The following is a 144,179-nucleotide window of genomic DNA, read 5'->3' on the forward strand; positions in this document are numbered from 1 at the left end:
TGGTCTGCTGGGTTAAAGTGAAGGACACCCTGTTCCAGGAGGGACAGGAACAGAGCCTGGGCTGTTCTGGACAATTCCTTATTAGGATGTTGTATTCCTGGCACATTTTTACAAGAACTACAAGTGAGAAAGTGGAGAACAGCTGGGTCACCAAAGCCATCCAGGGACTTGTCCTGTACTAGCTGAGGTTCCTTTGTGACTTTTGTTTTGGCTGCTTTTACAAGTTATTGGCATTCTGCTGCTTCAGTATGGTATGTCTAAGAATGAGGATTTTATATCTATCCTGCTTAGGATAAATACATAGACTAATGTGTTTCATTGATTTGAAAAAGTCTCAGGAATTATAGCTTCAAATATTGGTTCTGCCTCAGTATCTATCTGAAACTGTTAGATATACATTAGACTCTGGTGTTTTAACCACCTCTCATATTCTCAAGTTTGCTTTTCATGTGGAATTCTGGATAATTTCTTTTGGTTCTATATTGCAGTCACTAATTCTCATCATTTCAAGTCCATCTAGTCTTTTAAACTTGTCCATTAGGGTTTTTTAATTTTAGTTATTCTGTTTTCTACTTCTATAACTTCTATTTGGTTCTTTTTCAAATATGCCAGGTTACTTTTTATAATGCCTTGTTTCTTGCAGATATTTCCAAATAACTTTTAAGTTTAAACCTGTGAACACGTTTTATATTATACATATTATATTATGTTAATTCCAATATGAGTTTTCTGGTGGTCTGTCTCTGCTGCCTCTTAGTCATGGTGTTAGCTTTCCATGTGGAGTCTGCTTGTTTACTGAAACTTGAGGATTCACTTTCCTTGAAATTATCTGTGACCCGAGTATCCTCAAAAACTTGTTTACATTTGTCAGGTACTCATTTTGGGACCATATATTAAATTTATAGCTTAAGTTTTATTTTAGCACACAGATGACTTGAATCCAGGATAGCCTGCAATTCTGCACAAGTACTGGAGCAAGTTTTCTTCTGGCTCGCTCTAACCCTGAGGGTATAGTCTTTAGGGTCCTGTCTTTCTGGAAAAACCGTTTCTTATGACTCTCCAACTTACGTGGGTTCTGTGCTTTGTCTTCTGCCCACTGTGTCCCAAAGGACCATCAAAACCAAAGTAGAAATTCATCTTAGGGTAAAAGAGGCTTTACCAGTTTCACTTAGCAATATTGGCCTTAAGTAATCTCTTAGGATATTGCCAGCTCCTAGAAGCTTCTAAAAAATACTTTTTCTACTCTACCTAAAAGTTTTCATTTTCAGCAGAACTACTCAAATTAGCATTGTTTGCCACATTACTAAAAGAAAATCTAACATTTTATTTAAAATCCCATATATTTCATAGCATCATTTTCTCACTTATCAATGTCAGGAAATGTTCCATGTCGTTAAAAATTCTTCATAAACCTACATTTAAACTACTTCATTATATATGTCATCACAACTCACTTAACCTTTTAAGTATTTGGGGGAGTTCTGCTGTTCCAAATTCACTCAAATATCATTTTTAATAACATGATTATATGAAAAATTTTGTGCACATTCCTGAATATCTTTTCTTTAGGATAGAATCTTAGAAATAAAATTTATGGGTTCAAAAAGTACCATTGTTCTTAAAGTTCTTAATACATATTTCCAATTTATTTTCAATAAGCTGTATCAGATTCCTCTCAACCACCAAGTACAATAGTAAGAAGCCAATTGTGCCATGTATCACTACCATTAAGTACAATCCAGACACCCTCCTCCACTCCAAATGTTAAGCAGGGAAATATGATAGGATCTGCATATCACTAAGGTGACTGGCTGCAAATAACATACTAAAAAACAGGCTGGAGACAAGAAAGCCACATATAGATTGCTACAGAAAGAAATTCTAAGTCCAAAGTGTCTTCAGACTAATACTCGGAAAAGGGGGAATGAGTGATTTTGAGACAGTAAAGCAGTACAGTGTATCAGCCCTAACTATATAATAAGCCGCCCCAGAATATACTGATTTAAAAGAACTGCCATTAATTTAGCTTGTAATTGGCAATTTGGACTGGGATTAGCTGTCATGGCTGAACTCACTCATATAAACGTGGCTGGCTGAGAGCTGGCTGGTCTAGGATGATGACTCATCTTTGCTCCACATGATCTGATCCTCTGGTAGGCCAGCCCTAGTTTGCTCACATGGCAGTTGGACAGATGTCCAATAGTGCCGGCAGAAGTATGCAAGGCTCTGAGGGCCTAGAACCTAAGTTTGCATAATATTGCTCTCTCATTCTTTTGAGCAAATCAAGTCACAAGGCCTGCAGATTTGAATAACTGAAAAACAGATGAATAGGAGGCACTGCAAAGTTACCTTGCAAAGGGCATGAGTACAAGGAGTGGTAGAGAACTATGAGCATTTTGTGATCCACCATATAGCGTTGTCAGAATTGCTGAATAGTGAGGGAGAGGCCTCTAGGGAAATGGTGAAATTGAAGCAAAATTACAAAAATCTAAACTGGTAAAGTGCGTATATGTTACTTATTTTATTTTTTTATTATACTTTAAGTTCTAGGGTACATGTGCACTACATGCAGGTTTGTTACATATGTACACGTGCCATGTTGGTGTGCTGCACCCATTAACTCATCATTGTGCATATGTTCACTGAAAAGGGAAGAGAAGTGTATTTGATTTTAAACATGAGTTGGAAATGTCAATTTCAAACAGATCTGAAGTTCAGAAATGAGATTAAGAGGCTCCATCAAAAACTACAAGAACTGATAAAATCAGTAAAACTGCAAGATACAAAATCAACATATAAAAATTAGTAACATCTCTATATGCCAAAAGTGAACAATCTGAAAAACTTTTTTAATCCCATTTACGATAGTTACAAATAAAATTAAATACCTAGGAATTAACCCTTTAACCAAGAAGTAAATGATCTCTACGATGAAAACTATAAAACAATGAAAAAAATTGAAGAGGAAACAAACTATGGAAAGATATTCCATGTTCATGGATCGGAAGACTCAGTATCGTTAAAATGTCCATATTAACAGATTCAATGCAATCCCTATCAATGCCATTCTTCACAGAAATAGGAAAAATTCTAAAATTTATGTGGAACCACAAAAGACCCAGAATAGCCAAAGTTATCATGAGCATAAAGAAGAAAACTGGAGAAATCACATTACCTGACTTCACATTCTACTACAGAACTATAGTAACCAAACAGCATGGTACTGGAATAAAAACAGACACATAGAACAACGCAAAGAAATAGAGAATCCAGTAATAAATCCACACATCTACTGGCCAGGCGAAATGGCTCATGCCTATAATCCCAGCATTTTGGGAGGCCGAGGTGGGTGGATCACTCGAGGCCAGGAGTTAGGGACCAGCCTGATCAACATGGTAGAACCCCATCTCTACCAAAAATGTAAAAACTATCCAGGCATGGTGGCACATGCCTGTAGTCCCAGCTACTCAGGAGGCTGAAGCACAAGAATCACTTGAACCTGGGAGGTGGAGGTTGCAGTGGGCCAAGATCATGCCACTGCATTCCAGCCTGGGTGACAGCGACATTCTGTTCAAAAAAAAAGAAATGAAAAAAAAAAAAAAAAAAAAAACCACACATCTATAGTGAACTTATTGTTGACAAAGGTGCCAGGGACATATATTGGAGAAAAGACAGTCTTTTCAATAAATGGTAGTGGGGAAAACTGGATATCCATATGCAGAAGAATGAAATTTGACCCCTATTTCTCACCATATACAAAAATCAAAATGGACTAAAGACTTAAATCTAACACCTCAAATTATGGAACTACTATAAGAAAACACTGAAGAAAATATCCAGGGCATTGGTCTGGACAGAAACATGAGTAATACCCCACAAGCACAGGCAACCAAAGCAAAAATGGACAAATGGGATTATAGTACATTTAAAAAGCTTCTACACAGCAAAGGAAATAATCAACAAAGTGAAGAGACAATCCAGAGAATGGGAGAAAATATTTGCAAACTACCCATCTGACAAGGGAGTGATAACCAGAATATATAAGGAGTTCAAACAACTCTATATGAAAAAATCTAATAACCAGATTTAAAAATGGGCAAAAGATCTGGTAGACATTTCTCAAAAGACATTTAAATGGCAAACAGCCATATAAAAAGGTGCTCAAAATCACTGATCATCAGTGAACTGCAAATCAAAACTACAATGAGATATCACGTCACCCCAGTTAAAATGGCTTTTGTCCAAAAGACAGACAATAACAAATGCTGATGAGAATGTGGAGAAAATGGAACCTGTGCAGTTTGGGTGGGAATGTAAATTAGTATGACCACTATGGAGAACAGTTTGGAGGTTCTTTAAAAAACTAAAAATAGAGCTAGCATATGACCCAGCAATCCCACTGATGGATACAGATGACAAATAAGAAAAGTCAGTATACTAAAGAGATATCTGCACTCTCAAACTGCAGCATTCTTCACAATAGCCAAGTTATGGAATCAGCCTAAGTGTCCATCAACAGATGAATGGATAAAGAAAATGTGGTATATAATAGAGTACTATTCAGTTATAAAAAAGAATGAGATCCTGTCATTTGCGACAACATGGATGGAACTGGAGGTCAGTATGTTAAGTGAAATAAGGAATGAATAATACCTAGTATTTCACAGCACAAGGTGACTATAGTCAATACTGTACATTTAAAAATAACTAAGTATAACTGGCTTATAACACAAAAGATAAATGTTTGAGGGGATGGCTAGCCCATGTTCCATGATGTATTATACATTGCATGCCTGTATTAAAATTATCTCATGTACCCCATAAATACATATATCTATGTACCCACAAAAATTAAAAATTTTAAAAACGAGATTTAGGTTGGTGTTAGTGATTTAAGAGTAGAGCTAATATTTGAAGCAACAGATGTGTAACGTGAGAGTCCTGAGGATGAAATCCCAGAGAACATCATATTTTTAAAAGTGGGGGTGGGGAGGAGAAAATTTATAATCTAAAGGAGAATTAGGCAGTATAAAAAGCAGAAGTGGTTTAAAAGCAGAAGAGAGTAATACTATCAAATCTCCAACATATCAACCTTACAGTGATTAATATCCCATTGATTTTGGCAAGTGAGTAGTTACCCTGGCTAGAGCAGCAGATGAAGTAAAGAAAAAGGAGACATGGAAGGTACTGCTCAGTGGCTGGTTGAAGTGAAGGATCACAGAAACTAGGCAGTCTGTGATGGAAATAAAAGCACTAGTGGAATGACACTGAAGACACCAAGTAGTCAAAGGACTGATAAGTTTATGTATCAGTTTACTGTTAAAGACCACTCCCTATTTCCCAAATTTTTAGTTTACGAACTTTGTGTCCCAGTATTTGCACAGTGCATCTAGGCAAAACAGCAAACGAAACTTAGTTTTATTAAGTAGTCCAAACAACTTATTTATGCCAAAACAATTTAGCACCTGTTGTACACTATGCAACTTACACTGTAATCATATTGACCAACACTACCTACATTTTCTGTTACTCACTCATCTTCTGTGGTATTTGCATTTTTATCACAGCAACCACTAAAAGCCCAGCTTCAGAAAGATCTGTCATTAAAAAGAATGTGGCAATATAACTGTAAAACTGAAAATCCTTGCACTAGTAATGTGTGTGGTGTCCAGCAAACACAAACGTGACTGTGATTTCCTCAAAGTTAAAATATCCTGCAGCACCCGAGTTCTCTGAGGTGCCCAGGGAATCTCAGTTTATAATTTTGGAACCATAGCCCTATTCCCTATCCTTGCTTTTATTTTTCTCAATAGTACTTATCACCCTACATATTTTATTTCACTCCTTTAGAATGTGAGTTCCATGGGGGTAGTAGACTTTTTGTCTTTGATAAGTGCTATATTGCTAGTACCTAGAATGACATCTGGCAAATGCAGGTTTTTAATAAGTAGCTGTTGAATGAATTGTGCAGTGGAAGTAAGAAACTGATTATATTGTTAAGAGATTGTGGCAAAAGCACAGGATATTGAAATTCATAATTTCAGATGCAAAAGTTCTGAACAGAGTGAAGGTTTAAGTGTAGCCATGGCATGAGTGAGTGGTTGAATGAGTGAAAGTGAATAATGCCAGATAACTCTCAGTCTGCTGGATAAGTAAACGACATAAATACTAAGTCACCAAAATAATGGCAAGATTTGAGGTTAAGTCAAGTGCCAACAAACAGAAGGGAAGTACACCCTAAAAGAAAAAAAGCCACAAAGGAACGAGTTCTTAAGTGAGGGTGGCATAGTGATGGGTTGGAAGGGACAATCAGATGGGTCTCTTGTAAAGTGGGGGTTGTGGCCCACTTTACAAGACTACGGCAAAGCAGTGTCTTCAGAAGTATTAGGTTTCTATTAGGCATGATGAAAAGGATAATGCTGTAAAGAAGAGTTTGCAGATGTATTTGTTCATGATGAAAGAGGGCTCCTGAATGCACAACTAGATTTTAAACTTCTTGAGGGCAGGAGCTTTGTCTTATCCATTGTTGTATCCCTGAAGCCTGTTATAACATAGACAGAATAATTATTATCTTTCTCAATGAGAAAGACCAACAGATCAGACTGACTCAAAAAAAAAAAAAAAAAAAGGGATGGAAGAATGGACTAAGGTGGCCCTAGCAGGTGTATACAAAGAGAGAACACATGAGACACCAACCCAGAGAAAACATGTATCAGTTTCTAAAGAGATGACATAAATTCCAAGTACATCTAAAAAAATGATCATTTCAGAATCTTGGAGTAAGCCTCCCTAACTGTCTTAGTCTCTTTGGGCTGCTATAACAAATTACCATAAACTGGGTAGCTTATAAAGAGAAATCTGTTTCTCATGTTTTGGAGACTGCAAAGTACAAGATCAGGGCACCAGCAGATTCAGTGTCTCATGAGGGGCCACTTTCTGCTTTAACATCTTCTCACTGTATCCTCATATGGTAGAAGGGGCAAGAGATCTCCTTGGGGCTTTTTTTTTTTTTTTTTTTTAATAAGAAGGGCACTAATCCCATTCATGAGGGCTCTACCACCTAATTGTATCACACTGGGAATCAGGTTTCAATAACTAAAGATACAAGTCATTTAGCATAATATTTTTTAAAATCCACATTTTATGTTGTAAATGGGGTTACCGTTTTTAAAATTTGAGATCTTACGAAAGTTTCTTATACTTAAGTTGATTTGTAATGTCCTCAACTATTAGTTGATAAATGAGAGTCTCAAGGTAGCTGCACATTATTTCAGGGGTTGTTATTAACAAACAAACACTGGAGGAAACGTATTATATTTTGTATAGTTTATTATACAAATGATAGTAAAACAGTGAATTTTAAAGCGTCTCCCTAATCTTTCATTGTGAATGAACAGTGATGCAGGGAGAAGAGACATTCAGAAGAAAAATCATGTATGTATTATTAAAGTAGAAGGGATAAAATGTTCAGAATGACAATGTATTTAAAAAATAACCTTGTTGGAATTGTACATCTATCATTATCACAACATACTTATTTGATGAAGCTAAAGAAAAGCCAGAAGGCTAATATGGCTGGATGAGAATAGCATTTTAAAACGTTTTCAGCAACATTCTAGAAATTCGTCCATTTTAGATCCATTATTTCCTGTTTAGTTCCAAAATTGAATTTCATACAAGTGCTATTATCCCAATAGTTTTTTCAATTGTCACTAGTGATCTTGATCCATATATTGCATTCATAATATCCAAAATAAAAGAATATTTCATTAATAACAGGTGTTTTCAAAGCTTAAATATATTTCAAAAACCAATGACAGTTAAAGTAGGGGTTCTAAATTTTTGCATGTCTTATTAATAAGCTTTGTTGTATAGACTAAAATTTTGGTTTCGTAGACTCAGAAATACTAAATTGCCTATTGGGTTTTGTGGCTTCTTGCATCAGCTCCTGCAACTGTCCAATTTGTTCATCACGAAAGTCATTAAGTTTTTCTTCTGGGAGGAAGGTGCCAAAACATGCTTTTCCAGTTGAATTTTGTCTGTTTTCATTAGCTTGTTGCGATAACACTGTTGCATACACCTAAAAAGATAAAGAATGAAGGTTATAGATGTAAAGTTTAAATAATATTTAACATTAGAGGACTTGAATTCTGAGTCACCTATTTTTCCTCATCACTAAATGCAGAAGCATTTGGTTAAGGAGATATATAGTTGTGAAGATACAATTCATTGATAATTTCATGTATATCTATTTTTAGCACTTTAAGAGTTTTAATCAACTTTTAGCAAAATTTTTAACCTGGATATAAGTAAAGAGTGGTGAGTCCACGGATGAGCTTCAGAAGCATGCATAAACCACATCAAACCATATGCAAAATTGTATTTACACAAGTACAGACATCATTTCTGGGGCCATAGCTTTCAACAGATTCTCAAACAGGAACCATGGGTCTTTTTTCCCCCAATTCTTATTTTAAACCTGCACATGTACCCCCTAGATACAAGGGGTACATGTGCAGGTTTGTTAGATGGGAATAACTGCATGATGCTCAAGTTTGGAGGGAGTAAGCACAGTACCCAACAGGTAGTTTTTCAACCCATACCTCACCCTTCAGTAGTCCATGCTGTCAGCTGTTCCCAGTTTGCATCTATGTGTGCTCAATGTTTAGCTCCCACTTAAAATTTTATTTTTCTGTTCCTGTGTTAATTTGCCTAGGATCATAGCATCTATGTTGCTGCAAAGGACATGCTTTCATCCTACTTATGGCAGCACAGTATTCCACGGTGACATGTAATACATCTTCAAGTGAGTCTAAGTTCATTCCTATGTCTTCAATTACAATTTTAATTTAAAACATACTAGAGAGAAACTTCTTAAACCTTTAAGCCTTCAATATTTAACAACTATCTGTGTCAAGAAAAACTTTTTCATGTTCTAATTTTGCTTATTCATTAAGTACATTCAGCCTAATATTCCAACTATCCCCATCTGCACAAGTGCCACTGTTTTGAAACAGACTCACTCTAAAATTAATCTTTTAAGCAGACAAAGTACCAAAGTATTTTAGTTCATGAAGTTAAAGTGAATGAACTGGCTAACTCTGGATAATGCTGCTACCTAATCTGGCTTGAGATACATAAATTGCTTGTAATTGCTGGAATGGCGGCATTGCCAGAGCAACTTTAATTCCAAACATTCCAAACCTATGGAGAAAATATTTTTCCATGATTTACAGAAATCCACTTATTAAGATGAAAACACTTCAAGTTTTATCAATTCCACTTCTATACGCTTCAGGGCAGGCAGGGTTTTTCAACCTCGGCACTATTTTGTGTGTGTAGTGGGGGTAGGGGTGGGGAGGGGTTGGTGAGAGTCTGCACTGTAGGATGTTTAGCAGCATCTCTTGTCTCTGACCACCAGATGGCAGTAACACCCCTCTCCCAGTCTTGATAATCTAAAATGTCTCCAAACGCTGCCAAAGGTTTCCTGGCAAGGCAAAATCACCCTACCATCCTGAAGAAACTTTCAAACATGTGAACAAGTACCATGCACAAGAATGTTGATTGTTAGAATGTTGATTGTTAAAGCAAAAAAAAAAAAAAAATTGGAAATAATTGTACTTCAACAGGAGAAAAGTCAAATAAATACACTGAAATTTACTCAGATGATTATAAAGAAGTCATAACAAATAAGCTACAAGTCTATGTATCAACATGGATGAAACTCCAAAAAATAAAATCTAGAAAGCAGGCTTTAAGAAATTATTCATTTGCAAAAATGGACAACTAAGGAGCTCTAAATAGCAAAAACAGAGGACTCACAACTCCCAATTTCAAAACTTAACTAGAAAGCTACATTGAACAAAACAGTGTGGTACTGGCATTAGAATAGATGTATAACACCAATAGAATGCGGAGTCCAGAAGTAAATCCTTACATATATAGCCAATTGATTTTTGATAAAGATGTCAAATCCATTCAGTGGTGGAAAGAATAATCTAGTCAACAACTGGTGCTGGGAAAACTGAATTTCCACATGCAAAAGAGTGAAGTTAGATACCCCATCTTCTACCATATACAAAAATTAACTCAAAGTAAATCAAAGACCTAAATATAAGAGCTAAAATCATGAGAATCCTAGAAGAAAATATATAGGTAAATCTTTATGACCTTTGATTTGGCAATAGGTTCTTAGATATGACACCAAAAGCGCAAGCAACAACAAAAATAGATAAACTGGACAGTATCAAAATTAAATACTTCTGTGCATCAAAGGACCCTTAATAGTAAAAAGACAAACTACAGAATGAGAAAAAATTTGCAAATCATATCTGAAAAGGGTTTATTATCCAGAATATATAAAGAACCACAACTAAAGCACATGAATAGACATTTCTCCAAAGATATACAGATGGCCAAGTACATGAAAAGATGCTCAAAATCATTCGCCATTAGAAAAATGTAAATCAATGCCTGACTTCACCCTAAGATGTCTACTATAATAAATTTTTTAAACCCCAGAAAAATAACAGTTGTTGGCAAGGCTATGAATAAACTAGAATCCTCATACATTGATAATAAGAACACAAAATGGTATAGCCACTGCAGAAAAGACTGGCAGTTCCTCAGAAAGTTAAACACAGAATTACCATATGATCCAACAAATGCACTCATAGGTATATATCAAAATAACTGAGAACAGGAACTCAAACACATACCTGTATACACAATAGACGACATTTGGAAAATAACCTAGATGTCCACCAGCAAGCAGATAAAATGTGGTATACACATACAATGGAATATTTATCACCCTTAAAAGGGAATGAAGTTCTGATCCATACTACAACATGGATAAACCTTGAAAACATTACGCTAAGAAGCCAAACAAAAAGACATATTGTATGATTCCACTTACATGAAATATGTAGAATAGGCAAATTCATAGAAAGAATAGAGAATACTAATGGCTGGGAGGAGGTAGGAGAGGGTGTTATTGTTTAATGGCCACCGAGTTTCCGTTTGGGTGAGGAAAAATCTAGAATAATGTCGTTACAATGTATCATTTACAGTGTCCAGGAAAAAAATAATTAAAAATTATTACAAACACAGTTAAGAGGCAATCAATGGAGACCAGTGCCTGAGATTATTCAGACATTAGAATAAGCAGAAATAGATTTTAAAGCAGGTACTATAAATGATAAGTATGTAAAAGAAAATACAGTCATCATAAATGGGGCAGATAAATCTCAGCAGAGAATGAGGAATTATAAGAACCAAATAAATTCTAGAACTCAAAAATGCACAATCTGGAATTTTTTAAATGTCACTTAATAGTAGACTGGAGATGAAGGGAAGATTCATGAACTTGAAAATACAGCAATAGATTATCCAGTTTTAAATAGAACAAAACTCTTAAAAAAAAGAATCTGTGAAACAATGCCAAAAGAGTTACCATAAGTTTAAGTGGAATCCAAGAAAAGAGGTAACTGCCTTAGCAGAAAAATAAATTTTAATGGGTATCTTATTTTTTTTTTTGAGACGGAGTCTCGCTCTGTCGCCCAGGCTGGAGTGCAGTGGCGTGATCTCGGCTCACTGCAAGCTCTGCCTTCCGGGTTCACACAATTCTCCTGCCTCAGCTTCCCCAGCAGCTGGGACTACAGGCGCCCGCCATCACACCCAGGTAAATTTTTTGTATTTTTAGTAGAGATGGGGTTTCACTGTGTTAGCCAGGATGGTCTCAATCTCCTGACCTCATGATCCACCCGCCTCGGCCTCCCAAAGTGCTAGGATTACAGGCCTGAGCTAAAGTGCCTGGCCGGGTATCTTATTTTTATAAACTTTTATGAATTTTAATGAATATTTTAAGGAAAAATAAATTCAAGAAGCTTAGCAAGTTCCAAGCAGAATACAAAATACTATACCTAAGCATATGATAGTTAAATTGTTGAAAAATAAAGCAAAAATCTTTTTTAAAAGTTTAAAAATATCTATGTATCATTTACAAATATATGCAAATGTACAAAACATAAAAACAAGCATGGAAACAACCAACATCAGGATCCTGATTACCTCTGAGGAGTAAGAAGGGGGAATGAATTTTAGCTGTACCTTTTAATATTTATTTTCAAAAAGTGAACTAAATATTTCAAAATATTAATATTTGTTAAATCTGAGTGGTGAATACATAACTTTCCCATTTTTGAAAGTTTTCATAACTTTGTGTATAATTTCAGAGAACATTTCACTTAGGGTATAATTTGTAATAATTATGGGAATAATGTTTCTTATGGAAAGTAGAAATACATTTCATGTGTGAGAAATGATCAACGAATGAACATCTTGGGGAGAAAGACTCACGAAAAGGAAACAAAAAAAAACCCAACCTTTCCCCTGTACAACATCCATTACTGACTAGTCTTTGACTCCATGTACTTGCAACAGCATTCCTTTCCTGGCAAGAGAGAAAAATGGCCAAAATAAAAATAACTTCAGGACCACAATTTGGAGGTTTCCAGATACAGGAAGAAGCAGCAGTAAAATATGAATTTACGACTAAGTCACCCTGCCAAGCATATCTACCTGGAGGGAAGAGACTCAGAACAGAAAAATACTACACTACACATTAACTAACAGCATCCTTTGGTTTCAAACTGTTATTCTGGCTTCTAAGAATAAAGCTATCCCGAAAGTTAGAAGATTCCTATGATTGCTCTCTTGAACCAAAGAGAATGTGCAGTGCTTCCTCAGGGTAAGTTAAGCAGCTGCTTCAAGTAGCAGAAAGCTGTCGAAGAGAGATACTTTTGAGTATGGTGAGAGCAGGTGCAGTGGGCTGAATGGTGTCCCCAAAAGATGTCAAGTCCTAATCTCTGAAACTGTGTTACCTTATATGTATATTAAGGTTTTGCAAGTGTGATTAAGGATTCTGAGACGAGATTATCCTGATGGTCCTGAAAATGTGGTCACAAGTATTCTTAGAGTGGATGAGTATTCTTAGAGGGGATGAGAGAAATTAGGCATACAGAGGAGAATGTGATATGAAGAAAAAATTAGTTTGGAGTGATATGGCCATAATTCAAGGGAATCCTGGATCCATCAGAAGCTGAAAGATGTGGATTTCTTCCCTAGAGCCTCTCACTCTTTAAATTAGGCCTCTCCAGAATACACTACCATTGTTTTAAGTCAGGCTGTGGTAATTTATTACAGCAGACACAGGAAATTAATACAGCAGTGAACTACAGGAACAGTCTTAAAGTCTCCTAGTAGAAAAAAACTAACCTTCATGCTATCCTGTTTCCCATTAGAGTTTTTGAAAAGGCAGAGAAGCTGTAGTACCAGTTTGTCAGTGATAGAACAATTAAATATTATGAGGCCAGCTGTGACTTCACTGTACTCTCTAATTCTCTACCTGTATATTAAACTTGCTTATAGTCTGAATCAAATTGATACTATTAAATTACTGGTATGGTCGAGCACACTGGCTCACACCTGTAATCCTAGAGCTTTGGGAGGCCAAGGCAAGAGGACTGCTTAGTTTTTAGTAAACCAAACATCACACATTCTCACTTGTAAGTGGGAGCTAAATGATGAGAACTCATGAACACAAAGAGGGGAACAACAGACACCTATATAAGGTGGAAGAAGGAACAGAAAAGATAACTATTGGATACTGGGCTTAATGACTAGGTGATGAACTAATCTGTACAACAAACCCCTGTGACACAAGTTTACCTACACAACAAACCTTCACATGTACCCCCAAACCTAAAATTAAAATCTAAAAAATGTGTCAGTTTAACAACATTAAGAAAACAATCAAATTATAAATTAACTTAAATTACTTAAATTTTAGAACTCATTTATCTATTATACAGATGTTTTTAAAGAATAGAAATGAACTATATTAGATTTCTTCTTACCAGCATTTAGAATCAAACTAAATAAACCATTTCAAGGAATAACATAAAAAGAGAAACAACCAGATATTACGTGCCTTCTGATATTAGTACATATTACCAAAACAACAACAACAAAACCAAAAACAAAAAAAATACACCTAATAAGCCTCTACATCTAATTATCAATTTACAGGAAACACAAGAGACCTAAGTGTTAAACGTCACCATGGGAATGCAATCAGCATGATTCAGACTATGAAAAACTACATAACAACGCCAGTCTCAGAAGTAATAAAGGAAAAATGGCAACTTTACAGTGAAGAAAGCAGAAAGATACCACCTCAATGAAATGATCAAGGTAAACATCACCAGTAATAAGTCACACTGCCCTCATGTACCTCCCAATAATTAGGCACTGAGAGGATGTATCACCTCGGTGGTATTCTTGCCAATAATGCACAACCTCAATCTAACCATAAGAAAACATCAGATAAAGTTCAATTAAGGGACACTCTATAATATACCTGATCAGTACCCTTCAAAAGTTTTAAGGCCATCAATGACAAGGAAAAAGGAAGGAAGGAACTATTACAGATTAGAGTAAACTAAGGAGCTCTGATTAGGACTAAATGTGATGCAGGATCTTGCATCAGGCCCTGGAACAGAAAGAAAAAATTCCTATAAAAGCTGGTGAAACTGAATATACTCTGTAGTTTAATTAATAATATAATATTGCATTAATGTTAGCTTCTTAGTTTTTATAATAGTACTATAGTTATGTAGGCTATTAACAGGGGAAGTAGCTGCAGAAAGGTATAGGGAACCTGTACTATCTTTGCAACTCTCTTCTGTAACTCTAAAATTAACTCAAAGAGCTAAACAAAAGAATTTTAGATTTAACAGGTGTATCAACTAATTATAATACATTTATTTATTTCTTATTTGAACAAAAATGCTCACAGTGGCTCATGCCTGTAATCCCAGCATTTTGGCAGGCTGAGCTGAGTGGATCACTTGAGGTCAGGAGTTTGAGACCAGCCTGGCCAATATGGTGAAACCCTGTCTCTAATAAAAATACAAAACTTAGCCAGTGTGGTGGCATATGCCTGTAATCCCAGCTACTCAGAAGGCTGAGGCAGGAGAATTGCTTAAAACCAGGAGTTGGAGGTTGCAGTGAGCCGAGATTGTGCCACTGCACTCCAGCCTGGTGACATAGCAAGACTCTGTCTTAAAAAAAAAAAAAAAAAAAATGCTGCTAACAAGAAGAATCAGGAAACTTTAAAAACTGACTGGATGTTTGGTATTAAGAATTATTTCGGCCAGGTGCAGTGGCTCACGCCTGTAATCCCAGCACTTTGGGAGGCAGAGGTGGGCAGATCACGAGGTCAGGAGATTGAGATCATCCTGGCTAACATGGTGAAACCCTGTCTCTATTAAAAATACAAAAAATTAGCCAGGCGTGGTGGCGGGTGCCTGTAGTCCCAGCTACTAGGGAGGCGGAGCTTGCAGTAAGCCGAGATAGTGCCACTGCACTCTAGCCTGGGTGAGAGAGTGAGACTCCATCTCAAAAAAAAAAAAATCTAATTTTGGAGGTGACAGGTGACATAATAGTACGGTCATGACTTTAAAGAGTCTACATTAAAATATCTAAGAAAAATTTTATGTTTGTGATTTAAAAATCTGGGAGAAAGAGAAATAAGTAGGGGTACAGATGAAACCTGATTGGCCATGAGTTGACAACTGTTGAAGTCAAGTGATAGGTACACAGTGGTTCATTATATTTCCTCTACATTTTATATGGTTGAGATTTCTCTAAATTAAAAAAATGAATATATACACATGCATACACACATTCATATATAACTTAAAATTAGAAACATTCAACTAAAACTATTTCAATAACTTCTCACTTTCAACTATGGGTTTGAAATTTCTTCTCAAAAAAGCTTCCCAGGTACTGGTGCAGTCCACAGCCTGTTAGGAAGCAGGCAAGCATTACCACCTGAGCTCTAACCTCCTGTCAGGTCAGCAGTGGCATTAGATTCTTACAGGAGCATGAACCCTATTGTGAAGTGCCTATGCAAAGGATCTAGGTTATGTGCACCTCATGAGAATATAATGCTTGATGATCTGAGGTGGAGCCATTTCATCCCAAAACCATCCCCTCCAACCTGTAGAAAAATTGTCTTCCACGAAACCAATCCCCAAAAGGGGACCGACCGCTTACAGTTCTTTGATAAAGCCTTGATTTACCAGTAGTTTTTCTTCTGTTTCTAGAAATATTTCTTAAACATCTTATCATAATAATTTCTTACAATATACATTTTTAAAATCCAAGTAAGACATACCAAAATCATTTTTAAATAGGTTTCACAGTAATTTCCTCACCAAAACAGTAGGATTTCAGTACTGTCACTTTAGCACATAGCTGGTGAACCTTTCTTTAATAATTTACTTTGTGTACCATTAATATTTTTATTTATAATGTAAATCATTGAAATTCCCCACAGGCTAGAAACAAAGTGGCATAAAATTCCTTATATAACTGACATACAAAAATTGAGACTGAGACTGACCGGTTCAATAAACAAATCTGGGCCACAATTTAAGATTCCAATAATGAACAATGTTGGAAGAAGAGAATTGGATTTGAATATGGAAAGGTGGTAAGAGTCACAGAAGGACAAGACCAAGAAAACAATGGATTTCGGAGAGTTCAGGACTCTGAGTAACAGGACTATGAAGGCAGAAAAGCTACTAGACCCATTCATCCCTTAAAAAATACATGCATATAGAAAAAGGTATAAGGATTGGTCACATTAACTATAGTTCATCTAGACTACAAAAGAGCATGCAATAGTTAAAAAGAACAAGGTCAAACATGTACTGACATGAAAAGCTTCCCAAGTAAAATAATCAACTTGCAAAATAACATGGATATATGCCATTTGAATATGCTTCAAAACATGTACAAATTTAAACAGAGGCTGAAAGGATGGCCAGAAACTTTTAAAGAATAGTTTTTCATATTTTGTTCTGAACACCTCAACTCTGTACTGTTTTGATATTTTATAATAAATATTATTTAAGTAACTAAATGAAAGGGAAAGAAAGGAAGGAATAGCTATAGGAAAAACTTGGGGATAAGGAAATTACAGCTCCAGTATTTCATTTGTCCTTAACAGCAGAGATCAAAGCAATTTTGCAGATTGTAATTAATGTAATTTGAACACAAGCTTTAAAAAAGAAAATCTAAGTTCTCATTATTTTGTGTAATCACGTATCTAGTATTTGCTCATCTGTGTTTTCTAAAACAAAATTTCAACTAAATGGCCCCAAAGTAATAATGATATATGAAAATCCAAACTGTCAAGCTCTGTAAATAAAGATAATTAGTTGCCTCACAAAAGGCTATTCTTATTTAGAAAAGCATGTAGCATAGGCCTCCTTTAATACTAAAACCAAATGGTGTAAAACATTTTATGAAAATAGCATTATTAAGGTACTCATCAACTGTATAGAGTTCAAGAAAATACCAAACTATATGACATCTATCCCATTAAAAACTTGACTTTTTAAATATTTTATATACAAAGAATTTCCTCAATAGCATAAAAAAAGATTTTAGGTTAAATCATAAAAATGCTGTCACAATCAATTAGTCTGATGCCTTTCTTTTGAATTATAAAAATTATAAATTCCCTTTAAAATGGGCATAAACCGTGCTACTATTCTCACAACTTCCTGGACAGCTAAAATGACAGTAATTTTTTATAGTTTTGAAAAATTATTTGTATTCTTCAATGTAAACAACCAAAGGAAAGCCAACTATTATTTAGGAAAGAAAAAGGTAACTTTCCCCCAAAATTTATTCAATTATTGTAAGATTCTCTTTAGCAACACTGAACCAACAAACCTAAGTTGGGAGCATTTGGTCAAGCTTTCCCTAGAGAACTTATTAAAAATACCATGACTCCTAGAGGAGCAAAAACAAAAAACACCCCTCTCCACAAGAAACCTGAAAGTTACCTGAATTACAATAACTAAATTCAAAGACACTTTGGGGATTTGAAGCACATCTGCCCAAGTCATTAATACAGAATATATTATAGAAAAAAAAAAAGAACCTACGTTGGCAATGATAATAAATTTGGTTTCTTGGGCTCATTCTGATGAGGTTTTATGATTTTCAAGTCAAAGATGATAGATTATACATGCTATTTCTTAGCCCACAAACATTTGTAATATATAACACTTTGATATACAGAGTGCAAAGAATAGAAAGTAACACTAGTGTCACTAACAAGTGAATTTCTCAGGTGGCCATGAAGCTTAGCCTCTGTGAAGTCAAATTCCCCAGGTTCCTCTGTAAGCCAAACTCAAGATTCACCTGTGACTCCCAGAGATGAGCAAAAAAAGGTGTTAGTTGTGACACAGCACAGCAAAGATAAAAAGAAAAAAAAGCAAGAACATAGAAAGTTCTTGGCTAAGGAAGCAGTAAGGAAATGTTATAGAAAACCTAGTTCACAAATATTCTTTACATTTGTCTACTATAAACTCTATGTTCATGATATTTGACACTTACAAATCAAATGTCATAATGTCAGAAATGAGAAGTCAGCACAGAAAATAAGCACATTCTTGTTTATGAAATTCATCCAAAAGTTCCCAGAAACAATAGCATTGAACTTAAGGTAATATTACATAATTTACTTCATCTAAAAATGTATTCATAAAACTAATTTTAAAAATACATTTTCCTGATCATTTAGGTGAATGGACTATTTGTACATTTTATGTTTTATATATAACCTTTAATTTATTCTTTAGTAATATTAGAATTCAGTGAGGCACAAGGAAACTTTCTGGAGTAACAGATTTTTGTTACCCTGAATGTGGCGACAGTTTCATGAATGTATACATATTTCAAAACTCACCCAAGTATACACATTAATATGTGTGGTTCACTGTGCATCAATGACACCACAGTAAAGCTGTTACGTTAAAAAAAAAAAAAAAAAAGGAACTAGCCAACTCCTTACCTTACTCACTTATACCTCAATGGAGGTGAGGATGGGTTCTAGCAAAGTAGCAAGAAAATAAGTTTAACTGTAATACCTAAGGATGACAATGATCCAGTTAGATAAGAATGTATATACACTACTGATTTAAAAATTGATGGGGAACAAAAAACAGCTTATAAAGCTAATACACAAAACTCAAAAAAAGCTTTTGAAAAAATTCTTCTAAATATTTTACTACATCATCAACAACTAAATTGTAATAGCTAATAGAACAAAAAAGTCCACTCCTAGACATTAAAAGCATGAAGAGTTCAAAACTATAATTTTATTTTTCTTTTTTTACGTTTTTTATAATCAGGCTTTTTCTTTTCACTCTACAGAAAAACTGCATTTAGCAATAGATTTTTAACTACCTGCTCATCTGTAATGCAGGTTAATTCTGTATTTTAAAAAATTATATAAATTAAAGGACATGATGCATTCAAATTCTATTTTGATGTAATCGGTTTAGAAAATCCCCAATTTATTGAGAAAATAAAATTAGTACGTTTTATAACAAATTATTTACATTATAGCTGTCACCAAAAATATGTATAGCAATCTGCATAATTCTTACTCTCCAAAGGAATCTATCAAGTGAGTTACATCAAATCAAATATTTTAAAAATTATATTTGATATATACAGAAATTGATAGTACTTTCACAGTTCAATTTGGGGTAATACTGATCCAAAGCAGAGGATCATGATATTAATACTCTTTTTTTTTTTTTTTTTTTGAGACAGTTTCGCTCTTGTTGCCCAGGCTGGAGTGCAGCGCCACGATCTTAGCTCACTAGGTTCAAGTGATCCTTCTGCCTCAGCCTCCCAAGTACCTGTGATTACAGGCGCCCGCCACCATACCCAGCTAACTTTCCTATTTTTAGTAGAAGCAGGGTTTCAACATGTTGGCCAGGCTGGTCTTGAACTCCTGACCTCAAGTGATCTGTCTGCCTCCCAAAGTGCTGGGATTACAGGCGTGAGCCACCGCACCCAGCCCTGAAAGGCACATTTTAACACAAAATTTAAATATATTCTAATATCTTACAAGTTATCTTCTGTATTTGTTATTCTAATTAACCAAATGAAAGAGTGTATCACAATCACATTTCACATTACCCAGAGTCTACACATCTGTAATCAAACTAAAATATCAAATAAGATAGCTCACTCACTAAAGGAGAATATAAGAACTCATTAAAGGAGAATATAAGAATAAGTATATAAGAAATGAACAGGATATTTATTTGTAGGCTAAAAGAAGAGGGGATAAAAATTAGTTTACAAAGTAACATAATAAAAAATGTAAAAGGCATGAAGAAAACACAAAAGCCAAGCGTATGAAACCTCTCACCTTGGAGTCAACACCTATCCCAATTACACCCCCGGTTAGCAGGAAGAAGTTAGAGCAGTTGTCACACTTTTTCCATCTTCACTAGCCCACATCTTAAGATTAAGGTGTTATAAAACCCAAAGGAAGGGATTGAAACCATCATTGCAAAATTATAACTGAGACAGTGAAAGAGTTCTGACCTAACCAACTCCATATTGCTTCTCACGTCCAAGCTGTCCTTATTTAATCCTGGGCACAGGTTGAATTAACTTTGGGAGAATTTAGTTTACAGTTTGAAACAAAGATAACACATCTTTCCCAAAACAAACCCCCTTCTTGCCTGGGAACTAGACTGCTGTTGTAGGACTAACAAATTAGCCAAAAGATTATGATTTCAGACTCATGCAGCTGGAGGCTACAAGATTCTGACCCTCCCCCAAATTACTCCTGGGGATAATATCACTATTGTGAAACTTAAGATTGATGCAGGATTTTTTGCTCTAAGCTTAGTTCAGCTAAATCCAGGTTCTTGTCTCATGACCAGGAAAAATTAGGCATGTGAACACGTTGAAGGGTGATGAGGGCAGAATTCATTAGGCAAAAAGAGGGGGTCCGGCCAGCAAGCTTCCACCTCACAGAGTGAATACCAGGGCTCCCACACATGAGCTGGAGACCAGGCTCCTCCCATGCATAAAGCACAAATTCCTGGTGGCTCCACCCCATTCCCCCCAGTGCATGTGGGCCTCTAGTTCACTGTGGGCATGCCCAGGCAAGACCCTGTGCAGGTATTCCCTTATCTGCACAAAAACATCCAGTGTACACACTTGTGGGTGGATTAGAGATTCTCCAGGGACCCTTCCTTATCTACCTAGGCATTTGTCTGCCTCCTGCCTCTATCAAGATCAGTGCTTGTTTTGCAGCCCCTGCACTTGGATCAGCTGGCACCACCCAGATCGATAAACTGGCTTCATCTGATCTGTGGGCCCCCACCCAGTGCAAGAGGATAGCTTCAACTCTGTATGATTTTATCTCTGACCCCACCAATCGGTACTCCTGACCCACCGTCCCCCACCCACCAAATTTTCCTTAAAAACCCTGATCCCAAATGCTTGGAGAGATTGATTTGAATAATAATAAACTCATCTCCTGTACAGCCGACTATGTGTGAATTACTCTTTCTCTATGGCAATTCCCCTGTCTTGATAAATTGGCTCTGTCTAGGCAGAAGGCCTGGTAAACACATTGGGTAGTGTTATTAGTCTGTTCTCACACTTCTCTATTAAGAAACCTACCTGAGACTGGGTAATTTTTGAAGAAAAGAGGTTTAATTGACTCACAGTTTGGTAGCCTTAACAGGAAACATGACTGGGAGGCCTCAGGAAATGTACAATCATAGCAGAAGATGAACAAAAAGCGAGCACCTTTTCCACATAGCAGCAGGAGAGAGAGAGCCAAGGGAGAAAGTGCTACACACCTCCCACCAAGCCCCTCCTCCAATTCGACATGAGATTTGGGTGGGGACACACATCCAAACCATATCAGGTGGTTACATGTAAATCCATCCTAACACACTCCTCTTTAACTGCCTTGGCATGAAAAGAAAAAAACTCACTGAAAGTTGTAAAATTTTATCAAGCATTGTCAAGAAAGAAAGTGCCTAGATCAGTCAAATTAGTATTTTGATGCCCTGAGCGAGACACTTCAGTGGAAAAAGTACATAAAATCTATTTTAAGTTTAGTCATAAGATCCATTATGCATTGTTCTATGCTGAATGAATAACTTTTAAACGGCAATTATTATTTCTACTATTCTATAAGGTCCTTCATCTGGCTCCTTATTTCACCAGCATCATTACAAACTACCTATAATTCCTGTAAACCTAAAATAAAATTCTAAGCCCCCCACCAACTAACTGGCCCCTTCTCTTGGCCAAGGGCATTCTAAAGTAAACCTGAAATATTAGTTCAGGCCATAATGGGAAAGGGTGGTCAGACATGCCTGATCATACCTTCTTCCCTTTGGAATTCAGGCACAGCTGACCAGCATTAACATTAAAACAGAAACCTTAAAACTAACAGAACAGACTCTGTAAGTCTTACAATCTGTTCTCTCCAAAAGCTGCTATCAGGAGACTTCATCTGCATAACAAGAACCTTCCTCTCCACAACCCCTTATCTTAACCCAGACACTCCCTTTTATTGATTTCAGGTCTTCAAACTCTTTCAACCAATTGCCCATCAGGAAATCTTTGAATCCCCCTATGACCTGGAACTCCCACCCTCCCCAATTTGAGTTCTCCCCACTTTCCAGACTGAACCAATGTACATCTTACATGTATTTACTGATGTCTTATGTCCCCTAAAATGTATAAAGCCAAGCTGTTGCACAACCACCTAGGGCATATGATGTCAGGACCTCCTGAGGCTGTGTCACAAGCGTGTCCTTAACTTTGACAAAAAACTGTTAAATTAATTGGTTGAGAGTTGTCTCAGATAGTTTCTGGTTTACATTCCCAAATATTCTACACCCATCCATGCATCAGCAGCCATATATTCCCTCTATTTGGAATGTCCTTATTTACTTCATGGAATAAGATGTCAAGACTCAGTTCAAATGTCATACTGTTGAGGACACCTGTACCCCTGCCCCAGGTTTGCCTCTATGCTCCCTTGGCACTTTGTACACAGTTTTTTATAGCAGACTTCTTACTGTTGATGTTGACAGCAAAGTCCTCAAGACACAGGATCATGCCAAGACACCCACATCCCTTCACTGTCTAGCAATACCAGGCATTGATATACATTTATTAAAGAAAAAAGGAAGAGAATAAAACGTGTAAACTGTGCTGACCAGCTAAAACATGTATTCACAATTCACCTGACAAATTTTGTTTTACAAGGCAAATTGCCAATTTAGCCTTGCAATCAGCATATCAACCTCTTCAATTTCACAAAAACACATAGAACGTGGACAAATTTGAATGGATGAGCTTGCAAATCTAAATATCAGAATTCAGACCCAGGTTTATTCCAAGAAAATGAGGAGACTCAGTGAGGATTAGTATAAACATGATTATTTGGAGGTGTTTATTTCTCCTTTACACCATTTTACAAAATCTCACCTAGTCATTTAAATTCTTCGATCACAAAAAAAAGTATTATTAAAAAGGCAGCAAAGTCCCTTTAATCCCACATTTGAAAGTCAAATGTTGATTTTCAAATAAATACCCGTAAAAAACATGCTAATGGAATGCTAACTGGTAACCAAAATAAAAACAAGCAAAAAAAAAAAAAAAAAAAAGTAGGAAAATCCTTTGAGATACCCTAATTGATCTGAAGTCAAGAAATTTATTTATTTTTATTTATTTATTTTTTGAGACAGAGTCTCGCTCTGTTGCCCAGACTGGAGTGCAGTGGCACGATCTCGGCTCACTGCAAGCTCCGCCTCCTGGGTTCACGCCATTCTCCTGCCTCAGCCTCCCAAGTAGCTGGGACTACAGGTGCCCGCCACCACACTCGGCTAATTTTTTTATATTTTTTTAGAAGAGTTGGGGTTCCACCATGTTAGCCAGGATGGTCTCGATCTCCTGACCTTGTGATCCTCCCGCCTCAGCCTCCCAAAGTGCTGGGGGTTTAATCTTTTAAAGAGTGAGTTGTATTCAAAGAACTCCAACTTATTATTTTCCATTACAGTTTTGTCACAGCCATGACACATCATTTCAAACTATGTTCCCTAATAGGTTTATCTTGTCATCTTCCCTATAGTTTCAGTTCACTATGTAATTTTGTTTATATACTAATATATTGCTTCAGTATGATGCAAATTATGAGAAATCATGTTAGTCTATCATCCCTCCATCCCCACACTGGTAGATGAGTTTCACTTCAAATCTCCACCACTAGTTATTTATTCACTGTGTGTGTGATGAATTCACGCAACTCAAGATGACTTGGGGCATAAATGTCATAGCTATATAAAAGAACTATGAACTGGCCAGGCGCGGTGGCTCATGCCTGTAATCCCAGCACTTTGGGAGGCCGAGAGGGGTGGATCACCTAGAGTCAGGAGTTTAAGACCAGCCTGATCAACATGGAGAAACTCCTGTCTCTACTAAAAATACAAAATTAGCCGGGTGTGGTGGCACACACCTATAATCTCAGCTACTCAGGAGGTAGAGGCAGGAGAATTGCTTTAATCCGGGAGGCGGAGGTTGTGGTGAGCCAAGATTGTGCCATTGCACTCCAGCCTGGGCAACAAGAGGGAAACTCTGTCTTAAAAAAAAAAAAAAAAAAACAAAACTATGAACCAATAGACCTTTAGTTTAGAGATAATAATTACCTTGCCACCATACAATCTGTTAAATAAGCAGGAGGCCATTAGCCCGAGGCTGTCCTAAGTAACAAACTGCAAGCTAATTTTGTAACGAATAGCCAGTTTCAACCAATCACAAACAGTCAAGCTTTAACCAGTCACAAGCAACTAACATGCCACCATGCCCAAATACTTCCTGTGTCTGCGTATCCATCTGAATATCTGAACATGAGACTTAAGACTTAGTTTTATAAAATGACTGCCTCTGGGAAGCAAACACACAAAAATGGGAAGGGATGAGACACGGCAATGATGCTTTTAATGCTTTGATACTACCTGATTTTTGAGACTATGTAAACATAAAACTTAAAAAAAATTAAAAAGAATGCTTGATGATTATGTTTTTTGGGAGGCAGGATAGGAGTTCCTGAACTAGGCCCAATTTTGCCAGGGTCTTATTCCCTGCTTCATACATTTCTAACCTGCCTTCCCCTCCTGAAGTGAAGTCTTTCTTCTGGTTTTCTTGGTTCATCCTTATCTCTGCTGTTTAAATTTCTGAGAGTGAAATAAGTCAGTATCAGCATTATCTGGATTTTGTTAGAAATGCACATTCTCAGGTTTTGTCTGAGATCTACTGAATGAGAGAACAGGATTGGGGGGCCAGGAATCTGTGTTATAAGAAGCCCTCCAGATTCTTCTGGTGTAACTTAAAATTTGAGAACTACTCCTATAATGATTTAACATTCTTCTTTTCCTGATTTCTTCCACAAAGGCTACCTCCTCTCAATTTCCACACAAACACCTACAGAAGTGCACAACCCATACAGAAGATACAGTCTGTGTAAAATAAATACCATAAATGCCTGGGGAAAGGGGGCAATTATCATAAACACTACTCTTTATTCTGCTCTCAAATGCCATGAATTTCTAGATGTTTAATAATAAATCTGAAATGTTTTAAGTGGTTAATGAAAAGAAATAGTATGGAAGGGATGTCCCTGAGTCCTTTTCAACAAATAAGAATCACTCACTTTCTTACCTGCAAGTTAAAGACATCTATCTCAACACTAAAAAGATGGGTGTAATTACAATACCACTCACTTTTGACCGCTTTGATTCATGCTGTCTTAATTCTTAAAATCAAATAAAACCACAGAAGGCTTTCTGTGGCATACATCCATAAATACTAATAGATCAAAACAAAGCTTCTAAGGATTATTTTTAAATCATTTTTTAAATCAAATAATTTTAAATAAAAACTTTTAAAATCAGATTTACAATAGCCCAGGAAGATGGGGAGAAACCAGCAGAAAAAGGCTGAAAATTTCAAAAACCAGAAAGCCTCTTCTCCTCCAAAGGATCACAACTCCTCACCAGCAAGGGAACAAAACTGGATGGAGAATGAGTTTCAAGAATCAGAAATAGGCTTCAGAATGTAGATAATAACAAACTCTTTTGAGCTAAAGGAGCATGTTCTAACCCAATGCAAGGAAGCTAAGAACCTTGAAAAAAGGTTGGATGAATTGCTAACTAGAATAACCAGTTTAGAGAAGAACATAAATGACCTGATGGAGCTGAAAAACACAGCACGAGAACTTCGTGAAACGTACACAACTGTCAATAGCTGAATCGATCAAGCAGAAGAAGGGATATCAGAAATTGATGAACAATTTAATGAAATACAGTGAGAAGAGAAGATTAGACAAAAAAGAATAAAAAGGAACGAACGAAGCCTCCAAGAAATATGGGACTATGTGAAAATACCAAATCTACGTTTGGTATACCTGAAAGTGATGGGGAGAATAGAACCAACTTGGAAAACACCCTTCAGGATATTATCCAGGAGAAGTTTGCCAACCTAGCAAGACAGGTCAACATTCAAATTCAGGAAATACAGAGAACACCACAAAGATACTCCTCAAGAACAATCCCAAGACACATAATTGTCAGATTCATCAAGGTTGAAATGAAGGAAAAAATGTTCAGGGCGGTCAGAGAGAAAGGTAAGGTTATCTATAAAGGGAAGCCTATGAGAGGAACAGCAGATCTCTCTGCGGAAACCCTACAAGCCAGAAGACAGTAGGGGCCAATATTCAACATTCTTAAAGAAAGGAGGCCAGGCCGGGCACGGTGGCTCACGCCTGTAATCCCAGCACTTTGTGAGGCTGAGGCGATAGGATCACAAGGTCAGGAGATCAAGACCATCCTGGCTAACACAGTGAAACCACGTTTCTACTAAAAATACAAAAAATCAGCTGGGCCTGGTGGTGCTTGCCTGTAGTCTCAGCTAGTCAGGAGGGTGAGGCAGGAGAATCGCTTGAACCCGGGAGGCGGAGGTTGCAGTGAGCTGAGATGGCGCCACTGCACTCCAGCCTGAGTGACAGAGCGAGACTCCGTCTCAAAAAAAAAAGAGGCCAGGCGCAGTGGCTCATGCCTGCGATCCCAGCACTTTCAGAGGCTGAGGCGGGCGAGGAGATCGAGACCGTCTTGGTCAACATGGTGAAACCTCGTCTCTACTAAAATATAAAAAAAACAGCCAGGCATGGTGGTACATGCCTATAATCCCAGCTACTTGGGAGGCTGAGGCAGGAGAATCGCTTGAACCCGGGAGGCGGATGTTGCAGTGACCTGAGATCGCGCCACTGCATTCCAGCCTGGCAACAGAGCAAGACTGTGTCTCAAAAAAAAAAAAAAAAGAATTTTCAACACAGAATTTCATATACAGCCAAACCAAGCTTCGTAAGCGGAGGAGAAATAAAATCCTTACGGACAACCAAAGGCTGAGAGATTTTGTCACCACCAGGCCTGCTTTACAAGAGCTCCCGAAGGAAACACTGAACATGGAAAGGAAAATTGGTACCAGTCACTGCAAAAACATACCAAATTGTAAAGAACATCAACACTATGAAGAAACTGCATCAACTAATGGGCAAAATAACCAGCTAGCATAATAACGACAGGATCAAATTCACACATAAATATATTAACCTCAAATGTTAATGGGCTAAATGACCCAGTTAAAAGACACAGACTGGCAAATTGGATAAAGAGTTAAGACCCATCAGTGTGCTGTATTCACGAAATCCATCTCATGTGCAAAGACACACATAAGCTCAAAATAAAGGGATGGAAGAATATTTACCAAGGAAATGGAAAGCAAAAAAAAAAAGGAGTTGCAATCTTAATCTCTTATAAAACAGACTATAGGCCGGGCGCAGTGGCTCACGCCTGTTATCCTAGCACTTTGGGAGGCCGAGGCAGGCAGATCACAAGGTCAGGAGTTCAAGACCAGCCCGGCCAATAGGGTGAAACCCTGTCTCTACTAAAATCACAAAAATTAGCTGGGCATGATGGCAGGTGCCTGTAATCCTGGCTACTCGGGAGGCTGAGGCAGGAGAATCACTTGAAACCCGAAGGCTGAGGTTGCAGTGAGCCGAGATTTCACTGCATTAAAAACTAAAACAAACAAAAAAGACTTTAAACCAACAAAGGTCAAAAGAGACAAAGAAGTGCATTACATACTGGTAAAGGGATCAATGCAGCAAGAAGAGCTATCTTAAATATATATGCACCCAATACAGGAGCACCCAAATGCATAAAGCAAGTTCTCAAGAGACCTACAAAGAGACTTAGACTCCCACACAATAATAGTGGGAGACTTTAACACCCCACTGTCAATACTAGACAGATAAATGAAACAGAAAATTAACAAGGATATTCAGGAGTTGAACTCAGCTCTGCACCAAGAGGATCTAATAAACATCTACAGAACTCTCCACCCCAAATCAACAGAATATACATTCTTCACAGCACCTCATCGCAATTATTCTAAAATTGACCACATAATTGGAAGTAAAACACTCCTCAGTAAATGCAAAAGAGTGGAAATCATAACAAACAGTCTCTCAGACCACAGTGCAATCAAATTAGAACTCAGGATTAAGAAACTCACTCAAAATCGCACAACTACATGGAAATTGAACAACTTGCTCCTGAATGACTACTGGGTAAATAACAAAATGAAGGTAGAAATAAATACGTTCTTCGAAACCAATGAGAACGAAGACACAATGTACCAGAATCTCTGGGACACATTTAAAGCAGTGAGTAGAGGGAAATTTATGGCACTAAATGCCCACAAGAGAAAGCAGGAAAGATCTAAAATTGACACCCTATTATCAAAATTAAAAGAACTAGAGAAGCAAGAGCAAACAAATTCAAAAGCTAGCAGAAGACAAGAAATAACTAAGATCAGAGCAGAACTGAAGGAGATAGAGACACAAAAATCCTTCAAAAAAAAGCAATGAAGCCAGGAGCTGGTTTTTTGAAAAGATCAACAAAACAGATCGCTAGACAGACTACTAAAGAAGAAAAGATAAAAGAATCAAATAGGTGCAATAAAAAATGATAAAAGGGATATCACCACTGATCCCACAGAAATACAAACTACCATCAGCGAATACTATAAACACCTCAACACAAACTAGAAAATCTAGAAGAAATGGATACATTCCTGGACACATCCACCCTCCCAAGTTTAAACCAGGAAGAAGTCAAATCTCTGAATAGACCAATAACAACTTCTGAAATTGAGGCAGTTATCAATAGCCTACCAACGAAAAAAACTCCAGGACCAAACAGATTCACAGCTGAATTCTACCAGAGGTACAAAGAGGAGCTGGTACCAATGCTTCTGAAACTATTCCAAACAACAGAAGAAGGGGGAATCCTCCCTACTCATTTTATGAGGCCAGCATCATCCTGATATCAAAACCTGGCAGAGACACAACAAATAAAGAAAATTTCAGGCCAATATCCCTGATGAACATCGATGTTAAAATCCTCAATAAACTACTGGCAAACCGAATCCAGCAGCACATCAAAAAGCTTATCCACCAAGATCAAGTCGGCTTTATACCTGGAATGCAATGCTAGTTCAATATATGCAAATCAATAAACTTAATCCATCACATAAACAGAACCAATGATAAAAACCATATGATTATCTCAATAGATGCAAAGAAAGGCCTTTGACAAAATTCAACACCCCTTCATGCTAAAAACTCTCAATAAACTAGGTATCGATGGAATGTATCTCAAAATAATAAGAGCTATTTAAGACAAACCCACGGCCAATATCATAATGAATGGGCAAAAGCTGGAAGCATTCCCTTTCAAAACCAGCACAAGACAAGGATGCCCTCTCTCACCACTCCCATTCAACACTGTATTGGAAGTTCTGGCCAGAGCAATCAGGCAAGAGAAAGAAATAAAGAGTATTCAAATAGGAAGAGGGGAAGTCAAATTGTCTTTATTTGCAGATGACATGATTGTATATTGAGAAAACCCCATTGTCTCAGCCCAAAATCTCCTTAAGCTGATAAGCAACTTCAGCAAAGTCTCATGATACAGAATCAATGTGCAAAAATCATAAGCATTCCTATACACCAATAACACACAAACAGAGAGCCAAATCATGAATGAACTCCCATTCACAACTGCTACAAAGAGAATAAAATACCTCGGAATCCAACTTACAAACCACCGCGCAAGGAAATAAAAGAGGACACAAACAAATAGAAAAACATTCCAAGCTCGTGGAAAGGAAAAATCAGTATCATGAAAATGGCCATACTGCCCAAAGTAATTTATAGATTCACTGCTATCCCCATCAAGCTACCACTGACTTTTTTCACAGAATTGGAAAAAACTACTTTAAGCTTCATATGGAACCAAACAAGAGCCCTCATAGCCAAGACCATCCTAAGCAAAAAGAACAAAGCTGGAGACATCAAACTACCTCACTTCAAACTATACTACAAGGACAGAAACCAAAACAGCATGGTACTGGTACCAAAACAGATATATAGACGAATGGAACAGAACAGAGGCATCAGAAATAACACCACACATCTACAACTATCTGATCACGCATCTACAACTATCCGATCTTTGACAAACCTGACACAGAAGATGGCCAAATAGGAACAGCTCTGCTCTACAGCTCCCAGCATGAGCGACGCAGAAGACGGGGGATTTCTGCATTTCCATCTGAGGTAACGGGTTTATCTCACTAGGGAGTGCCAGACAGTGGGTGCAGGACAGTGGGTGCAGTGCACTGGCACGAGCCGAAGCAGGGCGAGGCATTGCCTCACTCAGGAAGCGCAAGGGGTCAGGGAGTTCCCTTTCCTAGTCAAAGGGGTGACAGACAGCACTTGGAAAATCAGGTCACTCCCACCCTAATACTGTGCTTTTCCAATGGGCTTAAAAATGGCACACCAGGAGATTATATCCCGCACCTGGCTCGGAGGGTCCTACACCCACGGAGTCTCGCTGATTGCTAGCACAGCAGTCTGAGATCAAACTGCAAGGCAGCAGCAAGGCTGGAGGAGGGGTGCCTGCTATTGCCCAGGCTTCATTAGGTAAACAAAGCAGCCGGGAAGCTCGAACTGGGTGGAGTCCACCACAGCTCAAGGAGGCCTGCCTGCCTCTGTAGGTTCCACCTCTGGGGGCAGGGCACAGACAAACAAAAAGACAACAGTAACCTCTCCAGACTTAAATGTCCCTGTCTGACAGCTTTGAAGAGAGTAGTGGCTCTCCCAGCACGCAGCTGGATATCTGAGAACGGGTAGACTGCCTCCTAAAGTGGGTCCCTGACCGCCGAGCAGCCTAGCTGGGAGGCACCCCCCAGTAGGGGCAGATTGACACCTCACACGGCCGGGTACTCCTCTGAGACAAAACTTCCAGAGGAACGATCAGGCAGCAGCATTTGCGGATCACCAATATCTGCTTTCTACAGCCACCGCTGTTCTGCAGCCACCGCTGCTGATACCCAGGCAAACAGGGTCTGGTGTGGACCTCTAGCAAACCCCAACAGACCTGCAGCTGAGGGTCCTGTCTGTTAGAAGGAAAACTAACAAACAGGACATCCACACTAAAAACCCACCTGTACATCACCATCATGAAAGACCAAAAGTAGATAAAACCACAAAGATGGGGAAAAAACAGAGCAGAAACACTGGAAACTCTAAAAAGCAGAGCGCCTCTCCTCCTCCAAAGGAACGCAGCTCCTCACCAGCAATGGAACAAAGCTGGACGGAGAATAACTTTGACAAGTTGAGAGAAGAAGGCTTCAGATGATCAAACTACTCCAAGTTACAGGAGGAAATTCAAACCAATGGCAAAGAAGTTAAAAACTTTGAAAAAAAATTAGATGAATGGATACCTAGAATAACCAATGCAGAGAAGTCCTTAAAGGAGCTGATGGAGCTGAAAGCCTAGGCTTGAGAACTACGTGAAGAATGCAGAAGGCTCAGGAGCTGACGCGATCAACTGGAAGAAAGGGCATCAGTGATGGAAGACGAAATGAATGAAATGAAGCAAGAAGGGAAGTTTAGCGAAAAAAGAGTAGAAAAAAACGAACAAAGCCTCCAAGAAATATGGGAATATGTGAAAAGACCAAATCTACGTCTGATTGGTGTACCTGAAAGTGATGGGGAGAATGGAACCCAGTTGGAAAACACTCTGCAGGGTATTATCCAGGCAACTTCCCCAATCTAGTAAGGCAGGCCAACATTCAGCTTCAGGAAATACAGAGAATGCCACAAAGATACTCCTCGAGAAGAGCAACTCCAAGACACCTAATTGTTAGATTCACCAAAGTTGAAATGTTAAGGGCAGCCAGAGAGAAAGGTCCGGTTACTCACAAAGGGAAACCCATCAGGCTAACAGCGGATCTCTCGGCAGAAACTCTACAAGCCAGAAGAGACTGGGGGCCAATATTCAACATTTTTAAAGAAAGGAATTTTCAACCCAGAATTTCATATCCAGCCAAACTAAGCTTTGTAAGTGAAGGAGAAATAAAATCCTTTACAGACAAGCAAATGCTGAGAGATTTTGTCACCACCAGGCCTGCCCTACAAGAGCTCCTGAAGGAAGCACTAAACATGGAAAGGAAGATTGGTACCAGCCACTGCAAAAACATGCCAAAATGTAAAGATCATCAAGGCTAGGAAGAAACTGAATCAACTAACGAGCAAAATAACCAGCTAACATCATAATGACAGGACCAAATTCACACATAACAATATTAACTTTAAATGTAAATGGGCTAAAAGCTCCAATTAAAAGACACAGACTGGCAAATTGGATCGAGTAAAGACCCATCAGTGTGCTGCATTCAGGAAACCCATCTCACGTGCAGAGACACACATAGGGTCAAAATAAAGGGATGGAGGAAGATCTACCAAGAAAATGGAAAACAAAAAAAGGCAGAGGTTGCAATCCTAGTCTCTGATAAAACAGACTTTAAACCAACAAAGATCAAAGATCAAAGGAGACAAAGAGACATAATGGCAAAGGGATCAATTCAACAAGAAGAGCTAACTATCCTAAATATATATGCACCCAATACAGGAGCACCCAGATTCATAATGCAAGTCCTTAGTGACCTACAAAGAGACTTAGACTCCCACACAATAATGGGAAACTTTAACACCCCACTGTCAACATTAAACAGATCAATGAGACAGAAAGTTAACAAGGATATCCAGGAATTGAACTCAGCTCTGCACCAAGCGGACCTAATAGACATCTACAGAACTCTCCACCCCAAATCAACAGAATATACATTTTTTTCAGCACCACACGACACCTATTCCAAAATTGACCTCATAGTTGGAACTAAAGCACTCCTCAGCAAATGTAAAAGAACAGAAATTATAACAAACTGTCTCTCAGACCACAGTGCAATCAAATTAGAACTCAGGATTAAGAAGCTCACTCAAAACCACTCAACTACATGGAAACTGAACAACCTGCTCCTGAATGACTACTGGGTACATAACGAAATGAAGGCAGAAATAAAGATGTTATTTGAAACCAATGAGAACAAAGACACAACGTATCAGAATCTCTGGGACACATTCAAAGCAGTGTGTAGAGGGAAATTTATAGCACTAAATGCCCACAAGAGAAAGCAGGAAAGATCCAAAATTGACACCCTAACATCACAATTAAAAGAGCTAGAGAAGCAAGAGCAAACACATTCAAAAGCTAGCAGATGGCAAGAAATAACTAAAATCAGAGCAGAACTGAAGGAAACAGAGACACAAAAAGACCTTCAAAAAATTAAAGAATCCAGGAGCCGGTTTTTTGAAAAGATCAACAAAATTGTTAGACCGCTTAGCAAGACTAATAAGAAAAGAGAGAAGAATCAAATAGACATAGTAAAAAATGATAAAGGGGATATCACCACTGATCCCACAGAAATACAAACTACCATCAGAGAATACTATAAACACCTCTACACAAATAAACTAGAAAATCTAGAAGAAATGGATAAATTCTTCCACACATACACCCTCCCAAGACTAAACCAGGAAGAAGTTGAATCTCTGAATAGACCAATAACAGGCTCTGAAATTGTGGCAATAATCAATAGCTTACCAACCAAAAAAAGTCCAGGACCAGATGGATTCACAGCCGAATTCTACCAGAGGTACAAGGAGGAGCTGGTACCATTCCTTCTGAAACTATTCCAATCAATAGAAAAAGACAGAATCCTCCCTAACCCATTTTATGAGGCCAGCATCATCCTGATACCAAAGCCTGGCAGAGACACAACCAAAAAAGAGAATTTTAGACCAATGTCCTTGATGAACACTGATGCAAAAATCCTCAATAAAATACTGGCAAACCGAATCCAGCAGCACATCAAAAAGCTTATCTGCCATGATCAAGTCGGCTTCATCCCTGGGATGCAAGGCTAGTTCAACATTAACTGTAATCCAGCATATAAACAGAACCAAAGACAAAAACCACATGATTATCTCAATAGATGCAGAAAAAGCCTTTGACAAAATTCAACAACCTTTCATGCTAAAAACTCTCAGTAAATTAGGTATTGATGGGACGTATCTCAAAATAATAAGAGCTATCTATGACAAACCCACAGCCAATATCATACTGAATGGGCAAAAACTGGAAGCATTTCCTTTGAAAACTGGCACAAGACAGGGATGCCCTCTCTCACTACTCCTATTCAACATAGTGTTGGAAGTTCTGGCCAGGGCAATCAGGCAGGAGAAGGAAATAAAGGGTATTCAATTAGGAAAAGAGGAAGTCAAATTGTCCCTGTTTGCAGATGACATGATTGTATATCTAGAAAACCCCATTGTCTCAGCCCAAAATCTCCTTAAGCTAATAAGCAACTTCAGCAAAGTCTCAGGATACAAAATCAATGTACAAAAATCACAAGCATTCTTATACACCAATAACAGACAAACAGAGAGCCAAGTCATGATTGAACTCCCATTCACAATTGCTTCAAAGAGAATAAAATACCTAGGAATCCAACTTACAAAGGACGAGAAGGACCTCTTCAAGGAGAACTACAAACCACTGCTCAATGAAATAAAAGAGGATACAAACAAATGGAAGAACATTCCATGCTCATGGGTAGGAAGAATCAATACTGTGAAAATGGCCATACTGTCCAAGGTAATTTATAGATTCAATGCCATCCCCATCAAGCTACCAATGACTTTCTTCACAGAATTGGAAAAAACTACTTTAAAGTTCATATGGAACCAAAAAAGAGCCCGCATCGCCAAGTCAATCCTAAGCCAAAAGAACAAAGCTGGAGGCATCATGCTACCTGACTTCAAACTATACTACAAGGCTACAGTAACCAAAACAGCATGGTACTGGTACCAAAACAGAGATATAGATCAATGGAACAGAACAGATCCCTCAGAAATAATGCCACATATCTACAACCATCTGATCTTTGACAAACCTGACAAAAACAAGAAATGGGGAAAGGATTCCCTATTTAATAAATGGTGCTGGGAAAACTGGCTAGCCATATGTGGAAAGCTGAATCTGAATCCCTTCCTTACACCTTGTACAAAAATTAATTCAAGATGGATTAAAGACTTACATGTTAGACCTAAAACCATAACAACCCTAGAAGAAAACCTAGGCAATACCATTCAGGACATAGGCATGGGCCGACTTCATGTCTAAAACACCAAAAGCAATGGCAACAAAAGCCAAAATTGACAAATGAGATATAACTAAAACTAAAGAGCTTCTGCACAGCAAAAGAAACTACCATCAGAGTGAACAGGCAACCTACAAAATGGGAGAAAATGTTTGCAACCTACTCATCTGACAAAGGGCTAATACCCAGAATCTAAAATGAACTCAAATGTACAAGAAAAAAACAAACAACCCCATCAAAAAGTGGGCGAAGGACATGAACAGACACTTCTCAAAAGAAGACATTTATGCAGCCAAAAAACACATGAAAAAATGCTCATCATCACTGGCCATCAGAGAAATGCAAATCAAAACCACAATGAGATACCATCTCACACCAGTTAGAATGGTGATCACTAAAAAGTCAGGAAACAACAGGTGCTGGAGAGGATGTGGAGAAATAGGAACACTTTTACACTGTTGGTGGGACTGTAAACTAGTTCAACCATCATGGAAGTCAGTGTGGCGATTCCTCAGGGATCTAGAACTAGAAATACCATTTGACCCAGCCATCCCATTACTGGGTATATACCCAAAGGATTATAAATCATGCTGCTATAAAGACACATGCACAAGTATGTTTATTGAGGCACTATTCACAATAGCAAAGACTTGGAACCAACTCAAATGTCCAACAACGATAGACTGGATTAAGAAAATGTGGCACATATACACCATGGAATACTATGCAGCCATAAAAAATGATGAGTTCATGTCCTTTGTAGGGACATGGATGAAACTGGAAATCATCATTCTCAGCAAACTATTGCAAGGACAAAAAAACAAACACTGCATGTTCTCACTCATAGGTGGGAACTGAATAAAGAGAACACATGGACACAGGAAGGGGAACATCACACTCTGGGGACTGTTGTGGGGTGGGGAGAGGGGGGGTAGGGGGAGGGGGAGGGATAGCATTAGGAGATATACCCAATGCTAAATGATGAGTTAATGGGTGCAGCACACCAACATGGCACATGTATACATAGGTAACAAACCTGCACATTGTGCACATGTACCCTGAAACTTAAAGTATAATAATAATAAAATTAAAAAATATATATCACAATGGAAAAGGAAAAAAAAAATCTGACACAAACAAGCAATGAGGAAAAGATTCCCTATTTAATAAATGGTGTTGGGTAAACTGGTTAGCCATATACAGAAAAGTGAAACTGGACCCTTTCCTTACACCTTATACAAAAATCAATTCAAGATGGATTAAAGACTTAAACATAAGACCTAAAACCATAAAGAATCCTAGAAGAAAACCTGGGCAATACCATTCAGGACATAGGCATGGGCAAAGACTTCATGTCTATAACACCAAAAGCAATGGCAACAAAAGCCAAGATTGAAAAATGGGATCTAATTAAACTAAACAGCTTCTTCAAAGCAAAAGAAACTATCATCAGAGTGAACAGGCAACCTACAGAATGGGAGAAAACTTTTGCAATCTATCCATCTGACAAAGAGCTAATATCCAGAATCTACAAAGAACTTAAACACATTTACAAGAAAAAAAAACCCCATCAAAAAGCGGGCAAAGGATATGAACACACACTTCTCAAAAGAAGACATTTATGCAGCCAACAGACGATGAAGAAATGCTCATCATCACTGGTCATTAGAGAAATGCAAATCAAAACCACAATGAGATACCATCTCATGCCAGTTAGAATGGCAATCATTAAAAAGTCAGGAAACAACAGATGCTGGAGAGGATGTGGAGAAACAGGAACACTTCTACACTGTTGGTGGGAGTGTAAACTAGCTAAACCATTGTGGAAGACAGTGTGGCAATTCCTCAAGGATTTAGAACTAGAAATACCATTTGACACAGCAATCCCATTACTGGATATATACCCAAAAGATTATAAATCATTCTACTATAAAGACACATGCACATGTATGTTTACTGCATCACTATTCCCAATAGCAAAGACTTGGAACCAACCCAAATGTCCATCGATGATACCCTGGATAAAGAAAATGTGGCACATACACACCATGGAATACTATGCATCCATAAAAAAGGATGAGTTTATGTCCTTCACAGGGGCATGGATGAAGCTGGAAACTGTCATTCTCAGCAAACTATCACAAGAACAGAAAACCAAACACCGCACGTTCTCACTCATAAGTGGGAGTTGAACAAGAAGAACACATGTACACAGGGAGGGGAACAGCACACACCAGGGCCTGTCAGAGGATAAGGGGGGCTAGGGGAGGGATAGCATTAGGAGAAATACCTAATGTAGGTGACGGGTTGATGGGTGCAGCAAACCACCATGGCACGTGTATACCTATGTAACAAAACTGCACATTCTGCACATGTACCCCAGAACCTAAAGTATAATAAAATGAATAAGTAAATAAGAAACCAGCAGAGAAACTTACTGTTGTAATCATTCTTCGTGTAATCCCAACCAAACAGCAGCTAATTGTGAAGTCGAGTCCCATAGACTATATAGATGCTTGCTGACTTATGATGGGGTAGTGTCCTGACAAACCCACTGTAAGGTAAAAATACCATTAGTGGAAAATAATTTAACACACTTAACCTACCCAAGATCATAGCTTAGCCTATCCTACCTTAAACATGCTCAGAACACTCACATTAGCCTACAGACAGGCAAAATAAACACTGGCAACACAGTATACTGTAGAGTACTGTGACTGAGTGGCTGATTGGGACCCAGCCACTGCCCAGCATCACAACAGGCTATCGCACTGTATATCGCTAGCCTAGGAAAAGACCACAATGCAAAGCACAGTTTCTACTAAATGTGTTTCACTTTTGCATCCCTGTAAAAGTAAAAATATCTTAAGTCCAACCATCGTTAAGTGGGGGACCATCTGTACTTTTTTTTTAAGAGATGACAAAGAAACTGAAACAAGTAGAAATTAATGTTTATACCAAATTCCAAAAATAATTTTCCTACTTAAAAAAGAAAAAGTCTTATGGCGCCTACACTGACTGTTTGCCAAAGCTCAGGCTTCAGCAGCCATTTGTCATTCCTTCCACAAATACACCTCTATGTTCCAGAGCTTCAGCATTGCCAAATTCAAAACCTAATCTCAAGTCTGACCACCTCTGCCTTTCACCACAGTCACATATTTACAACTGCCTACAGCGCATCTCCATTTGGACGCTTTTCATTGGCCTGTTCTTAACAAATCCTTGTCATTATCTTTCCTTTCCTAATGTCATCAGGATAGTACCATCCTCAGAGAAAAATCATAGAATCAGATGGTAGCAAATATGGCGGAGTAGAGAACACCAATGGTCTAACCCTCCAAAAAGCAACAAATAAACTGGCAAATACTGTCAGAACCAACCTTCTCGAAACTCCAGAAACTAATGGAAAGCTTACAGCAACCAGGTAAATGTTTAGTCAAGAAAGAAAGAACTAAATCTCAGTAGGAGAGTTTTGTGGCTTTTTAACTCACTCTTACCTACTTCCATGTTCCCCAGGTGACCAGTAGCCTTGAAGACATCAGCCCACACTCCTGGTAGACATACTCAATACCACAGGGAACTGAATAGGCCTTATTCTTTAATAAAAAGAAAAAAAAACTGGGGTTGTTATGACTTATTTGGTGATTTCCTGGAGGACCAGTTCAAAGGGACTGCCTTTCTCTTGCTTGACTCAGAACTCTCCCTGTGCTGAGGGGGCTTTTGGGAAACTTCAACAAAAATATGTAAAGCAAACGTTAGTCAGTGCTGCCTGGGGCAAGGGATATTGGGGGAAAACAACAGACTAACCAAAAAACTTGGGAGGAAAGGCTGGTGAATGAGATGCTCTAACGAATAAGGGCCTTAAAAAGCACCCACATATTTCTGGAAATCTAAAAGGTCATACACATTGCTACATGTCTAAAATGTTAAAGAAGTTTAGATTCTAGCATCACTGCTTAGAGGAGATTCCCCCCAGGAGAGCTGCCTCAACAGGAACATCTACAAACTATGTTTTAAGAACAAGACATACATTTTTATCATATTAAGCCACTAAGACTTTGGAATTACTTGTTATAGAAGCTGGCACTAATTACATGAATGATACAGACTTGAAGGAATCTAAAAGACATGTATGACATTTTGCTGGAAAATAATAACTTATTTAAATAAAAATGCGTAACTTTACACTATGTTCTGTTCAGTTAGGATCTCAGCAAGTATACTTTCCTTATATCATTGAATTGCTAACAACAGTAAACAGAAAAAAGAAAAAAAAACGGTTGTTTACATATGTGTATATATTTTTCAATAATTTACTTTGAGCCTTACACTGTAACAATTTTAAAGCTGCATGAATCAAATTTTTATAAGTTGAAGTATTTTAAATTAACTACAGAATGAAATAGTTTATTCCTAAAAAGTTAGCTAAAGTTAAAAATCTCCTGTTAGTCCTGTTTTATCACAGTTTAAGGTCATACTCTATACACTGGGTTTCTTATAGTGATCCTGGTCTATATTATTTTTTAATTATTTTTTCCAATGACATTGGTCATGCATCTTTCCATTTCAAAGATTTACTCATAAACATGGGGAAACTCGCTGGGTGCAGTGGCTCACATCTGTAATCCCAGCACTTTGAGAGGCTGAGGCAGGTAGATCACCTGAGGTGAGTTTGAGACCAGCCTGGCCAACATGGTGAAACCCCGTCTCTATTAAAAATACAAAAATTAGCCAGGGTGGTGGCAGGCGCCTGTAATCCTAGCTACTCAAGAGGCTGGGGCATGAGAATCACTTGAACCCGGTAGACAGAGGTTGCAGTCAGCCAAGACTGTGCCACTGCACTCCAGCCTGGGCAACAGAGTGAGACTTTGTCTCAAACACACAAACAAACAAAAACAAGGGGAAACTAAGATGTTTATAGGATCAGAAGAAATGGAAACATTCCAACAACAAAAAAACGTTCATGGGTGAAAGCTTTCATATTCTATATTAGTGGAAATATAACTGTTAGTCGACTAAAAGTGTTCTCTCAATTAACCTAGCCCCCCAATAGGAAATTTTAAGGCAAGTAACCTAGCAATGATTGTATTTTTTTTTAAATTATACTTTAAGTTTTAGGGTACATGTGCACAACGTGCAGGTTAGTTACATATGTATACATGTGCCATGTTGGTGTGTGGCACCCATTAACTCATCATTTAACATTAGGTATATCTCCTAATCCTATCCGTCCCCCCTCCCCCCACCCCAAAACAGGCCCCGATGTGTGTTGTTCCCCTTCCTGTGTCCATGTGTTCTCATTGTTCAATTCCCACCTATGAGTGAGAACATGCGGTGTTTGGTTTTTTGTCCTTGCAATAGTTTGCTGAGAATGATGGTTTCCAGTTTCATCCATGTCCCTACAAAGGACATGAACTCATCATTTTTTATGGCTGCATAGTATTCCATGGTGTATATGTGCCACATTTTCTTAATCTGGTCTATCATTGTTGGACATTTGAGTTGGTTCCAAGTCTTTGCTATTGTGAATAGTGCCGCAATAAACATACCTGTGCATGTGTCTTTATAGCAGCATGATTTATAATCCTTTGGGTATATACCCAGTAATGGGATGGCTGGGTCAAATGGTATTTCTAGTTCTAGATCCCTGAGGAATCGCCACACTGACTTCCACAATGGTTGAACTAGTTTACAGTCCCACTACCAACAGTGTAAAAGTGTTCCTATTTCTCCACATCCTCTCCAGCACCTGTTGTTTCCTGACTTTTGAATGATCGCCATCTCACACTCTGGTGTGAGATGGTATCTCACTGTGGTTTTGATTTGCATTTCTATAAGGATTCCTAAGGTTCTAACTAACTACAAGGTTGGAATTCCAATATACAACCCATCTTGTTTGTCAGGAAATAGAAGGGAACTGTCACAGCAAGGATATCATGTACAGAAGTCTAACTTGAAAAAGTCTAGAGAATGTAAAAAAGAATCAACTTAGGAAGCCAGTAAAATGACGACTTTTGAAATTCTTTTAGTTCTCTACTAGACAATTAGTATCCAGAGTCAAATGTCAGTACCCTAGGGATACAGAGATTATACACAGCAAGGCAATCCACTAGGGTAAGGGGAAAAATAACAGAATTCCTAAAAAATTTCTGGTTAGAAATCCAAACAACACATGTTCTCACTTAAAAGTGTGAGGTGAACAATGAGAATACGTGGACACAGGGAGGGGACTGTTGGGGGCTAGGGGGCTGGGGGGCTGGGGGGCTGGGGGAGGGATAGCATTAAGAGAAATACCTAATGTAAATGACGAGTTGATGGGTGCAGCAAACCAACATGGCACATGTATACCTGTGTAACAAGCCTGCACATTGTACGCATGTACCCCAGAACTTAAAGTATAGTTAAAAAAAAATTCACTCCACAAATATATGTAAAACATTAAAAAAAGAGAATTTTTTTATTAATATTTATAGAATACCCTCATGACTGTGTAACATACAGTCTAGGTCATGTAGAATACAGGCAATAAATAATATGAGGGAAGAACAGAAGTTCTCCTGTTCCCCTGTACTGAAGAAACCTCCACCTATACCCCTGTATTTGCTTTTGATGTATGGTATTTATATGTGCTACAGTTTGATATGTCAGTTAAATGGATTTAAATTTATATTATCTAGTTTAATTAAACTAACCCCTAAAATGGACAGATAACTTCAAAGATGCCCATAAAGAATGTTCTGAAGACATTAATAATGCAAGCAGAAGCAAAAGATAACAGTGGAGAATACTTTTCCAACTATTAGTGCAAGCTCATCAGCCACATTAATGAGGTAAAAACAATGGCAATAATGTACACCTGATATGGAGGGAATGGCACTTTACCTCTATGGTTTTCATCCCAACAACTCATAACCCCAGTTTTTTCATGAGAAAGACATTAGACAAATCCCAATTGGGGAACATTCTACAAAACACTATGTGTACCTTCGAAACTGTCAAGGTCATCAAAAACAGGGAAAGGCTGAGAAACTGTCACAGCCTAGAGGGCTAAGGTGACATGACAACTAAATATAATGTGATCTCCTGGGTGGAATCCTGGAACAGAAAAAGGTCATTAGGCTAATGACCTAAGTTAATGTGAATAAAGACTAGGCTAAATGTGAGTAAGAATGGACTTTAGTTAGCAACACTGTGTCAGTATTAGTTCATTAGTTATGACATATGTACCATACTTGTTTAAAACATGGCAATATAATTAAGTCTAAAAACAAACTAAAACTTTCAAAAATATCAAGAAGACTACTTGGAATGTAAATTGGTATCTACTGTTATTAATGAACACTCCCCACTAGGTAATGTATCATGCTTCAGATATTAGCTAATGGTAAGACAATTCAGAATTCATAATATATATACACATGAATAATATATGCTCCAAAAGTTTAGAGACTACAATTCTAGAAAGTAAGTAGTCACCATATAAATAACTAGATGTGATACTACTGTCCATATATCCCCAGTTACTTATTGTATATACACCAAATATCAAATGCTAAGGATATAAAGATGATCTCACAATTTCTGATTTAAAGCAGCTTATAATTTAGTGGGAAAGCACACAAGTAATAAGGTAGTTAATCACCACACAATATAATGAAGAGCAGCAAGTGCATAATAATTGCCATAAATAGAAATGAACAGAGTTCAATGGGAGCACTTGGGCTGAGAAATGAGGCATGGGGCAGAAAAGGTTTCCATGAAAATGTGCCATCTAAGCTGAGTCTAAAAGGATAAGAAGTAGGCCAAGCTAAATCAAAGGAAGGTGTTCAAGAAACAAGGACTAGTATGCACAGGAGTCCAGAGCTACACTGTCCAATAGAGAAGCCACAAACCAAGATGACTACTGAGCACTTGAAACATGATTACTGAGACTGAATGAGGAACTTAATTCTTGATTTGATTTCATTTTAATTTTAATTTAAATGTTAAAATTGAAGCAATTCAGCACAGAAAAGATATTAATGCTCCCCAAATTGACCTCTAGTTTAATGTAATTCCAATCAAAATCCCAGATATGTTTTTTGTACATAAAGATAAGCTTATTATAAAATGTATAGTGGAAAATAAAGGTTCTATTATAGCCAAAGCAATTTTGAAATAGATGAATTAAGTGAAAGGAGTAACTCTTTCTGATGTTAAGGATTAATGTATTGCCACAGGTAACAAGGCAGTGTGACAGCTAATAGACATGGAATAGAAAGAAAACACTAGACTGACAAATATGCCTAACTGATTTTTTACTAAGGTACCTGAGTAATTAAATGCAGGAGAAATAGTCTTGTAACAAATTATGCTGAAGCAACTGGATATCCCTAAGCAAAAAATAAATAAATAAACCTTGACCTAAAACTTCAAATCATATGGAAAAGTTAATTCAAAATAGATCATGGGCTTAAATGTAAAACATAAAGTTATCAAAAATAAAAACAAAAACAAAAAACAAAACAGGAGCAAATCTTCAGGACCTAGAAATAGGTAAAGAGTTCTTATACTTGACACCAAAAGAATAACCCCAAAAAGGAAAAAATGATAAACTGGGTTTCATCAAAATTTAAAACTTCTGCTCTGAAAAAGACTGTGTTAAAAGGATAAAAAAACAAACTACAGCCTGGGAGAAAATATTTGCAAACTACATAACTGACAAAGGACTAGTATTTAGAATGTATCAAAAACTCTCAAAATCGGAAAAAAAAATCCAATTGGAAAATGGACAAAATAAATGAGCGACATTTCACCAAAGATAATATAAAGGTGAAAAATAAGCACAAGATGTTCATCATCACTAGTCATTAGTGTCAGGCCTCTTAACCCAAGCTAAGCCATCATATCCCGTGACCTGCACATACACATTCCAGATGGCCTGAAGCAACTGAAGATCCACAAAAGAAGTGAAAATAGCCTTAACTGATGACACTCCACCATTGTGATTTGTTTCTGCCCCACCCTAACTGATCAATGTACTTTGTAATCTCCCCCACCCTTAAGAAGGTTCTTTGTAATCTCCCCCATCCTTAAAAAGGTTCTTTGTAATTCTCCCCACCCTTGAGAATGTACTTTGTGAGATCCACCCCCTGCCTGCAAAACATTGCTCCTAACTCCACCGCCTATCCCAAAACCTTTAAGAACTAATGATAATCCCATCAACCTTTGCTGACTCTCTTTAGGGACTCAGCCTGCCTGCACCCAGGTAAAATAAACAGCCTTGTTGCTCACACAAAGCCTGTTTGGTGGTCTCTTCACACGGACGCATGTGACAATTAGGAAAATGTGAATTAAAACACAAGATATCACTATACACCTTAATTAAAACAGCCAATTTTGAGAGGTGACAGCGTGCTGGCAGTCCTCACAGCCCTTGCTCGCTCTCGGCACCTCCTCTGCCTGGGCTCCCACTTTGGCAGGACTTGAGGAGCCCTTCAGCCCACCGCTGCACTGTGGGAGCCCCTTTCTGGGCTGGCCAAGGCGGGAGCCGGCTCCCTCAGCTTGTGGGGAGGTGTGGAGGGAGAGGTGCCAGCGGGAACCGGGTCTGAGCGCGGCACTTGCGGGCCTGCTGGAGTTCCGGGTGGGCATGGGCTTGGCGGGCCCTGCACTCGGAGCAGCCGGCCAGCCCTGCCGGCCCCGGGCAATGAGGGGCTTGGCACCCGGGCCCGCGGCTGCGGAGGGTGTACTGGGTCCCCCAACAGTGCCAGCCCACTGGCGCTGTGCTCGATTTCTCACCGAGCCTTAGCTGCCTTCCCGCGGGGCAGGGCTCGGGACCTGCAGCACGCCATGCCTGAGCCTCCCACCTCCTCCATGGGCTCCTGTGCGGCCCGAGCCTCCCCAACGAGCGCCACCCCCTGCTCCACGGCGCCCAGTCCCATCAACCACCCAAGGGATCCACTGGGTGAAGCCGGCTGGGCTCCTGAGTCTGGTGGAGATGTGGAGAACCTTTATGTCTAGCTCGGGGATTGTAAATACACCAATCGGCACTCTGCATCTAGCTCAAGGTTTGTAAACACACCAATCAGCACCGTGTCTAGCTCGAGGTTTGTGAATGCACCAATCGACACTCTGTGTCTGGCTGATCTGGTGGGGCCTTGGAGAACCTTTGTGTCGATACTCTGTATCTAACTGATCTGATGGGGATGTGGAGAACTTTTATGTCTAGTTCAGGGATAGTAAACGCACCAATCAGCACCCTGTCAGAACAGACCACTCGGCTCTACCAATCAGCAGAACGTGGGTGGGGCCAGATAAGAGAATAAAAACAGGCTGCCGGAGCCAGCAGCGGCAACCCGCTCGGGTCCCCTTCCACACTGTGGAAGCTTTGTTCTTTCGCTCTTTGCAATAAATCTTGCTACTGCTCACTCTTTGGGTCCACACTGCTTTTACGAGTTGTAACACTCACCGCGAAGGTCTGCAGCTTCACTCCTGAAGCCAGCGAGACCACGAGCCCACCGGGAGGAATGAACAACTCCAGACGTGCCGCCTTAAGAGCTGTAACACTCACTGCGAAGGTCTGCAGCTTCACTCCTGAGCCAGCCAGACCACAAACCCACCAGAAGGAAGAAACTCCGAACACATCCGAACATCAGAAGGAACAAACTCCAGACGCGCCACCTTAAGAGCTGTAACACTCACCGTGAGGGTCCACGGCTTCATTCTTGAAGTCAGTGAGACCAAGAACCCACCAATTCCAGACACAATTTCATGCGCGTCCGTGTGAAGAGACCACCAAACAGGCTTTGCGTGAGCAATAAAGCTTTTAATCACCTGGGTGCAGGCGAGCTGAGTCTGAAAAGAGAGTCAGCAAAGGGTGGTGGATTATCATTAGTTCTTACAGGTTTTGGGATAGGCGGTGGAGTTAGGAGCAATGTTTTGGGGGGCGGGGGGTGGATCTCTCAAAGTACATTCTTAAGGCTAAGGAGAATTACAAAGAACCTTCTTAAAGGTGGGGGAGATTACAAAGTACCTTCTTAAGGGTGGGGGAGATTACAAAGTACCTTCTTAAGGGTGGGGGAGATTACAAAGTACATTGATCAGTTAGGGTGGGGCAGGAACAAATCACAATGGTGGAATGTCATCAGTTAAGTCTATTTTTACTTCTTTTGTGGATCTTCAGTTACTTCAGGCCATCTGGAGGTATACGTGCAAGTCACAGGGGATGCGATGGCTTGGCTTGAGCTCAAGGGCCTGACAACCAACATCCAAAACACTGTGACCACCAAAATGCTGGCAAGGATATGCTACAGAAACTCTCATTCACTGCTGGTGGAAATGTAAAATAGTCACCAAAACGTTGGCAAGGATATGCTACAGAAACTCTGATTCACTGCTGGTGGAAATGTAAAATGATCACCAAAACGCTGGCAAGGATATGCTACAGAAACTCTCATTCACCGCTGGTGGAAATGTAAAATAGTACAGCCACTTTGGAAGACACTTTACAATTTCTAACAAAACTAAACATACTCTTACCATATGATCCAGCAATTGCATTCCTTGGTATTTATCCAAAGAAGTTGAAAAATTATGTACACTCAAAAACGTGCAAACAGATGTTTACTGCAGCTTCATTCATAATTAACAAAACTTGGATGCAACCAGGATATCCTTCAGTAGGTAAATGAACAAACTGTAGTACATCCAGACAATGAAATATTCATCAGAGCTAAAAAGAAATGATCAAGCCATGAAAAGACACATAGGAAACTTAAATGCATATTACCAAATAAAAGCAGCCAAGAAGTCAATTTGAAAAGGCTGCATTCTGTATGATTCCAACATGTAACATGCCAGAAAAGGCAAAACTAGGGCGAGAATACACAGATCAGTGGAGAAACCACCTTTGCAAAAATTATAAGTGAGAAAATTATGACAGCGAAAGAGATACGACCTAATTAACTGCATCTTGCCTTTAACCTCCAAACTGCCCTTGTTCATTCCTGGGTGTAGGTCTAGCTAACTTTGTGAGGAATTTACACTTTAATTTTGAAACAAAGTAACAGGCCCTCACTAAAACAAACATCCTCCTTGCTTGGAGACTAGACCACCTTTGTAAAACTAACAAATTTGCCACAAAATAAGAAATAATGGCTCAGGGCCAGATGCGGTGGTTCATGCCTGTAATCCCAGCACTTTGGGAGGCCATGGCAGGCAGATCGCTTGAGGTCAGGAGTTCAAGACTGGCCAAGATGGCAAAACTGTGTCTCTACTAAACCACCACGCCTACAAAAATTTGCTGGGCATGATGGCACACATCTATAGTCCCAGCTACTCAGGAGGTGGAGGCATGAGGATCGCTTAAACCTGGGAGGCAGGGGTTGCAGTGACCTGAGATTGTGCCATTGCAATCCAGCCTGGGCGAAAGAGCGAGACTCCATCTCAAAATAAATAAATAAATAAACAAAATAATGGCTCAGAAGTCACATAGTCAGAGGCCATAAACTTCCTAACCTCCTGAATTGCTCCTATGGATAACATTACTACTGTAAAACCTAAGACTGATGTTTGACATATTTTTCAGACCCTGCATTCTAATGGATCCACTGGTGTTACCCAGACCCATAAACTGAGATATCTGGTCTTGTGACCTCCCACCCAGGAACTGACTCCATGCAAGAGGACAGATTCAACTCCCTCTTACTTCATCCCTAACTTAACCAATCAGCATTTCCCATTCCCTAGTCCATGCCTGCCAAACGATCTTTTAAAAACTCTAGTTTCCAAATTTTCAGGGAGGCTGATTTGAGTAATACCAAAACTCCAGTCTCCCATTTAGTTGGCTCTATGTGTATTAAACAGTTTCTCTATTGCAATTCCCATCTTGATAAATTGGCTTCATCTGGCAGAAGGCAAGTAGAACCCATTGGGGGTTACAGTTGTGGGTTATGAGAGGTTGGTGAGGGGGATGAACCGGCAGGGCAGAGAGAATTTTTAGGGCAGTGAAAATATACCATATACTACTATAAAGATGGATACATGTCGTTATACATTTGTCTAAACTCACAGAAAGTTAAGAAAACAAGAGCAAACCCTACATGTAAATGATGAACTCTGGGTGATCTTAACGTGTCAGTGTAGTATTGGGGCTCAGAAAATGATACCCCAAAGTAAGGCTCTTCGGTATCCTGACTGGGGAACAGCAGGGGACCAGTGGATGCAAGCTGAAGTTTTCTCTGAGGACCCCTAATCCACCTAAAGATGGATCTGGAAAGACCATACCATAGGAAAAAGAGACTAAAGGTTGGCCGAGCGTGGTGGCTCATGCCTGTAATCCCAGCACTTTGGGAGGCCGAGGCAGGCAGATCACGAGGTCAGGAGATCGAGACCATCCTGGCAAACACTGTGAAACCCCGTCTCTACTAAAAATAAAAAAAAATTAGCCAGGCATGGTGGCAGGCGCCTGTAGTCCCAGCTACTCGGGAGGCTGAGGCAGGAGAATGGCATGAACCCGGAGGGCAGAGCTTGCAATGAGCGGAGATTGTGCCACTGCACTCCAGCCTGGGCAACAGAGGGAGACTCCAACTCAAAAAAAAAAAGACTAAAGGTTAACAACCTCACCCAGAGCAGCTTTACCCATTCTTTGAAGGGCTGCTCCCTGAGATATTTTAATCTATGTAACAAGACAACCTTTGTTCACTAGATTTCTTCCCCTCATCCTCCCAAAGCCTGTCTGTCCTTACTTCCACTCCCTAGAAGCCCCAAGCCTCTATTTCTTTCTGCAGCTACAGATACTATAAAAATTCCAATCATCTGGCCTGAGTCTTTTTGTGAGACTCTTGTGTATATGCACATGATAAATCCGTATGCCTTTCTCCTATTAATCTGTCTGCTTTCAGTTTATCACAGATTCAACTACAGAAACTTCGGAGGGTGCAGTAAAAGTTCCCGTCACCCCCAGTTTGTTCATCTATTGTAACAAATGTACTACTCCAGTGGGGGATGCTGACAATGGGAGAGGCTATGCATATGTTGGCGCAGAAGGTATATGGAAAATCTCTGTGCTTTCCTCTTAATTTTCCCATGAACCTAAAACTAATCTTAATATATTAAGTCTTAAAACACACAAACAAACAAACAACTGACAGCCAGGCACAGTGGTGCACGCCTGTAGTCCCAGCTACTGAGTATTTTAACCCCACTATTCAGACTACTGATCAGAAAAAGATTCCTAGGCTGGGCGCGGTGGCTCACACCTATAATCACAGCACCTTGGGAGGCCACGGCAGGCGGATCACAAGGTCAGGAGATCGAGACCAACCTGGCTAACACAGTGACATCCCGTCTCTACTAAAAATACAAAAAATTAGCTAGGTGTGGTGGTGGGTGCCTGTAGTCCCAGCTACTCGGGAGGCTGAGGCAGGAGAATGGCGTGAACCTGGGAGGCAGAGCTTACAGTGAGCCAAGATCGCACTACTGTACTCCAGCCTGGGGGACAGAGCAAGACTCCATCTCAGAAAAAAAAAAAAAAAAAAGATTCCTTCCAAAATATTACTGCTCACTGACAATGCACCTGGTCACCCAAGAGCTCTGATGGAGCTATACAAGGAGATTAATAATGTTTTCATGCCTACTAACACAATATCCATTATGTAGCCCCATGGATCAAGAAGTAATTTTGGCTTTCAAGTCTTATTTCAAAAATACATTTTGAAAGACTATAGCTGCAATAGTGATTCCTCTGATGGATCTGGACAAAGTAAATTGAAAAACTCCTGGAAAGGATTCACCATTCTAGATGCGATTAACAGCATTTGTGATTCATGGGAGCAGGTCAAAATATCAACATTAACAGGAGTTTGGAAGAAGTTGATTCTAACCCTCATGGATGACTTTGAAAAGTTTGAGAATTCAGTGGAGTGAGTAACTGCAGATGTGGTGGAAACAGTAAGACAACTCTACTTCAGAAGTGGAGCCTGAAGATGTAACTGACTTGCTGTAATCTGATTATAAAAGTTGAATGGATGAGTTCCCTCTTACGGATGAGCAAAGAAAGTGATTTCTTGAAATGGAATCTACTCCTGGCAAGGATGCATGAACAGTGTTGAAATGACAACAAAGGATTTAGAATATTACATAAACTTAATTGATAAAGCAGCAATAGGACTTGAGGGAACAGACTTCAACTTTGAAAAAAATGACTACTGTGCATAAAATGCCATCTAACAGCATTGCATGCTACAGATCAATCTTTCCTAAAAGTGTCAATTAATGCACCACAGTTTATTGTGGTCTTATTTTAAGAAATTGCCACAGCTACCCTAAACTTCAGCAACTACCCCCCTCATCATTCAGCAGCCATCAACATTGAGGCAAGATTCTTGATCAGTAAAAATATTATGACTTGCTGACAGACAATCATTAGCATTTTCAGCAATATTTTTAAATTAAGGCCTATATATTGTATTAAGACAATGCTTTGACACACTTAGTAGATAATAGTGTAAACATAACTTTTATATGCACTGGGAAACCAAAAAAACCCACATAGCTCATTTTATTGCAATATTTGCTTTTTCACAATATCTCCAAGGTATACATGTGCAGTTTGCTCCTACCACAGTGGTTTTGCCATTTAGTATACAGTACAAATCTGCAACTATGTATTGTTTGGCAATGCTTTTTATCTTGCAACTAACCTTTCTGGCACCAGTAAGCTTTAAAAAAAAAGAGTATCTTGAGTGAAAAACTGAAATTTTTATTTCTAAAAACCAGTTGATAATAAACATGCAACATGGAGACTACTGCAATCCTGCAATCTCACTGACTAAGTGTAAATCAAAAGACACAAATCAGCCAGGCACGGTGGCTCACACCTGTAATCCCAGCACTTTGGGAAGACAAAGCGGAAGAATCGCTTGAGCCCAGGAGTTCAAGACCAAAGCCTGGGTAACATAGTGAGACCCATGTCTCTACAAAAAAAAAAGAAAAAAAAAATAGCCAGGTGTGATGTCACATGCCTGTAGTCCCAGCTACTCAGGAGGTGCAGGTAGGAGGATCACTTTGGCCTGGGAAGTTGAAGCTGCAGTGAGCCGAAATCATGCCATTGTACTCCAGCCTGTGAGACAGAGTGAGATCCTGTTTCAGAAAAAAAAAAAAAAAAAAAGACGACACAAATCTAATGATTGTGCATCAGAATCTACTTTTTAAATTATTGTACATGGAGACAATAGGTATAATTACAGATAATATATATTTACATATATATTGTAAAAAATTGTGCTGAGAAGCACAATTTTTTCATTTAGATCAAATCACTGATCATTTAAGTTAATTTCACTCATTTTTATTCTAGGTTATCTTATGCACATATAAAAAGTAAAGCAATAGTTGTTAGACTGTTAACAAAAGAACTACTTTGAAAAAAGTTGAATGCTATTAGCTTTATATCAGTGATAGCAGATGCTTCAAATGTAAAAACCAGTTAAATTAAATCTAGGAACAGGCTGAATTGTTTATCAAATTCATGCAGTCAAAGTAAAACTACTGGTGACTATTTATTTTTATTTTTTTTTAAGAGACAGGGTCTTGCTCTTTCGCCCAGGCTGGATTACAGTAGGCAATCATAGCTGGCTTCAGCCTCAAACTTCTGGGCTCAATCAATCCTCCAGCCTCGGCATCCTGGGCAGCTGGGCCTACAGGCATGAGCTGTCATGCCTGGGTAATTTTTAAAACATTGTTGTAGAGACAAGGTCTCACTTTGTTGCCCAGACTGGTCTCCATCTCCTGGCTTCAAGTGGTCCTCCCACTTCAGCCTCCCAAAGTGCTGGGATTATAGTTGCAAGCCACTGTGCCCGGCTGGAAATTCATTCTTAAAGGTGAAACATCTGATGTTATCGTGAGTGTTATTGTAAATTCAGTTTTTAAAAAGTTCAGCAGTGGCTCACATCTGTAATCCTGGCACTTTGGGAGGCTGAGGTGGATCACTTGGGGTCCGGAGTTCGGGACCAGCTTGACAACATGGTGAAACCCTGTCTCTACAAAAATTATCTGGGCATGGTAGCATGTGCCTGTAATCCCAGCTACTTGGGAGGCTGAGGTACGAGAATTACTTGAACCTGGGAGTGAGAGAGGTTGCCGTGAGCCTGCACTCCAGCCTGGGAGACACGGCAAGACTCTGTCTCGAAAAACATAAAAATAAAAATAAATAAATAAATAAAAAGTTCACCACTTAAGATAAAATTATTTTTTACAGTGATAACACATTTTGGTGGTGCAGAGTACCAAAGTAAGAAACAATGTTCTTATTAGAGTCTTTGAGAGGAATGTACATGCAATTAGTGGTGCGTGCACAATTTATAACCATGCTCAAACTGTGACATTCTAATGATCAAAACAGAATCTGCTGTCAAATTGACACTTGGCTAAAAATCTGTATTTATACAGTAAGAGTAATATATAAAATTTTTGTAACAAAACTGCTATTGAGCATAAGCACTTCCCCATGGCAGCATGAGCTTTCCTTTTGGGCTGCGATTTTAGAAATCTTGGAGCCTTTTCAGAACTAATTTGCAAATCAACCCAAGTATCCTACAATGATGCTGAAATTTCTTATAAACTAGTTCCCTAGATTTTGGTTGCATTTCGTTCAAATCAGTAGGTATTATTTAATCAAAGTACTGGACAAATAAAGAAACAAAAAGCTTAAGCTTTTAATAAAGTGTTTTTGAAAACAAAGCTTATAACTAGAAGACAAATTTACTAAAAGAAGAAACAATGAATTATGAGAGCACAAATAATGCACAAGATCTAAGTTTGAAATTCTATAATTGCGTATCTATCTCAACTTCTGAAAACAATCTTTTGAAGAACTCCTAGTTATAACTGCATATACTTATATTCATACCCAAATAGAAGAAAACTGAAAAGGCCTATGATTTTGAAGCATGTGAATTTGGCAAAACATTTAAAATAATCCTAAATACAGATAATTTATCTGCCAAGTTTTATCTTACAGAAATATCTGTCAGAGAAAACTAATCTAAATGGAGACAATATCAGTACCTATTGGCCGGGCACAGTGGCTCACACCTGTAATCCCAGCACTTTGGAAGGCCGAGGCGGGCGGATCACGAGGTCAGGAGATCAAGACCATCCTGGCTAACACAGTGAAACCCCATCTCTACTAAAAATACAAAAAATTAGCCAGGCGTGAGAATGGCATCAACCCGGGAGGCAGAGTTTGCAGTGAGCCCAGATCGCACCACTGCACTCTGGCCTGGGCGACAGAGTGAGACTCCGTCTCAAAAAAAAAAAAAAAAAAAAGGTACCTATTAAAATCTTTGGGCTTAAATATTTATAATTTAAATGCAAAAAAAAAATTGATTTGAGAATATCCTCCATTGGGCAAAATTTGCCCTGAGTTTCTTTGGTATCCCAATATTTATAGCAGAATCGTTTTCTCTATTAATCATAACTAAAACGAAATTGCAAAATCTATATTCTTCAGAGAAAAAAAGTGACACTGTATTACAGACAGGAACAGATAGAAAGTACATAAATATGTCTCAAGAACAATTATCTTATGTTCTTTTTGTAACACTTATACAATCACAATAAAAAGTGTTTTGCCTTCAAGTATACAAATGTTTTATATTTTGGAAAATTTTTGAGAAGTTATAAAGAACTGTTTCACAGTTCTAACAACATAATAAACACAATTTATATGTCAATAAATACACATTTCAAAAATGTGTGTATGATGTGATTTTAGTGCTTCTATTACTCCCAAAAGTGTCCCAGTTTTGACAACAAATTATACAACCTAACTAATAATAGACAGGACAAAACATCAGCACATTTAAAAAGGCCAGAATATTACTGGCCAAAAATAAAAAATGTCATGTTATCTCTTTGCTTTTTAAACTAAATTATCTGGCATCTAGTGTTCAAAAGCAGGGGGGGAAAAGCCTATTTAAGTTTTCACAAAATTCCCAAATCTCTATTTTTATCTTTTCCAGGTCATCACTGATAGCATTCATAATTTCACAATTAATCTGCTAACTATAAAGCTGCATCTTCCTTAAAATTTTTATTATAAATACATTTTATTGTAGTAAGAACCACAAAAATTTACTCAAAAACCATCATGTGTTTGATGGCTGTCTGCCTTCCAAGACTGGGAAATCCTGAAAACGAAGATTCTCTCTCTGTTGGGGTTTTGAACTACTATGAATCATCAGGCTATAGAGCAGGATCTGAAACATAGAAGGCATTTAATGTTTATTGAATGAAATAATTTCTTCAATTAAGACAAAGAAAATTTAAGAGAACACTTCACAGCGACAGGGAAAGGAAGCAAGATTCAAAATGGTAATGAGACCATGAAATGGTCATTCAAAATTCTAGGTAACACAAAAGAATGTATGTTGAACCAATTCCTTAATTTCTAAAATAAAGTCAAATAAAATTTCACATATTGGGTTTCACATATTCATCTAGAACTGGTAAATAAATGCCTTCAATATCCCGTAAACTTACTAAGAAAAATGACTTTTACCAAACCAATTATTTAAACACTATTCAGTGATTACCCATGAAGCCTTCAAAAATGGATTAACATTGTATATAGTAGAAAAAATATTTACTCCCTTTTAAAATTAGTTAAAACATATATATAAAATAGTTAAAGTGGCAACAAATCTGTAACACACATTCAAATATGAAATGTACTAGTTAGAATGTAAAAAGACAAATACCACTTCAGATAAAATTTAAAGTTTTCATTTGGTTACGTCTTCCCAGACATAAGTATCTTCTGCCATCATGTGGAAATTTCTGAAATTACATGTACACACAAAATTAATGTTATCAAGTTCCTAGAACTGATAAAGGAATTCAGCAAAGTTTCCAAAGACTAGATTAATGTACACAAATCAGTAGCTCTTCAATACACCAATAGCGACCAAGCGGAGAATCAAATCAAGAACTCAACTCCTTTTACAATAGCTGCCAAAAAAAAAAACAAAACTTAGGAATATACCTAACCAAGGAGTTGAAAGACCTCTACAAAGAAAACTACAAAACACTGCTGAGAGAAATCACAGATCACACAAAGGGAAACACACCCCATGCACATGGATGGGTAACATCAATATTGTGAAAATGACCATACTGCCAAAAGCAATCTACAAATTCAATGCAATCCCCATCAAAATATCACCATCATTCTTCGCAGAATTACAAAAAAAAATTCTAAAATCCATATGAAACCAAAGAAGAGCCCACATAGCCAAAGTAAACTAAGCAAAAAGAACAAATCTGCAGGCATCACACTACCTGATTTCAAACTGTTAAGACCATAGTCACCAAAACAGCATGATACTGGTATAAAAATAGGCACATAGACCAATGGGACAGAATAGGGAACCCAGAAATAAACCCAAATACTTACAGCCAACTGATCTTCGACAAAGCAAACAAAAAAGTAAAGTAGGGAAAGGACAACTTTTTCAACAAATGGTGCTAGAATAATTGGCTAGCCACATGTAAGAGAATGAAACTGGATCCTCATCTCTTGCCTAATACAAAAATCAACCCGAGATGGATCAAGGACTTAAACCTAAGACCTGAAACTATAAAAATCCTAGAAGATAACACTGGAAAAACCTTTCTAGACATTGGCTTAGGATTTCATGACCAAGAACCCAAAAGCAAATGCAATAAAAACAAAGACAAATAGCTGGGACCTAATTAAACTAAAGAGAAAAGGAGAGTCAGCAAACAGACAACACACAGAGTGGGAGAAAATCTTCACAATCTATACATCTGACAAAGGACTAATAACCAGAATCAACAATGAACTCAAACAAATCAGTAAGAAAAAAACAAACGATCCCATCAAAAAGTGTAAAGAATGTAAGTAGACAATTCTTAAAAGAAGATATACAAAAGGCCAATGACCATATGAAAAAACGCTCAGCATCACTAATGATCAGGGAAACACAAATCAAAACCACAATGTGATACCGTCTTGCTCCTGCAGGAATGGCCATAATAAAAAAAATAAAAAAAAATAGATGTTGGCATGGATGCGGTGATCAGGGGACACTTCTACACTGCTGGTGGGAATGTAAACCAGTACAGCCACTATGGAAAACAGTGTGGAGATTCCTTAAAGAATTAAAAGTAGAACTACCATTTCATCCAGCAATCCCACTACTGGGTATCTACCCAGAGGAAAAGACAATCTTTTTCATTATTTGACAAAGATACTTGCACATGCATGTTTATAGCAGCACAGTTCACAATTGCAAAATCGTGGAACCAACCCAAATGCCCATCAATCAATGAGTGGATAAAGAAACTGGTATACACACATACACACATACACACATACACACACACACACACACACACAGTGGAACACTACTCAGCCCTAAAAAGGAATTAATTAACAGCATTTGCAGTGACCTGGATGAGACTGGAGACTATCATTCCAAGTGACGTAACTCACGAATGGAAAACCAAATATTTTATGTTCTCACTGATATGTGTGAGCTAAGCTGTGAGGATGCAAAGGCTATAAAAATGACACAATGGACTCTGGGGACTTGGGGGAAAGAGTGGGAGGGGGGTGAGGGATAAAAGACTACAAATATGGTGCAGTGTATACTGCTCGGGTGATGGGTGGACCGAAATTTGACAAATCACCGCCAAAGAACTTACTCATGTAACCAAATACCACCAGTACATCAATAAGTTATGGAAAAAGAAAAAAAAATTAATGTATCAGACTAGGATATTAGCTTACCCTAGCAGTCTCTAATATTTGAAAAGATTAATCCAGTTTTTAAACAAAGTAAATATTCTTAGAAGAATTTAAGAAGGGGCCGGGCGTGGTGGCTGACACCTGTAATCCCAGCACTTTGGGAGGTGGAGGTGGGTGGATCACTTGAGGCCAGGAGTTCGAGACCAGTGTGGCCAACATGGTGAAACCCCCTACTAAAAATGCAAAAATTAGCCAGATGTGGTGGCGTCTGCCTGTAATCCCAGCTACTCAGTAGGTTGAGGTGGGAGAATCACTTGAACCCAGGAGGCAGAGGTTGCAGCAGTGAGCCAAAATCGCACCACTGCACTCCAGCCTGGGCAACAGAGTGAGACTCTGTCTAAAAAAAAAAACAAAAACCAACAAACAAAAAAAACAAACAAAAAAAGAATTTAAGAAGAAAATAATCCTGAAAAGCTGCTCCTTTTTCCTGAGAGAAGATAGTGGTGTTCATTTGTACCTTAAGGAAATTGCATGCAGACACTCCGTTTCATTTTCTTTCCAAGACTCAGCAGTTACAGCTCTTCTAGGTCTTTTCCACTTCAAGATCTTAAATTCCTTAAATACTGTCTCCTTTTCTCTCCCTTACTTTAGGCACTTAAAACCCTATATTAAATGGGAAAAGAAACAGGAGTATTAAGCTACTTTAACTTGTTCTGAATAATTAGAAACTAGAGATGCTTGATACTAGTTTTATAAAGACAAAAGCTTATTAATAGCCAAATAGCAAAAAAAAAAACCAAAATTAAAAACTGAACCAGCTATGCATACAATCATCTGCCTAATGGGTTGACAGTATTATCTATATAAAGACATGAATTAAAGTGCTTAGAATAAGCCTAATGCCCTAAGTTCTCATATATTTATAAAATACAATTTCAGAATTTAAGACTTTGTTTACATTATTAATCTTTATAAACACTACAATTCGGGCCAGGCGCGGTGGCTCATGCCTGTAATCCTAGCACTTTGGGAGGCCGAGGGGGGCAGATCACGAGGTCAGGAGTTTGAGACCAGCCTGGCCAATATAGTGAAACACTGTCTCTACTAAAAATACAAAAAATTAGCTAGGCGTGGTGGTATACGCCTGTAATCCCAGCTACTCGGGAGGCTGAGGCAGGAGAATCGCTTGAACTCGGGAGGCGGAGGTTGGAGTGAGCCGAGATCGCATCACTGCACTCCAGCCCAGGCAACAGGGCAAGACTCTGTCTCAAAAAAAAAAAAAAAAAGACTACAATTCACACATTTCATTGCTCAACTTTCTATCCAGCTGTGGTAATTAGCGTATTTGGTCTTTGTCAAAAATAATCACTCATTTTTCTTTTGGGGGGGAAAAAGACTTACTGAACATCTATTATAACATACTACTGTCCCATTAATTTTACAAAGATAAATAGAACATTGTTTGTGTTCTCAATGAACTTACCATCAACTAGTGGCAAAAAGGTGTACATAAGTAACTATAAGACAATGTAGATAACATTAAGCACCAAAAGAGACTGTAATCCCAGCACTTTGGGAGGCCAAGGCAGGGGATCACAAGGTCAGGAGATAGAGACCATCCTGGCTAACACAGCGAAACCCTGTCTCTACTTAAAAATACAAAAAATTGCCGGCCGGGCGCGGTGGCTCACGCTGGTAATCCCAGCACTTTGGGAGGCCGAGGCGGGCGGATCACGAGGTCAGGAGATCGAGACCATGGTGAAACCCCGTCTCTACTAAAAATACAAAAAATTAGCCGGGCGTGGTGGCGGGCGCCTGTAGTCCCAGCTACTCGGAGAGGCTGAGGCAGGAGAATGGCGTGAACCCGGGAGGCGGAGCTTGCAGTGAGCAGAGATCACGCCACCGCACTCCAGCCTGGGTGAAAGAGCGAGACTCCGTCTCAAAAAAAAAAAAAAAAAAAAATTGCCAGGCATGGTGGCAGGCGCTAGTCAGTAGAGCATGAGACTCTTAATCTCAGGGTCGTGGGTTCGAGCCCCACGTTGGGCACCAGATATCGGGGAAATTCACCCCCAATATTTCACGTAGGTTCTTTTCTATTTTCCCTAAGTGTCGGCCAGTCTGAGAAAAAAAGGGAAAGAGTACAAAAGACAGAAATTTTAAAGCTGGGTGTCTGGGGGAGACATCACATGTTGGCAGGTTCCATGATGCCCCGAGCTGTAAAACCAGCAAGTTTTTATTAGTGATTTTCAGAAGGGGAGGGAGTGTACAAATAGGGTGTGGGTCACAGAGATCACGTGCTTCACAAGGTAATAAGATATCACAAGGTAAATGGAGGCAGGGCGAGATCACAGGACCACAGGACCGGGGCGAAAGTAAAATTGCTAACGAAGTTTCAGGCACGCATTGCCATTGATAACATCTTATCAGGAGACAGTGTTTGAGAGCAGACAACCGGTCTGACCAAAATTTATTAGGCGGGAATTTCCTCATCCTAATAAGCCTGGGAGCGCTATGGGAGACTGGGGCTTATTTCATCCCTCAGCTATGACCATAAAAGACAGCCATCCCCAAAGCAGCCATTTCAGAGGCCTCCCCTCAGGGATGCATTCTCTTTCTCAGGGATGTCCCTTGCTGAGAAAAAGAATTCAGCAATATTTCTCCCATTTGCTTTTGAAAGAAGAGAAACATGGCTCTGTTCCGCCCGGCTCACCAGCAGTCAGAGTTTAAGGTTATCTCCCTTGTTCCTTGAACGTTGCTGTTAACCCTGTTCTTTTTTCAAGGTGCCCAGATTTCATACTGTTCAAACACACATGCCCTACAAACAATTTGTGCAGTTAACGCAACCATCACAGGGTCCTGAGGCGACATACATCCTCCTCAGCTTATGAAGATGACGGGATTAAGAAATCAAAGACAGGCATAGGAAATCACAGGGTATTGATTGGGGAAGTGATAAGTGTCCATGAAATCTTCACAATTTATGTTCAGAGATTGCAGTAAAGACAGGCGTAAGAAATTAAAAAGTATTAATTTGGGGAACTAATAAAAGTCCATGAAATCTTCACGATTTATGTTCTTCTGCCATGGCTTCAGCCGGTCCCTCCGTTCGGGGTCCCTGACTTCCTGCAACATGTAGTCCCAGCTACTCAGGAGGCTGAGGCAAGAGAATGGCGTGAACCCAGGAGGCAGAGCTTGCAGTGAGCCAAGATCGCGCCACTGCCCTCTAGGCTGGGCGACAGAGCAAGACTCCATCTCGAAAAAAAAAAAAAAAAAATAGTACCAAAAGAGAAAAATACAACTTGAAGGAAATTTCAGACATAGAGATTTCTTTCCATTTGAAGAATTAATCAATTAAGAATTGATGGCACCATATGAAGGTTGTTTTGAAAGACACTTTAGGGTTTGGCCACACAGACAAAGACAGTAAAACATTTAAGCCAAATGAATAGTCAGAGTCAAAACAACTTGAGGCCACTTTCAGAGAGCAATGCTCAGTTAAATGACTAGAACATAGAATTCATGACAAAGAACATTGAGATAAAGGTAGGAAAAATATATTCGGGCCAGATTTTGCACAGTTTTGAACGTCACGTTAAAGAGAGGTCAATGGGAAAACACTGATGGGTTTTGACAAGGGTAATAAAATGTTCAAAGTTGTATTTTATAAGGTGACCATTAAAAGAGACTAAAGGCAAGATTATTTATGAAATAACTACAAACATCCAGAGGTACTGACAATTGGAACGGAGATAATAGGTCAGAGTTCTGATACCATAAAAGAAAACAGAATCAACAGGATTTGGCAACTAACAGCATACGGAAGATAAGAAAGAAGAAAGACTTAATTAAGAATATCAAAATTACAAAATTTGTTTTCAGAGCAGTCTTACCTGGAATTCTTGTCTCCTTCCTGTCAACCTACTTCCTACCCCACATTGATAGCAGCAGGGGGCAGACAAATGCCTAGGCAAATAGGGGCAGGTCCACAGTGAAACCTCAATTTCAAACCAAAGGCAGTTTAAAGCCTAAAAGTCAAGCTATGAGTCTCAGATACATCTACAGGCCAGACTGAGAACCTCTCTTCCTGTCTGGTGCTTTCCTCTGATTGATCCTCACCCTTCACCAATTTTACATATACCCACCCTTCCCTAATTGGCTTTTTTACACTGTCATGCCTACCTTTGAGAGGTGCCTTTGTTTTAGCCTTTTTTGCATACTAACAAACCAATCAGCATACACTCCCCCATTCTGAGCCCACAAAAACCCCAGACTCAGCCATACTTTGGAACTGCCCGTCTCTGGGTGTGGGGGACTACCCACCTTCAGGTGGGGGACCACTCACTTTGAGTCCCCTCTCCACTGAGAACTGTTGTGTTGTTCAATACAACTCTTCTCTGCCCTTCTCACCCCTCGGTTGTCAGTGTAACCTCATTATTCTTGGACACAGGACAAGAACACTCAGGAACCACCGAACACAGGTAGGAAAAAGGCTGTAACACTGTGGCCTTCTGCCGGGCCGGCACCGGGAAGCCACCCCATGCAGTGGGAAGCAGCAGCAGGGCCAGGCCAGCCCCGGAGGCACTGCTGGGAGCAGGGCAGCGGGACTGAATGAGCTGTAGCACAGGCAGGCTGGGGAACACCTGGCCCAGACACAGGCTGAGTGTGGATCCTGTGACAAGCACAGGATCTGGGCCAGAGTGCAAGCCAGGCGTGGTCCAATGGGCCTAGTGGGTAGGCGCCTCCTGCAGTGAGCCTGGGCACAAGCAGGGATCAGATGGGGGTGTCACTGGCTGCACAGAGGTCTCCAGCTGGCAAAGCAGCACCAAAAAAATACTGTGTCAACATTAAAGCTAAAATATCTAACATTTGTTGAACACTTACTATGTGTAAGGCACTGGACAACTATTGCGCATATACTATCTTATTTAATCCTTAACCTTAGAGGTAAGTACTGTTGCTATGCCCATTTTACTGATGAGGAAACCAAGGCTTAGAATGGTTAATAAAATTACCCAAGGTCACAGAGTAAGTGGCTAGATGTTAATCAACGTCAGATAATCATTAAAAGTGTTAGTCATATTAAATTTAAAATGTAATCTCTCATATGGATATACATGTTTTTAAAATAAACTCAAAGATAAAATGATTTTCAAAAGCCAGTGAGGGCTGGGCAGTGGTGGCTCATGCCCGTAATCCTAGAACTTTGGGAGGCCGAGGCAGCTGGATCACCTGAGGTGAGGAGTTCGAAACCAGCCTGGCCAACATGGTGAAACCCTGTCTCTACTAAAAACGCACAAAAAATTAGCCGGGTGTTGTGGCAGGCACCTGTAATCCCAGCTACTCAGGAGGCTGAGGCAGGAGAATTGCTTATACGTGGGAGGCGGACATTGCAGTGAGCTGAGATTGCACCACTGCACTCCAGCCTGGGAAACCAAGACTGTTAAGAAAAAAAAAAAAAAATGCCAATGGGGCTTGGCACAGTGGCTCACCCCTGTGATCCAGCACTTTGGGAGGCCAAGGCGGGTGGATCACTTGATGTCAGGAGTTCGAGACTAGTCTGGCCAACAAGGTGAAACCTACTAAAAATACAAAATTAGCTGGGTGTGGTGCCACATGCCTGTAATCCCAGCTACTCGGGAGACTGAGGCAGGAGAATTGCTCAGACCCAGGAGATGGAGGTTGTGGTGAGCCAAGATGGCGCCACTGCACTCCAGCCTGGGCAACAAAACGAAACTCCATCTAAAAAAAAAAAAAAAAAAAGTGAATGGAATGAGGGCATATGATGGAATGGCAAGTGACACGGTAGATATATTGGGTAGATAATCATAAATTCAACAGCTAAGAGAGAGAGACGCTTTCCCTCTTGTACTCATACTACTCATACTCCAAATCACTGTCACACTGCCAAACGACCAGCATTCACAACTATTATTCTTTAAGACAAAATGGGTCTCACCCTATCATATATTGATTTGTGGCAGGCTCATAAAGTCCTTAAAGATCCTATGTATTAATATCTGTAACCCCTAAAAAATAGTAGACATTGAATAACTGAGTAAACAACTGAACTCAGTTGGGCTGCTTCTGTCTAGTTCTCTCCAACACAGTGTGAACACCCTCACATAGTTCAAGGCCTACATTTTGAACAATTTCTCCATGTCCTTGACTTGAGCTTGATCCTGAAACCTCTGCTCCTGATCTGTTGTCTCCTTTCTAGTTTTGAACTTAATAATGTCCTGTGCATTAATTATCCTCGACTCTCAACTTGTTAAAGGTCATGGACAAATATAGCTGGCCTGATTTATATTACAAGTGTTTCTCCTAGTTTCTAGGAAATTTCCAAGAGTTCCCTATCCCACAGACTCCCTCCTCAGTTTTCAAGGAAAGGATTTAATTTCCATGGGCTCTAACAGAACATATGTTAGATCATGAAAGGGTTCTCCTTTGACTGACAATCTAAATCTAGTAGGCTATGCAGAGGATGTGAGAGATGTAGACAAGTTCCCAATGTTCTCAGCTTTAGTTTATATATACTTTCCCAAAGAAAGAATGTAATAGTAGTGAGGCTCCCAGACAGCCCTGAAAAACAAACAACCAAAAAAAAAAAAAAAAAAACCTATATCTAAAGAAAATGGTGCAGTTAAATATTACACAATAGGAATCACATTTTATTTTATATTTTCAGTATAAATCTACCATTTATATTATATTAAGGACTAGATAACTGTTTACGGCTATTTCAAGCATTCAAACTAAGAAGATGAATTATCATTACTATCTTCCAAGTATTAAGCAGAGCAATAAATTGCTGGATATTAATCAAACTATAGTAAGTAGTAAGTGAACAAACATTATATTTAAATGCACCATACACATCTACTTCAACTAGAGACTAAGCTAAAGCAAAATAATTTCAGATCCCAGTTATGCTTTTAAAAGAGAAAAAAACCTTCTGAATAACTTTTTAAACTTTACAAAACTGCACACTACCCATTACTATTTAAGAAAATACAGTTTAAAAACGTACTGTAGTTCAATCTTACACAAACTCTTGCCACCCCCTTAATTTAGGCTGTAAAGAATATTTTGATAGCATTTTGTTAAAAAAAAAAGTGGAACTAAAATAATCTGGCAGGTCTTACTTATTGAAAGTAACAAATCTGAATTCTTCACATGAAACAGAAATTTTCTTTTCAGATACATGCATCAAGATTTCTAGACATACCCTATTTAAAACAAATTTGATTTATGCAAATATGGGTCTACACAAAGAAACAAATTACAGGTTGAAAATTCACTTTTCAAAAGGATTCACAAAAGAACTCTTTTAATTAGTAAGTTTGCCAATATACCTAAAAGTTATATTTCAAAAAAAATCAGTTTATAAACAATTCTTCAGAAATACACTCAAGGGTATTAAATTAGTTACAGTTAGTTACAAGAGTATCAAGCTTCAAAAACTCCTATTAGTCTTTGTCCCAACAGCTCGACAAATATTGCAGGTGAAACCAAACACATTAACTGAAAATGGCATAGAAATGCATATTTAAGATAGTCTCTGATAAATACATTTATATCTATCCAAATAATCATGAACCTACCAAATTCTTCTTTAAAAATATATACAGGGACTAGGCCGGGCACAGTGGCTCACACCTGTAATCCCAGCACTTTGGGAGGCTGAGGTGGGCGGATCACGAGGTCAGGAGATCGAGACCATCCTGGCTAACAACACGGTGAAACCCCATCTCTACCAAAAATACAAAAAATTAGCCGGACATGGTGGCGGGCGCCTGTAGTCCCAGCTACTCGGGAGGCTGAGGCAGGAGAATGGCGTAAACCTGGGAGGCGGAGCTTGCAGTGAGCCGAGATTGAGCCACTGCACTCCAGCCTGGGCGACAGAGCGAGACTCTGTCACCCAAAAAAAAAAAAAAAAAAAAAAAAAACAAACATACACACACACACACACACACACACATACATACATACGGGGACTAGCAAATAATGCAGTCAATAATGACTAATGACTAAAGGTGACCCCAAGAAACCAATGAGCTAAGAGCTACTTTTCCTTCTTTGTATAGGCCAGAAGTACTAAAAGAAAAATCTAGAGATCCCCATTAGTGTTGCTGGTTTTTAAGAAGTGCTCTCGCACGTCAGAGACAACGTCTAAGAAAGGAAATCTAAATTTGATGATCTGGAAATGAAGCATTTTGGAGCAGCTAAGAGAGGCAGGAAGAAGGATCCTAATGTCCACAAACTATCACTGCCGGCTAGCTTCTTGTTCTGTTTAGAGTTGTATCCTAAGAACAAATCCACAAACACTGGCATCTTAACTGAAGACCAAAATGTTAGGTATGATGTAGAGTAATCTTACTGATAATAAAAAGCAGCCTTACAATAATAAGGGGGTAAAGCTTAATGAGAAATATGACAAGGATGTAGCCACTTCAGGAAAATTTGACAGTGCAAAGGAGAAAGCTAAAGTTCCTGGGGGGTGGGGCGGGGGGAAGGAGTAGGATGAACAGGATGACAGGAGAAAGAGAGGATTAAGGAAGGGGGTATGAAGAAGAAATAAAACTGAGTATCTCTTTCCATGTAAATTCCAGAGTAGGGAAAACATCATAATACACCTGAGAATATGTCTCTGCCCTTACTAGATTTAATTACAAAATTAGAATATGACCACATGGCAGTTTCTCTAAAAGTGTTCTGAAAATCTTAAGTATGCACATTAAACAGTCAGGGGTGTTATGAGCACCCAGAAACTATATCAAACTTGCAGAAATGTCCAAACATTTTAAAGTAAGAACATCTTCTCAGCTGGGCGAGGTGGCTCACACCTGTAATCCCAGCACTTTGAGAGGCCAAAGCAGACGGGTCACCTGAGGTCAGGAGTTCAAGATCAGCCTAGTCAACATACTGAAACCCCGTCTCTACTAAAAATACAAAAATTAGCCAGGCATGTTGGCAGGCACTTGTAATACCAGCTACTTGGGGGGCTGAGGCAGGAGAATCACACGAACCTGGGAGGTGGAGGTTGCAGTGAGCCGAGATCATGCCACTGCACTCCAGCCTGGGCGACACAGCAAGACTCCGTCTCAAAAACAAAAGAAGTTCTTTTCACTCTGTGCATCTTTCTCTTAGCCTTATAAAAGCATTTAATGATGGTCACAGCATTTTTCTTTTAAAGTGGTGTTCATTCTGGTTATTCACCAGTAATCCAGAGTTATCAGTTATATATATCTATAGCTTATAAAATAAATAAATCACAAACTCTTGAGGCCCATGATTGGAAGTGTGAGGCAATAAACATGTTACTTTTTGGAGGGACCACATTCAAGGTATGTGGTGTGAAGCCAGATCCACTGAGGCTGCAGCTGGCACCCATCTCACCCAAGTAGCTGCTGTAGCTGTTTTTGCAGTTATGTGTTTGCTATATCATCTGCTGCCCTTCTGAGTTTTGGAAAGGGGGGAGGGAGTCAGCTGCATGAAAAGTGTATGGATTTGTTTTTAAGTGGCATAGTTTTTAAACAAACTATAGACCTCTTCATCAGTAAAGAGTTACTGCACCAAAGTCCAGAAACCGTTCCTACTTAACCTATGACATGTACAATAATATTCCGGTTTTGGCCTTGGGTTTTTGTGTGTTTATAACAATGAAATGTCTTTTAAAGGAAAATAAACCATACTATAACTTCTAAATCTATTCGAATAAAGCATAAATATTTTAGTGTTTTAGAGCTCTGAAAGCAAAGTGCAATTTACTTTAGAAATGCTTTGAGTTACACTGATTTAGGAGTAAAGAAGAGCAAAAAGTTGTAAATGAGGCAAATATCATTCTCCCTCCTCTAGGGTTAAGCTAATTAAATTTACACACAAAGAGAAGAATCTGAAATTTTTCAGGCCTAGGAAAAATAAGTAAGAAGTAGTTTAATCCATTAACATGTGTAAGAGTAACAATGATATCTCAACAGAAAGAAGGTGGTTAACATAAAAATAAAGGATTGAGGGCAAACTTACAATATGCATTCAGTACTGTTCAGGAAAAAAGGGCAATGAAGCTGTAGGACCCACAAAAATAATCACTAAAGGGATGTTTTCTACTGCAGACACAGTGAGGTCTGATGAAAAAAGCTCTCATGCCTACCCACTCCCTGTCATTTTAATTCCATGTTTACCAGGCAACCTTCTAAACACTAATTCAGTTTCCCAGAAAGTTTAATAGAGGTCCACAATCCCCTGAAGTCAAAGAAGTTCTTTAAAACAAAAGCTCTTTCAGAACTTATCTGGCAGCAAATCCTGACATAAATGTACATAAAGTCTTTATTTACTCCACTTACTGTGAATATTCAAATTTTTTTCTGCAGACATACTAATGTATTTGATTACAGTACCACCCTAGATCCCACTCGGTGTTTCTTAAAGGTCACCAAATACTACTTCTTCACTTTCTAAAATCTAAAAAAAATACATGATTCTGAGACATATCTGAAAAGGTTTCCCCTGGAAGTAAATATAAATATTCTAACTCCTGGAAATGAGAGCCCTCTTCACTAGCCCCCACTCCCCTAGCCGCAGAAAAAATAAATCAGTATTCTTATTTATATTTCAATGTTATATAAAGTTAAGTAATGTGAGTCTGCTGCCAAAAATCTGATCATTTCTGGTTATGTTGGTAAAGTCCAATTCCAGACTACAAAATCAATTACCAGACCCTATATGATCACAGTCAAGGTGGCACATACCTACCTAGAATATCTTTCTGAAGCCTACTGGTTTCTAAGCCAACGGGAGCCTATTTACTTGTCTTCCACCCTCCCTGATTGATGTGTCAGAAGAAGACAAACCAACAGTTAACCTATATCCCCTCCCAATCCTACCTCACTGACAGCCTTCATTCACCTTCTATAAAACAGGGGAAAAAGGTAAAAAATTAAAATAGAATACAGTTACTACATGGTAACTTAATTTTTATCAAATTTAGTGGAAAATCATTGAATATTTAAGTATGATCGCTAAGAAATTAAACATAAGATTATTCACGTTGCTTAACAAGACATAATACTAGACCAGATAGATGACACTGATGATAGGTACCAAATAGATAACCATGATGACTTTCTGATCTCAGTTTAGAGCCCTAAAGATTCCAAATATTTTTTCTAATGGTTACGTAAAAAAGAAATATTTGGATAAATTTTGAATCTACAAGTTTAGATTTTCATTTATTTCATTTAGAAAACTCAACAAGAAACCATACAAAATATATAGATGACATTAACATTTATTAAACATGAAAAAGTCTGAGTTGAACCTACAAAATTTTAAAGGCAAAATTAGGAAATGTATATATAAGGTGCTAGTAGCTGACTCACTGAGCATGTCTGCCTCAAGTCCTCTGTGAAAAAGACTGGTAAAAATATTAACTATATCCAGTGCATTTTAAAAATTATCCTTAATAACTTTCTTATAATTACTAAAGTAACACCTGATTTTTGCAGATAATCAAGAAAATCTGAGGTACACAGAAGAAAATTACAATCATTCTTAATCTTATCATCCAAAGATAAAGTTTATATGTAATTATGTTACAGTTTTTCCATGTTATTAGTTCTTCTGAAACACCATTTCTAATAACTGCATCATGTGGCTATAATTTCATTATTCTATCATTGGATATCTACAGTAATTTAAAATTCTCACTTTACTATAGATATGCAACAACACAGCAATTAGCATCTTTGTACGTAAATCACAGAATGACCTATTAGAGTCTCTTTTGCCCATTTCTTTTAGTAAAGCTTTAAGTTTTTTCCTATTGAACTAAATAAGTTCTTTTCATATTAATGTGACCAATCACATATTAATCCCAAACATTCCATTTGTCTTTATACTTTAACCAAGCCATTTGATTCAACAGTTTAACTCACCTCATAATATAATCACATCTTAAGAGGTAAAAAGGAACTTTTGGTCCATCCCTAATTCAGGGGTAAAATATATTTTCCCTCTTGAGACAACTAAGGCCCAAAGAAACCTTTCAAAAAATCACACAGAAAACAAATATGTGCCTGATTATTTAAAAAGTTTAACAGTTACAGCCCAGCAATTTCCATTCTTATCTCATTACTGAAAACAATCTTTCAAATAGAAATATCAGGCAATTAGCACTTCTAGCCTATTAATTAGCCTATTATTAGGCTAATAAACATAAAAACAAATTATTAAATAATATTTAGACATTGATTTACAAGATATTGTGCTAGAGGTGTAGAAGATAAAAAGATGATTAAGAAGATACCTTTTCCCTCAGGAAAAATATAAAAACTGAAGACTCAAATAGACAAATTGTAACAAGCAAACAAGCAAGATTCAAAGAAAAAATCTGTAATCATTTTACAGCACAATAGTTTTTTTGGAAACACTAATTTTAAATCTTGACTAGACCTTCATAAACTAAGAACACAACATTTTTGTCCTATGTAGCTATATGATACTGATAGCAGCAGGAGACAGGCAAATTCCTAGGCAGACAAGGGCAGGTCCAGAGAAACCGACTCTCAAGCCAAAAACAGCCTGGAGCCTGAAAACCGAGCTGCCAGTTCCTGGCGAAGTCCATGACCAGATAGAGAACTTCCTCCCTGCCTTTTTAGCCGATCAAACGGTGTTTTTTTCCAGGCCTGCCCATGGACCAATCAGCATACACTCCTCCATTCTGAGCGCACAAAAACCCCTGGACTCAGCCATAGGGGAGACTACCCCCCTTCAGGTACGGACTACTACCCACTTCCGGTCCCCTCTTGTGTGGAGGCTGGAATAAAACTCTTCTCCACCTTACTCACTATCTGGTTGCCCCCATAACCCTATTCTTCTTGGATGCAGGACAAGAACCTTCTTCTTCTGGGATGCAGGACAAGAACCTGGTCGTAGCCCTCCCACCCTCTGCCATCACACGGCTGCGGCCCCACATGACCGGAAGCACTGGAGGGGCGGGGCCAGCCCAAGAGCCACAGGCCAGAGCAGGGCAGTGGGAATGAACAAGCTGTAACATGAACAAGCTGGCCAGCTCACCCAGCTGCAAGCAGTGACACACTCCCACTAGCTGGACTACAAAAGAAGAGCTAGGACCCTTCTGGGGGCCCAGACCCCAAGACTTCCCGAGCCAGAGCTGTAACATGCCCCAGTTTGCTAGGCTGCAGACGGCAGAAACAAGCTGTCTTGTTTACTCATTGTCGGTGTTTTTGTGATGGTTCATTGAATGGTGATTTGTCACACATATATGTTTTCTACATAAATTTTTTTTTTTTTTTTTTTTTTTGAGACTGAGTCTCATTCTGTCACCGAGGCTGGAGTGCAGTGGCACTGTGTGGGCTCACTGCAACCACCTTCTCCTGGATTCAAGCAATTCTCCTGCCTCAGCCTCCCGCATAGCTGGGATTACAGGCATCCACCACCACACACGGATAGTTTTTATATTTTTAGTAGACACGAGATTTCACATGCTGTAACGCCCCCTTTGGGGCTCCACAGTTTCTGGCATCTCCAAGTTTTCGGGCTCCACTGCCTTCTCCTCATCCTGATGCTGGCACCCAAGGTGGAAACTGCTGTGGTATGCCTGGTCCAGCCACTGCCTCGCACGAAGCCAGTGCCTGAAGCTGCCCATCTCACCGCAGACCCACCACAGCAGCCAGCACACCTGGCTGTGCACCATGGCTGGATCCCACACTCGCTTGCTCACATATCCTTTACTGCTCCGTGCCTGGCTTGCCCTCAGCAGACATGGGATCCAGGCTGGTAGCATGAGCCGAGCACAGCCTGCCAGCCTGGGTGGGCAGAGCAAGCCTAGTGGCCAGCTCAGAACTAAGTGAGGCCTGGGCAGGGGTGCTGCCGGCCAGAGAAGATTTCCGGCTGGCAAAGCAGCACTGAAAAAATCCTACATCAGTATCAAACAAATCATTTTACTTCTATAGGCCTTAGTTTCTTCATCTTTAACATGAAAGGATTTCCAAGTAAAGATAGCAGACTGGGGATATCACAAGAGCTTATTTTTTATCTTCTCTTCCTTCCAAAGCCAGACTAAACTAGTAGTAAAGCAATTTTTAAAAGGAATAATCCATAATGACTAGAGAACAAGAATGGAGCCATTAGCAGCCAAGCAATTTCAACAGATTTTCTGAATATGGAAAGCAGAACAGTGTAAATAATGAAGCAAAGCAGACAGAGGAGGCCACAGTTCGGAATACAAACAGAGAATACACCTAAAGAGACAGCCAAGCTGCCAAAACCAAGTGAACTCAAACACCAGGTAGGTAGAAAATCAGGAGCAGGAAGCAAATACAGGCAAGATTAACCAAAAAGTAATTTCCCAATCAACAAGCCTATCTATAGGCATAGTTCTTGTTTAGTTTCTTATTGTTTTATTCATAAATATGGACAGATAACCAAAATTCTCAAGACATTTGGAACATGAAAGAGACCAAAATAAAACAAAAAATGTCCCCAGAAGAGATAAACAGAAAAGAGTACATTGCTTTTTATTATAAGCCCTTCTACACTAATTAATTATTCTAAGCCATATGTATCTATTACTTCAATTTAAGAAAAAAGTTAATCTCTGCTACTAAGGAGGCTGAGGCAGGAGAATCACTTGAGCCTAGGAGTTCGAGAGCAGACTGGGCAACAGAGCAAGATCCTATCTCAAAGGAAAAAAAAAGTGCACCAGGCTGGGCGTGGTGGCTCACGCTTGTAATCCCAGCACTTTGGGAGGCCGAAGCGGGCGGATCACAAGGTCAGGAGATCGAGACCACGGTGAAACCCCGTCTCTACTAAAAAATACAAAAAATTAGTCAGACGTGGTGGCGGGCTGTAGTCCCAGCTACTCAGAGAGGCTGAGGCAGAAGAATGGAGTGAACCCGGGAGGCGGAGCTTGCAGTGAGCCAAGATCGCGCCACTGCACTCCAGCCTGGGCAACAGAGCGAGACTCCGTCTCAAAAAAAAAAAAAAAAAAAGTGCACCAACTGAAAAACGGGGGCTTAACAAAACAATCAGAAGCTCTTTTTCAGTTAATTCTACTCCCTATGTAAAACTTCAGTTGTATACAGTGTTCTTATTAAGCAACCATAAACTACATTTATTTAATAAAATAGTAAGAATAAAATTAATATTATCCATATATTCTTTCCCGTATTTTTCATGAATTTTAATTTCTTTTTATTTTCCTTTCATGCATATGTAATTTTTATCACCTTAAATTCTGTACAAAAACTTCAAATTTTAAGATTGCACGTTACCTATACACATACCTCTACACACACAATGTTTCAGAACTATGACCACTAGCATATTAACATTATCATGCTATTACCATTATTTTAAATCCAAAAATTTAAATAAATTTTGAATCATTTAAATAAAAGAAACATAGACCTGTCTTCCAGTAACATACCATAAAGTCAATAATATATGCAATATTGATCAAACTATAATTTTTACTTTGTTACTTTATCATGAGCATTGTTATAACACATTTTATAACACCAATAAAAATTAAATATTCCTAAGTAGTAATATCTTAAAAGCTTCACTAAGAATTCAAGTGTTTCAGACATGAAAAAGTAGAAAACATGGACCACAGTATGGCTAAAATGTTTTAAAAGTTAAAACTTGACTTTGGGAGGCCGAGGCAGGTGGATCACCTGACGTCAGGAGTTTGAGACCAGCCTGGCCAACACGGTGAAACCCCATCTCTACTAAAAATATAAACACTAGCCAGATGTCGTGGTGGATGCCTGTAATCCCAGCTACTCGGGAGGCTGAGGCAGGAGAATTGCTTGAACCCAGGAGAAGGAGGTTGCAGTGAGTCGACAAAGTGCCACTGCACTTCTAGCCTCAGCGACAGAGGGAGACTCAGTCAAAAAAAAAAAAAAAAAAAAAAAAAAACAACTTGTTGTAGAAAACAAATATGTGTGACAAATCACCATTCAATAAACCATCACAAAAACACCGACAAATGAGTAAAATGCAGAATTAACAATTTGACAGAGACCCAACTGACCCACTCATACTTGGAAGATGTATCCCTGACACATACAATCCATTCACTAAACAGAGAAGCAATTCATTCCTCTTCTCCTGCAAGCTAAAACTATAAATCAAGATGTTCAAAACCAACAAAATGAGGTCCACAAATTAGGTAAGAGAAGCATACATTTATAAAAACTAGCCAAATACCCATCCAATCCTAATTATACTAAGGAAACTCTAAATATAGGTGACATGCCACATAATACATGTGTATATATGATACATACATACAAATGATGATCCACTTCAAAATCATATATAAAAAAAAAGACATCCCATGAGAGTTACAAAGCAATGGCTACCTGAAGTCTGAAGCATTTCCTCCTCTCGAACAAATGTAACAAAATAAAATGGGAAAGAAAATGTTATGATATCTAAATTATCACACAAGTATAAAGAATTGAACATAATCAAGAAGTAAGAGCAGTTATAGTCAGTCCGTGATACCGGGATCATTGCCTTTACTTGAAGAAAAAGAAAATGGATTCTCTTGGATCTGGCAAGATAGCCAAATAGGAACAGCTCTGGTTGGCAGCTCCAAGCAAGACCAACACATAAGGCAGGTGATTTCTCCATTTCCAACTAAGGTACCCTGTTCATCTCACTGGGACTGGTTAGGCAGTGGGTGCAGCCCATGGAGGGCGAGCAGAAGCAGCATGGGGTGTTGCCTCACCTGGGAAGTGCAAGGAGTTGGGGGAGGTGAGGGGGCTTCCTTTCCCAGCCAAGGGAAGCCATGAGGGACTGTGCTATCCGGCCCAGATACTATGCTTTTCCCATGATTTTTGTAATCCGAAGACCAGGAGATTCCCTCGTGTGTCTACACCACCAAGGCCCTGGGTTTCAAGCTCAAAGCTGGGCGGCTATTCGGGCAGACACCAAGCTAGCTGCAGGTTTTTTTGTTTTTTGTTTTTTTTTATTTCCATACTCCAGTGGTGCCTGGAACCCAGGCAAGACAGAACCGTTCACTGGCCTGGAAAGGGGGCTGAAGCCAGGGAACCAAGTGGTCTCGCTCAGCAGGTCCCACTCCCATGAAGGCCAGCAAGCTAAGAACCACTGGCCTTTAAATTCGTGCTGCCAGCACAAGTCTGAAGTCGACGAGGGATGACAGAGCTTGGTGCGGGGAGGGGCATCTGCCATTACTGAGGCTTGAGTAGGCTGTTTTTTTCTGACAGTACTAAGGACTGGGAGGAACTCAACATAATGCAGCAAAGTGGCTGTGGCCAGACTGCCTCTCCAGATTCCTCCTCACTGGGCAGGGCATCTCTGAAACAAAGGCAGCAGCCCCAGTCAGGGGCTTACAGATAAAATTCCCATCTCCCTGGGCCAGAGCACCTGGGGGAAGGGGCAGCTGTGGGCGCAACTTCAGCAGACTTAAATGTTCCTGCCTGCCGGCTCTGAAGAGAGCAGCGGATGCTGACAAGGAGGGCTTTCCCAGGACGGTGCTTGAACTCCACTAAGGGACAGACCGCTTCCTCAGCTGGGTCCCTGACCCCCATGCCTCCTGACTGGAAGAGACCTCCCAACAGGGGTTGACAGACACCTCATACAGGAGAGCTCTGGCTGGCATCAGGCCGGTGCCCCTCTGGGACGAAGCTTCCAGAGGAAAGAGCAGGCAGCAATCTTCGCTGTTATGCAGCCTCTGCTGGTGATACCCAGGCAAACAGGGTCTGGAGTAGACCTCCAGCAAACTGCAGCAGACCTGCAGAAGAGGGGCCTGTTAGAAGAAAAACAAACAGCAGCAACATGAACATCAAAAAAAGGCCCTCACACAAAACCCCATCCAAAGTAAATCCATGAAGATGAGGAAACACCAGCACAAAAATGCTGACAATTCCAAAAACCAGAATGCTTCTTCTCCTCCAAATGATTGCAACTCCTCTCCAGCAAGGACACAAAACTGGATGGAGAATGAGTTTGATGAATTGACAGAAGTAGGCTTCAGAAGGTACGTAATAACAAACTCCTCTGAGCTAAACGAGCATGTTCTAACCCAATGCAAGGAAGCTAAGAACTCTGACAAAAGGTTACAGGAACTGCTAACTAGAATAACCAGTTTAGAGAAGAACATAAATGACCTGATGGAGATGAAAAACACAGCACGAGAACTTCATGAAGCATACACAAGTATCAAGAGCCCAATCGATAAAGAGGAAGAAAGGATATCAGAGATTGAAGACCAACTTACTGAAATAAGGCGTGGAGACAATTATTAGAGAAAAAAGAATGAAAAGGAATGAACAAAGACTCCAAGAAATATGGGACTATGTGAAAAGACCAAGCCTAGGATTGATTGAGGTTCCTGAAAGTGGTTTCTTTGAAACCAACGAGAACAAAGAGACAATGTACCAGAATCTCTGGGACACAGCTAAAGCAGTGTTTAGAGGGAAATTTATGGCACTAAATGCCCAATCAGAAAGTGGGAAAGACCTAAAATTGACACTCTACAGTCACAATTAAAAGAACTAGAAAAGCAAGAGCAAACAAATTCAAAAGCTAGCAGAAGACAAGAAATAACTAAGATCAGACCAGAACTGAAGGAGACAGAGACATGAAAAACCCTTTAAAAAACTCAATGAATCGGAGCTGTTTTTTTGAAAAAGATTAACAAAATAGAACGCTGGCCAGACTAATAAAGAAGAAAAGAGAGAAGAATCAAATAGACAATAAAAATAATAAAGCATTCCCTTTCAAAACCAGCACTAGACAATGATGACCTCTCTCACCACTCCTATTCAACGTAGTATTGGAAGTTCTGGCCAGAGCAATCAGGCACAAGAAAGAAATAAAGCATATTCAAATAAGAAGAGAGGAAGTCAAATTGTCTGTTTGCAGATGACATGATTGTGTATTTAGAAAACTCCATCATCTCAGCCCAAAAACTCCTTAAGCTGATAAACAACTTTAGCAAAGTCTCAGGATATGAAATCAATGTGCAAAAATCACAAGCATTCCTATACACCAATAATAGACAAGCAGAGAGCCAAGTCATGAGTGAACTCCCATTCGCAATTGCTACAAAGAAAATAAAATACCTAGGAATACAACTTACAAGAGATACAAAGGACCTCTTCAAGGAGAACTACAAACCACTGCTCAAAGAAGTAAGAGAGGACACAAACAAATGGAAAAACCTTCCATGCTAATGGATGGGAAGAATCAATATTGCTAAAATGGCCATACTGCTCAAAGTAATTTATACATTCAGTGCTATGATTGACTTTCTTCACAGAACTAGAAAAAAAATTACTTCAAATTTCATATGGAACCAAAAAAGAGCTCACATAGCCAAGACAATCCTAAGCAAAAAGAACAAGGCTGAAGGCATCATGCTACCTGACTTCAAACTATACTACAAGGCTACAGTTACCAAAAGAGCATGATACTGGCACCAAAACAGACATATAGATGAATGGAACAAAACAGAGGCCTCAGAAATAACACCACACATCTACAACCATCTCATCTTTGACAAACCTGACAAAAACAAGCAATGGGGAAAGGATTCCCTATTTAATAAATGGTGCTGGGAAAACTGGCTAGCCATATGCAAAACACAGAAACTAGACCCCTTCCTTACACTTTACAACCAACTCAAGACGGATTAAAGACTTAAACATAAAACCTAAAACCATAAAAACCCTAGAAGAAAACCTAGACAATACCATTCAGGACACAAGCATGGGCAAAGACTTCATGACTAAAATACCAAAAGCAATGGCAACAAAAGCCAAAATTGACAAATGGGATCTAATTAAATTAAAAAGCTTCTGCTCAGCAAAAGAAACTACCGTCAGAGTGAACAGGCAACCTACAGAATGGGAGAAAATTTTTGCAATCTATCCATCTGACAAAGGGCTAATATCCAGAATCTACAAGGAACTTAAACAAATTTACAAGGAAAAAAAAAAACCCCATCAAAAAGTGGACGAAGGATATGAACACACCCTTCATAAAACAAGACATTTCTGCGGTCAACAAACATGAAAAAAAGCTCGTCATCACTGGTCATTAGAGAAATGTAAATCAAAACCACAATGAGATACCATCTCACACCAGTTAGAATGGCAATCATTAAAACGTCACAAACTACAGATGCTGGAGAGGATGTGGAGAAATAGGAACATTTTTACACTGTTGGTGGGAGTGTAAATTACTTCAACCATTGTGGAAGACAGTGTGGCAATTGCTCAAGGATCTGGAACCAGAAATACCATTTCACCCAGCAATCCCACTACTGGGTATATACCCAAAGGATTATAAATCATTCTACTATAAAGACACATGCACACGTATGTTTACTGCAGCACTATTTACAATAGCAAAGACTTGGAACCAACCCAAATATCCATCAATGATAGGCTGGACACAGAAAATGTGGAACATATACATCATGGAATACTATGCAGCCATAAAAAAGAATGAGTTTATGTCCTTTGCTGGGACATGGATGAAGCTGGAAACCATCATCCTCAGCAAACTAATACAGGAACAGAAAACCAAAAACCTCATGTTATCACTCATAAGTGGGAACTGAACAATGAGAACACATGGACACAGGGAAGGGAACATCACATACCTGGGCATTTCAGGGGGTGGAGGGAAAGAGGAGGTAGAGCATTAGGACAAATACCAAATGCATGCAGGGCTTAAAACCTACATGATGGGTTGATAGGTGTAGCAAACCACTATGGTACATGTATACCTATGTAACGAACCTGCACATTCAGCACATGTATCCCAGAACTTAAAATAAAATTTAAAAAAGTAAAAAAGTACTTCCTTTGCAGCAGTAGCTAGGAACAACTAAATACAGATGGAAAAAAAAAAAAAAAAGAAAAATTCCAGCACTATATGACTACTTTCATTCTCTTAACTCCTAAATGTTAATGTTCTATCTTTGACCAACTTATACCCAAAAGGGGCACTTCCACCCACATCTTTGGCCTACCAACTACAGGTAATAACTTCCAAATCTCTATCTCCAGCCACATTCTGTCTCCTGGGTATCAGACCAACACATATCTCTCTGAACATCTTCACTTAACTGTTCCATGAGAATTTTTAGCACAAAGCACACCAAACTGAACTCATTCCCAATCTGTTCCTCCTATATGACTATTCTGGTTACTGGTATCATGCTCCAAACCTGGGAGTTATCCATTCTGTTTTCTTCTCCTTCACTAATACTGTATTAGTCAACAAGTCAAGTTCCACTCTACTTTAAAAGAAAAAAGAAAAACCTCATAAATCTATATCCTCCATTTTTAAGGCCTCTGTCTTGGTTTAGGGATATACCTATTTGAGACGGGGATTACTACATCCATCTACTAACAGTTCTCCCTACTTTCAATCTGGCTTTTACTTCAATTATTCCTCTATATTGCTGCTAACATGATCTTTCTAGAATGTAATTTAAGTCATTTCCACCATTTAAAAAGCTTTCAATGATTCAAAATAAAACCTTAAAACCCTTAGCAGAATATCCTGTCTCCTGCCACCTCTTTAGCTTTATTTCTTCCTCATCTTCCGTGTAAAACACTAAATTCCAAACACAACACTGCAGTTCCTGGAAAAAAGTCATACTGCTTTGGCCGGGCGCGGTGGCTCCGGCCTGTAATCCCAGCACTTTGGGAGGCCCAGGCGGGCGGATCATAAGGTCAGGAGATCAGTATCATCCTGGCTAACACAGTGAAACCCCGTCTCTGCTAAAAATACAAAAAATTAGCCGGGCGCGGTGGTGGGCGCCTGTAGTCCCAGCTACTCAGGAGGCTGAGGCAGGAGAATGGCGTGAACCTGGGAGGCGGAGTTTGCAGTAAGCCGAGATTGCGCCACTGCACTGCACAGGCTGGAGCCTGGGCAATAGAGCGAAGACTCCATCTCAAAAAAAAAGTCATACTGTTTCTTACCTCGATGCCTCTGCATATGTTATTCCCTCTTTCTAGAAGGTTCTCTTTTTGACATGGTAAATTTGACCTACCCAAGACTTAACCATCTTGTGTAGCTTTCAACTTCCTCCATTACTCCTTGATCCCACAGCATTTAATAGACACTCTTTCATACTATATTACAATTGTCTATCCTTTTCTACTAAACTTTGAACACTGTGAAAGTAAAATACATTTATTATTCATTTTTGTGTCTTAAATGCCTAGCACATTGTCTGGAAATAGTAAGTGATCAAAACTATCTGAAAAATGTTTCTGCCTTTTTCTAGAAACAAAACACTTAAAAAACATTCCCCAACAGACACAGAACAAAACAGGTACTTAAGAAAAACAGGAACTAGGCAAGAGAAAACTGAGAAAAATAAATGGGACAGAAAAAGAAAAACACATGAAGTCTCTTCAGGTAGCTCCTGAGAGCACACTCTTCTGTGCTCTTCGTCTCATATTCCCTCACCAACATGTTTTATCTATTTAATCTTCAATGCTTATTCTGATTTCCTAGAAAATAAGTGGTAGGCACAGAGAGAAAAATAGAAATCCTTACTTAAATCAACTATTCCTCAAAAATGAGCACAGTCAGAACTTTTAAAATGCCATAGACCCCTGATCTATGGAGTCTCAATTTCACTTCTAATAGTTACCTCCTAAGAGTTGAGATTACAATGCACATTTTACAAACCAGTTATCATACATTCTCCCTTAATAGATTCCCAAAAACTCTTCCTGAACTTGTATTTTTTCTCTTATGGTGAGAAATTATATAAATTCACCATTTACTCTGTAAACATGCTTTTACATTTCTATACTTAAAATACTTTCCTTCCACGTTGCCCCAATTGGTCCTTGAACAAAAACTTCCCCCAGCTGAATTCTCTCTACTATTATATTGCCAGTTTTCCAGGATCACAAATGAAGGGAATTAGAGAACTCTCTTCGAAATACGGGGCCTCTAGTGTTCTTGATCCCTTTCTTTTCTCCAGTGGCAACTATACCCAACGTTGCCCACTGATGTAAAACAAATTCAGAATCCATTCAAGTCCATAATTAAGTTTAGATGTGTGTGAGGGATTGGGATTGTGTAGACCAGACTCTACATAACATATTAAGTTAGAAGTCCACAACAGTTAATCTTAGTTTGATGTAAACGTAACCATTAAGTAATATTCAAAGAACAGGTGCCAAGTTTGTAATGCGCACTAACTGAAAAATAAAGGCATAAAAATCCATGTCATGTCTAGCAGTATCTAGTATAACATAATCATAAATTAGATGTTTTGAAGAACATGTGGGGGTAAAAAAGACTTGGAAGTCTTAAATATATTATTACTCTCTGGTGATAAAACTTCTCTAGCCAGGTTTTTCTCTCCTCCAATCATTAGCATCTTCTCTAGCCCTACTCTTTGAAAAAGACTAGTTCTTCAAGTATCTTTCCTGGTAGGATCCAACCTACCACGTCTAACTCCCAGGCTTAGATTAAGCTGCCTTGTAACTGTGATAACTATGTTATCCAGAGAGATCACTAAGTTTAAATTTATCTTTACCCAGCCGCCAATTCATTAATTCCAGTAGATCAACAATGGTCGGGGAAGACAGGAAAACTGTTCTGTACAGACACGTGTCAACTAATAAATTCAGAAGGAATGAGGGAAACAAAAGAACCACCATTGGAACACAATGGCAAAATCCATCAATGAATGCTAAGATTAGTAATCATCTGAAAGCCTGAGAGTACCTACCCCCAAATATGTATTAATTTCAAAAGAGAAAATAGTAAGTTTACAGTAGAGACACCAGTCGGATTATTACTTTAACCAAGTGATCACAGTTATCATCACCAGTAAGAAGTCATGTTAGTATCATGTGACCTCTGACATTAAGTGTTGAGAAGAACACTTCGCCCATGTGGTATTCTCAGTAATGCGTAACATCAATTTAACCATGAGAAAACATCAGACAAACTCAAATTGAGAGACATTCCACAAAGTAACAGACTAGTACTTTTCAAAAAAGTATCAAGGTAATGAAAGATAGGACGACAGAGGAACTGTCACAGAATGGAGATTAAGGAAAAAGAATGACTAAATGCATTGTAGAATTCCCACTGGATCCTGGAACAGAATAAGGACATTAGTGAAAGGGCTGGCAAATTGTAAATAAAGCCTGTAGTTAAGTATTGTAGCAATGTTAATTTCTTGTTTTTGATCACTGTACTCTAATTATGTAAGATGCTAACACAGGGGGGAAACAGGATGTAGGGAACTCTGTACTAACTCTTCTGTATGTCTAAAATTATTCCAAGTTTTAAAAAGCTCAATTCCAGTTACCAAGCCTACTAGGTCAACTAACACATTTTTTATTTATGCAGTTCTTTTTTATACCCTCTCTCTCTCTCCTACAACCTATTATCAATTTTTTCTGAGTTGCTACTCTTTCCTACTTTTTCCCAAAGAGGCTTCCCAGTGCTTACATTTTAAGACTTCTCAAAATAACCTTATTTCCTCCCAACAGAGAGCTACTCTCCTTCCTGTACGGCCACAAAATGACCTACCATAAAAGATGTAAAATACTTTAATACAGTATCTTATAGCTTCATAACAACTAGCAATACAGAAGTGCTTGTAAATACATTTACATACGTAAATTTTGAGATGCATAAACACTTATTATTTTATAGATGAGAAAATAAGACTAGAAAAATTATGTGATCTGACACTTAAAATGTCAGAGGCTGAATCTGAATCCAGTTCTTCAGGCTCCAAAACCAAATTACCTTATTAAAATAAAGTGCTCTGTATCTGAAAAGCTTCAACTTCCCTGCTTCAGGCAAGCGAATTACATCAAATACACCATGATTTTCAAGAAAGTTCTAAATTGCCCGATTGTTCTAAATGTCGCTCTTAAAAGCTTCAATAATTATACAAATAAGAATTCTGGAAGTCTGTGCAAAGTTTGTGTTCACCCTAACCATTCCTTTGATTTTTTTTTAAAAAGCAGACTTCAGTCATCTCCCCTTCAACTTTTTAGGCCGAAGAATCGCTTACCTCTATTTTCATATCAGCTCCAACTCATGCTTTCAAATATCTGAGCTGTCATTCCAATCTCTAATTCCATTCATTTCTTTATATTTGCAAATGAAAACTAGGGGCAATCCTGCAGGGCCCCGAGCCCCACGAAATACTCTAAATATCTTTTTTCCTTTACTCAAAAAAAAAAAAAAAAAGTCAAACGACTTATTGCTAATACATGCGTCTGTTTAATATTTAGCGCAATGGTGCAGGGCGATGTAACAATGACTTGAGACCGGAGGAAACAACTTTCGCCTGACTTAACTGCCACCAGCATTTTTCTCCTTCACGGTTTGTAATCTCCAGCCTTTTGTAATCTTTTTTATGTTATCTGATTTCTGTATCAGCCAAGTGAGAAAATTATTTAAACCCAACCAAAAGCGCTGAGATTAAAGAAATAATAAATTACAGAAATAAGCCTTTAAATTTGAAAACTAAGAGAACCATTAATTTACTAGTGGGCGTTTACTAGGTGCAAAGGCACTTAAAAGGACAAAAAGCTCCTGACGTCTTTGAGCACTTGACGACTTGCTCATTTTTGTGACCTCCTACCCTCATCCTTCGAGAACCTGGCATCTTCAGGAGCTCAAAAGTTGAACTGAATTGGGGACGCTGAAGTAATAGGATCTGCTCCAGTGAGAAACCCGTGGAAGAAACTTTGGAAAGTGTTATCAGTGTTATCTGAACAGCATTACGCTAATTCAAACAGAACAGGCTGCTGCTCGGTTTAACCCCGCATGGGGGACTGGAATGAGAAACCGGGACACCGAGGAACCCGAAAGATCTTGGGCAAAGAAAAGGGGGCGTCACTTGCCTCCCACTCCTGCAAGAAACGCTGGGCCTCGTCAGAACCAACGGTCTTATGTCTCCTAAATTCGTCTTTCACGTACTGGTCGCCCAGGGATTTGAGGTCCGGGGGCAGAACACGGTGCAGCTGCAAGACGCGCTTGTACAACGCCCGGACTCGAGAAACGTGCCGCCCCGCCATAGCGCCCTGCGCCGACCGCCAACTGCGCCTGCCAGAGGGACGGCGCGTTCCCGCCCTTCTGCGAACTTGCGTATTAGTGAACCGGAAGGCAGACGAAAGAGGGCGCGCGACCTCTATCCGGTTTGGTCCCTTCCCGAATCAGGTCCTTCCGGAAACCCCAGCTCCGCTGCGGGCGGAAAACGGGTCGGTCCTTCTCTAGGAGGGGCGTGGCCCTCGTGGAGTCGCGCCTGCGCTTTGTCGTGGCTTCTTCTGGCCTGCGTCCTGAGGACACAGGCCTTGAAAGAGAGAGGTCTGTCGTTGGCCGTTGTCACTTCTCAGTCCCACTCCACTGTCTTTTTCATTCAACTTCGTTTCTGTCCTCCTACCAAAGGCCTGAGAAAAGCTTCGTTAAAATCGGGCTCTTCCAGGAATCCTTCCATGGTTCCCCACCCACTTGAGGCATTTAGAGTATTAAACTGCACCCTACTTTATGGATCAGAGTGAGATTAATCTCACCATCCAGTAGCTCACCAACCCACGCTCTTTGCACAGCGCTGTTCTCCCAATTTATACTCTAGGCATGGGTTCTTCCGTGTAAACAACCCAAGTGAGCCCAGAGCTGGCCTACTCCTTAGCCGAAGTCAAGTTGGCTGCAGAAGGATCCTTGGGAAGCGTTTTAAACGTATTGTTTCCAGGGCCACGACCCTGGAGATTCTGGTTAAATAGTCTGGGATAATAAGAACGAGGAATCTAGAAATTTAAAGCTCTATCTTTTGTTAAGGTAATACTGAGAGTAGAACTGGTTTCCAAAGCTGGCAGCTCCTTGTGTTGTCCTTTCCTGTGACACGTTTGGTTCTTCAGCAAATCCTGATGGTGTCACCAACAAACATGCAGAAATCAACCATTTCGCCCCATGTACTCTACCACAGTCTCTCTCCACTGGATATTGTGTTAGCTTCCATATCTGTGTTCAGCTTCTGGCCATGACCAACTTTGGTCATGCTCCAACATAATTTAAATTAAATTAAATTTGGCCTAAAATTTCCTCCCTACTCTGAGTTGCTATGTAGGGAACTGCAACCTAACTTAGTATGTAAATAAACTGCAACTGAGAGTATATTCTTGTGACAAGTAGCTGAGCTTCAGCCAATCACAGGCTGCCAACTGATCAGACTATGTGCATATAAGGCAAATACTTCATAATGTCCTGCTCAAATAAGGCTAGCCCAACTATAAGCAATCAAGCTGTTTCTGTGGGGCACTTCCTTTTTCTGTCTATAAATACTGCCTGCCCACAGTGCTGGGTAGAGCTCTCTGAACCTCTCCCTGTTAAGTGCTGCTGCCTGATGAATGCCTCATAAATCGTGTGTGTGTGTGCACGGGCACTCATGCAAATAAACTCTATTAGATTTAACTTGTTTAAAGGTTTTCTTTTAACAATCTAAACTGTAAATCAGATCATTTCACTCCTCTGCTCAACAAAAGCCTCCAGGGATTTTCATCAGAGTAAAGCCCAGTCTCTAGCCCTTAAAGGTTTAAATTTTCTCCTACTGCTTTCTTCCTAGTTAGCCAGTTGCAGCCACACTGGCCTCCTAGCTCTTAGTTCATCTTTTAAAAAGCCAGGTACACTCCCAACTGAGGCCTTGGCACTTGCTGTCCCGTCTACTTGGAATGCTTTGCCAACTTTATGTTCTTGGCTAACACTTTTATTTCACTCAGCTCGTTATTTCAGGTCCCCTTCTAATGAGACCCTCCTTGGCAACCCTATTTGAAACCCTGCTTGAAGTTGCAGCCTCACCACACCAAGAATTTCTTATGCTCCTCCTCTGCTTTGTTTCTCTCTATATTACTTACATAATTTACTCATGTGCTTATTCTCCATTTATTATCTCCCAACTAGAGTACAAATTCTATGGGGGCAGGGATTTTGTGATTTGTTAGTGACCTGCATTAGGTCTGTAATAAGCACTCAATAAATATCTGTTGAATTAATGTGTGAAACTCACTAACAGTGTCAGATGCCTCATATTCCTGCTGGTGAAGAAGAGGCAGAAATGTTGAAATTTGTGTGATTGTCTCACAGACCCCAGACTTCTTTCTGTGCAAAAACTTTTTGAAAGAAAAACAAGACACACTCAGCTACTGAAGGCAGGTACTTACTCATTTTAGTATCCTTTTCAGGGCCCACCACAGTGCCATACAAATAGTAAGCACTTCAGTATTTATTGCCTTTAATAGAGCTTCTCCTTTTGCTTAAATTTAGGGAAAATATGTGTTTTAAAAAACACGGAACTTTTTAAAAATGGATTTAATTTGGTATTTTGACAAACTGCATTAATGGCAAGGATTGAATGGCAGCGTGGTTATTTTGCTTCCGAAAATTTTTTTCTAACCATACTTCATCTGTTAATATCCCTGTAAAATTGAAAATTAATTTCTTGTCCCCTTTTGTTTTTTTTCTGGTTTCCTTTGTAGTTAAAGAACATGTGTAATAAATACCTCTTTCAAGAGCCAACACTCTTATAAAAATGTGAGAAAACATTCTGCCAATGAATTAATTAAAAAATAAAGGAATTAATTGAGCCTAAAGAGAGTAGAAAGGGTCCACAAAGCATTGGAGAATCAATGCTCAAAAATGGCAGATGATGGGTAAAAGAGAAGCCAAGACATAGTGGTGTGGTTAGGCCTTGAGAAGTGGAATCAAGCAATAACAGTGAGAATAATGACAGTTAACCTTTATTTTATTTTTTTTTACAACAAGCTGGACAGTGAGCTACGTTTTGAGGACAAAACTTTCTCTGTTTCCGTGAACAATTTAGGCTGATCAGAGTTCCTCTTGTGGTAAAAATAGCCATGAACTGAAAATAAAATCACAGTTATATTTCTGGCCACCAATCTAGATCACTACACTTCATGCAGACCTTTCCTTTATCCTTGCTTCATGTGTTTCTTTTTCTTATATATTACTCTGCAAGTGATTTAACTGCTCTGTGCCCAGATTTTCTCACTTGTAAATGAGCTGGGTTAGGTAATTTGCAGTACTTTCCAACTTTACTAATCTCTAACCATGACTTCTCTCAGATTCCCTCCAAAGTTTTTTGTAAAGTGAAAGAGAACATATATCCACTCAAATAATTGCTTTAAAATTTTTTTGTTTAAAAAAACGTGGGGTAAATGCCTTAAAATTGTATATGGAACACATCGCCTAAGCCTTTCAGGGCACACAAAATATAATAACCACCTATAGCCATAGGGATGATCAACACAGAAACTACACTATTCAGTGTACTGCTTCACATACAACTAGAAATGGAAGGAGGCAGCTAGGGACAATTTTTGACAAGCAGATAGAGAATTTCGAGGTCAAAAGAGATGGAGAGAATTGGTAAATGAGGAAAAATAAATTAAAGGAGAAGAAACACCTGTATGGAGTGTACTGAATTGTTACTTTGTATTATACTCTAGTCTTTACTAAAATGTTGAAAATAAGTCTTGCCTGCAAATAATGCTAAAGGATTTTTCTCTCAAATGGAAGTGAGAAAGGAGGGGGGGGGGGGGAGAAACTGATGACAAAAGATTTGGAAACTGCTTTACATCATTAGATAAGAAAACAACATTTTTGCAGTCTTGAATTCAGTTGCACAAGTGCTCAGTTTTCAAATTATAGTTACTCAAATTTCAAGTTCTAAATTACCGAGAACAATGAAAAGTCTGGGACAAGATACATCTTTAACCCAAACAGCTCTCACATGCTTACAGGCCTAGAGAGATGTACAAACCTGGTCTAGCCATTGTGACTACCCATAGTCCCCCAAAACAACACCAGAAATTGTCTTTCATTTCCCACCTTACCTTGGAGTCTCAAAGTTAGGTACATCACTGTGTGACAATGAAAACTATAAAAAGGAAAGAATTATTTAACGTTTTTAAATGGTATCTGATATGTCTAATTATTGAAATGCAATGGTAAGGCAGCAGATAGTCTTAAAACCAAAATTTCAAGCTTAAACATACTGTTCAAGGAATGAGAAAAGCAAATACCTTCATGGAAAGTCCATTCTCTGAAAGTCAATTTAGAAAACATAATAGTCTTTAGCATTTTTCTGAATCTCTGAAACATGTTACATAAAAATTATCAAAGAGACGGGAGGCTGAGGCAGGAGAATGGCGTGAACCCAGGAGGCAGAGCTTGCAGTGAGCTGAGATTGCGCCCCTGCACTCCAGCTTGGGTGACAGAGCGAGATTCTGTCTCAAAAAAAAAAAAAAAATCAAAGAGAAACTTAATGCGTTTGTATCTGGAGAGAAAAATCAAACCATAAGGAATGTTTTTAAATGTTTGTAATTGTTGATTACTGAGAACAGAAAATCAACTGAAAGTCCAAATAAAATGTTATATTTTATAATTTAAAGTATTAATGATATACTATAAGATCTAAGGAGGAAAAAAATGACCATTGTTCATAAGCTGAAAAACATTTGACAAATTCAACACCCATTCCTGATTTTAAAATAATAGCCAAGTGTGGTGGCTCACACCTGTAATCCCAGCACTTTGGGAGGCCGAGGCGGGCAGATCATGAGGTCAGGAGTTTGAGACCATCCTGGCTAACACAGTGAAACCCCGTTTTTACTAAAAATACAAAAAATTAGCTGGGTGTGGTGGCAGGCACCTGTAGTCCCAGCTACTTGGGAGGCTGAGGCAGGAGAATAGCGTGAACCCGGGAGGCGGAGCTTTCAGTGAGCCAAGAGCGCGCCACTGCACTCCATCCTGGGTGACAGAGGGAGACTCCGTCTCCAAAATAATAATAATAATAAAAAAATAGAAATCAATGAATTCTGCAACACAAAAGCCAGCATCTTAGTTGATAGAAAAACATCTGACAAAGTAGGAAAAATTTTGTGTAAAAAGGGAAAAAAATGCACACACAGCTGACCCTTAAAGAATGCAAGGGTTAGGGATGCCAGTTAAAAATTCATACATAACTTCTGACTCCCCAAAAACATAACTACTGTGCAAAAAGGATAAACTAAAAACTGCATTATCTTGTTCAGTTGATTATATTATTCAAATTTTCTATACTTTCTCTTTTTTTTGCCTCCTCGATCTTTCCATTTCAGTAAGTAGAGCTTTGGATTCACCCACTGTTGATCAGAAGCCTTATAATTACGTAAACAGTTGATTAACACATATTGTATGTGTATTATATACTGTGTTCTTATGATAAAGTAAGATACAGAAAAGAAAATGTTAAGAAAATCATAAGGAAGAGAAAACATATTTACAGTACTGTACTATATTTATCAATGCCATAAGTTTATGTCATCTGTTTCCAAGATGAATTGTATGTCAGAAATGGCTGGCAACCATAAGTGCAGACCTCAATCTATGGTATATATCAAGCAATTTAACTTTTTCTTTTAATGTCATGACTTTTTTCTGCTTCTTGGGAGCACTTCCAGTATTGCTAGTGGCACTTCGAATGGGTCCCTTGGTGTTATTCAAGGTTTACTGTATCGCACTAGATGCAATAAAAAATATGCAAGAACTGTGACAGATCTCTTTTTACTGGGATATGCAGTTTACTGGAGAGATGAACTGTTCACACAGAGATTATTAGCATCACACAGTGCTTTATTGTTTTTTGTTTTTGTTTTTTGAGATGGAGTCTTCCTTTGTCGCCCAGGCTGGAGTACAATGGCGCGATCTCGGCTCACTGCAACCTCCGCCTCCCAGGTTCAAGCGATTCTCTTGCCTCAGCCTCCCCAGTAGCTGGGACTACAGGCGCGTGCCACCACACCCAGCTAATTTTTGTATTTTTAGTAGAGATGGGGTTTCACTGTGTTATCCAGGAAGGTCTTGATCTCCTGACTGTGTGATCTGCCTGCCTTGGCCTCCCAAAGTGCTGGGATTACAGGCGTGAGCCACTGCCCCTGGACCTAACATCACACAGTGTTTTAAGCAGATACTTGCAAACCTGAGCTCACCAAAATAGCAACAGGAGGTGGCTATGAAATTATTACAGTAGAACAGTATGAACCACCATTAATTTTATGCAGTTATGATTTAATACCACACCTTTATGTTTGTTTACATTTCTCTCTACTGGGAATGACCCCATATACAGTCTGTTTGTATGTGTAAGTTTTGATAAATTTTAGCTGTTTATAATAGATTTGGGTATATTTTATGGTAACATGATAAAAATAAACTAGTATCTGCATTGTATTTTATGAATTTATGACATACCTCACATTTTCTTAATTTTTTTATATTTTTAGGCTATGCAGTTTGTGAGTTTTGTCAAACTGTCACAAATCTCCAAAAAAATTTTCAATGTATTTTTTTTTAAATCCACATATAAGTGGACCCATGCAGTTCAAACTCATGTTGTTCAAGGGTCAACTGTAGTTCCTTAGCTGTGCAAAAAGAATAAACTAAAAACTGCATTATCTGGTTCAGTTAATTATATTATTCAAATTTTCTATACTTTCTCTTTTTTCTGGCCTCCTCAGTCTTTCCATTTCAGTAAGTAGAGCTTTGGATTCACCCAGTATGATTGTGGATTTGTCAGTTTCTCCACGTGAATGTATTTGTTTTTGGTTTGTGGTTTTGGGAACTATGTTGTTAGACACATTAAGACTTATGATTGTTATACTTTCTTATACCTTTCAATAACATGAAATAGTTCAAGTTCCTTTCAGTATTTTTGTCATAAATTGTATTTTATCTGGCCAGACATGGTGGCTCATGCCTGTAATCCTAGCACTTTGGGAGGCCAAGGGGGGTGGATCACGAGGTCGGGAGTTTGAGACCAGCCTGGCTAACATGGTGAAACCCCATCTCTACTAAAAATACAAAAAATTAGCCGGGCATGGTGGCATACACCTGTAATTCCAACTACTCAGGAGGGTGAGGCAGGGGAATCACTTGAACCCAGGAGATGGAGGTTACAGTGAGCCAAGATCGCACCACTACACTCTAGCTTGGATGACAGAGTGAGACTCAATCTCAAACAAAAAATTCTTTTTTATCTGATATTAATATAGTTATAATTGCTTTTGTTTTGTTAACATTTGCTTCAAGTGTCTTTTTATGTTCAACCATCACATGTCATTTTGTTCTTCTCCTCTTTATTATAACTGGGTTTTATGCAGTCTCTCAGTTGATCAATTTAGCCTATTATTGTGTTTCATGGTCTGTTTGAACTACTCCCCACTGTCATATTTTGTGTTTTCTACTAACCACAATTTCCAGCTTTTTTTGACTGTATTGCCTTTTATTGAACTACCAGTTGGAAACTTTTAAATTCTATTTCTTTTTTTTTTTTTCTTTTTTTTTTGTGAGACAGAGTCTCGCTCTATCACCCAGGCTGCAGTGCAGTGGCGCGACCTTGGCTCACTGCAAGCTCCACCTCCCCGGTTCATGCCATTCTCCTACCTCAGCCTCCCAAGTAGCTGGGACGACAGGTGTCCGCCACCACCCCCGGCCAATTTTTTTGTTATTTTTAGTAGAGACGGGGTTTCAGCATATTAGCCAGGATGGTCTCGATCTCCTGACCTTGTGATCCACCCGCCTCGGCCTCCCAGGGTGCTGGGATTACAGGTGTGGGCCACCACGCCCAGCCTTTTAAATTCTATTTCTGTTGTTCTAGTCATCACCCTTGCATTTTCATGTATCCATAATATATTGTTCAAACAATATCTAAGGTTAATCAGTTCCTATATGCTTCTCCAAATAAGACAGGAACATTAGCATGATTTTATTTCCCTCCCTGCCTGTCCTCTGCAATGTCCTATATTGATGTCTATTCCAATTGTAGGTTCAGATTATTGTTCAAATTTAGTTTCCCTATTCTTAGGTAGTGATACACTATCCTCTGTTCTCATCCTGTTCTGCTTGCTCTGTTAACTGTTTCCTGAGGTATAAGTACTTACATTTGTTGAGTTCATTGTATTTCCTGGTATTGACTTTCCACAAATATGAACAATTCTGACTAGGTACTTACTTTTGTATTTCAGATGCCCAATTAGTGTGTCTCTTCTCTCAAAGGAAAGACAAGACAGGCTACCAAGGATTGTATGTCTATCAATTTTCAGTAAGAGTAAGGGAGTAGAGACAATGTGCCACCAGAATATCTTGCCAGTCTGAGTATCTTAATGGGTATCTTAGTCTTACGCTTGTGGAAATTCCTACCCTCTTGTGTGCCCTTGTTATCCACTTAAGGGCACATTCTCATCTCTCTGACCCAATCTCCCATACCCATTGCCTTCACCTGGAGGCAGCCACCAGGCTGCTCCTACTGTGGTACCCTGACTAATCACCCTGTTCGCTGCTAAGACCTAAGACCCTCCCTGCTCATAGTGTTTAACTCTTCCAGATGTGGTACATTCTGGGAATCACTCTTACCTGCTTCTAGCAGTACTCATGTACTCACCTTTTGGGCTGAGCTTTCTTTTTCAATGAGAGCTACTCTCCATCACTCAGGGAATCTTCACAGTTTCTGAAGTTTCAATACTTCATTACTGTTATTTCTGGTAAGATTATGAATGTAGTTCCCAATTTTGAACAACACATTATCTTTTACATATAAAAAGATATTTTACATAACTTGTTTAAAAACTTTAAAACAGAATTCATATTACTATTAAATTATTAATATTAAATTCCCCATCTTTTCCAATCCAGTTACAGCTTTTTAAAATATACGTTATCTCATTTCTAAAGATTAGTAGGAATGGGAGTTTGGGGTGTGTTTCCAGTCTATTATTTTAACATTTGAAGAATGATATATTATTTACAGTTGTAAAAAAAAGAATGAAATATAAATGTCCAACACCAAGGAATTAATTAAATTATGATATAGCCATATAATAGAATATTAAATATGCTTTTAAAAATGATGTTAAGTATGATATTTTAATGACAAAACACATCAAATTATTGTTAATAACCAACAGCAGGATACAAATATATATAATATATATGTATTTTAGTAATTTTTTAAAAATGGAAACTCTAGAAGCAAGCATGCTAAAATACTTACTGGTAAGAATACGAATGTAGTTCTCAGTTTTGAACAATAAGTTATATCTCTTTTACATGTAAAAAGATATTTTACATTACTGGCTTAAAAACTGTTGAAAACAAAGAATTCATATTACTTTCAAGTTTCCATAAAAATCTATCAAAAATTAGATGATATCGCAAAGAAAAATTTAAATGAATTTTTTAAAACCAAGAATTTTATAGATCTTATTCTCTGACCACAATGCACAAAATTAGAAAATCGTAATACTTACTATGTAGCCACAAAAATTAAAACAACACAAAAGTACAACCACTCAAAAATTCTAAAGCATCCTTATAATAAATGTTAGAACAAAGAAAGGAACATGAAAACAGAGTATTTAGAAAATATTAAAAAGAGGTACTTAAGGGCTGGGAACAACACAAAACAAAATGGATTATATTTCAAATTGTGTAATCATATACTCAGGCACTCATCTAGGAAGACATTATAGATGAGTGGAATCTAAGCTGTGCCTTGAATAATGATATCATATAGACAGGTTAAGAAAAGACCTGAGGGTTTTTCAAAAGAGAAAAACCACATGAAAAGCAACACTGAGCTTGTGTTGTTAGAACAGTGAAGAAACCAAACTGATTAGAATAATGAATAGTCTATTGCAGGCAGAGTAGAAAATAGTCCTTTAAAAAATAGGAATATTTGTTTGGATCTAAAAAGAATTATATATGTATAATATATAGTATTATATAATTACATATCTTTATATATTTATTAATGTATAATTTTACAGGTGGTAAAATGGGCCAGAGAAATTAAGTGACATCCTAAGTTGAATGGGTGTCGATTATGAAACTGGTCCAATTGTCCCACAAAACTGATGTTTATGGTTTCTTTTGAATAAACATAGAAATTGACCCTCCCAAGACTTTTTTAGTTATTCCCTATATTGTTTAAGGGATAATGGCAAGAAAAAAATGTCTGGGAGATTCTTAAGACTTAAGAAAGTTACATTTTTCTTATCTGAGTTACTTTCTCAGGAAACCAAACATCAGGCCTTCCACATAGTATCAAGGAACTGAAACTAACTAAATCACTGCATTTGGACAATGAGATGCCAGATCCCTTAGCCATTATTATTGCCTAACTGACCACCTGCTTCCTGTTGACCAATTCCTCTTCCTTACCCCTCCCTAATTCCTGTTTTTCCACACATACTTACTTTTCTTTCCTGGTATATAAACTTTCAATTTTAGTTGGTCAGGGAGATGAATGGAGATGGATTTGAGACTGATCTCTGATCTCCTCAGCTATAGCACCTGAATAAAGCCTTCTTCCCTGGCAATACTCTGTCTCAGTGACTGGCTTCCTGTGTGGTGAGCAGCAGGACATAGACTGAATCCCTGGAGTTTCAATACCAATTATACAAAGCCTTAAAAGGCACACAAAGTAGTTCACCATTTACAGAGCAGGAAATGAGGAGTTACTGGGAGATGTGAGTCAAGAGAATTGTCGAAAGCAGTCTTTTAAAAACAATCTGGCAGCCATGTGCAAAATAGACTATTGAATGAATAAATACCTTCATTTAAACAAAGGGCCTTGCATGAATCCACGATGACAACATGCCTGAAGAACATGATTAACTCAACTGTCTGCACTTGAGCCAAAGAAGACAGCAAGGGATTTCCACGAGTTCATAACATAGAGGCAGGCAGACTCTGGGAGCATGGGCATGAGACTATGAAGGGCATTGGATTTAAGGACTGACCGGATATGAGGAAATGGAAAAAAAGGCTGAATCTTAAGAGGTTTTCATGTTTTCCTTTGTCGATGTACAATTGACAGAAAGTCCAGAGAGAAAACTGCTTGTGGAAATGCATTTTATTTTAATCACACTGAGTTTGAATGAGGCAGCCTACCCTAAATGATGCATTGAAAATTTACCTAATAGTGTCAGTGCAGTTCCTTTAATCGTCTAAGTCAGTTGCTCTCAACATCTGCTGTATATTACATTCACCTGTGAAACTGGTAAAAAAAAAAAAAAAAAATACTGGTTCTTAGGCCTCATTCTAAACTGCTTGAATGAGGCCTCAATTCAAACCTCCAAGGGTGGGCTGAGACACTGATATTGCTTAGAAGCTCCGGGCAAGGTGATTCTAATGTGCAGCCAGGATTCAGAACCAGTGATCTAAATTCCCATCTTGGAGACATTTGAGTTCTGGGAAAGTACACAAGATATTAAGGCACTGTGTTAACAACTAATTATTAAATGTTCAGCCTTTTCTGTACTAAAGAATCCTTGCAACAATGGGGAAAAATGTTGTTATATAGTTAACAATATTTTAAACCATAAAAGTAAACTTCTCTCTGAGGAGGAGAATGTAAAGTGCAAACAGTAAAAACATAACTTTGAGTTATATCCGCATTTATAAAGTAGGGGGAGGTGATTATAATGTCACGATCTGAAGAGCACACCCCAGAATCTTTCCACATGCCACATCTACAATACCACGTTTCTCTAGGAAAATGATTTAACTTTTCCAGATAACTAATGAACATTTGGAATACAGCTTACTTATACAATCATCTCTTGATATACATGGGGAATTGGTTCCAGTGCTTCTCCTCTGCTCCCCAGGTACCAAAATCTGCAGATGCTCAAGTCTATGATAAAAAATGGCATAGTTATTTGCATATAACCTATACACATCCTCCCGTATACCTTAAATAATCTCTAGATTACTTATAATACCTAATACAATATAAATAGTTGTTTTACTGTATTGTTTAGGGAATAATGACAAAGAAAAGTCTGTATATGTCAGTACAGATGCAATTGTTTTTCTGAATATTTTTGATCCTGAGTTGGTTAAATCTTTGATGCAGAATGCACGGATATGAAGGGCTCTCTGTACAATGTTGGCACTCTTAATAAAGATCTATAAAATCTCCATCATCTATATCTTCTTCCTTCCTACTCTTCTTCAACCGACACCTTCCACCAGAACTCTTGATTATATCCCAACTCGTCTGAGGAGTGTCTTCATAACCCCTTGTTCTTTCTCTCACAGGCATTTTCAATTATTTTCTTCATGATATTATTTCATTGAGCTCACAAACACTCACGAGAATACTTCAGGTTAAAAGAAGATCTCTCTATTCTGCCTCCCCTTTAAGCGATCATCCTGTTACTCTGCTTTTTTTCATTGACTGACTTGAAAATATACATTCCTATTCCCACTTTCTCCATCTCCACACCCATTCCTCATTTAATCCCCCGCCTCCTCTTTTTTTTTTTGAGACAGAGTCTGGCTTTGTCGCCACGGCTGGAGTGCAGTTGTGTGATATTGGCTCACTGCAACCTCCACCTCCCCAGGTTCAAGAGATTCTCCTGCCTCAGGCTCCCAAGTAGCTGGGATTGCAGGCTAATTTTTGTATTTTTAGTAGAGACGGGGTTTCACCATATTGGCCAGGCTGGTCCCGAACTCTTGACCTCAAGTGATACGCCCGCCTCGGCCTCCCAGTGTTGGGATTACAGGCGTTGAGCCACCGTGCCCAGCCCATTTGACCCCTTTTAACCTGGTGTTGGCCTCACTATTCCTCTGAAATCTCTTTCTTCAAAGTCATTTGCTTCTGTTCACACTCCTACCACCTCCTGACTTCCTAGAAGACTTTGCATCTTTGCCTTCCACACATTTGTGCTGCCCGGGCGATCCCACCTTCAGGACCCCACTCCCTCTGTCTCCTTAACTGGCTGTAGTTCTTCCAGCCCACAAATGTGAACACTTCCAAAGGCTCAATCCAAACATGACTCCCTGTCAGCGCTCTTGTCCCGGCCAGCTGTCCCCAGCCATTACTGATGCTCTGCTGCCCCCGCCTGGCCAAGCCCATTCTAACCACTTCAAAGGCCTCACTGGACCCTTATCTGGAAAACCGCCAGCATAGCTTCTCAAAAAGCTGTTCGAAGACTCATACACACACCTCTGACCTCTCCACAGTTAAGAGTCTTGCTCTCTATATAACCACGGGGTAAGTCCAAATTGGGTGTCCTGTCATCCTTTCAGAGTCTCTGTTCCAAGCTAAACTCATCAGTTTTCTCCAAAGACTTTTCTCTCTCCACGCATCTGTGACATCTTTCCTTCTCTTGATATATGTCATTGTCGAGGAATCCTTGTTTTGACACTTCTTTTGTAAATCAGTTGCTTCTTCTCCTTGCCATTGCCCCACCTGCGTAGACTCTGTATCTCTCAGTTGAAGGATTGCAACAGTCTTCTAATTGCATTTCCTTTCTTTAGTTTTTTTTTCTACCTCCAATTAATAGGACATAACATATTCAAATTGATCTTTTTAAAACATGGCTTCACTCAGGTGTCTCCCACAGCCCACCATCTTCCAAAGCTTTCCCACTGTCCTCAGAGTACAACCTGTGCCCCCAGGATATAAAGTCACATTTTAATCAAAGGCAACTGGCAGCCACACTATTACTAACTCACTTTTTCATAGCACTGTACTTTCATAGTACATAGCACTCTTAAACTTGAAGGAAAAAAATCTAAATAATTCAGACAAAGATGTCAACTTCATAATGCCATTGTCATTTAACCTACAGAAAGCAAAAGTCAGTAAATATATAAACAAATGCAAAAAAATTGACAAGGGACATTATCTCCCTTCTCTCTGTCCTCCTCAAATTAGAATGAATTTACAGTATCTATTCTGTTTTGTTGTTGTTGTTTATTTCAATAGTTTTGGGGGAACAAGTGGTGTTTGGTTGCACAGAAAAGTTCTTTAGTGGTGATTTCTGAGATGTGGTGCACCCATCCCCCGAGCAGTGTACACTGTACGCAATGTGTAGTCTTTTATCCCTCACCTTCCTCCCACCCGTCCCGCTCAAGTACCCAAAGTCCATTATATCATTCTTATGCCTTTGCATCCTCATAGCTTAGCTCTCACTTATAAGTAAGAACATATGATGTTTGGTTTTCCATTCCTGAGTTACTTCACTTAGATAATGATCACCAACTCCATCCAAGTTGCTGCGAATGCCATTATTTTGTTCCTTTTTATGGCTGAGTAGTATTCCATGGAATACTATATATTCCATGGAATATTATATATGTTATGTCCTATTAATTGGAGGTAGAAAAAAAAAATAAAGGAAATGCAATTAGAAGACTGTTGCAATCCTTTAACTGAGAGATACAGAGTCTAAGCAGGTGGGGCAATGGCAAGGAGAAAAAGCAACTGATTTACAAAAGAAGTGTCAAAACAAGGATTCCTCAACAATGACATATATCAAGAGAAAGAAATATGTCACAGATGCGTGGAGAGAGAAAGTCTTTGGAGAAAACTGATGTAATTTACATATATATATAATATAATACCATGATGTGTGTGTGTATATATATATATATATACAGGCGTGAGCCACTGCACCCGGCTGACAACTGACCTTTAACAAGCAAACAAAAACATAAGGTGGGGAAAGGACACTGTATTCAACAAATGGTGTTGAATTTGTTGAATATTCAACAAATTCAACAAGAAACCAGAGTTTCTTTATCCACTCATTGATTGAAGGGCATTTGGGCTGGTTCTATATTTTTGCAATTGCAGATTGTGCTGCTATAAACATGCATGAGCAAGTGTCTTTTTTGGATGATGACTTCTGTTCCTCTGGGTAGATACTCAGTAGTAGGATTGCTGGATCAAGTGGTAGTTCTACTTTTAGTTCTTTAAGGACTCTCCATACTGTTTTCCACAGGGGTTGTACTAGTTCACAGTCCCAACAGCAATGTAAAAGTGCTCCCTTTTTACTACATCCATGCCAACATCTATGGCCATCCTTGCAGAAGCAAGGTGGTTTTGCACTGCAGTTTCGATTTGCGTTTCCCTGATCATTAGTGATGTTGAGCATTTTTTCATGTTTGTTGGCCATTTGTATATCTTCTTTTCAGAATTGTCTATTCATGTCCTTTGCCCCTTTTTGATGGGGTTGTTTTTTTCTTGCTGATTTTTTTGAATTCCTTATAGATTCTGGATATGAGTCTTTTATCAGATACATAGCTGGCAAAGATACTCTCCCACTCTGTGGGTTGTCTGTTTGCTGATTATTTCTTTTACTGTGCAGAAGCCTTTTAGTTAATTAGGTACCATCTATTTGTTTTTGTTGCATTTCCTTTTGGGTTCTTGATCATGAAGTCTTTGCCTAAGTCAGTAACTAGAACTGTTTTTCTGATGTTATCTTTCAGAATTTTTATGGTTTCGGGTCTTAGATTTAAGTCTTTGATCGATTTTGAGCTGATTTTTGTATAAGGTGAGAGATGAGGATCCAGCTTCCTTCTTCTACATGTGGCTTGCCAATTACCCCAATACCATTTGTTGAATACAGTGTCCTTTCCCCACTTTATGTTTTTGTTTGCTTGTTAAAGATGAGTTGTCAGCCGGGTGCGGCGGCTCATGCCTGTAATCCCAGCACTTTGGCAGGCCGAGGTGGGCGGATCACGAGGTCAGGAGATCGAGACCATCCTGGCTAACACAGTGAAACCCCGTCTCTACTAAAAATACAAAAAATTAGCCGGGCGTGGTGGCAGGCGCTTGTAGTCCCAGCTACTTGGGTGGCTGAGGCAAAAAAATGGCATGAATCCGGGAGGTGGAGCTTGCAGTGAGCCGAGATGGTGCCACTGCACTCCAGCCTTGGTGACAGAGTGAGACCCTGTCTCAAAAAAAAAAAAAAGGTCAGTTGTCTATAAGTATTTGGCTTTGTTTCTGGGTTCTGTAGTCTGTTCCATTGGTCTATGTGCCTATTTTTATACCAGTACCTTGCTTTTTTGGTAACTATAACCTTGTAGTATAGTTTGAAGTTGGGTAATGTGATGCCTGCAGATTTGTTCTTGCTTAGTCTTGCTTTGGCTATGCAGGCTCTGTTTTGGTTCCATATGAATTTTAGGAACGTTTTATCTAGTTCGATGATGAATGATGATGGTATTTTGTTGGGAATTGCATTGAACTTGTAGATTGCTTTTGGCAGTATGACCATTTTCACAATATTGATTCTACCCATCTATGAGCATGGGATGTGTTTCTATTTGTGTCATCTATGATTTCTTTCAGCAGTGTTTTATAGTTTTCCTTTTAGAGATCTTTCATCTCCCTGGTTAGGTATATTCCTAAATATTTCTTTTTTTTTTTTTTTTTTTGCGCCTGTTGTAAAAGGGGTTGAGTTCTTGATTTGATTCTCAGATTGGTCATTGTTGGTGTATAGCAGTGCTGTTGATTTGTGTACATTGATTTTGTATCCTGAAACTTTACTGACTTCGTTTATCAGATCTAGGAGCTTTTTGGATGAGTTTTTAGGGTTTTGTAGGTATACAATCATATAATTGGCAAACAGTGTCAGTTTGAGTTCTTTGTTACTAATTTGGATGCTTTTTGTTTCTTCTCTTGTCTTATTGCTCTGACTAGGACTTCCAGTACTATGTTGAATAGCAGTGGTAAAGGTGGGCATCCTTGTCTTCTTCCAGTTCTCAGGGGGAATGCTTTCAACTTTTCCCCCATTTAGTATAATGTTGACTGTGGGTTTGTCCTAGATGGCTTTTATTACCTTGAGGTATGTCTCTTCTATGCCAATTTTGCTGAGGGTTTTCATCATAAAAGGATGCTGAATTTTGTCAAATGCTTTTTCTGCATCTATTGAGATGAACATGTGATTTTTGTTTTTAATTGTTTGTGTAGTGTATCACATTTATTGACTTGTGTATGTTAAACCATCCCTGCATCCCTATTATGAAACCCACTTGATCATGGTGTATTATCTTTTTGATATGCTGGTGGATTTGATTAGCTAGCATTTTTGTTGAGGATTTTTGCATCTGTGTTCATCAGGGATATTGGTCTGTAGTTTTCTTTTTTTCTTATGTCATTTTCTGGCTTTGGTATTAGGGTGATACTGACTTCATAGAATGATTTAGGGAGGAATTCCTCTTTCTCTATCTTGTGAAATAGTTTCAGTAAGATAGGTACCAATTCTTCTCTGAATGCCTGATAGAATTCAGCTGTGAGGCCGGGCATGGTGGCTCATGCCTGTAATCCCAGCACTTTGGGAGGCCGAGGCGGGTCGATCACGAGGTCAGGAGTTCTAGACCAGTCTGGCCAACATAGTGAAACTCCATCTCTACTAAAAATACAAAATATTAGTTGGGTGTAGTGGTGTGCACCTGTAATCCCAGCTACTCGGGAGGCTGAGGCAGGAGAATTGCATGAACCTGGGAGACAGAAGTTGCAGTGAGCCAAGATTGTGCCACTGCACGCCAGCCCGGGCGACGGTGCGAGACTCCATCTTGGAAAAAAAAAAAAAAAAAAAAGAATTCAGCTGTGAATCCATCTGGTCCTGGACTTTTTTTGATTGGTAATTTTTTTATTACTGTTTCAATATCACTACTCGTTAGTGGTCTATTCAGAGTTTCTATTTCTCCTAGATTTAATCTAGGAGGGTTGTATATTCCCAGGAATTTATCCATCTCCTTTAGGTTTTCTAGTTTGTGTGCATAAAGATGTTCATAGTAGCCTTGAATGATCTTTTGTATTTCTGTGGTATCAGCTGTAATATTTCACATTTCATTTCTAATTGAGCTTATTTGTATCTTCTCTCTTCTTTTCTTGATTACTGTTGCTACTGGCCTATCAATTTTATTTATCTTTTCAAAGAACAAGCTTTTTGTTTCATTTATCTTTTGTAATTTTTTTGTTTCAATTTCATTTAGTTCTGTTCTGATCTTTGTTATTTCTTTTCTTTTGCTGGGTTTGGGGTTCTTGTTTCTCTAGTTCCTTGAGGTGTGACCTTAGGTTGTCAATCTGTGCTCTTTCAGACTTTTTGACGTAAGGATTTAATGCTATGAACTTTCCTCTTAGCACTGTTTTTGCTGTGTCCCAGAGGTTTTGATAAGTTGTGTAACTATTATCATTCAGTTCAAAGAATTTTTAAATTTCCATCTTGATTTCATGATTGATCCAGAGATCATTCAGGAGAGATTATTTAATTTCCATGTATTTGTATAGTTTTAAGGATTTCTTTTGGAGTTAATTTCCAATTTTATTCCACTGTGGTCTGAGAAGCTATTTTATATAATTTCAATTTTCTTAAATTTATTGAGACTTGTTTTGTGGCCCATGATATGATCTGTTTTGGAGAATGTTCCACATGCTGATGAAAAGAATGTGTATTCTGCAGTTCTTGTGTAGCATGTTTTGTAAATTATCTGTTAAGTCCATTTGTTCTAGGGTATAATTTAAGTTCATTGTTTCTTTGTTGACTTTCTGTCTTGATGACCTGTCTAGTGCTGTCAGTACAGTATTGAAGTTCCCCACTATTATTTTGTTGCCATCTATTTCATTTCTTATGTCTAGTAATACTTGTATTATAAATTTGGGAGCTCCCATGTTAGGTGCATATATATTTAGGATTGTGATATTTTCCTGTTGGACTAATCCTTTTATCGTTATGTAATGTTCCTCTTTGTCTTTTTAAACTGTTGTTGCTTTGAAGTCTGCTTTGTCTGATATAAGAATACAGTATCTATCCTTCATTATTACAAATTTAAGGTGACTAAGTCATATTCAGCTAGATTCCAGCTCTGCCACTTTTGAAGGCTATGCCTTGGGCTAGTTGTTTAACCTCTCTGGACTTCAGTTTCCTCCTCTTAAAATGAGAATGTTGGTAGGTATTTTAAAAGCATCTGTGAGGCTGGCCTCAGTGGCTCATGCCTATAATCCCAGCACTTTGGGAGGCAGAGATGGAAAAATCACCTGAAGTCAGGAGTTTGAGACCAGCCTGGCCAACGTGGCAAAACCCCGTCTCTACTAAAAACACAAAAATTAGCTGGGCGTGGTGGTGGGCACCTGTAATCCCAGTTACTCGGAAGGCCGAGGCAGGAGAATCACTTGAACCCGGGAGGCGGAGGTTGCAGTGAGTCGAGATCTCATCACTGCACTCCAGCCTGGGCGACAGAGTGAGACTCTTGTCTCAAAAAAAAAAAAAAAAAAAAAAAAGCGTCTGTGTAATTTAGCTATTTAATATGTAAAAAACATTTAGAAGACCAGGCATAGTGGCTCATGTCTGTGACCCCAGCACTTTGGGAGGTCAAGGCAGAAGGATCTCTTGAGCCTGGGAGTTCGAGACCAGCCTGGGCAGCAGTGCAAGACACCATTTCTACAAAAAAATTGTTTTAATTGTCCAGGTCTGGTGGTGCATACCTGTAGCCCCAGCTACTCGGGAAGCTAAGGTGGGAGGATCACCTGAGCCGGAGGGATTGAGGCTGCAGTGAACTGAGATTGTGCCACTGCACCCCAGCCTATGCAACCGGAGTGAGACCCTGTCTCCAAACAAACAAACAAAAAAAAACAACAAAAAAAACATTGAGAATAGTGACTAGCACATAAAAAGTGATTATTAGAGTTAATGATAATGATGATGATGTAAATTGGTAGTCAGTAGAAACTTTACCCACTATTTTAAAAAATACGTTTTTTAAACCTAATTTTCACTTTAGAACATAACATTACGGTTAGATATATACAACTTAAAATTAACTGAAATAATGATATGATATAACCATATATGACTGTCTAAATTTTTTTTTTTTTTTGAAATAGTGTCTCACTTTGTCATCCAGGCTGGAATACAGTGGCATGATCTCTGCTCACTGCAATCTCCATCTCTGGGCTCAAGCAATCCTCCCACCTCAGCTCCAGAGTAGCTGGAATTACAAGCGTGCGCCACCATGCCCGGCTAATTGTTTGTATTTTTAATAGAGGAGGTTAGGTTTCACCATGTTGGCTAGGCTGGTCTTGAACTCCTGGCCTCAAGTGAGCTGCCCGCCTTGGCGTCTCGAAGTGCTGGGATTACAGACATGAGTCACCGCGCCCGGCCCTTAAATATTTTCCAGGCTGCAGTAAGAGTGTTTAAACAAACAAACACCTTTTTCCTCCCCCATAAAATAAGACTTTGACAATTAATGACGACAGTATTTTTTTACAAACATATTAGCAAATGTTACAAAGATCTTAGAATTATGCTTAGAGCAAATCACAAAATTATTTCATTCTTTTTTTTTTTTTTTTTTTTTGAGACGGAGTCTCGCTCTGTCGCCCAGGCTGGAGTGCAGTGGTGCAATCTCGGCTCACTGCAAGCTCCGCCTCCCGGGTTCACGCCATTCTCCTGCCTCAGCTTCTCCGAGTAGCTGGGACTACAGGCGCCTGCCACCACGCCCAGCTAATTTTTTGTATTTTTAGTAGAGATGGGGTTTCACCGTGTTAGCCAAGATGGTCTCCATCTCCTGACCTCGTGATCCACCCACCTCGGCCTCCCAAAGTGCTGGGATTACAAGCGTGAGCCACCGCACACGGCCTATTTCATTCATTTTAATTATCTTATTTACCTGAACGCCAAATGGCCTTTTGGATAGTATAATAATGTTCTTAATCGATGAGATTATTTTAAAATGTAACAATGTCACAACATATGCATCCAATAATGAAATATACATTTCAAAGTTATGTCAAATAGGATCCATACTAACAAAAACAAAAAAGAAAAAGAACACGGATGTATTCTCCTTTATGGATGTATGATGGAATTATAGCCTTTTCAGGAACTCTAGCGGAATAAACATTCTATAGAGACTCTATTTTGCCATATATAGGAATATAATATTAAAGAAATTTTTTTGTTCACAAGTACCAAATTTAAATATAATCATGCCCTGCATAACAATCTTTCAGTTAACAATGGACCACATATACAAGAGTGGTCCTAAGAGATTATAATGGAGCTGAAACATTCCTATTGCCTAGTGACATAGTAGCAGTCATAATATCATAAAGTAACATGTTACTCACCTGTCTGTGGTGATGCTTGTGTAAACAAACCCATCGTGCTGCCTGGCCTATAAAAATACAGCACATGCAATTAGGTATAGTACATAATACTTGAGAATGATAATAAATGACATACTGGTTTATGTATTTACCATACTCTACTATCATTTTTATTTTTTATTTTTATTTTTTATTTTTTTGAGACAGAGTCTCACTCTGTCGCCCAGGCTGGAGTGCAGTGGTGCAATCTCGGCTCACTGCAAACTCCGCCTCCCGGGTTCATGCCATTCTCCTGCCTCAGCCTCCCAAGTAGGTGGGACTACAGGCGCCCGCCACCACGCCCAGCTACTTTTTTGTATTTTTAGTAGAGATGGGGTTTCACCGTGTTAGCGAGGATGGTCTCAATCTCCTGACCTTGTGATCCGCCCGCCTCAGCCTCCCAAAGTGCTGGGACAACAGGTGTGAGCCACCGTGCCCGGCCTATTCTTCATTTTTAATTTTTTCATCAGGATCCTAATAAGCCCATCAGATCACAAAGGGCTGCCAATATTCCTAAGGGATTCTTGAGCACACAGAATTTTTTCCATAGTACTCCTACTGGAGAAGCTACCTAATGTCTCAAGAAGTTGGGTCTGAGAAAAGAAGGATTTTCCTAGAAGGCCTTCACCCTAAATTGGTGCTTCTCAAACTGTAGTGTGCTCACCAGTGATCTGGGTATCTCGTTTAAATGCAGATGCAGATTCAGTTGGTTCAGGGAGGGAACTGAGATCCTACATCTCTATCAAGCTCTCAGGTGATGCCGATGCTGCTGAACCACAGACCACACTTTGAGAAGCACAATCCTAAAATGTAGTCTGTTTTATAAGCTAAAAGAGAGTGAGGTTTTGCTTCCCCCAATTAAATTCTATTTATTATAGTGTGTATAATGTAGATATTTTAGGTGACTTGTAAACAATTATAATTTCTCTAAACTGACATGCAATTTAAAATCATTAAACAGGCTGGGCGCGATGGTTCACAACCGTAATCCCAGCACTTTGGGAGGCTGAGGCGGGTGGATCACTTGAGGTCAGGAGTTCGAGATCAGCCTGGCCAACATGGTGAAACCCCATCTCTACTAAAACTATTTAAAAAATTTAGCAGGGCATGGTGGCACGTGCCTATAATCCCAGCTACTTGGGAGGCTGAGGTGGAAGAATCGCTGGAACCCGGGAAGCAAAGGTTGCAGTGAGCCAAGATCGCACCACTGCCCTCCAGCCTGGGATACAGAGCAAGACTCCATCTCAAAAAAATATATAGAAAATAAATACAATAAAATAAAATCATTAAACAAAGGAGCAAAAATAAAGCTTCGGTATATTATTTTTGTTGTTGTTGTTGTTTGTTTGTTTTTGAGACAGAGTCTCGCTCTATCGCCAGGCTGGAGTGTAGTGGCATCATCTTGGCTTACTGGAACCTCTGCTTCCCAAAAGCGATTCTCATGCCTCAGCCTCGGAGTAGCTGGGATTACAAGTTTGCGCCTACACACTGGGCTAATTTTTTTTGTAGAGACGGGGTTTTATTTTTATTTTTTGTAGAGACGGAGTTTCACCACTTTGGCCAGGCTGGTCTTGAACTCCTAGCCTTAAGTGATCTGCCAGTCTTCGCCTCCCAAAGCGCTAGGATTACACGCATGAGCCACTGTGCCTGGCCTCCAGTATATTCTTTGAGTTAAAGAGCTAAGGCAGGAGAAGGATACTACAAAGGTGAAGGCCAATCAGTCTCACATTGGAAGCATGGTCTTCAGGTTTGGGGGCCTGCCCAGCCAGGGTAGACAGCTTTTTTATAGGGTATGGCAGGGCAACTGAATCCTAAGCACTTAAGGCTAAAAGTGTTCATGAAAGTCTACAGTTGCTTAATCAAATTGCTTTTATGCCATTGGATCATCATTACATTACCCTACAGGGAATTTAAACATAACATAAACATGTATTTAAATGAACTTGGAAGAAAGCTTGTTGTCCCCTCTCCTGTTTTAATTAGATATGTCTTATATAAGAAATATATAAATGCAGACTCTGTGGTTTCCCTGGCAAGGCTAAGGCACTAAGTAAATCCACTTTAATACTATTTTGTTTGCTTTTTTTTCCCCCTTAATTAAGTTTTTTAAGTTTCCTTAGCTCTCTGTGTGGCTGCTTCAGCTCTGGCAGCTGGGTTTGTGGTGAAGGGTTGGGAGAACGCATACCAGCCTCCCCTCACCCCTCCTAATCACACCCCCTGTACAGCTAGATAGGAAAGTAGAAGAAATTGGAAGGGAAAACATCCCAACCAAACAACAGATGACCTTCGTATAAATCCCCTGTCATGCTTAAGAAAAGCCCATTATTTTACCTAGGACATTGATGGTGGGAGGAGGGGCTTTACTCGAAAGCTTTCACCTCTCCAGTGTGTGGATGGCTTTCCAAGGCTTATGGAAAACAAGGATAGTGTCCAATTACACAATGCCAATGTATTAAAATATGCTGCTGGCCCAAGTGCTATCTTCAACATAGATCTCTGGACTGGAGGCTCCTAGATCAGGGGCTGCAATCATGTGCTAGCAAAATAACCAACATGGGACAACATAGAGGCCTCTGGTTTCTCTCTTCTTTTATTAAAGCCTTAGTGAAGAAAGCCAGGGTTGACAAATGGCACACGCTGCTGAATGCTATTTAAATTAGAAAGCTGAATGGTTTCAAAACTATGTGTGTTTTTCATCTGCCTTTTTAAATTTTGTTTTGTTTTAGTTTAATATTAATTAAACCATAACTGAATGCTGCTAAAATTGAGAACAAAAAGTAGCATATGCATAATATGACCTGTGTATGTTGATACAGCTGGCTCCAAACATGTGTAATTAAGCTAATGATGACTCACATAAGATATAGGTATATATTTGTGTCTCCCTTTTATGTTCTAAGACTATGTCAAGGAAAAACATTTAGTAAATCCATATAGTATGTTTTAATTTATGCTTCTCTTCTTCAGGTTAGGTACTTGGTTTAGATACATTAAAATTTATATATGAACAAAGATATGCATAGAAAAAACACTGGAAGAAATACACCTAAATGTTAATACTGATTATTTCTAAAAAGTAAAATTAGAGGTGATTTGTAATTTTAAAAAAAATTGTCTTTCTTTTCCCCACCCCTTCCAAAATTTCTAAGTGCTTTAAAACAAAAACAAATGAAAAAGACTGTATTACAATCAGAAGTATGTTAATGATTTTTCTTGATATTTGTTCCACAACTATTTTACATAGAGTACTTAATTCAGTCATTCAACACAATTTATTAAGAATCTCCTATGTACAAGGCACTGTGCTCGGGCTTTGGGAATGCATGAATATACATACATTACATATTTTCATCAAACAAATATCTTACCAAATACTCTCCATTGGCTTATAGAAGGTTACTAGAAATGCAGGCTCCAAGGTACACTGATCTTCTTCGAAATTACCGCTTATTCTCTACCTTTCCTTAATGGAACTGAGAGTAGAATTAGTCTGACTAAGCAAGCTTTTTTATCACTTTGTTTTTATCTTTAGTGAAAAAAATGTCACCTAATGGTAACTGCCTTCAGCCATGAAAACACAAATGTGCAAATCTTGTGTCCATCTTTTCAGAGCTTTGTGCCAAGAACTGGTAATGATAGAGCAGCCCCCACACTCCTCTGAGGCAGGGACAGGCCTGGGGAGGTCGCAGTGAACCACATCCCTCTCCCTTCTGAAGACACTTGTACTGTATTTAGGAAGCCCCAGAGAAAGCTGTGTGGGACCAGGCTCATCAAACAGAATACACAAGAAGTGATCAAACACTCAAAGACCAAAGTCTGTAAAAGATGCTTAGCTAGTTAAATATAGATCTTCATAATGGAACTACTGTATATGCCCCAGGTTCCAGAAGAAACCTCTGTGATTAGCAATTTCCATCCATCCAACATTTAAATTGCAATGTAGCTAAGTGGTGCTTCTTCAATGTCTAGGTGTAGCGTGTTATTTAAAAACATCTCCAGCCAAGCCCACAGCACATTTCAAAGTTTCCTTGACTGCATAGTCAAGGTTTTTGATAAACTGATCCTGGCCTTTGTTCCTCCCACTTCATTCCTGCATAGCCTTTCACTTCAGTTAAATAGGATAACTAGCCAGTCCTGGAAAGTTCCTCCCACTTTCCCATTTTTGTCTCTTAATCCCAAAATCCATCCTTTCTTTTCTCCATTTTATCTATTCTCCAATAATATACGACATTCACTTCTTCAGGAAACTTTCTGAGAGAACTTCAACCCCCAGCATGTCTCCATCCTTGGACTCCACTGTGCTTCTCTCTGTAGACCTCACTGGGCCATGAATAGGTGTATGGAGGCAGATGGTTTGGATTGAGTGGGGTGCAGTACCCAGTCTACACACTCTTAGAGTGTCTTCTCTCTCTAGCTTCTTACCATTCAGTACTGGCACCTTGATTTTGCTGTCTTTGCCATAAGACAGCCAATCTAACACAGAGCTTAGTTATGTCTTCAATGAGCCATAAGCCCCTCTTGTATTACAGAATACATAATGGGTAATTAAATATTAAATCATTTTTTAATGATCTAATTGCTTAACTTTTCAAGATTGAGTCTATCCAAATAGACTTTGTGCTTTCTGGAGGCAAGCACCATCTCATTCTTCTTTCATCTCTTAGAGCTCCCAGTGCAATGCTTTTCACGTTAGGTGCTTAATAAATATGTGTTTGTTGATGTATTTCATATTCAACACTATCAATAACAAAGTGTTCCCATAGAGATACCTCAAAGCAAAAAATGTGTCTTATAAATCTGGAGCTGGTCAGCTCTCCAGCTCCATCCTCTTTGTACTCTTAGCCAGACTCCTTTTATAGTTTGGGTGTATATTAATTAATACTCATGTTAGAATAGCTGAAATCTAGAATACTGATAACAAACACTGGCGAGATGTGGAGCAACAGAAACTCTCCTAATTCTCATTTATTGCTGTTGAGAATTCAAAATGGTATGACCACTTTGAAAGACAGTTTGGAACTGTCTTATGAAGTTAAACATACTCTTACCACATGATTCAGCAGCTGCACTCTCTCCCAAATGTGTTGAAAATTATGTACACACAAAAACCCTCACTGGTATGTTTATATCAACTTTATTCATTACTGCCAAAACTTGGAAGCAACCAAGATATCCTTCAGTAGGTGAATTAATAAATAAGCTGATATATTCAGACAATGAAATATTATTTAGCACCAGAAAGAAATGAGCTATCAAGCCATGAAAAGACATGGAGGAAACTTAAATGTGTATTACTAAGTGAAAGAAGCCAATTTTAAAAGGCTATATACTGCATGATTCCAACTATATGACACTCCGGAAAAGCCAAAACTTTGAAGACAGTAAAAAGATTAGTGATTGTCAGGGGTTAGGGGAAGGGAGAGATGAATAGGTAGAGCACAGAGGATTTTTATGGCAGTGAAAATATTCTGTATGATGCTATAATGGTGGATACATGTCATTATACATTTGTCAAAACCTATTAAATGTATAATGCTGAATCCTAATATAAACTATGGATTTTGGGTGATAATGATATATCATTGTAGGTTCATTGATTGTAACAAATGTGCCACTCTGGTGCCAGATTTTGATGGTGGGGAATGCTAAACAAGTTGGGGGGGCAGGGGACTGGCAAGGAGTATAGTGAAAATCTGTGCATTCTGCTGTTTTGTTGTGAACCTAAAACTGCTCTAAAAACAGTCTATTTAAAAGGCAGGTGGGGGGGGGGGATTCCTAAGTGGGTTCTACAAAGGAAGATTCCAATTAGAGAAGCCAAAGCTGCATCTCTCTAAGTCCCAGCCTCAGATACAGCTTTCCCCTGCTTGCTGAAACACTTCTGTGGGAGCCCTAGGACGCCAACGTAAAAAGCCCTCTTACCCTGAGGCTGCCTTGCTGTGAGGAAGCCCAAACCAAGCCCCACAGAGAGTCCATATGGAAAGGCCCTGAGCTATATAAAGAGATAGCCTAGCCAGCTCCCAGCTGTCCTTGCTTCCCTCCTGCTCCACCTCAGACCGCTGTCTGACTGTAATCAGATGAGAAATGCCAGAGCTAAAACTGCCGAGCTGAGCCCTTCCTGAATTGCAGTCCCATAAAAATAATGAAAGATGATAAAATACCTGTTATTGTTTTAAGTCCATGAGTTTTGGGGTAGTTTGTTACACAGCCTAGATAACCAGAACAGTCACCAGAAATACAGAGGCCACTACCCAATTTTGCCTGGGCCCATGAGGGAAAAAGGGCATTTCTGCTCAGAGGCTTTGCTGCCTCAGAATTTTAGCCTACAGACCATAGGTTTGGAGTCAAGAGTCTCAGTCTTTATTCTTTGCTCCAACTTGATTATGAAGAATGACTTCATGCAATTCACTTGACTTTTTCAGATTCTACATCTACAAAGTAAAGAGAATCTGTCCTTGTTTTCTACATGGCTCTTAAGAATGCTGTGAGGGTCAACAGGACGTCATAGGAACAATCTTTCCAAGGCAAGTGTTCCGTAAATGTAACCTGTGACTTGATTTCCTCACGTTTTCCTGTCTTCGTAAAGGTCTTGTAAGACGCTGAAGTAGTGTGAAGTGGATACTGTAATAGTTCATTAATGGGATTTACCTCCAGCACACCTCCAGCAGACTCAATAGAGACTCCAGTGAGTCTGTTACCTCTTGACTTGTTAAATTATAGGGGAAAGCACTAGCCTCTCCGTAATTGTACAGAGGAATGCTGCTTCCCATGCTAAATCTCTCTTCTGTAACTCCATGGGGTCAGTCCCCATTACTTTTCAATAGGAGAAACAGGATAAAAAATTCTCGTCAAAGGGCCTCTTTTTATGACTTTGCTCTCTGTGAGATCTCAGGGAACATATGTGGTTAGGATCGTTTCTTCCAGCACCACAGACTTTTTCAAAATCCCTCCTTTGGCAGCCAGCAAGTCTCTTATAATCCCTCTGGAAATAGCTTTTCCCTGAGAATAATCACCCTGGCAATGAGGCAGGGAAGAACACATAACTATGTCCCAGGAAAGCCATGTCGGAGGCCCTCATTTAATGCCAATTCTATACAATGGGACTCCTGAAGGAAAATATCGCCTTGATAGAGAAATCAGGCCCTGTGGCTGCTCAGCCTGGGTGGCCTGACAACCAGGTAGAAAGCAACTGCAGGGACAGTTCTTAACTTAGGTCACTTCTAATATTCAATGGTAAGAGGGAGATATTCAAAATTAATTATTTTACTGTCTATTCAGATTTTATCATATCTCCAATCAGACAGAAGCAGGATCTGGAATAGCTTCTACCCTAAAACCTAAAATTGAAAAAATTTAAAAATATATAGGTATGCACTTTTACTTATATACAATATGAATTGTTCAATTGTTGTAAATTTTCTTGAAAACCTTGAGCAGGCTATTTATTAACAGTAAGGACAAGAATGCTAAATGTTTTTGAAAAACAAGAAAGATGGGCACAGATCATTGATACTGCACTAACTAGGAATCTGGAAATGTAATTAAGTAGTTATGTTGAATTTAGTGAAATTGGTTTTAACTGCATCAGGATAACTGATAACATCGCATAGAAAGAGGTAAATTTAGAAGAACATGTTATATTTCATAGAGTATATTTTAGGTGATGTTTTTTTCACTTTCCACCCTTTCCACAACCCCATTTCTGCCAGAGTAGGAACACAAAGACATTTTGTTTCTGGCTTGTGTAGGCTCCCTTCAATTTTTAAAAATTGAATGTGAAGCAAACTCAATTCTAAAGGCTACCTTGACTCTTAACATTGAAAGTATCAAAAATAATTTTTGGATAAATGAAAAGATACTTTTTTTGAAAAAAATGTATTCAAGTTACTAGAAGTTTTTAGATTGACTTTTTTCTACTATTATAATTTTTAAGTCTTCCAGGTCTTTTCATGGAAGCTTTCAGGGCTCTATCCCAAGGCATTAACTTCTGTTAACAGATCTGTCCTGGCTTCTTGTTGGCATTTATTCCTGTGCCACCCACGTAGAACTCCAAATGTGGATCCAAGGATTGCTGAGCTGTGAACACTCTATTTGTGTAATTCTGCCAGTGACCACCCTTAAACCTCAAAAGAATCAAAGGAAAGCAAAGATATGCTGAAATTTTAAAAAGTTTTTTAAAAAAACCTTGAGGACACTTACAAGAATGTGAGTTCTTCTATACTGCATTCTGTCAAATCTGAGTCCGAAGGGTCAGGACCACCTATGTACAGTTTTAAGCAGCTATTGGCTCTGGGCATGACCTGTGGTGAAGTTGTATGTGCATATGTACCAGCCTGCCCAATGCGCCACAAAAAAATCAAGACTAACCACAGCCTGAAAGAGGAAACTGTCATCTGCTGCAAAAAGTAGGTGAATTGTGAGCCTTGGATCAAAACACCTTCTTTTACCTTCTTCAATACTTAAATAGGATTTGTGTGTGTGAGAGTGCTGTATGTGCATGCAAACTTTGTACCTTAAACCATAACATAAAGACATGAGACAGTAGGGCTTCCCCATCCAGCAACTATGGATTAGACAAAAGTTAAACAAAAAGAAGATATAGTAGTCATTTGAACCTTAACTACTAACTTTCTTGCCAACATCACCAGCAATAAAAACTTTGTTTTGCCTTTATTCCAATTTGTAACTTCAATTTTATTCAGTATTCCGAATTAAAGTGAGAAGAACATCAGTTAATTATAAGTTAATTTTGCCATAACCTGGAATAAATTAGATGATTGTTCAAATAAATATATTGTAATCATGAATTGGGATTTCTGACTTCGAAGGGAGCTTTGAAGTTACTTCCCATCCAAACCTCTCATTTTAGAGATGAAAAAAATGGGGAATCCAATATGATTAAATGACCTGCCCAAGGTCATATAGCTAATTAAAAGCTAAGCAAGAACTAGATATCATGCCCCCTGCTTTCCCATTAGGGGGTTTGTTTTCTTCTATTACATCTCAGCTTTTGGTTAGTCATAATAAGAGGTGGCAGTGGCCTGGATTAAAGAAAATAGCAAATAGACCTCCTGCCCCTTTCTTTGTTCTTTGGCTCTTTGAAAATGGGACTGTTTTGTTGTTAGTTTAATTATTTTTATATACTCTGCATCATCTAACATAGTGTACATTTTTTCAGCAAAAATGTGTTAATTGCACTGAATAATTAGAGAAATTAACTGATGTTATCTTTTGAGAAACAGCAGATTAATGTTAATATTAGCATTACAGATGGTGAAGGAAAGCTGTTAGTCAGGTGGAGAATGATAGAGGAGGAAGCTGGTTTGGAATTCACATTTTCCATTTCCAGACCACAAAGAATAATCCACATGGAGGCAATAAAGACTTAACAGGAAAATACAAACAGCAGTATTATTCACATCATGTGGATAAGCCATTCCTTTTTCTCATTATCCTTCTCATGTTGCTAATGAATCATGTCTAACTCTCTTTCTCAAAATTTGTTCCTTCTTTCTCAGATATAACTTAAATCATCTCCCTATTGTATATGGTACAACTAGCCCTGAGCTTATGAGGTTTCAAAATAGATTGCTCATTACACTTTTTGCAGAAACAGTATTGTGTCTTATAAAGAGCATTTGAACTGAAAATTAGGAGACATGGTTTCTAGATCTGGACCTGTCAATAAGAAATTGTGTGATTTTGGGCTAGTTGTCTCCCTTCCAACTTTAAGATTATGTGGCTCAATACCCTTTCTTAATGAAGTCACAAATAGTTATTAAACACTACCTGGGCGTTTATTTTTCTAAAAAAGGTAGCTATCTCATTTAGAGAGGGCAAACTTAACATACCATGTTATCACTATCATGAATAAAAGACTCAAGTGACTTGTTAGGCACCAAGGGGGTTGAAGGGATAAAAAGAGATACATAAGGCCAGGCACAGTAGCTAACATGTGTAATCTCAGCACTTTGGGAGGCTGAGGCAGGAGAATCACTTGAGCCCAGGAGTTTGAGACGGGCCTGGGCAACATGGTGAGACCCTATATCTACAAAAAATACAAAAAAAATTTATCCAGGTGTGGTGGCACACGCCTGTAGTCCCAGCTACTTGGGAGGCTGAGATGGGAGAATCTCTCGCATCTGGGAGGTAGAGGTTGCAGTGAGCTGTGATCGTACCACTGCATTTCAGCCTAAGTGACAGAATCAGACCTTGTCTCAAAAAAAAAAAGAAAAAAGAAATATAAAACAGATTCTCTGCCCTCAGAGGCTTTAACAAACCAGCTGGGGAAAGAGAACCCATCTATATGAGAAAAAGTAACATTCATATTGTCACTGCCCATGTTAAGGGTCTAATTGGTGTCCAGTTGGTTTTATTTGGGTAATGTTTTTTAAACAAGTACTAAGCTAGGCTACATAATCTTTGAACTCTGTAGGCATACAGAGGGAGAAAAATGTGACCTAGAATAGAAACACATATCCTAAAACTGGAAGACTGCAGCAAGAGCAGCCAAAGTACTCTTTCACATAGATAGACAGTGAAACCAGTGCAGTCACACAGGGCCCGACAGTTGGGGTTTAATGCTCTATAGTTGCTGCCTTGAAATTATTAATAACATTATCTTTGAATATGGATTTTGTGAGTGAAGTCCAATGGGACAATGGAGCATGCATTAGGACCTTGGAGCTTCAGCTTCACGTGGTCCTGCCTCCCTCTACCTGCCCTGGAGAGGCTCTCAGGAGTCTGCTCCCCGACTCTCTGTCATTTCTCCACCCCGGTTCATTTCCCCCTCTCCTCCCCACAATGACTGCCGTCCTCTGCTCCTGGCGGGAGCATGGGGGTAACATAAAGAGGATAGAGTTAGGTATCTGCATTCTGGCATCTCAGGATAGGGCATGGTGGCAGCCCCTGAGCCCTGGGCTGACAGCACCATTGCCCACACATCTGTTGAGCAGCCCATCAGAGGCTGCATCTAGGTGGGCTGGGTGGGGGGCGGGGGCAGCCTCTCCCCTATCCCACCTAGATCCTGAGCACATTTCAGCCCTGAGGTTTAAAGATGCTTGGGGATCACCCATCTCCAGTGGATTGAGGCAGCACTCTGAATTTCCATAGACCCTAGCCCCACTGAGTGGTATGGGTTCATGGCTGGCAGGAGCAGAACCTGGTAACTGACTCAGTACCAAGCACGCATGTCCTTGTGCAGCTGTGAGGATTCACACTCACCCCACAAGTACCCTCTGCTCCATGCCTGAGAGGAATCTTCTCTTCCTCCTTCCACCTTTCTCGAGTATGGTTCATATTTGTCTCTTCTGGCCCACTAGAGGCAGGAAATTTTCTATTCACTTTTATATTGTGCTCTGACATTTGCATTTAAAACTGGCATTACACAATATAAAAATAAATGGAAAATTTGTAATAAACATTTAATATCTAAATTTTTCTTTACTTAGAATGACATTAAATAGCAAATAAAAACACCAAGAAAAGGTTGAGAGAGACATCATGGAAGAAGGAAAAAAGCTTCATACCTACTGATATAGTTTGGCTCTGTATCCCCACCCAAATCTCATCTTGAATTGTAATTCCCATGTCTTGAGGGAGGGACTCGTGGGATGGATTGGATCATGGGGGCGGTTTCCTCCATGCTGTTCTCATGATGCTAAGTGAATACTCATGAGATTAGATGCTTTAAAAGTGTTTGTCAGGTCCCCCTTCACTCTCTTTCTCTCCTACTTCACCATGGTAAGTTGTGCCTGGCTTCTCCTTCGCCTTCCACCATGATTGTAAGTTTCCTTAGGCCTCCCCAGCCATGTGTGACTGTGAGTCAATTAAATCTTTTTCCTTTATAAACTACTCAGTCTCGGGTATGTCTTTATAGCAGTGTGAAAATGGACTAATACGGTGCTTTCCTCCCTGATTTTTGACAAGGGCTCCCCATTTTTATTTTGCACTAGGCTTTACAAATTATGTAGTCAGCTCCACAAAGAGTAAGAGGAATTCTATCTTTAAAACATTTACTTGCAATTATGTTTATATAAGTGCAAAAAGTTTAAGGATTTCCAATAATTCCTAATCTCCCACTCTTTTTTTTTAATTTGTCACCTCACCGTTTCTCTGAAGACTCCTCAAGGGTTTCAAGAAAACCTGAGTTTTAATATCGGATTCTTGGAAACAATTGTTCCACTATCACTTGCACCATTTTTGTCAGTCATTTTGAATAAAAACTATTCACTAAATACAAGCTAAATGGGAGAAAGAGAGCCCCTAAAAGAATAAACAGTATTGCCGGGCACAGTGGCTCACGTCTGTAATCCCAACATTTTGGGGAGCTGAGATGGGCAGATTGCTTGAGGTCAGGAGTTCAAGACCAGCCTGGCCAACATGGTGAAACCCTGTCTCTACCAAAAATATAAAAAATTAGCCAGGTGTGGTGGCATGCACCTGTAATCCTAGCTCCTCAGGAGGCTGAGTCAGGGGAATCGCTTGAACCCAAAAGGCAGAGGTTGCAGTGAGCCAAGATTGTGCCACTGCACTCCAGCCTGGGCAACAGAGCGAGACTCTGTCTCAAAAAATAAAAAATAAAATAAAAAGAATAAACAGTATCTACTACACAATACTCTCAATTTGGGATAGCGGAGCCCTAGTCCTCCTTGGCCTAATAATACACCCCACTAGGTGTTATTGGCTGAGAGAGTACATTAATACTTAGAGCATGGGAAAAATATATTAAACATGCACAATCATGATTTCACTTAATATATTTGTAAAGAAAAATACTAAACAAATTATGGAACAAATCACTTGTATGCTATATATCATTAAGGAACCATGTGCTTACAATTTTGTATCCTGCATTCTTCACTTAACACTTAAATGTTTCTCCCAATGTATCTACTATAATTAGCTTATTATTTTCTTACTTCTGGATAGTAGTTGTTTCTGGTTTTGTGCTTCAAACTCCCATGTTTAGAATTACTTCCTTAGGATATATTCCCCTTAGGACAAATAATATGATATTGATTAAAAAAAATTGGTATTTTCAAATTGCTTTTAAAAAATATTACAGAAATTTCTAGTCCACAAACTTGAGCATTTCACAGTGTCTTCGTCCATTTTCTGGTGCTATGACACAATATCAAGGACTGGGTAATTTATAAAGAAAAGTTTACTAGGCTCATGGCTCTGGAGGCTGGGAAGTCCAAGAGTATGACACCTGGCATCTGGTGAGGGTCATCACAGGTGGAAGAGCAGAAGACAGAGGGCAAGAAAGTGAGTGTGAGACAACTAGCTTTTCTAACAAAGCCACTCCCACAATAACTAAATCACTCTCACAATAAGAACAGTAATCCATTCATAAGGGAGTAGCCTTCATGACCTCATTGACTCCCAAAGGCCATCCTCTCAACACTACCACAATGGCAACTAATTTTCCGACACATGAACTTTTGGGGGACACATTCAAACCATAGCATACAGCATCCTTTCCAACACTTAAATTTGTCACCTAATTATCAATTAATTAATCATTTCCCAATTCAAAAAGTAAATCATACCTTATTGTTTTAATTTGCATTTCTTTGATTACTAGTAAGACTAAACATTTACTAATCTTTTTTAATACCTCTTTAGTAGACTGTCTTTGTATATATGTATATACCTTTAAAAAATTAATAGGATATTACAACATTAGTGCTGGGCTTACATCCTACCAGCACAGTAATGCTGGCAAAAATAAATTCTCTTTCCCAGACTGATGATCACTATACTGGATATGAAAACACACACACACTCTTGACCAGTCATCATGGGTAAAGGATAGAGTACTACCTCCATTTTCAAGGTTTTGGTCATATGCCCAACCCATTATGCTGGTGGATGGAGTCAGCCCTAGTTGAGCTGGGAGCAACAAACATCACTGCCCAATACAAATTCCTGAAACAGACTCAGGAAAACTACACAGTCTTCTAACTTTAGACATCATAGCATATGGTGTTCAGTGTATTTCCACACCTTCAATTGGATATAAATTGCTCCTGAGCTAAAGGGAATTGTGGAACAGCTTATCACAAAGTGACCATTTGTAAAAGACAGAATGTACTTGCAGGTGATCAATTATCAAGTACTTAACTTCCTACATATAAAAATTAATGCTCTCTTTTAGAACTAGGCATCTGTTAAAAGCAAGCATTGGATGAGATCTATTGTATACAGCATTTTATGAAAACATTAAGTTGTATCTTTAATGCATGTCCAAACAAAACTTACCTCGACACATCAGCCATTATTATATTTTCCTCTGAGTAAAATTTGTCAGGATTGAAGTAGAACAATAAAAACCTTTATTCAAAAAATGGAAAAGTATCTCTTTTAAGAGATATACTTTCAGCTTATAGTGTTCAGAGAGGTGTAAACCATGAGAAGTTGATTGAAATGAATTTTGAAAACTTGAAGCTTAACAGTGCAGAGAAGTATACAATAAAAGACTTCTCTGAAAGTGTAAACAAAAGGAGTGATTACATAAGATTACCTCTTGGTTATTTGGTCTTTTTAGTATACTCTTTCTGCTTATATTTTGATCACAGAGAGACCAAGTATTATGAAGCATCAGTTGTTACTTATGTTGGCCCTGAAATGTAAGTTAGTATTATGTTCTTCCCTTCCATTTTTCACTGCCCCTTTCATTGCTGTGGGGAGTGGGGAGGTGTGAAGGTGTAGGGGGTATGGGGATGCACAAAGAAGCTAAGTAACTTGTCTGAAGTCACACAGACAATGACTAACAGAGCCAGGAACCAAAATCCTGTTTCCTCTAGTCTAATCCACTAAATCCCTCCAACAAGCGTCATAACCTCAGCAATTGGATTTTTCTGGGTGTGCATTCCAATGGCTAGAAATCAGGCAAACTGTAAATGCCACCAGCAAGTGCTAAATATGAACCAGTGAGCACCCAGAGCTGAACCCAAATCCCAACTCTAAATACTCTGTAGTCAATCTGTATTTCATATAATTTTTTTGAGTTCTCCTGGATATTATTTTAGCTCTGGAAGGAGAGTTGGTTAAAAACTTGGCATCAACTGTGCAAATAAAATGAAATGAATACATTTTTTAAAAGAGCTTATTTCTTCAAAACATTGGTTTAGAAGCTGTGGAAGCAGCCGTATTTAATTAAACAAATGCTAAGAAACCTCATGTTTTCGGTGGAGCAAGCATGGTTTCTGCCATCTGCCTTTTGCAATTGTAGAGTCTCTGTATAGTTGAAGTGGTAAAAGAAATCATGATTGGTTTCTTCCCCAGCAAACATTTTTCATGAAAATTATCACTGTTCTTAACTACTAGCAGAATGAACAAAATATGACAAAACAGATAAAAAAGGAATAGAATTTCCAAGTAGTCTTTTGAAAAGGTCCTGATTTCGGTGATATTCGATCCATTTCCTCATTCAAAACACATATGCAGTTGACACCTATTCCAAAATGGACATCATTTTTAAAAGGAGGAGATTTTAAGCAGATGGATGAACACATGTTTCTTGATTTTGGAGATAGCAGAGTACATGCAAATGCCTTGAAAACCTATAGTTAAGACAAATGCAGAAAAATGAGATGCCACATGTGCTGTACAATATAAAACAAGTTGAGAATCAGGAACGGGATAGGATTTGATTTTTCACCTTAGATAAATCACAAATATGTGCAGTTTTTTTTTTATTTGCAGAGTTGGAATAATAATGTTACTTTTACTCAGAAGGACATTTTATGGTTACCAGGTAAGAGGATTTTAAAAGCAAATACTTAGTAGTAGTATTACAATCATGGCAGATTCTTACGTCTAAAATTATTTACAATGTAGAATCATATAAATCCGACATCCAAAATATTTCTTGACTATTTATGTTCATTTTAATTGTCACTAATTCATTGTCTTAATTTAAAATGCCATGATTGCATAATCAGACTGCTGCAACCATCTCCCAACTCACATTTCTATCTCCTTTTTTTGCTGAGGGTTGACTTTAAAGACTTGAAGTCATGAAAAGTTTATAGCTCCCTCTCCTAATCCTCTACATAATTTGAACAAAACTATGCTGTATATTTTTTTTAAAGTTTTTAACATGTGATTCTGGAAAACAGTTTGCCTTTTTCTGGTTTTCAAGGTAGGCATGTGACTTTTTTCATTTATGTAACATTATTGTTTGGTACAGAAGTGCCTCTTTGGGTGCTCTGCATTTCTATATTAATTAGAATCTAGAACTAAGTTCTATAGATTAAAAAAAGCCATAAAGGTCACAGCTTCATATTAATGAATCTTAATTAAAATGTCAAGCTCAAGAATCACTCTGCATGGTACAACAGAAATGCCACTTATGTGGCACTTCATACTTTTGCAAGAGAAAATGCTTTGGCGAAGCACATATCTGTTGTTTTTGCCTACTAAGCATCCAGTAACTGTTCTTTCCAGAGCCATGCTTCACTCATTGTTTATGTACTTGAGAGGATGTAAATCAAATAAAATGAGCATGTGATCCAGGCTAGTCCAATCAGAAGGTCTCTTCCTGGAATCTGAATCTGGAACAAGTAACAAAGACTTACAAAATTCATGTTTATTCATCCTGATGGTAATGGCTCCCACTACCTATATTTCTGGAAATATTCTTCTTTAAAAATTAAAGTCAAATAAACTTTTATTTTCAGTGTGGTTGGTTACATTTAGAATGAATTCATCACTACATTAAAAGCTGACAAACAAACAAAAGCTCCCCATGCCAAGCTAGCTATGTCTTTGATCTTTGTAAAATAAAACTTTACATTTTTGACTACTGAAGGCCCGGTTGTCTGAGTATCTGTGTTAAAGAAAAAGATTATTCAATGGCACTTATTAAAATGTGGTAAAGCATACTTTATTCAGGACTATCAAGATAGGTATAGGGCCCACTGCACTGAGAGTTTGCAGTAGGGCAGAGAAATTGGGCTTAACATTAAATATAGCAAGGGCAAATGGGAATTTAGAACCAAGGACCAGAATGGAGCCAGTGGATAGAAAATTACTAGAAGGAAACATCAGAGGTAAGGGGGATTCTGGCTAAATCAAAATAACAAGATTCTTTTCTTTTTCTTTTTCTTTTTTTTTTTTTTTTTTTTTGAGACAGTGTCTCGCTCTGTCACCCAGGCTGGAGTGCAGTGGTGCAATCTCATCTCACTGTAGCCTCTGCCTCCCGGGTTCAAGTGATTCTCCTGCCTCAGCCTCTGGAGTAGCAGGGATCACAGGTGCCAACAAGATTCTTGCTAAAGAGAAGCCAAGGTGATCAGACCTTGCTGGGTGGATGATAGAAAAGGGGAACCCAATCAGATTCTAAGGGTAATCAGATAGTGAGAGTGGGAGGATCTTGCTAAATTGATGTGGCAAAGTTCTTGCTAAAACTGAATCTTACAAGGAAGTACACAAAAGCACCTAGCAGATGGTTCAGGAGCTTGACTAAAGTTTGGTCAAGCAAAGAATCTCTGTCATCTCACAAGCTTTTAAATAAGACTCTATTCTAAAACCAGAACACTTATTGTGTAATGAAGAATCTGACTGCCTTTTGTCCCTCCTTCTTGGGAGACACTAAATCCTTGGGATTTCACAAGTCATAGGGGTATCTTTGTTACTTTTGAGCCCTTGGATCACACCAAGAAACTCTTTTAGTTTATACTAAAAGATGCGATTACTCAGGATGGAGGCTGGTCACCAGAATGACCAATCATATAATAATTAGAAAGTGGTGGCTTTGTGTCAGGAGGAAGACAAGCCTCGTGTCCATGGGAAAGGGTATAGAGCTTGTGGAAGCCTCCCCCCCAAACCTTGCCCCATGTGTCCCTTCATCTGGCTGGTCTTGATTTGTATCCTTTATGATAAAACTGCAGTCATAAGTACAACACTTTCCTAAGTTCCGTTAGCCTTTTGAGTGAATTACCTGAGGGCCTCAAGGAAACTCTCTGAATCTTGAGCCAGTCTGTCAAAAGTGCAGGTGCCCTGAGAACTCCACTTGTGGTTGGCCTCTAAAGTGGGGGCAGGCTCACTGGGGACCACGCCCTTTAACCTGTGGGCACCAACTCCAGATGGTTAATGTCAGAATTATATTGCAGTGCACCAGGAAGTGAAAGGATAGCACCCTTTCTCTACTTACATTTAAAACCCAGTCAGATTTTCCACAGCAGTGCAAAGTGCAGGCGTCTGATTCTTCCCTTTGGTGCTGAGCTGGTATGTGCGCAGCGGTCACACTCATTCCTCAGCATGTCACTTGTCCCTTCTCATGGAGTGGACAGATTCCTCCCCATGAATACAAGTCAAGGGTCGTGAGAATCAAAGTGTCTTTGATGAGAAAACAGGGTGTCAGAAAGATTCATTTACTCATCCAACAAATATTTACTGGGCACCGACTCTGTGCCAGGCATGGTTCTAGGCTCTGAGTATGAGCCGTGAAGACAGTAAAAAATCCTGCCTCTGGGGCTTCCATTATTTAAAAGATCATCTGCCAGGCCTTGCCCCCAAAAGGGGCTCCACATGTGTTTGTGCAACGAGTAAATGAGCATTTCTTACCCCCTAAAGAAAAGTTATTTTCTGCAACAGAGTTTGGTGGCAACACACACACACTATGTCTCTGCACTCTCACAATATACAACAATTCTGTGACAATATGGATGGGGAATTTTCCCCATATGCAAAGCAGTTCTCCAGTAGATACCAAGTGTCCTCTAACTGAATTCAATTCTGACACTATCTACTGTCAGATCTCACAAGATCTTTGTTTTTCTTTAAGGCCTCAGTCTCACAAGAATGCCGTCTACTTCAGACACCAATTGCCAGTCCCAGGTTGTCACCTGTGCTTCTCACCTACTAGCCACAAATCAGGGTTCCCATGACCCTCCTCCTTTGATTCCAATAATCTGCCAGGAAGGCTCACAGAACTCAGGGAAACACTCCACTCACCTGTAGGTTTATTACAAAAGATATTATAAAAGACAGACATGAAAAGCCAGATGAAGTGATACACATGGCAAGGTCCAGAAGGGTCCCAAGCACTGGAGGAATGTGTTCACCAACCTGGAAGCTCTCCTGGAACTATTCTAAGCTCTCCATCCTTTTGGATAATCTTTGGGTTCTGGCAACAATATCCTAGCAATTTCCTTTTTTGTTTAAGTTAGCCCAAGTTGATTTGTGTTTGCTGCTTGCAACCAAAGAACTCTACTTCATACAGCTTTTGTGCCTTTGTAATTTAAATACTATTTAGAATAGATTGGGCACAGTGGCTCACACCTGTAATCCCAACACTTTGGGAGGCTGAGGTGGGTGGGTAACTTGAAGTCAGGAGTTCGAGACCAGCCGGGCCAACATGGTGAAACCTTGTCTCTACTAAAAATACAAAAATTAGCTGGGCATGGTGGCGTGTGCCTGTAGTCCCAGCTACTCAGGAAGCTGAGGCAGGAGAATTGCTTGAACCCGGGAGGCAGAGGTTGCAGCAAGCCGAGATTGCACCACTGCACTCCAGCCTGGGCAACAGAGTGAGACTCCGTCTAAAAACATAAATTAAATAAATAAATACATACACACATACATACTATTTATAATACTTAATAGTATTTAATTTCACAGCAAGGAAAGTTATGAAATAATATAATTAAAAAGAGAAAATCTTTTAGCTGAGTGAAATGGCCCATGCCTGTAGTCCTAGCTACTTGGGAGTCTAAGGTGGGAGGATCACTTGAGCCCAGGAATTTGAGGCTGCAGTGAGCTATGGTTGCACCACTGCACCACGGACTGGCAGCCTGGGTGACAGAATGAGACTTGTCTCTAAAAATTAAAATTTTGATTTTAAAAAAGGAGAAACTCTGTAATGCATGTAATTCTGGTCACTTCTTTCTTTAGTGTCTTTTAAAATAGAAGATAGTGCTAAGAATATTCTATTTTTTTCTTCCAGGACCCTCCACACACCCCAGCACCATTTGAGCAGCCATTAAACTTGCTATTAGTCCAAAGGGTGGCTGCTCAAACACATTTCTGATTGATGTTAAGAACGTCTACAACTTTAGATCATCATGGGAGATGGGAGGCAGGACTAGATTGCAGCTCTGGACAGAGGAGCGTGTGGAGGCTCACATTGTGAATTTTAGCTCCAGATCGACTGCAAGGACAAACCAGCAATCCTGAGAGGACCTGCAGACCCTCTGAAGGTAGTGGACTGCTCCTTCAGGACCTAGGAGTCACCCCAAATACTGTGATTGCCCCAACTGTGGAAGCGGGAAAGGGAGACCCTCCTCTCCCAAACACACACCCCCACTGGAGAACCTGAAGGACTGTTTGTGTGAGAAGTTTCTGACTTTACCTGGAGCTGAGTCAATTTAGAGAGCCAAGTGAAATACAGGGATAGAGGAAGCAAGAGAAAAACCCTGGGAATTTGCTGGGTCCCCAAACAGGCCATTCCTGCCTGGCACCACAGGGATCCATTGGGAGGGTGGCCAGAGGAGCGGTGGGGCCGGGGGAGGTAAAACTCCACAGGTAGAAGGAAATCTCTAGCTGAACTTTGTAACAATTCAAATGAGTTGAGAAGCCTTCTGGCCAGAACTCAGAGAAGGTCACAAATCCAGTGAGCAGACTCCACAAGCAGAGGAAGAACCGAGCCCTTTTCTTTTGCAGCTGGGAGATGGGTAGCCTGGGGCAAGTTTTCAAGCCTGTCTCGCCCACTGCCTGGAGACAGACTAGGGGGTGTTGGGGGCAGGGGGGCAGGGAAGGGGCGGGGCCGGGAGTGAGACTGGCCCTTCAGTATGCATGGGAGCTGAGTTAGGCCTGTGACTGCTGGCTTTATTCCACTTCCCTGACAACCTGCATGACTCAGCAGAGGCAGCCATAATCCTCCTAGGTACACAACTACAGTGACATGGGAATCTCACCCCTATCCCCCACAGCAGCCTCAGCAAGACCTGCCCAAGGAGAGTCTGAGCTCCAACATGCCTAGCCTTGCCCCCACCTGATGGTCCTTCCCTACCCACCCTGATAGTGGAAGACAAAGGCATATAATCTTGAGAGTTCTAGTTCCCCACCCACCACTGGTCCCTCTCCATACTACTACAGCTGATGCTCTCAGAAAAGTGCCACCTCCTGGCAGGAGGCCAACCAGCACAAAAATAGAGCATTAAACCACCAAAGCTAAGAACCCTCATGGAGTCCATTGGACCCCTCTGCCACCTCCATTGAAACAGGCACTAGTATTCACAGCTGAGAGACCCATAGATGGTTCACATAACAGGACTCTGTGCAATGAACCCTCAGTACCAGCCAAGAGCTGGTTAGACTCGCTGGGTGGCTAGATCCAGAAGAGAGACAACAATCACTGCAGTTCGGCTCTCAGGAAGGCACATCCATAGGAAAAGGCTGAGAGTACTACATCAAGGCAATAATCTGTGGGACAAAAAAATCTGAACAATAGCCTTCAGCCCTAGACCTTCCTTTTGACAGAGCCTACCCAAATAAGAAGGAACCAGAAAACCCAACTCTGGTAATATGACAAAACAAGGCTCTTCAGCACCCCCCAAAAATCACACTAGTTCACCAGCAATGGATCCAAACTGAGAAAAAAATCCCGGATTTACCTGAAAAAAAATTCAGGAGGTTAGTTATTAAGCTAATCAGGGAGGCACCAGAGAAAGGCGAAACCCAATACAAGGAAATCTAAGAAATGATGTTACCGGGGGATCCTTGCTCCCAGAGCTCCCAAGATGGTGGCAGGCCGCTTCCAAAATGGCAGCGGGCCACTTCCTAGATGGTGGCAAGCCTCATGTTCTCTGACCTGGGGTTCTTGGCCTCATGGATTCCAAGGAATGGAATCTTGGGCCATGCAGTGAGTGTTTTAGCGCTATTAGAAGCTGTGGGTCACAGAAAAGAACCGTGGAACCCAGTGACTAGTGTTCAGCTCCATTAGGACGAACCTGGGCACTTAGCCATGCAGGAACAATGGCAAGCATTTAGCCTGATCGGGAGTGGCAATGGGCGCCTTGCTGGATCAGAAGCACAGCGGACACCCTGCCAGATCCAGAGGGATGGAAGTCAGCCGCAGGTCTGCGACAGCGGCAAACAGCAGTGGTGGAGGGCAAGCAAAAGCTCAGCTCGAGCCGTAAAAAACACGGACCAGAAGAGTGCAGTTGCAAGATTTAATAGAGTGAAACTGAATGAAAGCAGAGCTCCCATACAAAGGGAGGGGACCCAAAGAGGGTAGCCGTTGCCAGCTCGAATGCCTGGGTTTATATCCTGATCATTGTCCCTCCCACTGTGTTCTCAGGTGATAGATGATTGGCTATTTCTTTATCTCCTGTTTTAGCCTAATTAGCATTTTAGTGAGCTCTCTTTCCTACCTGATTGGTCGAATGTGAGCTAAGTTGCAAGCCCCAGGTTTAAAGGTAAAAGCGGTCACCTTCCCAGGTAGGCTTAGGGATTCTTAGTTGGCCTAGGAAATCCAGCTAGTTCTGTCTCTCAATGACACAAGAAGTGAAGGGAGAAATATTCAAGAAACCAGGTAGCTTAAAGAAAAAACTGTCAAAAATTTAGGAAACTTTGGACACACTTTTAGAAATGTGAAATGCTCTGGAAATTCTCAGCAATAGAATTGAAAAAGTAGAAGAAAGATTCAGAGCTAGAAGACAAGGTTTTGAATTAACCCAATCCAACAAAGACAAAGAAAAAAGAATAAGAATATATGAACAAAGCCTCCAAGAAGTCTAGAATTATATTAAATGACCAAACCTAAGAATAATTGGTATTCCTGAGGAAAAAGAGAATTCTAAAAGCTTGGAAGTCACATTTAGGGGAATAATCAAGGAAAATTTCCCCAGCCTTGCTAGAGACCTAGACATCCAAATACAAGATGCACAAAGAACACCTGGGAAATTCATCACAAAAAGATCATTGCCTGGGCACATTGTCATCAGGTTGTCCAAAGTTAAGGCGAAGGAAAGAATCTTAAGAGCTTTGAGACAGAAGCACCAGCTAACCTATAAAGGAAAACCTATCAGATTAACAGCAGATTTCTCAGCAGAAACCCTATAAGCTAGAAGGGATTGGGGCCCTATCTTCAGCCTCCTCAAACAAAATAATTATCAGTCAAGAATTTTGTATCCAGCAAAACTAAGCATCATATATGAAGGAAAGATACAGTCTTTCTCAGACAAGCAAATGCTGAGAGCATTCGCCATTACCAAGCCACCACTACAAGAATTGCTAAAAGGAGCTCTAAATCTTGAAACAAATCCTGGAAACACATTGAAACAGAACCTCTTTAAAGCATAAATTACACAGGACCTATAAAACAAAAATACACATTTAAAAAAACAAAAAATACAGGCTAAAACACACACACACAAAAACAAAATACAGGGGCAACAAAGAGCACGATGAATGCAGTGGTACCTCACATTTCAATACTAACGTTGAATGTAAATGGCCTAAATGCTCCACTTAAAAGATAAAGAACCACAGAATGGATAAGAACTCACCAACCAACTATCTGCTGGAGACTCACCTAACACAAAAGGACTCACATAAACTTAAAGGGGTGGGAAAAGGCATTTTATGCAAATAGACACCAAAACTGAGCAGGGGTAGCTATTCTTATATCAGACAAGACAAACTTTAAAGCAACAGCAGTTAAAAGAGACAAAAAGGGACCTTATATAATAGTAATATTCCTGTCCAACAGGAAAATATCACAATCCTAAACATATATGCACCTAACACTGAAGCTTCCAAATTTATAAAACAATTACTAATAGATCTAAGAGGTGAGATAGACAGTAACATAATAATAGTGGGAGACTTCAGTACTTCACTGACAGCACTAGAGAGGTCATCAAGAGAGAAAGTCAACAAAGAAACAATGAATTTAAACTACACCTTGGAACAAATGGACTTAACAGATATATACAGAACATTTCATCCAACAATCTCAGAATGCACATTCTATTCAGTAGCACATAGAACTTTCTCCAAGATAGACCACATGATAAGCCATTAAGCAAGTCTCAATAAATTTAAGAAAACTGAAATTACATCAAGCACTCTCTCAGACCACAGTGGAATGAAACTGAAAATTAACTCCAAAAGGAACCTTCAAAACAATGCAAATACATGGAAATTAAATAAACTACTCCTGAAGGAGCATTGTGTCAAAAATGAAATCAAAATGGAAATTTTTTTTTTTCTTTTTGAGACGGAGTCTTGCTCTGTCACCCAGGCTGGAGTGCAGTGGCGCTATCTCAGCTCACTGCAAGCTCTGTCTCCCAGGTTCATGCCATTCTCCTGCCTCAGCCTCCCCAGTAGCTGGGACTACAGGCGCCTGCCACCACGCCCAGCTAATTTTTTGTATTTTTTAGTAAAGACGGGGTTTCACCGTGTTAGCCGGGATGGTCTCGATCTCCTGACCTCATGATCCACCCGCCTCAGCCTCCCAAAGTGCTGGGATTACAGGCATGAGCCACCATGCCCAGCCTCAAGAAGGAAATTAAAAAATTATTTGAACTGAACAACAATAATGACAAAACCTAACAAAACCTCTGGGATATAGCAAAGGCAGTGCTAAGAGGAAAGTTCATAGCCCTAAACACCTACAGAAAAAAGACTGAAAGAGCACAAACTGACATTATAAGGTCACAACTCAAGAAACTAGTGAAACAAGAACAAACCAGACCCAAACGCATCAGAAGAAAGGAAATAACCAAGATCAGAGCAGAACTAAATGAAATTGAAACAAAAAGCAATACAAAAGATAAATGAAACAAAAACCTGGTTCTTTGAAAAGATAAATAAAATTCATAGACCATTAGCAAGATTAACCAAGACAAGAAGAGAGAAAATGCAAATAACCTCACTAAGAAATGAAACAGGAGATAATGCAACTGATGCCATTGAAATACAGAAGATCATTCAAGGCTACTATGAGCACCTTTATGCACATAAATAGAAAACCTAGAAGAGATGGATAAATTCCTGGAAAAATACAAACCTCCTAGCTTAAATCAGAAATTAGATACCCTGAACAGACCAATAACAAGCAGCATGACTGAAATTGTAATTAAAAAAATAAACAACAACAATAAAAAAAGTCCAGGACCAGATAGATTCACAGCAGAATTCCACCAGACATTCAATGAAGAATTGGTACAAATCCTTTTGACACTATTCCACAAGATAGAGAAAGAAGGAATCCTCCAGAATTCATTCTATGAAGCCAGCATCGCCCTAACACCAAAACCAGAAAAGGGCATAACCAAAACAGAAAACTACAGACCAATATCCTAGATGAACATAGATGCTAAAATCCTTAACAAAATACTAGCTAACTGAATCCAACAACATATCAAAAAGACAATGCACCATGATCAAGTGGGTTTCATACCAGGGATGCAGGGATGGTTTAACATACACAAGTCAATAAATATGGTACAGAATTAAAAAAAAAATTCCATGATCATCTCAATAGATGCAGAAAAAGCATACATTATACTGAATGGGGAAAAGTTGAAAGCATTCCCTCTGAGAACTGGAACAAGACAAAGATGCCCACTCTCACCACTCCTCTTCAACATAGTACTAGAAGTCCTAGCCAGAGCAATCAGACAAGAGAAAGAAATAAAGGGCATCCAAATCGATAAAGAGAAAGTCAAATTGTCACTATCTGCTGATTGTTTACCCCAAAAACCCTAAAGACTCCTCCAGAAAGCTCCTAGAACTGATAAAATAATTCAGCAAAGTTTCTAGATACGAGATTTTTTTTTTTTTTTTTTGAGACGGAGTCTCACTCTGTCGCCCAGGCTGGAGTGCAGTGGCGCGATCTCGGCTCACTGCAAGCTCCGCCTCCCGGGTTCACGCCATTCTCCTGCCTCAGCCTCTCCAAGTAGCTGGGACTACAGGCGCCCGCCACCACACCCGGCTAATTTTTTTGTATTTTTAGTAGAGACGGGGTTTCACCGTGGTCTCGATCTCCTGACCTCGTGATCCGCCCGCCTTGGCCTCCCAAAGTGCTGGGATTACAAGCGTGAGCCACCACGCCCGGCCCAGATATGAGATTAATGTACACAAATCAGTAGCTCTTCTATACACCAACAGTGACCAAGCAGAGAATCAAATCAAGAACTCAACCCCTTTTACAATAGCTGCAAAAAAAAAAAAAAAAAAAAAATACTTAGGAATATACCTAACCAAGGAGTTGGAAGAGCTCTACGAGGAAAACTACAAAACACTGCTAAAAGAAATCATAGATGATACAAACAAATGGAAACACATTTCATGCTCATGAATAGGTACAATCAATATTGTGAAAGTGACCATACTGCCAAAAGCAATCTAAAACTCAGTGTAATCCCCCTCAAAGTACTATCATCATTCTTCACAGAATTACAAAAAACAATTCTAAAATGCATATGGTACCAAAAAAGAGCCCGCATAGCCAAAGCAAGACTAAGCAAAAAGAACAAATCTGGAGGCATCACACTACCTGATTTCAAACTATTCTATAAAGCCATAGTCACCAAATCAGCATGATACTTGTATAAAAATAGGCACATAGACTAATGAAACAGAATAGAGAGCCCAGAAATAATCTCAATTACTTACAGCCAACTGATCTTTGACAAAACATACAAAAACATAAAACACTTTATGAAAAGGAAAGGACATCCTTTTCAACAAATGATGCTGGGATAATTGGCTAGCCACACGTAGGAAAATGAAACTGGATCCTCATCTCTCACCTTATACAAAAATCAACTCAAGACGGATTAAGGACTTAAACCTAAGACCTGAAACTATAAAATTTCTAGAAGATAACATTGGAAAAAACCCTTCTAGACATTGGCTTAGGCAAGGATTTCATAACCAAGAACCCAAAAGCAAATGCAATAAAAACAAAGATAAATAGCTGGGAGCTAATTAAACTAAAGAGCTTTTGCACTGCAAAAGGAACAGTCAGCAGAGTAAACAGATAACCCACAGAGTGGGAGAAAATCTTCACAATCTATACATCTGACAAAGGACTAATGTCCAGAATCTACAACTAACTCAAACAGATCAGTAAGAAAAAAAAAAAACAATCCCATCAAAAAGTGGGCTAAGTACATGAATAGACAATTCTCAAAAGAATATACAGAAAAGTCCAATAAATGTATGAAAAACTGCTCACCATCACTTATGATCAGGGAAATGCAAATCAAAACCACAATGCGGTATCACCTTACTCCTGCAAGAGTGGCCATAATAAAAAAAAATCAAAAAATAGTAGATGTTGGCACGGATGAGGTGAACAGCGGACACTTCTACACTGATGATGGGAATGTAAACTAGTACGACCATTATGGAAAACTGTGGAGATTCCTTAAGGAACTAAAAGTAGAACTACTGTTTGATCTAGCAACCCCACTACTGGGTATCTACCCAGACGAAAAGAAGTCATTATACAAAAAGGAAACTTGCACATGCATGTTTATAGCAGCACAATTCATAATTGCAAAATTATGGAACCAACCCAAATGCCCATCAATCAACAAACAGATAAAAAAACTGTGGTATATATGATGGAATACTACTCAACCATAAAAAGGAATGAATTAACAGCATTTGTGGTGACATGGAGGAGATTGGAGACTATTACTCTAAGTGAAGTAACTCGAGAATGGAAAACCAAACATTGTATGTTCTCACTGATATGTGGGAGCTAAGCTATGAGGACACAAAGGCATAAGAATGATACAACGGAATTTAGGGACTTGGGGAGAAGAGTCGGAGGGGGACAAAGGATAAAAGACTACAAATATGGTGCAGTGTATACTGCTCGGGTGGTGGGTGCACCAAAATCTCACAAATAACCACTAAAGAACTTACTTATGTAACCAAATACCACCTGTACCCCAATAACTTATGGAAACATAAAAAAAAGTAAAAAATAAAAATATTACCCTGATTAAATAAAAAAGAATGTCTACAACTGAGGAGCCATTCCCTTGTGGTCTCAGTGTTCTGAGGTTTCTTCTTATTCCTGTAACTGAGAGCTGAATCCCTCAGGCCAGTTCACCATCGGATTCTCTGATGGAGAGAAGCAAGGAAGACTTGGAGTTGATAAAGCAGTGGCTATGTCCATTTCAGCTGTTACCCAATCAACCCTCCTTTCATGATGATCTTCTGAGAAACAAAATTCCTCTAGCCTCACTAGAGACTTTCAAGTAAATGTTTTATTTTCCAGATTATTTGTAATATCAAAATTTAACTATATAGACCTTGAAAAGCAGTAGCAAAATGAATAAATCCAAAAGAATAGCATTTAAGTTACACATCTTGAGATGCTATACATTTATGTGAATAGTGCAAAAAATATTGTGTAAAACCTCTGTTAGAATTAGCTAGTCTTGTTTTTTTGTTTTTGACCATCAAAAGACCAAGTGCCAAATGACTATTTTTGTGTCTGAAAATCAAATTTATCCCCAAATAATGAAAATATGATCATTTTCCAAAAACTAAAGTTTCAGAACAATGCATATGGTAAGATCCCATTTTGTAAAACCAAGTACAAATATATTCAAGACACATTATTTTCCCATTTTAATGTAGAGGTGTTTTTCAAACCTAAAATCTATGATTAAAATGGCAGTTCATCATATATTCACTGACATCTTAAAAATGAAAAATATTATAGATAATCTCAATGTTTCCAAGTGCAGACATAGTTACTGTACTGCCCAATCTCACTTTACACAAAAGGCTGGTTAAGGTAATTTAATAAAATATATAAATTCATAAACACCATTGCTGTCTCTCTTCTTTCTGAAATTTTGCACATGCTATTCCTCTACCAGTTTACCTGGAATACTTGTCCCTTCCTCTACCCACACCCCACTATTTACCTGCTCACTTTCATTTGTAAGGCAGTGTTCCCTAGACTAACTTAGGTTCTCCTGCTATGTGCTCTCATAGCACCCTTTACTTCCCCTCCTCAACACTCCTCATACATCATATGTACTTGTTTGTGTCAAAATGTATAATCCATGAGGGCAGGGACAAAATATGTCTTGTCCTCAGCCTTAGGCAGAGTGTTTATCAAGGTGCCCAGGATTTGGAAGACATTCAATAAATATTCATTGGCTAAATGATTGAATGATTGATTGAATAAAGGTGGGTGAAAACACTGGCCTAGTTCCTGGTCAAACAGCAGGTTGTCAATAAATATGTGTTGCGAGAAGAAAGCAATGGAGAAATGGAGACTGACAATCAGAGTTGTGCTGGGATAGAAAGGAATGAAGATAATGCACTCAACAGGATAACTCCCACCTTCTCAGAGAAGCAAGGCCTTAAGAAAATACCAAGGTAAATGACATGCAACAAAAACAAATCATATGCAAATGAATGCTGATTTTTTTCAGATGTATTATATTTTCTTCCACTCCATCATTATTTTATGCATGCTTGATTTATCTGTATTTAAAACTCTATCAGTTCCACCACTTTTTAATATGATGACTATATTAAATCGAGGAACAAAGGGCACTAATGTTTTATTATTTTAAGATAAAACCTATTTTATGCATTAATCCTGTGAAAGATGAGCCAAGAGAGTATGGGAATAGGTAATTGTCTTTCTTCATTTGTGATTTGTTTGTGCATCTTTGTGTTTATGTGTTCTGTATGTATTTTTATGGTTTTTGGTGAAAATAACTACCTCATTGGGTTTGAGTGAGAATGTTATGCACATTTTAAGCGTAACATCAAAATTCCATCTTTTTTTCCCTTGTAATTCTTTAGTTGCCAAGGTTTTCTCTGATAATTTTCTGATATTTTCCCTATCATCACAGAGGGACGATTTATTTATCCCTAACTCAGAAAAAGCATTAGGCCTAGCCTTGAAATGAAGGTTTTCATAATATTTAATCTTTTTTTTCTTCCTTTTGCTGCAGCTTAAATCCCATTATCCCTAGTCCTGTCCTTGTTGACTAATGAGGATAATTGGTCCCTTTCCTCCTGGAAACATTCTTTTATGTATTTTGGAGAGTTATTATGGCCCTTTTCAGTTCTCTCTTCTCTAGGCAGAACAGGCCTGATTCTCTTAACCTTTCCTTACAGAGCTGATTTTCCAAACCTTTGATCATTTTTGTTCTTCCCCTCTGAACTCTCTCCAATTTGTCTGTCTCTTTAAAAACGTGATGACCAGGAGAAAATTCAATCCTTCAGTTGAATCTTAACCAGTATGTTATTAACCCGGCCAATGCTTAGTGGATATGGAATAGAATCTTAAATATTATTTATCCAAATTCTGATATGTAAGTTCCCTTTATTTAAAACATAATAGAAACTAGGAATTTATTTTGGCACTCAGTGTTCCTTATATAATCCGCGATAGTGTACCATCGATTTCAAAAGCATGGAGCCATCAAACAATAGTGAACAGAACTTGAGTTACAGATACAGAATAACATTTTTGGAGTAGATAGTAGATGATCTTCCTAAAGGAAGGGAAATAGAGCTTTTCAAATACAAAGAGAGATTTCCACACAATTTTGTCATTTTGCTCTGTTGTATAGTATCTAATGTTTGTAAAATAATTCATTCTATGTTGGTGTTCCCTTGAAAATATTCTGGGAATACATTTTTACAACAACTCAAGTTGGTCTAAGGCTTATTTATTGTTTTGTATCTCAGCTTAACATTGTACTAACAGTTACTAAAAACTAGAGTCCACCAACTAGTTGGACAAAAAGAGATAGAGTTGTTCCACTGAAACTTGAGGAGAGATTAAGGAATGGTTTAGATGAGGATTTGTTTTACATATGTTACATCATTTAAAAACTATGGGCCAGGCACGGTGGCTCACACGTGTAATCCTAGCACTTGGAGAGGCCGAGGTGGATGGATTACCTGAGGTCAGGAGTTCAAGACCAGCCTGGCCAACATGGCGAAACCCCATCTCTACTAAAAATGTAAAAATTAGCCAGGTGTGGTAGTGGAGACACCTATAATCCCAGCTACTGGGAAGGCTGAGGCAGGAGAATTGTTTGAGCCTGGGGAGTGGAGGTTGCAGCAAGCAGAAATGGCGCCATTGCACTCCAGCCTGGGTAAAAGAGCAAAACTCCATCTTAAACAACAACAACAACAACAACAAAACAAACAAAATAAACGACTATGGTAAATACAAAAAGACATATAAGATATCAACTCTTGCTTTGGCAGAGTTTTAAAACTTGCAGATGAGACAAGACCAAGAAGCATGAAACACCAGTGAAGCCATTTAATGCTTCACTGTGTGGTACTAAGTGTAAATGAAATGGAAATTCAGAGAAATGAGAGGTCGGCATAGGCTTGAGGAATAATGAAGATATGGCTTTGTAGAAGGGAAGAAAAAATGAGCTTTGAAAAATAGATATCAGAGAAGAAAGGGAGCCAGAAAAAGAGGGAAAAAGGCAAGAAAAGAGAAAGGACTATGATGGATCCAGAGAACAGAAAAGGAACTGGCCGGGCACGGTGGCTCACGCTTGTAATCCCAGCACTTTGGGAGGCCGAGGTGGGCGGATCACGAGGTCAGGAGATCGAGACCACGGCTAAACCCCGTCTCTACTAAAAATACAAAAAAAATTAGCTGGGCGTGGTGGCGGGCGCCTGAAGCCCCAGCTACTCGGAGAGGCTGAGGCAGGAGAATGGCGTGAACCTGGGAAGCGGAGCTTGCAGTGAGCCGAGATCGCGCCACTGCACTCCAGCCTGGGCGACAGAGCGAGACTCCGTCTCAAAAAAAAAAAAAAAAGAAAGAAAGAAACTAACTTGGCTGGAGTAGAGAAATGAGGAATTGTGAGAAATAAGTACAGTGGGTGATTCTTACGAGTGGTTTGAAAGCCAGGCAGGTACGTATGAATTCAATGTGGTGGACAGCTGGGACAACTGAAGCATTGATGACAGTTAGTATTTGGGGAGATTAGTCTGGTGGCAGCCTTCTGTGTGATGGAGTATAGGGGCAGGACAAAGCAACTCTGAGCGTTCTACCCATGACGAAGGTCTTCGGGCTGTCAGATTTGTTTTGTCATTTTTTTTTTTTTTTTTAAATATTTGGGCCCGATTGTTCTCCTTTTGCTATATTGCAAGGTGACTTTCATACAAATCAAAGAAAGACTCAGTTAACATTTTAGTCCTGATCTATCAATACGTGTATTTGAAACAACTTAGAGACCCAGAAAGACCATTTAAGGGTAGATATTAGCAGAGAGATTCAACTTTAAATGCTTAACTCTGATATCACTCCTTTTTGGGAAGGCTTTGGGGAGGAAGAGAGGTGAGGAGGTGCAATTAGTGTGACCACTAGATGTCACTGTTGCTGGGTTGCCTCAAGGTTAGATGCACAGTATTCAGTGGGCTCACAATGAACTTTTTCAGTTCAGGAGAAAAATTTAAAATCTCAAATACTTGCAGCCAAAATGCTTCCCAACTCAGCTCTCCTCCACATCCAATCTCTGCCCGGGAGGCAAATTCAAGCTACTCACCTGAGGGTACGTTATAATTTTTAAAATAATCAGGCTGCTGTTTTTGCATTTTTGCTTCTTAATACAGATTCCCTTGTTAGCACTGGGTTTTCTGAGGTACTGTAGGCAGGGCTGTGCTATTGCTTCTTTTTTTTTTCTTTTTGAGACGGAGTCTTGCTCTGTTGCCCAGGCTGGAGTGCAGTGGCGTGATCTCGGCTCACTGCAAGCTCCACCTCCCAGGTTCACGCCATTCTCCTGCCTCAGCCTCCCCAGTAGCTGGGACTGCAGGCGCCCATCACCACACCCGGCTAATTTTTTGTATTTTTAGTAGAGACGGGGTTTCACCGTGTTAGCCAGGATGGTCTCGATCTCCTGACCTCGTGATCCGCCCACCTTGGCCTCCCAAAGTGCTGGGATTACAGGCGTGAACCACCGTGCCCGGCCGTATTGCTTCTTAAGCAGTAAACTTAGCCATAATGATGTGATGGATTTGTTCTTTTTCAAGTGATTTTGGAAATGTTTTAATCATTTAATATCTGACCTGGAGTGTTTGATTTAGTTGCACAGGTTTACTGTGACAGCAGAACTCCAGAGTTCTCTGTTCACTGTTTTAGAATGTAGCTTTTAATATAGTGGATTATTTGGAAGCCCAAAGCACACTTTCTTATGTATTTACACAGTCCTAAATGCCACGCCATTAAATATATTTTGGATATTTTAATTATTTTAGATGTTTAGGCTGTAGCTTGTGATCTGAACATAGCATCCTATAACAACATGTTTTGTGTACATAATAGGGGCTCTTAAGTAGCACTGTATGCACCCTTTGTAAATACATGCTGTGTAAAATACCTTATAAAATATTTAATGACCGTCTTCTATAGTAACTGAGCTGTATTTAACCAAAATTCCTGGGGTTTCTTTCTACCCCATAAAGATATTATTTAAATTAAGGTGGTCAGAAGCTGACTACACACTAAAATGTAAGCAAGAATTTTTTAAGCCTGCAATCTTAAGCATCGGCATTTTTTTTTCCATCTCCTGCTTTCTTGGGGTAACAGAAGCATTCTAGTTCTTATTTCTATCACTGATGATAACATCATAAAAGAGTTAAAGATGAGGATATCGCAAACTACTATTTTATTGAATTAAGGTGATTAAAGAAAAAGATGCATTATTGTCCTTCAAACTTGTGTAAGTGAGTAGAATTATTTTATTAGAAATAATTTTTGTGATGCTTCCAAGCCTGATTTTTTGCCCCTGAACTTTGGGAGATATACATGAGCAGGTTTCCATGCGATACTTTTCTCCCAGACTTCTACATCCCTAGAGAACTGCTTAGTGACTTCCTCAACCAGAATTTTAAGAGCACAAAATCAGTGAGACTCATCTCACACCATGATTTCAGAATATCAGGCATTATAGATTCAGGGCAATGTAGGGAACTGAAAAGATTCTGAGGGCAAAGACCTTCAAAATCCCAGACAGGATGTGCTGGTCCAGCAGTGCGCAAACAGCCAGCTTTGTGAGGACACCGTGGATCTACAAAAAGAGAATGCTCTTCTTTCTCCTCTCATAGCCTCTAAAGAAAGCTTTCTGTTCTATCTACCTAACCCATCACAAGGGAGAGATCTTGGCTGACAGATTCTCTGAACAGCATCCATGCAACTTGAAATTAAATGACCACAAAACTACCTCTCTACATACCAAGAAGATATGAAAAAGTACATCATTAATTAATTAATTTGTATTTTACTTTAAGTTCCGGGATACATGTGCAGAACGTGCAGGTTTGTTTCATAGGTATACATATGCCATGGTGGTTTGCTGCCATCTATTGACCCTCATGTAATTTCCCTCCTCCCACCCCCTATTCCCCAAAGGTGTGTGCTGTTTCCCTCCCTATGTCCATGTGTTCTCATTGTTCAACTCCCACTTATGAGCGAGAACATGCAGTGTCTGGTTCTCTGTTCCTGTGTTAGTTTGCTGAGGATGATGGTTTCCAGCTTCATTCATGTCCTGATCTCATTCCTTTTTATGGCTGCATAGTATTCCATGGTGTATATGTACCACATTTTCTTTCTCCAGTCTATCATTGATGACCATTTGGGTTGGTTCCATGTATTTGCTATTGTAAATAGCACTGCAATAAACATACGTGTGCATGTGTCTTTATAGTAGAATGATATATACTCCTTTGGGTATATACCCAGTAATGGAATTATTGGGTCAAATCGTATTTGTGGTTCTGGATCCTTGAGGAATTGCCACACTGTCTCCCACAATGGTTGAACCAATTTACTTTCCCATCAACAGTGTAAAAGCATTCTTATTTCTCCACAGCCTTGCCAGCATCTATTGTTTCTTGACATTATTATTATTTATTATACTTTAAGTTCTAGGGTACATGTGCACAATGTGCAGGTTTGATACATAGGTATACATGTGCCATATTGGCTTGCCGCACCCATCAACTCATCATTTACATTAGGTATTTCTCCTAATGCTATCCCTCCCCCAGCCCCCCACCCCCCAACAGGTCCCAGTGTGTAATGTTCCCCACCCTGTGTCCAAGTGATCACATTGTTCAATTCCCACCTATGAGTGAGAACATGTGGTGTTTGGTTTTCTGTCTTTCTGATAGTTTGCTCAGAATGAAGGTCTCCAGCTTCATCCATGCCTCTGCAAAGGACATGAACTCATCCTTTAGTATGGCTGCATAGTATTCCATGGTGTATATGTACCACATTTTCTTAATCCAGTCTATCATTGATGGATATTTGGGTTGGTTCCAAGTCTTTGCTATTGTGAATAGTGCCGCAATAAACATACGTGTGCATGTGTCTTTATGGTAGCATGATTTATAATCCTTTGGGTATATATCCAGTAATGGGATTGCTGGGTCAAATGGTATTTCTAGTTCTAGATCCTTGAGGAATTGCCACACTGCCTTCCACAATGGTTGAACTAATTTACACTCCCACCAACAGTGTAAAAGCGTTCCTATTTCTCCACATCCTCTCCAGCACCTGTTTTTTCTTGACTTTTTAATGATTGCAATTTTAACTGGTGTGTGATGGTATCCCATTGTGGTTTTGATTTGCATTTCTCTAATGACCAGTGATGATGAGCATTTTTTCATGTGTCTGTTGGCTGCATAAAAGTTTTCTTTTGAGAAGTGACTGTTCATATCCTTTGCCCACTTTTTGATGGGGTTGTTTTTTTCTTGTAAATTTGTTTGAGTTCTTTGTAGATTGTGGATATTAACCCTTTGTCAGATGGGTAGATTGCAAACATTTTCTCCCATTCTGTAGGTTGCCTGTTCACTCTGATGATAGTTTCTTTTGCCATGCAGAAGCTCGTTAGTTTAATTAGATCCTATTTGTCTATTTTGGCTTTTGTTGCCATTGCTTTTGATGTTTTAGTCATGAAGTCCTTGCCCATGCCTATGTCCTGAATGGTATTGCCTAGGTTTTCTTCTAGGGTTTTTATGGTTTTAGGTCTAACATTTAAGTATTTGTTCCATCTTGAATTCATTTTTGTATAAGGTGTAAGGAAGGGATCCAGTTTCAGCTTTCTACATATGGCTAGCCAGTTTTCCCAGTACCATTTATTAAATAGGGAATCCTTTCCCCATTTCTTGTTTTTGTCAGGTTTGTCAAAGATCAGATGGTTGTAGATGTGTGGTGTTATTTCTAGGCCTCTGTTCTGTTCCATTGGTCTATATCTCTGTTTTGGTACCAGTATCATGCTGTTTTGGTTACTGTAGCCTTGTATTATAGTTTGAAGTCAGGTAGCATGATGCCTCCAGCTTTGTTCTTTTGGCTTAGGCTTGTCTTGGCAATGTGGGCTCTTTTTTGGTTCCATATGAACTTTAAAGGAGTTTTTTGCAATTCTATGAAGAAAGTCATTGGTAGCTTGATGGGGATGGCATTGAATCTATATATTACCTTGTATGGCCATTTTCACAATATTGATTCTTCCTATCCATGAGCATGAAATATTCTTCCATTTGTTTGTGTCCTCTTTTATTTCATTGAGCAGTGGTCTGTAGTTCTCCTTGTTGTAGTTCTCCTTGAAGAGGTCATTCACATCCCTTGTAAGTTGGACTCCTATGTATTTTATTCTCTTTATAGAAATTCTGAATGGGAGTTCACTCATGATTTGACTCTCCACTTGTCTATTGTTGGTGTATAGGAATGCTTGTGATTTTTGCACATTGATTTTGTATCCTGAGACTTTGCTGAAGTTGCTTATCAGCTTAAGGAGTTTTTGGGCTGAGACTATGGGGTTTTCTAAATATAGGGTCATGTCATCAGCAAAAATGATAATTCGACTCCCTCTCTTGCTATTTGAATACCTTTTCTTTCTTCCTCTTGCCAGATTGCCTTGGCCAGAACTTCCAATACTATGTTGAATAGGAGTGGTGAGAGAAGGCATACTTGTGCCAATTTTCAAAGGGAATGCTTCCAGCTTTTGCCCCTTCAATATGATATTAGCTGTGGGTTTGTCATAAATAGTTCTTACTATTTTGAGATATGTTCCATCAATACCTAGTTTATCGAGTGTTTTTAATATGAAGGGATATTGAATTTATTGAAGGACTTTTCTGTGTCTATTGAGATAATCATGTGGTTTTTGTCATTGGTTCTGTTTATGTGATGGATTACATTTATTGATTTGCATATGTTGAACCAGCCTTGCATCCCAGGGATGAAGCCAACTTGATCATGGTGGATAAGTTTTTTGATGTGCTGCTGGATTCTGTTTGCCAGTATTTTATTGGGGATTTTCACATTGATGTTCATTAGGGATACTGGCCTGAAATTTTCTTTTTTTGTCATGTCTCTGCTTGGTTTTGGTATCAAGATAATGCGGGCCTCATAAAATGAGTTAGGGAGAAATCCCTCCTGTTCAATTGTTTGGAATAGTTTCAGAAGGAATGGTACCAGCTTCTCTTTGTACCTCTGGTAGAATTTGCTTGTGAATCCACCTGGTCCTGGGCTTTTTTTGGTTGGTAGGCTATTAATTATTGCCTCAATTTCAGAGCCTGTTATTAGTCTATTCAGGAATCAACTTTTTCCTGATTTAGTCTTGGGAATGTGTATTTGTCCAGAAATTTATCCATATCTTCAGATTTTTTAGTTTATTTGCATAGAGGTGTTTACAGTATTCTCTGATGGTAGTTTGTATTCCCGTGGGGTGAGTAGCGATATCCCCTTTATCTTTTTTTATTGTGTCTATTTGATTCTTCTCTCTTTTCTTTTTTATTAGTCTAGCTAACAGCCTATCTGTGTTGTTAATTAAAAAAAATAAAAACAGCCCCTGAATTCATTGATTTTTTTGGAAGGGTGTTTTGTGTCTCTATCTCCTTCAGTTCTGCCCTGAACTTAGTTATCCCTTGTCCTCTGCTAGCTTTTGGATTTGTTTGCTCTTGCTTCTCTAGCTGTTTTAATTGTGATGTTAGGGTGTCGACTGGAGATCTTTCTAGCTTTCTGATGTGGGCATTTAGTGCTATAAATTTTCCTCTTAACACTGCTTTAGCTGTGTCCCAAAGATTCTGGTACATTGTCTCTTTGTTCTCGTCGGTTTGAAAGAACTTCTTGATGTCTGCCTTAATTTTATTATTTACCTGGGAGTCATTAAGGAGAAGGTTGTTCGATTTCCATGTAGTTGTTTGGTTTTTAGTGTGTTTCTTAATCCTGAGTTCTAATTTGATTACACTGTGGTCTGAGAGACTGTTTGTTATGATTTCAGTTCTATTCCATTTGCTGAGGAGTGTTTTACCTTCAATTATGTGGTTGATTTTAGAATAAGTGCCATGTGTCACTGAGAAGAAAGTATATTCTGTTGATTTGGGGTGGAGAGTTCTGTAGATGTCTATTAGGTCCACTTGATTTAGAATTGAGTTCGAGTCCTGAATATCCTTATTAATTTTCTGTCTTGTTGATCTGTCTAATATTGACAGTGGGGTGTTAAAGTCTCCCTCTATTATTGTGTGGGAGTCTACATCACAACTCATTTTATGAATCTGAGTGCTCCTGTATTGGGTGAATGTATATTTAGGATAGTTAGCTCTTCTTATGGACTGCTTTACCATTATGTAATGCCCTTCTTTGTCTTTTTTTTTTTAGACAGAGTCTCGCTCTGTCACCCAGGCTGGAGTGCAGTGGCATGATCTAGGCTCACTGCAAGCTCTGCCTCCTAGGTTCATGCCATTCTCTTGCCTCAGCCTCCTGAGTAGCTGGGACTACAGGTGCCCGCCACCACGCCCGGCTAATTTTTTGCATTTTTAGTACAAATGGGGTTTCGCCATGTTAGCCAGGATGGTCTTGATCTCCTGACCTCGCGATCTGCCCGCCTTGGCCTCCCAAAGTGCTGGGATTACAGGTGTGAGCCACCAGGCCTGGCCTTTTTTGTCTTTTTTTGTCTTTGTTGGTTTAAAATCTGTTTTGTCAGAGACTAGGATTGCAAACCCTGCTTTTTTTTTTTTTTGCTTTCCATCTGCTTGGTAAATTTTCCTCCATCCCTTTATTTTGAGCCTATGTGTGTCTTTCCATGTGAAATGGGTCTCCTGAATACAGCACACCAATGGGTCTTGACTTTTTAATTCAGTCTGCATCTTTTAACTGGGGCATTTAGTCCGTACATTTAAGGTTAATATTGTTACGTGTGAATTTGATCTTGTCATTATGATGCTATCTGGTTGTTTTGCACACTAGTTGATGCAGTGTCTTCACAGTGTCATTGGTCTTCATATTTTGGTGTGTTTTTGCAGTGGTTGGTACCTTTTTCCCCCCATATTTAGTGCTTACTTCAAGAGCTCTTGCAAGGCAGGCTTGGTAGTGATGAAATCCCCCAACATTTGCTTGTCTGAAAAATATTTTTGCCTTCACTTATGAAGCTTAGTTTGGCTGGATATGAAATTCAGGGTTGAAAATTCATTTCTTTAGAAATGTTGAATATTGGCCCCCACTCTCTTCTGGCTTGTAGAGTTTCTGCTGAGAGGTCCACTGTTAGTCTGATGGGCTTCCCTTTGTAGGTGACCTGGCCTTTTTCTCTGGCTGCCCTTAACATTTTTTCCTTCACTTAGACCTTGGAGAATCTGATGATTATGTGTCTTGGGATTGATCTTCTCGTGGAGTATCTCAGTGGTGTTCTCTGTATTTCCTGAATTTGAATGTTGGCCTGTTTTGCTAGGTTGGTTAAGTTCTCCTGGATAATATCCTGCAGTGTGTTTTCCAGCTTGTTTCCATTCTCCCTGTCTCCTTCAGGTACTCCAATCAATCATAGGTTCAGTCTTTTTACATAGTCT

At 39.1% G+C, this 144,179-nt stretch overlaps 1 protein-coding gene across 2 annotated transcripts; it reads right to left on the bottom strand.

Annotated features, from left to right (window-relative positions):
* Window positions 1-7,311: 7,311 nt before the first annotated feature.
* SDHAF3 (succinate dehydrogenase complex assembly factor 3) lies at window positions 7,312-84,073 on the bottom strand. Of its 2 annotated transcripts, XM_058447020.1 has the most exons (3): window positions 47,128-47,334; window positions 46,291-46,443; window positions 7,326-8,080 (listed from the first exon to the last, which is right to left on the bottom strand). In XM_058447020.1, the coding sequence occupies exons 1-3, from the start codon at window positions 47,146-47,148 to the stop codon at window positions 7,877-7,879; spliced, it is 378 nt and encodes a 125-aa protein (XP_058303003.1). In that variant the 5' UTR covers window positions 47,149-47,334; the 3' UTR covers window positions 7,326-7,876. The 2 variants fall into 2 exon arrangements, with proteins under 2 accessions (XP_032616809.1, XP_058303003.1); XM_032760918.2 differs by lacking the exons at window positions 46,291-46,443; window positions 47,128-47,334 and adding an exon at window positions 83,272-84,073 and having other exon boundaries at window positions 7,312-8,080.
* Between the last annotated feature and the right edge of the window lie 60,106 nt (window positions 84,074-144,179).

This window comes from Hylobates moloch, unplaced genomic scaffold (genome assembly GCF_009828535.3).
Source record: "Hylobates moloch isolate HMO894 unplaced genomic scaffold, HMol_V3 SCAFFOLD_1, whole genome shotgun sequence".
Lineage (NCBI taxonomy): Eukaryota > Metazoa > Chordata > Mammalia > Primates > Hylobatidae > Hylobates > Hylobates moloch.

Excerpts from the sequence above, each read along its gene's own strand:
- SDHAF3 (XM_032760918.2), bottom strand. The coding sequence starts at position 83,445 with ATGGCGGGGCGGCACGTTTCTCGAGTCCGGGCGTTGTACAAGCGCGTC. Across the intron at positions 8,081-83,271 it reads GTTTCTTGCAGGAGTGGGAG|GTGTATGCAACAGTGTTATC; the intron begins GCAAGTGACGCC and ends TTATCTTTTTAG.